This window comes from Callithrix jacchus, chromosome 2, assembly GCF_049354715.1.
Source record: "Callithrix jacchus isolate 240 chromosome 2, calJac240_pri, whole genome shotgun sequence".
In the NCBI taxonomy this organism is placed as follows: Eukaryota; Metazoa; Chordata; class Mammalia; order Primates; family Cebidae; genus Callithrix; species Callithrix jacchus.
In genome coordinates, this window is record NC_133503.1 from 127,893,925 (window position 1) to 128,030,310 (window position 136,386).

The 136,386-nt window shown below is 37.5% G+C and overlaps 1 long non-coding RNA gene and 1 pseudogene across 3 annotated transcripts; one reads left to right on the top strand and one right to left on the bottom strand.

Moving 5' to 3' along the window:
* Nucleotides 1–4,815: 4,815 nt before the first annotated feature.
* LOC118151480 (uncharacterized) lies at nt 4,816–120,706 on the top strand. Of its 3 annotated transcripts, XR_013532595.1 has the most exons (10): nt 4,816–4,875; nt 7,433–7,514; nt 24,401–24,484; nt 48,012–48,058; nt 49,989–50,098; nt 76,934–77,164; nt 112,816–112,973; nt 116,161–116,273; nt 119,526–119,707; nt 120,569–120,706. It is a non-coding gene; the product is annotated as an uncharacterized LOC118151480 (long non-coding RNA). The 3 variants fall into 3 exon arrangements; XR_013532596.1 differs by lacking the exon at nt 7,433–7,514 and having other exon boundaries at nt 4,816–5,064; nt 120,569–120,705; XR_004739823.2 differs by lacking the exon at nt 7,433–7,514 and having other exon boundaries at nt 120,569–120,705.
* LOC100405804 (hsc70-interacting protein-like) lies at nt 42,152–43,440 on the bottom strand (annotated as a pseudogene).
* Nucleotides 120,707–136,386: the final 15,680 nt, after the last annotated feature.

Genomic DNA, 136,386 nt, shown 5'->3' on the forward strand with positions numbered 1-136,386 from the left:
AGTGCTGGGATTACAGGAGTGAGCCACTGTGCCCAGCCTTTTCACAGTATTCTTGAAGACAAAGTAAGAAAACTGACAATAGAGTTTGGTGGATCAGTGACAGGTAGATGACTATTATCAAAAAAATATTGAAGGACTAGCTTTAATCTTGAAACCTAGGACAAGGCACTAGTACCCTAAAGCTACATTCCTTCTCTATTTTGCTTGTTTATTAGTGGTCTGGAGGAAAGAATTAATGACATATACATCAAATTAACAGAGCTAGAAATCAAGAAGAAAGAATTCTTGAATCAAATCCAAAAAAAGACCTTGACAGGTTGAAATAATGGGCCAGTATAAACGCAATGAGATTTAACGGGGATAAATATAAAGTCCAAAAATCTAACTGTGGAAGCACATGTTGAAGAAGATGAACTTTAATGGAAGTTGGGGGTTCCGGTTGACTGCTATCACAATATGGGTCAACAGAGATTTGTAGCTGCCAAAACAACTAATTAAATGTTGAAGCTGTATAGATAAAGTTATAGCAACTAAGAGATAAGAAGGTACAGTTCTGTTCTCTTTTGAACCTGACAATACCTAAATGCTCTATCTACTTTCAGGTGCCAAAATTTTTGATTGACTGCAACAAACCAGAGAAGACTCAACCAGGATGACAAGGGTACTACAAACCAGAAACCAGAGGTGTTTGACCTGAAAATTGGGAGATTTTGAGGTAATGTGATCATAGTCTTCAATGGAAAGCTAATTCACTTGCAATATACATGTTTTTGAATGCACAATAAAACATACATAGCCTTCTAAATGGAAAAAGTACAAGATATTGACAGGGAAAAATAAATTTTCTCTCTTCCCATGTCCTCCAGCCTCCCAGCTACCTTTCCCAGGGGCAATCACAATGACCTTTTTTTTTTTTTCTATAGGTTACCCGTATGTTTATAAACTTGTATGCATGATCTATTTCAGTTTTGGAGCTCTTTCCATTTCACCTTATGAGGAGAACTTCTACTCTGACAGTGTTAAGTCTGCATTCTATTTCAAGCTGACATGGCGATGCCAGACTGCAAAATGTATGGAATGTGAAGGAGCAGCCCTGGGAAGCCACCTGGGGCCTGTGGGATTTCCAGGTCATCAGAATATCTCTTCCTTTCTCCCTGGGGTAGTCTGACCCAGGATTTGAAAAGTATTAACCTTTTAGCTATTAAGAACACGTCTACACTTCTGAGTTTAATCTAAACCTCTGAAAGATGTTGGGTGGTCCTCATGATTCATTTCAAGTGCTGTGAGTTTAGAAATGCAGGTGAGGATGAGAAAGAGAGGAGATGAGAGAGTTTGAACAGTTTTTTTATACTGAGAAATTATTTTACAAAACTCTTTAATGCTTTTATTAACCTCTATAATCCAACCCCAGTGAATTTTTCCAATGTTTTCTCCCCCCTACTACCTTTTCCAAACTTCAGATTCAGTCTGGGTAATTTCTTTAAGGACCTCAATACACACCATGCACTTCAGTGACAGTACTTTCACTTACACTGGTCCTCCTTCCTAAAATGCCCTTCAATCTCCTTGATTAAGGAGTGCTAAGGTTGCAAGTGCTTACCAAATTTATCTTACTCCTGAAGGCAAAATACCTTACCAGCTAAGGAATGAGATTCCAGTATTTAACTATATGTGCTCAATTCCTAATCCACAATTTTTTTAAGATGAAGTCCCGCTCTGCCACTCAGACTGGAGCATACTGGGGAGATGTCAGCTCACTGCAATCTCTGCTTCCTGGGTTCAAGCCATTCTCCCTGCCTCAGCCTCCTGAGTATCTGGGACTACAGGTGTGAGCCACCATGCCTGGCTAATTTTTGTATTTTAAGTAGAAACAGGGTTTCACTATGTTGGCCAGACTGATCTTAAACTCCTGACCTTGGGTAATCTGCCCACCTCAGCATCCCAAAGTACTGGGACTACAGGTGCGAGCCACTACGCCTGGCCTAATCCTGCTTTTTATTAACTTTTTGACTTTGAACAAGTTTATCACTCCAAGCCTTAATTTCCTTTTCTATAAAATGATGATAATGATTAGAATTTATAGCATTGCTATGAGATTAATTGGTATGGAATATATTTGGTCCAATATGAGTGTTTAATAGATGCTGGTGTGATGATGACAACTTCTATAATTTGTCTAAAGCACACAATATTCCTCATTTGGACTTTTCTACATCAGTATCCTGTGATTCATAATTTAATAGTTAATGAAATATGATCTTGTATTGTTTACTAATTGTTTCCTAAGTTTTGGATTGGCTCTGCCTAATAGATTTTAAACTCTTTGAGGGCAGGAGCTATGTATTACAATTATTTCTAGGCATATAGTATCTGTTCTATGAATACTGAAATAATCAATTAATATAAATAATCACTTTTCAACCTTACATTTGTTTTAGAAAAATGCCCAATGCTTCTTTGGGGCAGATGGTTGCAAGCACTTTAGAACAATTACGGGGGCAGTGAATAAAAAAGAAATTCTAAATTAAAATACTTCCTACTTTAATACAGTCACTAATGTCCAAAACATCATTTCCAGAAAGTCCGTATTTTCCTTTTGGTTATGTTAGAGCTCTGAAAATTTCTTGTTTTACATTTTGTAAAACTACAGTAAATATTACCACTAGTGTGTAAATCTTCTTGTAAGTAAAATCTCATTTCCAGAGAAGTTTGGTTACTGGGTTCTGGACAGATCGCTGGCTGAAATTAGTCTGTGGATTATAGTAGTATCTGGCATTGTAAGAATCTTAATACTGGATCACGCCTGCATGCCTAATCCCAGAGCAGTGTGCTTTTCATGAGAAAACTCATTTTTCTTTTTTCATGTTAGTTTGTATGAAATCTTTTGGTTTACATTTTTAAGGAGTGATATGTACCCTTATATGTGCATAAAACATATTTGCAGAGGCCTGTTTTCCTATACTTGTACTTATCCCAGCCATTAAACTTAAAATTTAATCTTGTCCATGACTTGTGATGCAGTCTGTTGGCAGCAGTATAAGAATTTCATACCTCCAGCCAATTTATTTAATATTTAAAACATTTATACTTTTCTTCCAAGGGCATGTCAGAATAAGTATTTCTCTTTCAGAATCTTAACTGACTTAGTAAATACCTCTCAGGAAAATGAATGGGTAGATATGGAAAGAGGTAGAGAATGCCGATGGTTGCCTGTAAAGTAGTATGTGTTCTCCACTTTTTCCTTTAAAAGGAATCCCAATTTTGTTTTTCTCATCACTCTTTTCTCATATAGCCAAGTACCTCGGGGGAAACTGACCTTGTGATTCCATTGTTCCACTGAATCAAGTATTGGTACACAAGTGGGGATGCAACCCAATTTTAACCAAAGGTATTTGAAGAAGAGGGGAGTTACTGGAGAAATAAGGAAGACATTTTCCTCTCTATTATGAAAGCATTCTGAAAGGTACTTTATTTTCTTCTCTTGGCCATGGTCATTTTTGGTCGTAGAACATGTATATTCTCAAGCTATCCTGTTCCATCTCAAGGACCATGTTAGGTGGAGTAGAGCAAGCTGAGAGAACTGCAGAGGAGCTCAGCCAGAACCACTGGATTCATACCTCCCTGAACCCCACCTTATCTCTGAATTTTCAGCTATGCACGACAATAGTCTGATTAATGTTTAAGCCATTTTGAGTTTTCTATTACATGTGACTGAGAGCATCCAAAAAGATACAGAAATATTCTAAATTGATGCACACAAATATGTTAATGAAATCATCACCACCTAAAATATGTATTAAGAGTTTGGGGTGTTATTGAATGAATCACTTAGAATTAGGATCAAGCTTCTCACATTTACATTTGTTATTAATGTGTTTTAATCCTAAATAGAGGGGGTGATAAAATCAAAAGGAGATGAGGAAAAACCAAAGTATTTATTGTTAACTATGATCATGTCATCAAATATGATCATAATTTAGTTTTTGACATACATTCAAGGGAATGGATTGAACCATAAATGAAAACGAATCCTCTAACCTCTATGAATCGATGTAAGGTAATATAATTTTTAAAAACTTATAAATTCATGTTGATTAAAGTTTGAAAGCTAAAACATCTGAGAAAATTGATTTCCATCCCTTTTGAATAATGTCAAATATTTTCACAAAGCAATGCCTTCCTACCCCATCTATAGTTGTAATACTATTTTAACTATTTGCTGAGCAAAAGAATTCATAATGGAATTCAATACATCTTTTCAGTAAAGCTTTAAATTTATTTATTATTAGAGCAAAAACCTAGAGATTAAAAAAATGGAGTCACATGGCTAGGTAAGATGTATTATTTATTCAGTCCAAATAAATGCTATGTTACATCTGGATTCAAGGGACTTAGCAATAATTCCAAGCGGTAGAATGTAAGTCCCTGGGGGATAAAGTCTCCATGTAGGTTCAGTTTTTTGTGTGTGATGAAGCCTGTATGTGTTTTTATTTTCTTTCCTCTAAGAAACTATTAACAGTTGCAGAGTGTTAGTGAGAGAAGAGAAATCAGCATAAAGTAAAGTGCTTGTAAAAATGATTAATATAACATTTATCGTGGCCAAGAATTTTACATTTGTTATCTCATTTAAGTTTCATGAAAATCTCCAATTACAGAGAAGAAAACTGAGATTGAGAGAAACTACCTTGCTCAAGCTCATTGACCTAGTGAGTGGAGGAATTAAGCATGCAAAGCAAGGTCTGGATGCCTCTGGGGCCCATGCATTTAACTATGATGTCATATTGCCTTAGAATACTAAATCAGGCTGGAAGTGCCGAGAATTCGGAGCTTCTGAATTTCAGACTGGTCCACACTTGTCTCACCTGGCTATTCAAAGTGAGTGTAGCTTCTGATTTAGGGAACTTGATAGCGTGAACCGCCTGCAAATCAGCAGCAGAGCAGAGATGCCGAGATTCTTAATCCCATTCTGCCATTTACTGACAATGTAAATGACATGGTTTGGCTGTGTCCCTACCCAGATCTCATCTTGAATTCCCATGTGTTGTGGGAGGGACCTGATTGGAGGTAATTGAATCATGGGGCAGGTCTTTCCCATGCTGTTCTTACAACGGTATGTCTCATGAGATCTGATGGTTATTATAAAGAGGAGTTTCCTGCACACTCTCTTTTATCTTGTCTGCCATCATATGAAATGTGTCTTTCACCTTCTGCAATGACCGTGAGGCCTCCCCAGGTTCGTGGAACTGTAAGTCCAATAAACCCCTTTCTTTTGAAAATTGCCCAGTTTTGGGTATGTCTTTATAAGCAGCATGAAAATGGACTAATACAGTAATCTTGCATATCTTATTGACCTTCTGCAAGCCCCTATTTCTATTTCATTAGCATTGGAAGAATAAAATCTTCACTAAGTCACTGGATTTGAGGAGTAAGCTGAACTGCATATACTATAAAGTACAAAATGATCGTGTACATTATTATTTCGTGATTTTTCTCAACTAGTCTGCATTTCTATGGAAATAGTACATTGTAATAATGATGGACATATATTATTGTTGCTATTATTATTGCTAATCCTACATAAAGTAACAGGACTGACTATTAATTGGGGAGGGAATAAGAAAAAGGAAAATTGTTCCAGGGTTCATAGTCATTTTGGGAAACTTGATAATTTAGTACTGGAATAAGACTTTGGGACTGATCTTGACAGGACAGCCAAAGGGCTGTGCCACCATGAAACTTAGAAAGCTCCATTTTGGTTGTGCCTGAAGGCTCATGCCTGTATTCCCAGCACTTTGGGAGGCTGAGGTGGGCAGATCTCGAAGTCAGGAAATCAAGATCATCCTGGCCAACATGGTGAAACCCCGTCTTTACTATATTAAAAATACAAAAGTTAGTTGGGCATGGTGGCATGTGCCTTTATAATCCCAGCTTCTTGGCAGGAGAATTGCTTGAAGCAGGGAGTTGGAGGTTGCAGTGAGTCAAAATCGCACCACTGCACTCCAGCCTGGTGACAGAGCCAGACTCCATCTGAAAGAAAGAAAGAAAGACAGAGAGAGAAAGAGAGAGAGAGAGAGAGAGAGAGAGAGAGAGAGAGAGAGAGAGATGGGGGAGGGGGAGGGAGGAAGGGAGGGAGGGAGGAAGGAAGGAAGGAGGGAAGGAAGGAAGGAAGGAAGGAAGGAAGGAAGGAAGGAAGGGCTCCATTTTAAGAAAGGGAAACATTCCACTTCAGTTTTCTCATTTGTAATATTTAAGAGTACATTTTAAACGATGTCTTTCCATCTCCCCTCAAAAAAAGAAAATAATTCTTATTAATACATAATATATATTAGACAGGTTTATTCTTTTTCTGTACTTGAATGAATAAAGGACCTGTATTTATAACCATAAAGTTTTGCTTGGAAAGGGAAGATTATGGAGAAGGTTACATGTAAACAATTGAAAAAGTAGAAAATGAAATCACTTACAAAGTCAATTAGAAAAATCCATTAATAAAAATATTCCATCAAAGTAATGAGTTCCAGATCTATGAGATTCTTTACCACATTGATATTCCAAGTGCAATGTTAATATCTTTGTTTTTAAGTCCTGATGTTTCACATAGGTGTATTTTTCTAGGATTGAGTGCAGTTAAACTCTAGATCCCAAATACCAGCTATATAGGGACGCAGCTTGTTGGATTTTCAGTAACTTGTAGAAAAATAGTATAAATATATTTTTTTAAAACATTCTGATCTAAGGTACAGAAGTCCTAGTTTCTGCTACATGTTAGCAGTATAAAAGTAACTATAACAGACCATGTTTATCAATTTCAATATTATCATCTGCTTAACAGGAATATTAATATTTGCTTGGTTTCTTTGAGTTTACTGTAAAGGCAAAATAAAAGTGTTCATAGTACTTCAGAAATTTTAAACAACTTAGAATTGTACTAATCCCCTATCCCAAAGTTTCTGCTTATATCTTCAATTTTTCATTTTCATATATAAATTTCGTTTTTATGTAAATCATTGAAATTTTCATAAAACAAAAAATTTGACTTGTTCTTTTATGATGCACTCTGAATGGATGTGTACTGACAATGATATTGCTGAATCATATGGTTATTTGCCCTCAGCATTATTTTCAGGAACCCATCTACTATAAAGCACTCGGAAAACCAGTGTGTAAAGCTTTTAAAATGTGACCTTATTATCGTTTGGTTGTTGCTACTTAGAGGAAACCCTGCAGAGAATTCATTACAGTGAATTGTAATAATGCTAACAATATAAAAAAATCATATGAATTCTAGTATTTTTTATGTATATTTAAGGATGGCCTGTATACTTTAAAAAAAGACCCATAACTACTTTAAGCATTAAAATATTTCTATTATTTCTTCTTAACAAAACACAAATTAAATTAGTAAACCTTTTTCCTTTTACCATACTGGCAGGCTAATCATGTGAACTGAAATACGGATAATAAAGCATATCTGGTTCTCATTTCTCAACTCAACACCAGATGTTGTTTTCAAGGTTTGTCTTTTTTTTTTTAACTTTCATAAAGCCATTTCAGCCCAAAGGAAATGGGGGGACTCCTTGCAGACCAAAATTTTGAATTTTTTGTTTTAATATTAAGCCACACTTATGGTGAACATCTCCAGTGAATGAACCATAATATCAAAAGAGATCCTTTCAAAATGTGTGTGTGTGTGTGTGTATCATATTGTCAAATCTTTTAACCTAGAATATAAGATAAAAATCTTGCTCCTGACAGAAATGCCGTGTTCTGTAAGAAGCCCCTCACACTCTACAGTGGGAGAGGGAGGAACTTTGGAAGAGCCTGGAGTCACATGAGACTTGTGAGACTTCGGTTTTGCAGTTAGTATTTGCTCTGAAAGCTTGTCTAGGGACAAAAGTGAGTCATATGTTATGGGGAACCTCAGCCATTCATGAAATTAAGAAAATTTAGCTTAAAAATTTTTTTCCAAGTTGTTGCTCAAAGGTCTTTTTTAGGCTTTTTGTAGTTGGAAGAATATATAATCTCTGACAATATTTTTTTGTTTTTTGAGACAGAGTCTCACTCTGTCACCCAGGCTGGAGTGCAGTGGTACGATCTTGGCTCACTGCAACCTCTGCCTCCCAAGTTTAAGGGATTCCCCTGCGTCAACCTCCTGAGTAGCTGGGACTACAGAGGCACACCACCACACCCAGCTAATTTTTGTGTTTTTAGTAGAGACAGGGTTTCTCGCATTGATGGCCAGGCTGGTCTGGAACTCCTGACCTGAAATGATCTACCACCTTGGTCTCCCGGAGTGCTAGGATTACAGGCATGAGCCATTGTGCTAGGCCTCAATTTCTGACAACTTTAAGGAAACTATTCGTCCAAACAAAATTACCAACTGTTAAAATACCGAAATTATATTCCCAAAGCAATGGGACAAATCTATGATTGTACTCTTTGTTTAAAATAAGTTTTATAGATATGTACATTTAGCTATTTATTAATATGGCATTTAGTGTATCTATATTATTTTAATATAAAAAAGGGAGTTGAGAATTGTGAATAGGGCTGTATACAAACTAAAAGAGGATCTACTAACTTATTAACTCAGGAAATATGTATTGAGGATTTAATGTCTACCAGGCACTCAATAATGAAAATCTAAGGTGAATATGTAAAACTCAGGATCTATAAAGAGAATCAAGCATGAAAAAACAGCAATAGCATAACATAAGAACTCTAACAGAGTACTGGACAACCTGTGCCCATTCTGCATTCATGCACACGCATGTGTATATATGTATGAGGTGCCTATTGGTCACCCGACACATGCTGAGCTTCAGAGATACATATGGTGGTGAAAAGTGAGCACAACAGACACAGATCTTTCCTCTTAGCACTTGCATTTCTAGCTCTCCACTGGGCACCTTCACCCAGAGTTCCTCTTGTATATCAGAAATAACTTTGGCAAAGTTGAGCTGATTATTTCTACCTTGAAGTCAGCTTTTTCTTCTGCCATCCTCACTTCTATTAATGGCACTCTCATTCCTTCAGTTCCTGAGGCCTTAAGCACCGAATCTCAACTCTTCCTTTTCCTTTGCCTCTTATAATGGTTCTGTTGATTTTACTTTCCAAATACCTTGCCATCTTCTCTTTTCTATCTCATTCTCACCTGTTTTATTACAGTTCCTCAGTACCTTTCACCAGGCATAGTTCAAAGTCTCCTATCTGATGTCACTTGTCTTTTATTTTTTTAATTTTTATTCTCATTGAAATGGATATATTGTTAAAATATTCTTCGTAAGAATACTAATCACATCGGCCCCTTGTTCAGCAGCCCTCAATGGCTCCCAAGTCCCTGTCTAATTAGGTAAAATCTTGCCAGCCTTTCATTTATGCCTACCATAATAGCCCCTGACCACATTAACCAATGAATATAAATTATATTTATGTCCAAATTATAATGGTGCTGAGCTACCCCCTGCAGAGAATATTCCTTAAACTTCTGGTTCTGATTATCTAACTTTGTGTGGATTTTTTTTTTTTTTAAAGAAAAGCTGTTTTCAACTTGTGTATTGGGAGTTTCTGAAGATTGCTGCATTCCATTACATTTCAATTATAGTGGCACAGGCCTTTTTCTGCCTCTCTGATTATGTACCTTTTAAAATCTATTTTTCATTCTTGATTGTGAGAGCCAAAAGAATGGAACTGACAAGTCAGGGCCCTCCTAGGCAGGTAGAGAAAGGGAAGAAACTCTTTAGAAAAGTCATCTTCCTCTTGAGTAGATAGATGTGCAGATGGGGAAGATGGCAACAGTTGATCATTAATAATTTTGGTCCCCATCACACGCATTTGCCAGCTGTAGTCAACACTTGGCATTGTCCAACTTATTCCTTTCTGGTTTCCACTTGTCAATGCCCAATGCATGAAAAGGTCCTGGAAGGCGCCTGACCACTGTTCCATCATGAGAACATCAACACTAGTGCCAAAAACTGGCTCCTAATGCTGACTCCGTACGTCACCCACCAGATGACTGAGACCATAGGCTCCTCCCCAAACACACCCTGTTTTCTTATCTCCATGTCTTGTCTTCAGAAATGACATCTTCTTATTTCTGCTGTCACAGTCCTGTCATTCACATTCCATATCTCATGCCAGCTACTCTTGTTGCTTTTCCCAATTTCTTTAACAGCAGGATGATCACAGTCTTTGCCTAAGAAGCATCCCTGATTACCTTGAGTAACATGCATAATTCAAACTAATTTCCCATGAATCAAAAAGGGTGGTAAGTACTTAGTATTTATCAGCTAAAGTGGGAGTGCCACATAGTAACAGCATAAAGAGAATTTATAATTCACTTATCTTCATACTTTGAAGATATGTAATTCCTGAGACATTTTAAACTATTTGAAACCTATTCCAGGTGCATTAAAGGACACCTGGTGGTGGAATATCTCTATTTGTTCATAACCAACTCAGTATGCTCTAAGTGGAGAACATTCAGAATTATAGGCATAAGGGGTAAGCCTTCATGATATAAAAATATTCACTAAGAAAGGGTGGTACAAAAATTTTCATCTAGGGCAAATGGCAATGGGATTATTCTTCAGCAAATATCTTTCCATATATGAGATGACTGTGCTTAGAATCTCACTGGGCTGTCCTTGGAAAGATCTGGAAAAACTCTATGACACTCATACTCCTTTGGGGCTTTTTTGCCCATGAAGTATTAGTAAAACAGCTCCTAAAATTTGAAATTTCCTTCTCTTTCTTCTACTTCTTGCAGCTCCCAACACTATAAAGCCCTTGGTCTAAGCTGCCCTCCTTGTCATAAGTCTTAATAAGAAAGTCAGTGAATAAGTAAACAAAGATATTAATTAATCCACACAAACTGCAATAGATCAGGACCCTGTAACTTTACTGAAGATATTTTGGGAATGGCGTCTTTCTGTAGCGTTTCAGCCTTTTGTCCCCTCTTTTTGTTCCTCCCCTCGTCCTTCTGTGTTTCACTTTCGACTCTTTTCTCTACCTTTCTGATAGAACCAGGAAATTCCTCCACTTTGTTTTGTAGAACACTGTGAAGAAAATCTTATTTGCCCCTTCATCCAGCCCGAAATGTTCATGATTTTTTTTCTAAAAAATTTTAGTGTTCTCTCTGAGAAGAATTCTGGTGAACACAATTAAAAAAAAATTTTTTTTAATGCTAGGGTTGATTAGCAAACAGGACTGAAGTCCCATTGATGGAATTAATATATGTTATATGTGGTGATGTGAAGATATAATGATTTTTATTCTGAAACTTGTAGCAGGAAGATCATATCTCTTGATTGTGTGGTAACTAATCCAGTACCACAAGATGAAGTCTTGGATTTTACTTTGTATTAAAATGTAATGCTACTGAGGGGGATGAATAATAATTCAGATATCAGATATTTATAGCAGTTATTTTTGAGAATGTGGTTCTTATTCCAGAAATTGTCTATTACGATGACTAGGCCAGTCTGTTTGTTAGGATGCAGTTAAAATATGAAGGCAATATATGTTAAGAGTTTTCAGAAGTGTGAGCTAATAGGTACATAGTTATCTTCCTAGATTATTATCAAACATAATATTTATCACTAGTTTCTTTAATAAAGCTGTAGTTAAATATTCATATGGGCCTGTTCTACCCTGAAAGGAAAAGCTGCAAGTGTTAGGTGATTGATGTGCTGGAAAATTTCAGTCTCCCATCTATACTGCCAACCCTCTGGGGGAAAAGAATGGCTCTGAAACGGTATCTAATTGCCGTATAATGGGTGAGGTTTTCTAATTAAATTTCAGAATCTGAGAAAAAAAACTTTGTGAGTGTTTTCTATACAATTCGTCCTTTTTTCTCGCTTTACTTAAACATAATGTTTAAACATAATATTTAAGAAAAGAAAGGAAGGATTGTATAGGAAAAGACTAAAAAGGAGGCCATGTACGTGTAAAGAAATTTAAAAGTTTTTGTCTTTGTTTAATGTATATCTTCATTCAACAATTTACAAAAAGAACATTAAAGCTTACTACTGGTACCATAGAAACAAGACAATGTATTAAACATGAAGACATGAAAATCAATAAAACAATGACAGTTTTTTACTTTGAACAAAGAACTCAGTCTTTGCCACAGGGAAGGTAAGTAGCAGACAAAGCTAAAAAAACAGAAAGTGAGCCACATTTTATGGGGAAATCAGGAGATCATGGAGCGCAACCTTCTTTATGTACTGGTTTCAATTCCATTGCATCCGTTGAATATATTCACAGTCTTTGAGCCTTTGATTCTCTGTGAAAATTGTGGCGAGAATAAGTGCACAAATACAGAAAGAACCCATCTGCTATAAAAAAGCAGCCTTTTGACTGCTTTTGTAGTGATTATTTTTGCAGTGGTTATTGATCCAAATCCTATCTGCCAAGTGAGGCTACCCTAGCTGATGTCTTCAAACACCCAACCCTTTATGGCAGTATTGTACCTGAGGCTTTTTGAGTAGCTGTTGGAATGGTCAGACTGGCGGCATTTATCAAGAAATATTTTTTAGTTTGTACATTTGTTTTGAATTGCAAAAATCTCAGTATGGGGTGTAGCTCTGAGCTCATGGGCCAACTATATGTACACATTTATGTTCACATAGGCATAGATGTTTACATGCAGATGGATTTGATTTTAATAGTGCTCCATGTCATTTCTTATATTTACAAGAAATGAAATTCACCTAGAGCAGTTTATTATCCACATACCGTGCCACATTTGTAAGGCAATTATAAATCTGTGTGAGAACAGCAAAGCAAGTTTGTAAGACTATAGGGCACACAGGATTAAGCCTCTCAGAGATGCACATATTTGTTCAGATTGCTTTTAGTTGTAACAGAAAGCACAACAAGCAATGGCTAAAACTAGTAGGGAGTTTAATTTTCTTATATAACAGTCTGGAAAAAGGCTGGGAGCAAATGTCATCAAGGAAGCCTTATTTTCCTACTCTTCCATCCCTACTGAGAGGTTTTCCTAATCATGGTCACAAGATTATGCTGCCAAAGTGGCATTGCATTTGAATTCCTGGCAGGAATCATCAGGAAGGAGAACAGGGAAGATTTCTTCTTTTATGTGAAGGCAAGTCTTCACTAGAATTCTGCCTACAGTTTGTTGGACGAACTGACCGCAGGATCACAAGCCCAATGGAAGCTTCAATGAAAGGTGCTTTTCAGATCTGAAGACAAAGCAAGCAGGAGGAAAGGGAGTTCTAATAGGTACTGAAGGGGTTAATATACAGACTATGTCACATGCACAACATGGAAGGCTCTGATTTAGAGGAGTCTGGAGATGCACACATAGTTCTATTGATGCTTTAGGCTAAAATCTCAAGCTGTGCTTTGCTGTGTAACTTCTCTTTTCTTCTCTGGAGAAATTTGGGTTTTGTAGCCAATTTTTTTCCCCCCTACAGGCCCTCATACTTTCCTTTCTCAGCAAAATACATTCAGAGAAACTCAGAACAGGAATGTTATTTGGTTGAAAGTCATTTAGCTCTCCCTTTTCATTTAACAGTGGGAAATGTTAAAGGAGAGTTTTTTTGTGTGGACACCAATCCATGGAGGACACTTGATATTTCTCCTTCCAACCATTTATTTATTCTGTTCTGATTTCTTCCTTCCTGAAATCTAGCTCCATACCCCATTTCTGCTGCAAACTAATCTTACCAGTTCTAGATATCATTCCACTAAGGGCAAAAGCTTCCATCTTCCAAGGTGACAGTTAATAAATGGGGCAGGATCCCACTCATCGCAAATTTGCCTGACTCCAGATTTTGCCCTTATTTCTTAACATGGAGGCATATTTAAACAACCATTTTAACCTTCTGGTAAACATTTCTTTACAACTATCCCCCTTCTTGATGGGGTCGGCTATACCCATTAAACTTCAAAATGGAAAGTTGCCTTCCAGGCAAGGTGAGAGAAATATTTTGGGGTGTCAGTGCTTTATGGATATTTCAAGTGATTCTGTAAAGGTCTAAAGATATTCTGAAATAATTATTAAATATAATGTCAATGACTTTTGTTAGAGGACAAGCACAGGTACTTGTTAGTCTAAACTTATCTTTTATAAGGTGCAGCATGGAAGAAGCTGAAAATCTGGGGTCAAACAGATCAGTGTTACAACCCTGGCTTTGCTGTCTTGGGTGTCACCAAACCACTATGTCCTGAAATTTCTTCTCTCTTAAAGAATTGCTTTGAGGATTAAAGATAATACACAAAGTTTCTAACAAAAGTGCCTGGCACATAGCAAATATGATTGTTTTTATAGGTACAAAAATCGCATCTCCTAAGCCGCATTTAGGAGCAGTTGATAAATACCATGTTACAGAAAAAAACAAAAACAATTCGAATTCGTGATAAAGAATTCTGCTATAGTTTCCCAGCCTGCATTTTTAATGAGCTACTTTGTGGCTTGTGATCCTATGGCTATTAGAATTCCTTTCTTAATACTGTTTTACTTTAGGAAAAACTAGAGAGGTATTTACAACTGGTGCCCCTTGTCCTCCTAGGACACTAGAAAAGTTACGTTGTCAACATTTGCCAATATTTTGAAGATGTTAAAAAGAAAAATGCTAAATCTTAATTATGTATAGTTATGAAATAGAATTCTCCTAGATGGAAAAGTTTAAAAATATGAATTAGAAGGGAGGAGGAAATTAACAGCAGAAAGGAAACTATATTTTGGCACGCTCCAAAACATGGAAACATTATTCCTTCATGGTTTTCCATGAATTTGAATCTCTTGACAGTTTCTCAATTATAGCTTGTAACTGTGGGCTTCAAAGCAATTCTGCAGTTCAGTTCACCTGTCAGTCAGTCAATAATGTTTATTGAATTCCCATGGAGGGAAGGATACTGAGTGAGGGGCCCATTTTCGTTTTCCACAGCACGAGTGCCTTGATCCTGAGAGTCTGTTATTCAGTCAGTCAGACCTGCTAATGGTCTCTCACTTTGAATCATCTGCAACAGTGTTTGCCCCCGGTTCCTCTGAGGCTTGAGCTGACCTCCTCCCATCTGCCACCTGACATTGTGCCTCTGCCTGCCGCCGGTACCAGATGAAAACCCTTTAGGCCGGAAGCTTTCCCAGATTAATACCAGACCCTTAATCTCATACCACCTCCACCTCCTTCCTACCCAATGCTGCTCAGCTTTACTTTATAAATATGTGTATTGTTTGGGCTGAACTGAACCAAACTGTAATCTCCCCAAGTCTAAGGCTTAGGCTCAATTATAGAATCTTATGGTATCCAAGTTCAAAAGCATTTTTAAGCTTTAGCCCAATCACTGTATTTTTTTTAGATTAAAGTAAATAAAAACTAAAACTCAGAAAAGGAAAGTTATTTGTCATGGTATTGTAAAAAGTAGTAGCCTTTGGAGTCAGAAAAATAAAACCCAGAGCTAGTTCCTGGCTCAGCAAATTGCTGTTTGGACTAGAGCAGGTCATTGAACCTCTCTGTGCCTTATTCTGTTTTAATCTGCAAAATGGGGCTCAGTAATTATTGTGGGGTCTGACATTTTTAGAAATAAATGTAAAATGCTTGGCAAATTTGAGTTGTTCAATAAATAGTGACAATTCTTGAGTGTTCCAAGGTCACAGCTGATAAACAGCGGCCAGACTGGAACCTGGAACCTTTGAGTCCAAGTTTAGTGCTTATTCTTTTCATCTGGCTTACTCAATCCTTGTTGAAACTGTTCTACGATTCCTGGGCCATCCAAAGGAGTACCACCTCCCTGAGGGCATTCAATAAACATCTCTTGGTGCTGGTTATTTCCCAGACAGATTAGAATTCTTTTGAGACAGGCAAGTAGGAGGGATTTTGTTATTGTTTCTCGCCTGGGGGAAAGATTCCATCAGTAAAGTAGCAATAAAAACGTTCTCTCTATTAAGTGGAAATGATTAACACTCCTTTAGTTAGGTAATAATTTCCCACCCATTTCTCAATCTGGCCTCACACGAACCAAGCCACACAGATGGGAGAGCAGAAACCTAAGGAAACAGCAACAAATTAGTGTGGTGAGTGGATGTGGTTGGAATCTTTCATCTGGTTCATCTCAACTGGTTGTGGAAGTTATATGGGTTTTGAATAAAGTTTAAAATCCAAGCAAAATGTTATGAATATTAAGCCACAGGTATCAAAGCTTGGAGAATCTGATGAAAAATGAACCAATGTAAACCCAAACGTAAGGACATTACACACCTCCTTTCCTGAAAGCCAAATTCTGGCAGGAAGAAACACTTAACTTGTTGTAGGAAAAGAAAATGCAGCTTTCTAATTAATTATCACCTCAGTATTTATTTTTCAGTGAATCAGTGGGCTGGAATGATGAAAGCATATGTGGCTTAGAAACCCGGGCAGGAAGGAGTGAACTGGGACTAAAAGCTGATGCTAAATGTGCCCACATTGGCTGTCCCTGTGGAATCCTAAATTTTAAAAAAAGAGTTTTCTGAAGCGTAAGTACTTATACAGCCTGCTAAATTGGCCCTCCACATATTTGTGGGGATTGCTTGAAAATGGTAGTTCCAGATGGAAAGTGAGGGGGAATAAATCAGTATAGAAAACGATGCACATTGTCTATTCCTTCTTAGAGAATCATAATTATATTGGCATTGATATGCCATGAAGTCTTGTTTTAACTCCCAGAAGTAAAACGTTTTCCATCAGAACAAATATCTGAAACAGAGCATGTAACCTCAGTCAGACCAGTGGGTGAAACTCTAATAGTAGGTGAGATGGAGCAGAATGGAAGAGTCTATTGTAAGTTCCAGAATGACAGACAAAAACTTTTTCTTACCTGGTAGTAGTTCTTTGGCCATCTTCAAAGAGTCTAGTCCTGTGGAATCTTTTAGATTGAATAAACCAACAGGTTTTTTTGATTTGGTGTTTTAACAAAGAAGTGATGGAACTCTTAAAACTCACTGGGGACACTGGAAGCTGTTTTGTCATAGACCGTTTTTCAAAAGCTTCTATGTGGCTATAAAACTGTGATTTCTCAGAGTGTTAAAAAAATCTGAAGTTGTTTTTGAAACTTAGACAAGAAAGATTCCAACTAAAATTTTTAGCTGTTAGGTATAACTATAATGAATGTTTATTATTCATAGTACAGGATGTATTCATATACAAAATAACATTTTAAAATATATTTGCTTTGCAAAAGCAGCTGATACCTGAGACCCTGTTAATTTTAGTCTTATTCTAAAAATCATGTCCTGTCACAACAATACAAAATACAAAACATGCACCAGATCATCAGTTACAAATATTACAAATTAACAAAATCAATGATTCTAACAGTTTAATAGAAAAAAAAATTGGACTATGTTTATTATCTATATAAATTTGCTAAATCTGAATTTGGTTTTAAAATAAGGGTAATAACATATCTAACAAGGCAACAATATATAAATTGTATATTTGAAAGTATGTAATAATTGGCACTCAATAAATGATAGTTAAAGAAAAAAAATTGTTTTAGTTGCAAATACCTGTGAACAAACCATCACCTGTGTGACTTAAAGCTTTTATAGTTCAACAGTGTAAATATTCATGAAAAAATAGAAAAGAAGTTAGGCCATTATAAAGTCTCTAGTTAAAAATCATTTTGCTGAACTAGCTAATGAATAATCTCGAATCATTCAAAGTAGTACATAGTAGCAAATTTGAACTTCAAATTTTAGTTGAGAGCAAGGAATCAATTGAGAGAAGAGCTACTTATGGATTCTTGAAAGGAAAACCTTGGAGAAATACAACATGTGTAACAGCGGTCCCTTGATAACTGTCTTTTCCTTGCCTGTTGTGAAACGGTGAGAACGCAGGCAGGGAATTCTCTCTGGAAAAATAAGTTTTAAGGATTTTGAATTCTTGGGCTGAACAGGCAGCAACAACAGGTAAAGTGCTTTCCAAAGCAACTAAAATATATGGACAATTAAAGGCTGTTGGTGGCTGAATCAATGTCTCTCATCTCAAACATGGCAGTACTGAAGTGACAATAAACTGGCAAACCCCAGACAGAGTTGACATCAAACTTTTTTTGAATATAAAAATGGGTGCAGTGCAAGTTGAAAATGATTTTTATTTTAAACCAGGTTGCAAATATCTAAATGGAAATTGGCAGCATTAGATAAATAGTAATCCTCGTCATGTAGGCACTATTGCAAGTACACTAGAAAATGCAGAACTATGTAAGGGCTGTGATAGTCCAAATACTCTACTTAGCTAAGAAGTTCTGGTCTTAAACTACAGGATGCGTATATGGTTTTCTATGGCATGTGATTATAGATAGCATTGAAACTGTGCTCTTAAAATGGACTAACATTTCTAGGCATTCATTTCAAGGTGATGAACTGAGAACATGTTTTATCTCCTACTCTGTATCATTCAGTGACCATCACGTAAACAAATCATTCTGTCTTTTAAATAAAAGGAATTTAATACAGGACATTGGTTACCATGTAATGGAAATGCAAAGAAGAAAAACAGAAGAAAGAGAAATAAAAGATGTAAAAAAGCAGAGAGCCACGATTTCTATGTTTTTGTAATAGAACTCAGGAGGGAGGGCCATCCAAGTACGGCCTCAGCCCTGGCCTGGGACCCTAAAGGGAGGCAGTGAGTGGGTGCTGATGTCACACAGAAAACAAAGCCGTTGCTCAAAATGCCAAAAGAAGCAGAGAGGAGGGAGAAAAATAATCTGGCTTTTCTCCTTCTCCAATCTTGTAATCTTTGCAAATGCCTGTGATTTGCAAACTTACCCAAAAGTAGACAGGGAAGCTAGAAACCGAAGTTCCCTGAAATATTAAGCAGAGAAGTGATAAGAGATCGAATTGACAGTCTATCCTTCATTATTTCTAAAAATATAAGTACAACACATACATATGTCACTGCTCTTGAAAATAAGACATCAAACTCAGAAGACCAAAGCTTGTGATGAATTCATGAACACTGGAAGGCAGACGGGATGAAACTGAATAGAAACATTGTAGATCAGAATGTGTGAAGGGAAGCACTAATGGTGGACCACAGACAGAAGCAGTGGAAGCGCAGCATAGTTGGGGCCTAGGCATTAGATAGGATCATTATTTGGAGTTCATTAGTAAGGAGCAGAAATACACACTGAGCATTGTTCATCTTTCTACTTTGGACCGCAAAACCTAGGCAGGAAGTCTGCCACCAATTAGGAACAATAAAAAGGGGTACCCTGGTAGAAGAGAAAGGGCAGTGCTCCTGATGGTTGGTGTGGCTTAGATGAAGGGGGAACAGCCATGATCATGAAAACAGCGACTGCCCAGTGGCTTATCTTGCCCCTCCCCTTTCTCAATAAAAACAGCATGGCATGGAAGCTGCAGAAGCATCTCCTACTTTCTCCCAGAGAAACTACACAAATGGATGCTTCCGGCAATCTAATAAGGACTCTCAATGAAAAGATGAATGCACAGTCCAAAACTGCATATATGTAAAGAATGCCTGCAGTGTAAATGGAGGCAGTATACACAGTATCAAAGTAAACAAAGTTAGCAGAGCAACCAGAATACATGAAATTAATATTACAAATAAGGAAGGATATTGTGTTCATGAAATCAGTATGGGTAGTTATGAAATGAAAAGGACAGATAAAGTCAAATATGTCATTTTTCACACTGAATATCAAGGAAGCAGAATGGAAAATCTAGACTCAAGTTTTATCCATTTTTTTTCCCAATAAGTACTGTATGGTTAAAAGTAAAATCTTCCAGTTTAAATCTTGGCTTTCTAAAATGAGACAAACTAGAAGCAAGTAGCATAACAAGAAATTCAACTCCTACATGTTTTGTACAACAAATGATCTTATAAAACCTATTAAAATAAAATTCTCCCTCCTAGATACACCACAGCAATTGAATGTCAGCCTTGTGAAAAATCACTTTTTAAAAGGATGGTTTGTCTTCAGTCCTTTGCTTCTCAGTGACTCTCAGAGAAATGTGTGGGAGGTGGAGGGAGGTGAGGGTGTGCATTGATGTCAGATCTACAGATGAAGGACCCTATCCTGCCATCAGTTTTAGCCAAAGCTCCTCCCTAAACATCATGGGAACTCAGAGCTCAGCGGGGTGAATATCTACTTATCAGAAAAGCCTTAGATGTTGATGCATATAAGATCCACAGAGATGTCTTGCTAGAATCATTAATATGGGTTTTCCCTTTTTCTAATATCCTGGAGGTTAATCTCCCTCTTTTACTCACTTTCAACCAGGCAGGCACTACTATAACTTCAATTACTAGAGTAGAACTTATTGTATGTCATCAATTTTAAAATGCATGTTTTTATCAACTTTAAATCACAAAGCATCTTATAACTAATGGCATGTCAGCTTAATTACCAATGTTCTTTTCTTCTTAGTGGTACGTAAATAGTGGTCTATCTTACAATCAATGGAATTGCGGAGTCAATGAAATTTGGAATTTGTTTACATGCTTATTTTTACCAACGAAGATGTGACTATCTTGATAACTATTTCACTTATCATCTATTGTCCACTGAATGAGTATATTTGGGTATGATTGTATGATGGAATTTTCTAACAGTAAAATGTTTCCAGATGCATATTTCATAAAATACTAGATTGCTATGCTTCTTAACTAGACCAACTAGCAGAAATAGCAGAGGCCTTTTTAAACAATACACATACCTGAGCTCTCTCTTTGAGGTTCTCATTTGAGACGCAGTTGAAAATCTGCTCTTTAAAACGCTTCAGGACTGATTCTGATGATCAGAGAGGTTTTAACAAAACCTTGCTGCAAAACCGGGAATAGGAGCTCACATCTGTAATCCCAGCACTTTGGGAGACTGAGGAGGGTAGATCATGAGGTCAGGAGTTGAAAACCAACATGACCAACATGGTGAAACCCTGTCTCTACTAAAAATACAAAATGTAGCTGGGTGTGGTGGCACATGCCTGTAATCCCAGCTACTCAGGAGGCTGAGGCAGGAGAATCACTTGAACCCAGAGGTGGCAGAGGTTTCAGTGAGCCGAGAGGGCACCACTGCACTCCAGGCTGGGCAAGAGTGAGATTCCATTTCAAAAAAACACCATGCTACAAATGAGGAGAACAAAAGAAGAATGTCTGTTTGCTCTATAGGAAGCACAAAAAAAAAATTTTGGTATTTAATTATCATTGTCTTAGAGCAGGTAAAGAAAAAATGGTGTTTCTTTTGACAGTTTCTGTTGTTATATAAAAGCAAATCTATTGCATCTGCAACATAATTTCCTAGCATCAAGTCAACTTTATAATCCAAAATGATTTAAAAATTAATTTTCAGGGAGTATCAAAGTTTAAATAGAATTTTAGCCACAGAAAATTATAATTTACATTGCTAGTTGGAAATCAATTCAGTTCAATTTAGTGCCCTTTTTAGGTTGCCTCCATGGTTTATGGCACACTGATTGTACCAGCCTTTATGAAATTGGACTCATTTCCTGAAATACAAGGATTTATTTATTTAATTTTGGTAGGTTTCACTGAACACAAGGAGCCATGATTTAATGGAAAGAGCCAGGAATCACAAGACACCTCCCATTAACTGTGTGACCTTAGACAGGTCACTTAATTTCTTTTGGCCCCGATTTTCCCATCTGTAAAATAATTAAGTAGGATTAGATGACCCCTATGTTTCCTTCCACCATTAACATTATATGGTTTTTGTGGTCTGAATGGAGGCAAAGACATATTTTATGTACAGCTTATTGGCAGGAACTAATTAATTTGCAATGTGAAGTTAAGAGGCAACTTTGCTACTGGTGACCTTGAACTGTGATAATTCAGTGCACTAATAAATGAGTTTCAGGAAAAGAATTTCAAGTAAATTGAATTTCAAGAAAGAAAAGATTAGGAAATTAGAGAAATTAAAAATTTAAAAGTTATTCCTTTTAAATTTTTGGAGTGCAATGGCATGATCTCGGCTCACTACAGCCTCCAACTCCCAGGTTCAAGCAATTCTCCTGCCTCAGCCTCCCGAGTAGCTGGGACTACAGGTGCACACCACCATGCCCAGCTAATATTTTTGTATTTTTAGTAGAGACGGGGTTTCACCTTGTTGCCCAGGATGGTCTCGATCTCTTGACCTCGTGATCCACCCACCTCAGCCTCCCAAAGTGCTGGGATTTTAGGCATGAGCCACCGCGCCTGGCCCCGGGATAGAATTAAACATAGAAGATATCTTTCAAAAGAAGAAATTTGAAAGAAATTTCTCAATCAAATGAAAGAGATAAACATTTAAATTGAGATATAAAAGTGAGTGAAATATCAGTTCATCACACTATTCAGAGCCAGAGAGAGGGCTTTTTTTCCCTCCACCACGGCATAGATGCCTGAATTTCAGTCTGGACCTACCTGAGCCAATTACTGAAGTCAGATGATCTTTATATCCTGGTTGACTTTAATCTAAATTATGATTCCTCCCTCAATCAGTGGAGATTAGATTAACAGATGGATTAACATCAGTCAGAGTCCACACCTGGAGCCAAAAGTGGGGTCAATTCCATTCAAACCACATGCCTGCTACACAGTGGGAGAAGGCTGATTTTCCCAAAGGTAAACTTGGATGTTCTTAATATGGCAGAAGACATGGATGGATGAATAGATATGTAATTGACTAGTAACAAACATCTCTTTCCAAGTTGAACATGCATTTTTACTTAAACCTTGAAGAAAAATAAGAACTTTACAATCCCAAGATTTTGTCTTGAGGTATATTGATCAACAAAAGAGACAGAGGTTAAAAATATTAACCAAAAGTAAATGAAAGATGGTGTAAATAAACAATCTAACATGTGTGAAAACATTCACAGAGAGGTTAAGCATTTCAGGCAGAACACCCAGGCTGAAATCTCAGTTCATTATATGTGACCCCTGTTCTCTTATCTATGTTGAAGTCAAAGTAATATTTGTGCCATAGGGATTTTACTTTGTGAGAATTACATTAAAAATATGCAAAATATTTCTCAGCGTTGGCTGTAGATGTTTCTTAGATGTTAGCAGTAGCAAGCTACAGATAGAACTGATAAAGACATGAAAGCTGGTCACTCTGAAAGAGCTCCAAATGAGGCTATGAAAGGTAATTTTTGATAGCAGTTATGTCAGTGAAAAATTTAAAAACCCAATGCCACAAAAACTGCATTTAAACAATTATTGTGCCTAAAAATCAGAGAACAGATAGTTTTTTGCAAAATTACTCGAGAGTTCATTGCTGAAATATAATGCTATGTTTAGGGCATGGGTACAGCTCAGAAAAAGATACTGGCTAGTTGTACATACGTCAGTAAAGAACAACTGAGCAGAAAACTGAAGGATTGAGTTATGAGGAAAGAGAAAAAGAAAAGCGAAACACTTAATTGTTGGAGAAAACTTCCTGAGAGCCACTAATCTCCCTAAGAAAGTGGTAGAAATTTTAATATTTGGGATCTTATAAATAAAATTATATATCTAATTCACCTAGAACCAGTCAAACATAAAATAATAAATGTGTGTTCGATAAATGAAGTTCTATGAATTATTGTGTGTTAACTAATTTGCAATTGTGGATTATCTGCCAAAGTCTGTTTTAGGAGCTTGGAAGATATTAGTGAACCAAAGAAAACAAAGCTGCTGTTTTCCTGAAGTTTATATGTTTTATTAGCTTTCTAAGTAAATAATTTTGTAATTTCAGAGTTCTTATCTCTTGAAAATGCAGATTGTAAGAATCTCAATTTCCTATAGGCTAGATATTCAAGGTTTTTTTTAGCTGTAATCCCCCAGGTTTAATTAAATAAATACAAATTATATAAAATATTGAAATAGAGATAAAATCTGTCCATTGTCAACACTTAAATATTCACATTCTGAATTTTAAAGCATCTTAGTATTTGATTTTGAAATTCTTACAGATTCATTATATCCTCGACATTCACTATTGGTCCATTGAAATGTGATATAATTTCATTCTTGGTAGATTCAGTAGTAGAGTAGCATCTATGCTCAAGGCTTCGTCTCCCATATAGAACCTTTTCAACATAGGTGCACACTATGTATCTCCTAAATGGGTGGACACAGGAAATCCTAGCATAATGTCATGAGATTAAAAACATCATTTTTTGAACATCTGTGACACAACTCCTCAGTTAGAAAACTGTATTTGTTTGGAAAATATATCTTGATAATTTTACTTGGAAGTAAAAATTCATTCCAAGGGATATAAGTAAGAATTGCTTGTTATTCCAAAGAGGTCAGAGCAAAGAAAGAAGAGCATGAATAGGGTGGATCTAGTCAAATGGCAGCATGAGATGTGACCTCTTCCCACGACCTTGTGAAACTTTAGGAAAGTTCGAGAATGTGTGAAATTGTTGGTTTGAATTGATCTTTTGCAGAAATCAGCTAAGAAGCAGAATTTTGGATCTAGATCAGCAGAGGCTGAACCAAGGCAGCATGTTCAGATGCAGGGAGAAGATGTGGTGAGTTACCAGAAACCATGGAAAGCATGGAACTTCCCGGTCATGAAAATGAGGGGTGTATGCCACGTGTACCTAAATCTTACGTTGGGAACGTGTAGCTGAGGCCAGGGAGATGTGTTGATTGGTTGATGGCTGCAGGTAGAGGTAGGAAGGCATCCAGCTGACAACTGGGTTATGATAAATACAAACAGAACTAGCAATACATCCTTCCTCCACTGCTTGGCAAATCTCTGCACCTCAGTAATTCAGCCAACTGCACCTGAAGGTCTTTAGGCTAAACATTTCGCATTGGTGTTTGAAATGTGATGATGGATATACCCTGACCCTTTCCAACTTTCTGGAGGTTTGATAATAGCAGCTGACATTTATTGAGCATTTACTATATGTCAAGTGTGTTAGCACTTTATAAGAAATAGCCTTTTAAATCTTTACATCAACCTGTGAGGTAAGTACTGCTTTTATTTTCATTTTAAAGATGAGGACCTGAGACTTATAAACGTTAACTAGCTTTACCAAGACCACACAGCTAGAAAGTGGTGAAACAGATACTTGTTTTTTTTTTTTTTGTTTTTTTTTTGAGGTAGGGATTTGAACTTTGGCAGTCAACTACAAAATGTGCATTCTTAAATGCCATGTTTATTACTTGTATATCCTGTGAGTGCCCAAAGTTTTGTGTTAAAAGATAGAAAGCTAGGCATGCTTAGGAATGTATTCAGTTTCTAGATCAGAGAAATGTTACCTCGTTCTAAAGAGCGGTTTCTAACCCATTGCTCACAGGTTCCTAGAGGATCATATAATGTTTTCAAAGTTGACATAAATCATACATGCTCTAAGTACTTTCTATAAATAATATGAGTAGTCGCATAAATCTTAGTCATCAGACACCAAGCATCCAACAAACCAGGCTGACAGAAAATCCGGTCATAGTCGCTGCCGGGTTTCCTTGCCCACGTTTGTGTGAATGTCCTTGGGCTTTGAGCAGAGACACAGCATAAGGGCCTAATGTTTCCCATTGTTCAGCACCACAAGGGCCAGCCTGTGGTCAATTTCCTATCCAGTTGCTCTCTGGCTCCTGAGCTTCTGGGATCCCTATGGTCTCAGGATCTGTCAGAATGTGATCTTCAAGCAAACTTCTGCTTTCATTCCTCTAAAAATTCCAAGACTGGGTGAATTGAGTATTTTTGCCTTTATTGGCCCAGTAACTGTTCTTTATTTTGGAAAAACACTCAATTTCCTTTGGAATATACCTCTTCCTATCTTCTCTTTGCTTATAAGGGAGTAATTTTTCTAGTAATAGACTCACGACTTACTCCTGGCCAATAAGGGCATTTCATTCCTTAGACCATGGCTAAGAAATGGGCAGGAAATTCAGGCAAGGCCAGTAAGACCCAATCTAGGAATAATGGGGATATTGGGATAGAGGCTGTCTCTGCTGGGGTCAGTAGGCCTAGAGCTGCTGAGAGCAAGCTAGATAGCCCTCAGGAGAAAGAAACCAGCCCAGAGGAAAACAGAGCAGAGAGATGGGAAAAGACAGATAAATAGCATTTGAGCTTTGGTTCCAGTCATGCTTGGACTTTCCAGAAGAGCCAATAAATAAGCTTTCGTGGTGATTTTATTTTGCATTGCAATGGAGAGGCCTCACTGAAACGTCTTCACTGATACATTGAGCTCTGTGCTCAAAATAAAGTCAAGGGAAAAATTTTAAAAGTAATCAAAATATACATTTGATCTCATAACATTTCTCTTCCACCTACATCTTAAACATATGGTGGAAGATTGTTTACTCAGACTATACAGAAATAACTTGTTCCAAATTAATGATATTTCCAGAGTTTAGATAGGTTAATTCAAAAATGACATAATAATAAAAATAACTAACGATTGATTTATCAAATTTTCTGGTTGTATTTTTGTGGGGTTTCTTTCTGTTATATAAATTAAGAAATGAGATGCATAAAAATATACATTTTAACCGTTTTAAATCTTTAAAACATTTGTTGCTTGCCAAAATATACAAATAGCAAGACTGATGTGTGTTTCAATTGTTTGAGACATATCACCCTGTCAATATTACTTATTTATTCCTGTACTATGTTGTCCTCATTGAATATCTTATAAGAAATTGCCCACCAATTATTACAGTGATTTTTTTAAATGGATGGTCGTAAAGAAAAATGGGAAGTTTCCATTTCTAATGCTTTCCTTGTTTAGACTCCCAGATAAATGACCTATGTTTTCAAACTTAGGTGGGTGCTCTTGTAATCTTTTAAAACAAAACATTTGTTTCAAAGACTTAGTGAATTTATAATAGCTCATTAACATTATGTATTTCCATAATTAATGGCTATTACATAGAGTTCTCATGATTTTTTAAATTTCTGGTAGAAAGGACTCTTAGTTTTGAGGAGTTTGAAACCACGAATACAAGGGACTTGGTGCCTTGCACCATAAAACAAAGAGATTTCTAATATCCACGGGGTTCACCCGCCACTAAATCCTTAGCAGGGCTCAAAGTTATGCCTTTGGAGGCACAAGTTATCCCTTGTAAATTAAAGCCTTTGTTCAAGAAGTTCACTTCTTATTCTATAAACTCCCTTTAAACATCAAAACTTTGGAAACAAACAGAAAAACATTTCAGTTCCTGTCAGGGAAAATCAGCTAAGTTCTGCTGAACTCATTCGGTGTTCAGCATCCCAGGTGACAGCACAAAAGTTGACACATTTACTAGACCGAACAAATAAAATTAATAAAAAACAAAACCAAAATAAATCCACCTATCACCTTCTGAGGAGAACACCTGTGATTTAGAGTTAGTTAATTTTAGGATTAAGTTGTGTTAGTTTTATATCACACTTTTCCTTAGAGGGAAAAGTTAATCCACAGCTCATGTCCCACATATTTACAATAAGGTCTAACACATTTTAATCCTTGGATAATGAAAACTAGTTTAGCGGGCAGTTTTTCTGCCTGGATCTATTCGCACTAAGCACACATGGACACAATTTTGTACCACTTTTACCTCCACTTGCAGATAACCGCTTTGAAATGAAAATCCTCTTGTCTGGCTGAAAATAGAAGAGTTTGTAAATTTGAGACAACTCATGAAGATAAGACATTCTAAGGAACAATTTATTAAGGAAATATTTTTTACATAATTCAACTGAGTTTTTGTTCTTAAAATTACTGTAGTTTTTATACTAATTATAAAAGAAAAACATGCACTTTGCAAAAATCTCAGAAAACGCATATTTTTTCAGAAGTAAAAGTTGCCAGTAATTCCAGTATTGTGATAGCCACTTTGTATTAACATATGTTCTTCACATTTTGAGTTGTTTTTTGTTTGTTCATTTTGTTTGTTTGTCTCACTCTGTTGCTGGACTGCGGTGGCACAATCATAGCTCACTACAACCTCAAACTCCTGGCCCACGCAATCCTGTTTCCTCAGCCTTTCAAGTAGCTGGGACTACAGGCATGTGCCACTGTACCTGGCTGATTATTATTATTATTATTATTTTGGTAGAGACGGGGGTCTCACTATGTTGTGTAGGCTGGTCTCAACTTCCTGGCCTCAAGCAGTCCTCCTGCCTTAGCCCCTCAAAGTGCTGGGATTACCTAGATGAGGCATCACACCTGGCCTCAAATTTTTCAGTGCACACACACACACACACACACGCAAATATAGGACTGCAGCAAGCACTTTTAGGAAAACAACTAATAATTTGAAAAATCACTTTACTGTGATTTTAGATTTACTCTAAATCATCAAATCATTTCGCTATGATGTCAGCTGAGAATGCTAAACTCCCCAGGCAACTGTCATTTTACTTAGTAAAATATGCTGAGGAAAGTAGAGGTCCCAGTTTGAGGCTATAGAAGATCAAAATTAGAAGGTGGTTCTCACCACAGCTTCCAGCTGCCTGTATGAAGCACCAGTATTATCCGTGCGTTCATACGTTATTTTCTGTAGTACAACAAAGAACGGTGTTCAGCATAGTATATAATTTCCCCCTTTCCATGTTTTCTTATCATTTTCCACTTTTCTTCCTTCTTTAAAATATTGGGCATGTTAGAATACAGCACTGACACAGGTGGAAAATGGCTTCTACTTTATGCTTGTAATTATATATAATATTTTTCAACTTCTATTTTAGTTTCAGGGATACCTGTGCAGGTTTGTACTATAGATAAATCAATGCCACATGGGTTTGGTATACATATTATTTCATCACCCAAGTAACAAGCATAGTGCCCAGCAGGTCATTTTTCCATCCTCACTCTCCAAAAATGGCTTCTGGTAGAAATTCTTCTATTGGCCTCCATGACTATCTTCTGATTTTCTTTTAACTTCTCTATTTTTTCTCTTTCTATTTTGCTAAATCTCCTTCCTCCATGTCCCTTGATAATGTTGCTCTTTCCTATGGTTCTGTCTACAGCTCTTACTTTTTCTTCAGGTTTCTTCCTCTTCAATCTTTTTCTTTTCTATCCTCTCTTCCTTTAAATTCTACTTGTAAACAATTATTTTCAAATGTCTATCTCAAAACTCTTATTTTTTTTCGAGCTCCAATTCTGAACTTACAACTGCTGGCTGGAGATCTTTATTAATGTGTTTCTTTAAATTGTAATTCCTGCTGGAAGGTAGAGTCTGAGTCAAGTTGGTTTATTTTGGAATGTCAGCCCAAGGAACAGAAGTTAGGGACCAGAAAGAGCCAAAAAACGATGGAGTGTTGTTGGACTGATTGTCTCAGGATCCTTCTAAAAGACTCAGAATTGTCTTTTAGAAGGATCTAAAGATCAGTGAATGAAAGAAGCATCTATTCATGGGCTGCCATCACCCATTTCTTTCCAATTTTTCCACTTAGTGTTTATTCCATTGCATTCTGGTTGCCTGTGTATGAATGTGAGTGGGCTTCCTGGCCATGGACATTGCACACCATAGTGTCAGAGAAATTGCTATGGAAAGAAGCTAGCATTCCACAGATGATATTTCAGAATGGGCATGGTCAGCAGTAAGTGGGTCAAAACCTGTACCAAATGCTTTTTATGACTTGGCTGGAATCGGAAGCACAGATGAAAGGCTTGAAGCAGGTACCCAAAAGGACTCCAGTGACTCCCACAGATACCTCAACCTGTGGGAAATCCTAGAAAGCAGCCACTGTTTTCTTTCCCAAACCAGTTCCTTCTGCCCTCTCTCTTGCATTAACGGCAATGTCCCCTAAGCAGTTCCCTAAGCTAAAAAACTAGGGGTCATCTTTATTCCCTTTTTCTCATAGTCCACATCCAAATGATCAAACAGTTCTGATAATCCCCAAAATGTCTTCAAATCTAGACTCTCCTTTGTATCCTCAACTCAACCACTTAGTCCAGTTGTTAGGCTTAAATCTGTAACATTTTCTACATGAGTTGTATACACTCCAGAAAGGATATACAATTCTAGGAAACTGGTATATGAGGGTCAAAGACGTGTTTGAATCTATTTAAATTATTTTTGCGAAGTTAAGAGATGAGAAAATGGCAAAACCAGGGCTCCAACTGGTGTTGACTGTAGATTTGTCTTGTCTTGCTGCATTGCACTGCCTGTCATTCATTATGTATTATGTGTATACTAATCATTGAACTAAGGGGAAAGACAAAACAAATAATTAGTTTTCAGAATAGTGGATCTATTGGGTCTTATTTATTGATTCATTTACAGTTTGCCTCCAACCCACTAAACTATGAGCTTCTTTCCCAAATTTGAATAGCTAATACCTCATCAAGTCCCTTTACTTTGGAGATCCTCAAGAAATATTAGTTTGATTGAATTTAGTTGCAAAGTGTGTTATATTTCCTCCTAGAAATTAGACCGTGTTTGTCTTTATTAACATTAGTAGCAACTATTAAGTACAAACATTAAACAATGACCTCATCTCATGTGTCTGATACTTGACTTTATACGCCCCTTATGTTTCATATATTACTGATTTTGCATGTTCCTTGTCAATTACAGAAAATACAGTTCTCTTCATTTTTACACTTAACCCTGAAGCAGCTGTCACCACACACACGAAAAGAAATCAAGAAATCGGTCCCTCATGAAGCACCCTATAATAAGAAATACAAGGGAACTAAGCAATTTGAGAACCGTTATCATATTCGGTATGCCAAATGTTTTGAACTACGGGCATTTTTGAGTTAGCCATGTGAAACCAAGGGCATTTTTCAAAATGTTTAATTACCTATTTTCTGTGTCATTGACCATTGAGAAGACACTCCAGCTAGAAGACAGGAGGAAGGTCCTCAAGGCCTCCTGCTTAACTACGCCTTAATCCTTCATTTGTCGGATCATGGAGAGGTCTCTGGGGTCCCAGTGGGGAGACTGTGGCAGCTGGGGTGACAGAGGGTGCTGTGAGCAAGGGTTTAGGTAAGTAGCTCTTTACATGTATAGGGGCCATGGGAAATCCTTATCAGTAGGCATTTGGGGATGGGTTTCCTTTGGGAGTCTTTTTATGTCTTTTTACATTAGGAGTCCATATGAAAATAGCATTGGGTTGGAAATGAGAATTACAGGTGTTAGACGTGGCTTTATCATATTTTGTTGCATAAACTTGGAAAACTAACAACCACTTTGAGCATCAATCTTTTATTTGGAAAATGGTGACTAATCCTGTCTGCCTTAAGAAGCTATTTTGAAGGCTAGAAAAGATGGCATATTTGAAAGTGTTTTGAAAACTCAAAAACACTAAAGAAATTTAATGCAATATTATTATGACACCAAATTTCTTAAATATAACTATTATTTTAACTGTAGGAATCTAAAACCAATTTTGTATTTATTTTAATTCTATTTTGAATTATATTCTCAACATATGATTATTTCTTTTGTTTCTCTTATGGATAGAAATATTTACTATTGAGACTAGTTCATTCAAAATATTTAATATTTTTGCAATGAATTGCTTTTGGCAGAATAATTTCTTTCTTAAAATCCTGATGGATAGTATTTGGTTGCACTTAGAATAGCTCAGTAAATTAAAAACACATACAGGCACACACAAAATGCTGAGACCTGCAACATATACATCTACACTAAGCCATCATATAACGATGAGACATGCACAAAGAGCAGTGACACATTTATTCACACTAAGAAAGGACAGGAGAGGAGAGGAGAGGAGAGGGGAGGGGAGGGGAGGGGAGGGGAGGAGAGGAGAGGGGAGGGGAGGGGAGGGGAGGAAAGGGGAGGGGAGGGGAGGGGAGGAGAGGAGAACACATGATGTTAGTTAAATACATGGAAAAATATGTAGGATTCCCTAAGTTTTAATGCAAAGAACACGGGCTTGCATATGTAGATTTATTCTTTTAATCCTATGTTGTTAAGTTCCTGGGAACTTTGGTTAAGAGATTTTTTTTTTTTTTGGCTTGCTTTTCTCACAATATATAATATGATTTTTATTAAAGTGTATATTTAAAAAAAATTCTTACATTGCTGAATTTCTTCTTCCCCAATAAACAATAATAAGCAAAATATTTTAAACAAGGCCTGGAATGGTGGCTCATGCCTGTAATCCCAGCACTTTGGGAGGCTGAGGTGTGTGGATCACTTGAGGCCACGAGTTTGAGACCAGCCTGGCCAACATGGTGAAACCCCATCTCTACTGAAAATACATTAGCCGGGCATGGTGGCACATGTCTATAATCCCAGCCACTTGGGAGGCTGAGGCAGGAGAATTGCTTGAACCCAGGAGGTGCACGTTGCATTGAGCTGAAATCACACAACTGCACTCCAGGCTGGGCAACAGAGTGAGACCCTGTCTCAAAAAAAAAAAAAAAAAAAAAAAAATTAAACAAGGAAGCTATAGTTGCTTTGCAGTGTTTAAAATAATTGCCCATCTTGCAAAAGAAAGTATATTTTCAATGTCTTTGTGGGCTAATTTTATGTTACACATGTCAGCAGAAAGAAAGAAAGCTTGTAGGCACCTTTTATTTCTTTGAAGAGCCATAGTTTATCACTCTTTCTTTGACATGTAGTCATTATGCTGTTTATGAAAGTCAACTGCAGCTCCATAGGAGGTGTCTAAGAGATTTCATAGTAGGGTATAAAAGCTTCTTCCTTCGGAAATTACCTCAAAAGCATGCAATTTACTAATCCCTAGAGACATTTCATTCTGTAAATGGCTTCAAGAAAGCTCTCCTTATGTTAATTACAGCTGAAACTGGACTTGAGCATATCTGGAAACATACTGCAAAATTACTTCAAAACTTTCCTTTTTACAAAGGCATATGTATTTGATCAATTCATAACACTTTCACAATTTACAATGTAATAACATTATTATACAGCATTACAGTATAATAATAAGTATAATCAAATTCCATATCAAAACCTGTGAATTTACATCTACATTGTTACAGATACAATGGCAACTGAGAATAATCAGCAAATAACTATAAAAGAAACATTTTATATTTTTGTCTCTAGCTTGCACATGCCTTTGCAAGAACCATTCATTAATTTCATGTACAGGTTTATTATGCCAAACAAAATAAACAGTTGACGGTTAAGATATTTTTGACTTTCAGTCTCCAAACTTTGTCAACAGAAACTTTGACCTATTGTCAATCTATTGAAACTGATACTTTTTCCCCAATCCCTTATGCTAAGAAATGATTACAAATACCATGACCAGACCACAAGGAAGCTAGTCACCAAAGTGTTTACAAAGGAGACATCTATCCAAGTTGACGGACAGCTCAGTCTTCATCTTTGAACCAATTCTTGTGGGTTCACAGCAGTTAAAAAGATGTGAAATATATTCTTTTTGTCCTCCTCCTTGTTCTTACTTTAGCATGCAAGAAAACAAATATATAACCCAAAAGAAAGAGCTCATTCCAAAGAATGTTCAATTCTAGGTGACAACTGGATTTGGGGCATAAGGCTCTCCTACCAGAACTAGGCATTTTGCTGTATCGTTAATCTTCCATTCCAAGACAACCTTTCTTCCGTTGATTTTTTTTTTCCTTGCAGATGTTGAAAGTGCTTTCAGGTCAGATGCAAATATAGATGCATTACCACTGACAGGCCTGTCAGTCTTCTCCTGTTTAAAATGCTTTTTGGCACTTAGGGTTTTGAGACTCGTAATCACGCCTTTTCACCTTAAATTATAAAGCCCTTTTATGGCTGTTACTGGGCCTTTCTAGGGAGGCCTGGTGCAATGAAGCCTGAAGTTCCTGCTTAAGGCTTTGAGCATAGAGGGTCTCTAACAAAAGGTACTGAAATCTACTGCAAAACAGATGATTTTCCATTCAGGAACATGTATTCGTGAAGACCACACTGACTGAAGTGACCTTAGTGTTTTTAAGTCAGGTTGTGCTGATCTGTCTCTCCTAGCAGCTTCTGGAGATCTGAAACAGTTGTCTAGCACAGTAAATCTCTGCACTCTGCATTGTTGAGGCAGACACTGTCATGGTGGAAGTAAAGGAGCATGATTTATATTTACAATTCAGAAACTTTTCTTTTAAATGGAAGCAAAGCCTGGACTATTTCTATTATGCCTAAAAACTGCAGCAAATTGCAAGTAACTACAAGGCACTTATTTATATAAGTTTTTCTTTGTTATTTCCTTCTTTCTAATCTTGCTAATATTTATTTTGACTACTTGGCAAAGTGCCTCTGACTTCATCCAGGATGAGAACAAGGCTGAATCAATGATACCACCCAGGCAGTTCCTAAAACAAAACTGCTGAGAGTTTGTTTCTTCTTTCTTTTAGTATTTCCTGTTTGCACATTATGAAAATTATGAATCATTTATGTAATTTGAGCAATGAACTGTTAGTACCTAAGGACAGTTGTTAGGTGTTCACGAGATCAATTGCATTTATAAACGTTTTATTGTATTTTTTAAGTAGCCTAGTATTTGAGTTTAGATTTCACAATCTAGCTTGGAATCAGTAACTTGAAGCTCACCTGGACCAAGCAACTTTGTCAAAAAGAAGCAAAGTGCAATTGTATAGAATAATTTCCTCCAGATGGTTATAAAATCTAAATCTGATTCTTGTCAAATGATTAGTGTCTGAGGTTGCTTTTGTGTTAAGGTGTTTATTTACAATAAGAAATAATTCATACTTTTATTATTATAAATCAGTGGTTCTCAAATTGTGGTCTCAGGAGCAGCTTTACATTGGAACTTGTTAAAAATGCAAATTCTCAAGCACCACCACACCTACTGAATCAGAAACTCTGGGTCTGGGGGCCCAGTGATATGTGTTTTTGTTTTTGTTTTTATGTGTTTTCATAAGCCCTTTTGGGTGACCCTGATGTTTCAAGTTTATGAGAAGCTTAAAGCTCAAGTTTAAAACTTAAAACTCAAGTTTATGAGAAATGTAAAGCAACACTATCAGAAATCTAAATAAAATCTACACAATAATTTATAATTTTCACTTGGGTATATGGAGATATGAAGTCAAATTTTAAAAGTGAAATGTAAAGGTTCAAGCTGATTTAAACAAAAATCTTAATTAATGGCATTGTAGCACTGTCAAATCCCTTTCTTTTCACTTGTTTTGAATTCATTTGAGGGAAAAAAGGTGACTCTAACTTGCTGAAAACAGTGTAAGTTATATATACACTAAACGTTTGAATTCCTATTTTGATTTTTCTTTCTGTACAGTTGCCTAGTCTGTATGTTTGTTGTTTGTCATTGTCAACTGCCTGGCAAATTATACAACTGGAAAGTGAAAAGGAGAATTCACCTACATAGACAGACATCTGCTAGAAATCAGTACTTTTAAATGTCACCCACTTTCTAGAGTATTTCTAGAATTTTCTGTGAAAAAAACAAAGGAATCTAAAAGGACATGCATGATTCTTTTGTGGGTTGAGTTTTTTTCATTGATGCAAAATAGATGTTTATATTTTCACAGTACATGTGATCTTTCAATTCATATGATTTGTACAGATCAAATCATATCCATCACCTTAAATATTTGTCTTTTTAATGCTAGAAACATTTGAATTATTCTCTTCTAGGTAATTTTAAATGTTTGATAATTATTGTCTATATCAATAAACTAGGGTCACCCTACTGATCTATTGAACACTAGGTCTTATATTTTCTATCAAACTTCTTATTTGTACCCATTAATCAACTTCTCTTCATCTCTCACTCCCCAATAACCTTCCTGGCCTCTGGTCACCAACAGTCTACTATCTATCTTTATAAGATCCACTTTTTTTAGCTCTCACACATGAGTGAGAACCTGTGATATTTGTATTTCTGTGTTTGGCTTATTTTACTTAACATAATGACCTCCAGTTCTATTCATGTTGCTGCAAACAACAGAATTTCATTCATTTTTATGCCCAAATAATAGTCCATTGTGTATACATACCACATTTTCTTTATCCATTCATACACTGATGGTCGATTCCATATTTTGGCTATTGCAAATAATGATGCAATTAACATGGTAGTGCACATATCTCTTTGATATATTGATTTGCTTTCTTTTGGGTCTATGCTGAGTAGCAGAATTGCTGGATCATATGATAGCTCTATTTTTAGTATTTTTAGGAACCTCAAAACTGTTCTTCATTGTAGTTGTACTAGTTTACATTCCCACCAATATGAGGGTTCTTCTTTCTCCAAATCCTCACCAGCATTTGTTACGACCTGTCTTTTTGATGAAGCCCATTTTAACTGGGGTGAGATGATATTGTGGTTTTACTTTGCATCTCTCTGAAGATTAGTGATGTTGAGTATTTTTTTCATATACCTGTTGTCCAGTAGTATGTCTTCTTTTGATAAATATCGATTCACCTATTTTTATTATTTAAATTGGATTATTGTTTTTTGCTATTGCATTGTTTGAGTTTCTCCTGTAGTCTGGTTATTAATTCCTTGTCAGTTGGATAGACTGCCAGTATTTCATCCCATTCTGTAGGTTGTCTCTTCACTTTGTTGATTGTTTCCTTTGCTCTGCAGAAGCATTTCAGCTTGATGTAATCTCAGTTGTCTATATTTGCTTTGGTTGCCTGTGCTTTTGAGGTCTTACACACAAAAGTCATTGCTCAGGTCAATGTCCTGGGAGTGTTTCCTCGGTGTTTTCTTCTGTAGTTTCTGTAGCTGATTTGATTCGTGTGTGAGAGATAGGGGTCTAACTTCACGTGCATATGCTTATCCAGTATTAATAGCACCATTTATTAGAGAGACTATTATTTCCCCATTATATATTCTTGGTGCCTTTGTCAAAGGTGAGTTGGCCATAAATGTATGAATTTATATTTGGGTTCTCTATTCTGTTCCATTGTGTTTTTATGGCAGCACTACGCTGATTTGATTGCTATAGCTTTATAGTAAACTTTGAAGTCAGATACCATCTTCAAATGCCTCCAGCTTTGTTCTTTTTGCTTGGGATTGCTTTGTGGAGTCTTTTTTCATTCCATACATATTTTAGTATTGTTTTTTCTATTTCTGTAAAGAATGTCACTGGTATTTTGATGGGGCATTGGCATTGAATCTGTGAATTGGTTTGGTAGTACGGTCATTTTAACAATGTTAATTCTTCCAATTCATGAACACGAATGTCTTTCTATTTTTGTGTCCTCTTCAATTTCATCTGTGTGTCATAGTTTCTTTCACTTCTTTGGTTAAATGGATTTTTAGTAGTTTATATTTTTTGTAGCTTTGGTGAATTGGATTGCTTTCCTGATTTCTTTTTCAGATCGATTGCTGTTAGCATACAGAAACACCACTGACTTTTTAGGCTGATTGGTATCCTGCAACTTTACTGAATTCATTTGTCAGTTCTAAAAGATTTTGGTGGAATTTTTAGATTTCTCTGAATATAAGGGTATATCATCAGCAAACAAGGGTAATTTGACTTCTTCCTTTCCAATTTGGATGCTCATTTTTTTCTTTTTCTTGCCCAATTGCTCTATCCAGGACTTACAGTATTATTTTGAATAAAAGTAGTGAAAGTGGGCATCCTTGTCTTGTTTCAGATCTTAGAGGAGAGACCTTCAATTTCTCCCCGTTCAGTATGATATTTGCTGTAGGGTGTTGTGTATGGCCTTTATTATTTTGAGGTATGTTTTGATGAGGCGTTTTATCATAAAGATATGTTTAATTTTATTGGATTTTTTTGGCATCTATTGAAACATCATATGGTTTTTGCTTTTGGTTTAGTTACTGTAATGTATTACATTTATTGATTAGTATATGTTGAACCATCCTTGCACCCCTGGGATGAATCCCACTTGATCATGGTAAGTGATCTTTTTAATGCCTTATTACATTCAGGTTGTTAGTATTTTGTTGAAGATTTTCACAACTATGTTTATTAGTGATATTGTACTGTAGTTTTTTATACTGTTTTTCTTGTGTTCTTATCTGGTTTTGGTATTAGGGTAATGCTGGCCTTACAGAATGAGTTTGGATGTATTCCCTCCTCTTCAATTTTTTTATGGGTTGGAATATAATTGGTATTAGTTCTTCTTTAAATGTTTAGTAGAATTTAGCAGTGAAGGCCTAAGGTCCCGAGTTTTCCTTTGATGGGAATGTTTTTATAATTACAGCTTTAATCTTGTCACTCACTATTGGATTGTTGAGATTTTTCTATTCCTTCCTGGTTCAATCTTAGTAGGTTGTATGTATTCATGGATTTATCAATTTGTTGGCGTATAGTTGTTCCTAAGTGTCTCTCATGATTCTTTGTATTTCTGTGATCTCAGTTCTTACATCTCCTTTTCTATTTGATTTTATTTATTTGGATCATCTCTCTCGTTTTCTTAGACTAACTAAAGGACTGTCAACTTCATTTTCCTTTCATAAAAACATGACCTTTTGTTTCATTGATCTTCATATTGTTTTTAATCTCAATTTCATTTATTATTCTTGTTTTCTACTAATTTTGGGTTTGTTCTTGCTTTTCTACATTTTTGGGTGCATCATAGTTATTGATATCATTCTACTTTTTCAACATAGGCATTTATTGCTATAGCCTTCTCTCTTAGTACTATTTTACTGTATCCCATAAATTTTGGTGTATTTTAGTTCCATATTCATGTGTTTCAAGAAGTTGTTAAAATCCTTATTAATTTCTTTATTGACCCATTTGTTGCTCAGGAGCATGTTTTTTAATTTCCATGTTTGTTTAGTTTCAGAGGTTTTTTTTATTTTTGATTTCTAATGTTTGATTTTCCATTGTGGTCATAAAAGATATTTATATTATTTCTATTTTAAAAATTTGTTTATACTTGTTTTGTAGCCTAAGATATCATCTGTTCTGGAGAATGCTCCCTGTGCAGATAAAAAATGTGTATCCTTCAGCAGTTGATGAAATGTTCTGTAAACTTAAACTAGGCCTATTAGGTCTAGTATGTAGTTTAGCTCCAGTGTTTTTTTGTTGATTTTCTTTCTAGGTGCACTGTCCATTACTGAGAAGAGGGTGTTGAATCTCCTGTAATTATATTGCTATCTATTCCTTTAGATTTATTAATGTTCACCTTTTATACTTTGAAGCTCTGGTGTATAGATACTATAATTGTTATATCCTTGGGTGCATAGATATTTATAATTGTTATATCCTCTTGCTGAATTGACCCCTTTATCATTATATAGTAACTTTCTTTGTCTCTTTTTACAGTCTTTAATTTTTAGTGTATTTACCTGATATAGGTATAGCTACTCCTACTCTTTTTTGGTTTCCAGTTGCATGGAATATCTTTTTTTCACCCCTTCACTTTCAGTTTATATGTGCCTTTTTCTTGTAGGTAGCATATGACTAGATCTTGTTGCTTTATCCATTCAGCCGCTCTATGCCTTTTAATTGAAGAATTCAGTTCATTTATATTCAGTGTTATTCTTGATAAGTAGGACTTGCTACTGTCATTTAGTTGCTTCTTTTCTGGTTGTTTTATAACTTGTCCCTTCCGTCATGTCTTTCTTTGTGGTTATGTGGTTTTCTCTGGTATTGTGTTTTAATTAATTGCTTTTATTTTTAGTGAATCTATTGTAGGTTTTTGCACTGTGGTTAGCATTAGGCTTACAAAAATTATCTTATAGATATGATAAATTATTTTAAGGAGATGACAATTTATCTTAGATCACAAAGAATAGACACAAAGAAGAAAATAACAAAAAAAATTCTACACTTTAACTCCATCTCCCCTAAATCTTGATTTTTACTTGTCTCAATTTACCTTTTCTATATTACCTATTTCTTGACAGTCTAGTGTAGCTATTATTACTTTGTTAGATTTGTCTTTTGAGCTCCATACTAGAATTAAGAGTGGATTGTACACTACAATTACAGTAGTTAAGTATTCTGTGTTTCTCTGTGTCAGCGGTTTTTTGTCTTTGTTTTTTGAGACGGAGACTCACACTGCCACCCAGGCTGGAGTGCAGTGGTGTAAGCTCGGCTCACTGCAACCTCTGCCTCCCAGATTCAAGCGATTCTCCTGCCCCAGCCTCCTGAATAGCTGGGATTACAGGCACCCACCACCATGCCTGGCTAATTTTTTTGTATTTTTAGTACAGATAGGGTTTCATTATATTGCCCAAGCTGATCTAGAACTCCGACCTTGTGATCCACCCACCTAGCGCTCCCAAAGTGCTGGGATTAAAGGCATGAGTCTCCACACCCAGCCCAGTGGGTTTTATACCTTCAAATGCTTTAAAAAAAAAAAAAACATGTTAATGGTTTTTTCTTTTTTTTTTTAATCAAAAACTCCCTTTAAGCATTTCTGATGAGTCTGAGGGTGGTGAATTTTCTCAGCTTTCATTTGAATAAGTTATTTGCATCATAAGTTTTCTACCCCTTTTTCTTGCTCATCTCTCACGTGAATACTAATAATTCTTAAATTTGCTCATTTGAAGTAATTGTCTGTATCTTGCATTTGGTATTTTTTCCTAATCATTCTTTTTTCTCCCCTATGTATTCTCAAATAGGTTGTCTTTGCGCTTACTGAGTCATTCCTCTGCTTGATCCATTCTGCAATTGAGGGCCTCTAATGGATTTTTAGTTCAGCAAATATATTTCTCAGTTCCAAGATTTCTGTTTGATTTTTTGTCAATTATTTCAATCTCCCTGTTGAATTTCTCTGATAAATTTATATATTTATTTATTATTTTCTTTGTCTTTGGAGGGGAGGGAAAGAAAGCAAGCAGAGGTGGGGGTATGGTTACACTAAGAACGAACTGAACACAAAGATAATGAGTCTTTTTTTTAAAAGCCGGAGGGCGCCCGCGGGTCTCAAACCACGCAGAGTGGTAGTGTTTCCACTATAGAAAGCATTGTTGAAGTAACTGCTGAACTAAAGCCAGCCCGACAATGAGTCTTTTATAGTCTCAACAACTCCACAATGAATAACTGTGAATTATCTCATTTATAATTCACATTGGATCAAAAAAATTGGTTCCCCTCTGTGTATATCAATTTAATTCAAACCTTTTAATCTTCAAAACACAAAGATGAATACTACAAGATAAACTCTAACTGCAATAGCTATTTTGTAAGTAGAAGACCAAACATCAAAGGGAATCCCTTTTCCCAATGTCTTTTGGTAAGACAAGATTTTGCCAGAGTGGAAGTCTAACACTTAAAAAAGCAATCTTGTGGCCAAGTAAGAAACTACAGTTGTGGGTATTACCCTACAACTACCATGTATATTACCTATTAAATTAAACTCAGCATTTAGTATACTTATACAATTATGCCGTTAATGATGATAGCAGTGATGATGCTGGTGGAAAAAGCCTGTCTTTGGCCCAAGAAAAGTAAGGGAGAAAAAATGCAACAAGCAGAAAGCAGACACAGAGTGGGCATTTTTTGACTAGGAAAGAGAATTTTAAGCATAGAAATATCAAAAGAAAAACACTCTCTTATTTCCCCTTTGCGGAAATAATGTGAAACATGTATTAAATGTCCTGGACAGGACCAGAACCAAGTACTCCAACTTTACCGCAGCATTACAAAAAAGTCATCCCTTCACCACAGTGTAAGATTTAAGGGCAACTTGCCCAAGGATCTATGTCATATACAACACAGCAAGATTGCTGCTGCCCTGCCAAGTCCTTCCAGTCCCTATTCAGGCCCTACTGAAATCCTGGTGGTCTCCATTAGTTTTATTGAAATAAATCTTTAAAGAAAAAGATACAGCATTTAAAAAGACAGGTCAAAATGCTCCAGGAACCACATATCTAACACAAACTTTATCCTCAGATGAGTTTGCCTTGCACTAACAAACTTTTATTTCACTTAAATTAGAGCAATAATTCAAAGAAAAAACCAAAAGAATTAGAAAAGAAAAATATAAGAATTAACAGGCCTTTAAATAGGTTTTAAATATTTTTAAGGTCTAAAACATGTTAAAAGTTTGTAATTCCTAGCAGGATAACATTACCTGAATGAATATCCTGATGGCAAACTGCTGTAAAATGTTTCAGCTGCACTGGGGGGAGAGGAGTAGGGATTATCTTCAAAGCATCCCAGCTCTCTTGATGAGAAGGTCAGAGGTACACTGGTTTGTATTATTGTGACATCCATAAGGTGATCTAGGTTGCTTTTCCTTCAGCAAGGGCTGTATTTATCAGACGGGCATTACACTTGACCTCTAAATTTGGCTAGCAATTTACTGATAAGATTCATAACCTTTGGGTTGCTCTGGTATTTTGACATATTTGCTGAATTTCAAGCCACATCCTGGAAGACCACTCTAACTTCTGGATCCTGCATGGCTGCCAGAAACTCTGGATCATTAAGAATTTCATTGAGTCCAGGCATTCTGGCCTTTCCAGACATGCCCCCTCACATTCCAGGCATTCCTCCAGGAAAATTACCAGGCATTTCCCCAGGAAAGCACCTGGAAAAGAGCCATACTAAGCTCCTGACTGTTGTCAGGCTTCTTCCTCCCTCTGAGCTCGCTCATGCTCTTCTCGAGCCTTCTTAACACTTTCTTTTTTGTTTGTTTGTTTGTTTTGTTTGTTTTTTTTCAGACAGAGCTTCACTCTGTGCAATGGCACAAGTTCTGCTCACTGCAACCTCCGCCTCCTGGATTCAAGCACTTCTGGGGCCTCAGCCTCCTGAGTAGCTGGGATTACAGGCACGCGCCACCATACCCAGCTAATATTTGGATTTTTAGTAGAGAAGGTGTTTCACCATGTTGGCCAGGCTAGTCTCAAATACCTGACCTCAGGCGGTCCACCCGCCTCGGCCTCTCGGAGTGCTGGGATTACAGGCATGAGCCACCGCACCTGGCCAATTCTTTCTATTCCTTCAATGTTCTGCAATTTTCTGTGCCCTAGGTTGAACTTCTTTCAGAGCTGCCCTAGCATCTTCATCATAATCCAATTTACAGGCAAGGGCAAGATCATGGGCTGCTTCCTCCCAGTGGCCTAGAAGTCTGTGTGCTTTCCCTCACCACTTGTAAGGCTGAGCGGAATCAGGATTTGTTTCAATGTCTCTGTCACAGTCTTGGATGTCAGCATTTGGCTTCTGCAATTTGACAAAGACACTGGCCCTCTTGGAATACGAAATGGCCAATTAGGATTCGGCTTGATGGCAGCTGTGAATAAGTCAGTGGCTTTCTGCAGTTCACCATCATTTAGGGCTTCAATAGCAGCCACTTCCTATCATTTGCCTGATCCATCATCCCCTCTGTTATCTCTGCATTCTCATCTCCCATTTATTGAGGGGCATCAGTGTCTGGTTCAATCACACCTTCATGATCAATTTCTAGATCACTTTCCTCACTTGATAGTTCATCTGCCTTTAAGTCTTCCTCCACTTTTTTATTACCAGGTTTTTATTCCTTGGCATTTTCTTCTGATTTCGCTTTCTCAGTAGCAGGTGGTACTTTACCTGCCATGCTCTCCACCCGCTCCCTCAGGAAGCGCATTTCCTCAGTGGTGCAGAATGCTCGGATCCTGCTTACACATTTTCACAAAGGACTGAAGGTTGATAACTTTGCGGAGGTCCATGGTCGGGAAGCAGTGGGAGAAGCTGAGAGGCTGCGACGAGGTTCCAGGCCCAGGTGCTGGCTTGGTGTGACCGAACGGAAGACTGATAAATTTATGAATTGCTTTTCTGTGTTATCTTGGAGATTATGCCAAATGAAACTGGTATTTTGAATTCTTTGTCAGAAAGCTCACATGCTGCCGTCTTGTTAGTGTCAGTCACTGGTTCTTTGTTTTGTACATTTAGAGAGGCCATTGTTCCCTTGTGGATATATGTCTATGTATTTGCATTGAAGGATTATTTATTCCATTCTTTTCTGTTTGGCTTGTTTTATTTTTTATTGGATATATTTACTCAGAGATTCTTCAATGCTAGGTCATTACCTTCTTTTTGGCTGTAGCTTGTGCCTTAAGCCCAGGTTTATCATGGCCCTATAAACAATCAGAGTGTCATTCATCCCCAGTGAGGAATGTCACAAATGGGGTGTTTTGGTAGTGTGGGACAGCTAGCTAGGGATTCCTGCACAGGGGACTTGTGGAATGAATCCTCTACAGTGTGATGATGGTGGACAGCCACTCCCATTTGGTGTCTCCTTTGGCTGAGTTACAGAGCATGGTTTCAAATACTGTTGATGATAGTCCCACCTCCCTTTGTCTTTGCTTGATTTCAGGGATATTTCTCCCTTCAGGTACTCATGATGCTTCCTATGGAGTAAGGTGAGGACGGGTTGCTGCCAGGGAAACCAGTCTGGAAGGAAAGTTTTCTGTCCATCTCAATCTCACTTTTTCCATTGTAGAAATTATGAACTGAGAGGAATTCTTGCATGCCTTTGAAGCTGGGTAGAATGATACAAGGGACATAGTGGTATAGAAATCTGATTCTCTTACCGTCTACTCAGAGTTTTGTTTTCTTTTTACTTCTCTGTGACCACAGAAAGTGTCTCATTCTCATGTTTGAGTTCTGGGATATTGATAATGATAATCACAGCACCATGTATTTGTTTTTTGGTTTTCTGCTGGGGATGATGAAGCCAGCTTGCTTCTGTGCCACCGTATTGGAACCAGAAGTCCACACATCATTTTTTTTGTTGTCATTGTTCAAAACCTCACTGATTAGTTGGTGGGGGTGTGAGAAAGTCAGAAATACCAGTATACTCAAAAAGCCTGGATTCAATCAGGGGCTCATTTTTTTTTAAAAAAGGAGCTATTATTACTCATATAATGATGACATTCCAAGCTGTGTAAAAATGGAAGCTATAGGACATATTGAGGGCATAGTGAGTGAACTACAACCTTAAGTCAATGATGGTCAAAATGGATTTTTCTTTTTTTTTTTAATTATACTTTAAGTACTGGGGTACATGTGCAGAATGTACAGGTTTGTTACATAGGTATACACATCCATGGTGGTTTGCTGCATCCATCAACCTGTTATCTACATTAGGTATTTCTCCTAATACTATCTCTTCCCTATCCCCCCAACCCTGCTACCCATCCCGAGTCCCTCCACACACTGATAGATCCTGGTGTGCAATATTCTCCTCCCTGTGTCCATGTGTTCTCACTGTTCAACACCCACTTATGAGTGAGAACATGAGTGTTTGGTTTTCTGTTCTTGTGTCAGTTTGTGAGAATGATGGTTTCCAGATTCATCTATGTCCCTGCAAAGGATCTGAACTCATCCTTTTTTATGGCTACATAGTATTCTATGGTGTATATGTGCCACATTTTCTTTATCCAGTCTATTATTGATGGGCATTTGGGTTGGTTCTAAGTTTTTGCTATTGTAAACAGTGCCACAATAAATATACATGTGCATGTGTCTTTGTAATAGAACAATTTATAATCCTTGGGTATATCCCCAGTAATGGGATTGCTGGGTCAAATGGTATTTCTATTTCTAGATCCTTGAGGAATTGCCACACTGTCTTCCACAATGGTTGAACTAATTTCCACTCCCAGGAACAGTGTAAAAGCATTCCTGTTTCTCCACATCCTCTCCAGCATCTGTCTCCAGATTTTTTTAATGATCACCATTCTGACATGAGATAGTATCTCAATGTGGCTTTGATTTGCATTTCTCTAATGACCAGTGATGATAAACCTTTTATCATGTTTGTTGCCTGCATAAATGTCTTCTTTTCAGAATTGTCTGTTCATATCCTTTGCCCACTTTTTGATGGGGTTGTTTGTTTTTTTCTTGTAAATTTGTTCAAGTTATTTGTAGATTCTGGTGTTAACCTTGGTCAGATGGATAGATTGCAAAAATTTTTTCCCATTCTGTTGTTTGCCAGTTCACTCTAATGATAGTTTCTTTTTCTGTGCAGAAGTTCTTTAGTTTAATTAGATCCCATTTGTTCAATTTATCTTTTGTTACCATTGCTTTTGGTGTTTTAGTCATGAACTCCTTGCCCATGCCTATGTCCTGAATGGTATTGCCCAGGTTTTCTTTTAGGGTTTTTATGGTGTTAGGTCTTATGTTTAGATCTTTAATCCATCTTGAGTTAATATTTGTATAACAAGTAGTGAAGGGCTCCAGTTTTAGTTTTCTGCATATGGGTAGCCAGTTTTCCCATCACCATTTATTAAATAGGGAATCCTTTCCCCATTGCTTGTTTTTGTCAAGTTTGTCAAAGAGCTGATGGTTGTAGATGTGTGACATTATTTCTGAGACCTCTGTTCTGTTCCATTGGTCTTATCTCTGTTTTGGTACCAGTACCATGCTGTTTTGATTACTGTAGCCTTGTAGTATAGTTTGAAGTCAGGTAACATGATGCCTCCAGCATTTTTTTTCCCCCTAGGATTGTCTTGGCTATCACATGACAATTGATAGCCAAGTAATACTCTTTGAAACGGGCTGGTTAGAGTTTTATAGATGAAAGATAACATTGAGGTTATTGTTTATAGAGAATGCTATAATTTAGAATATGGAGAAAAAGAAAAGGGAAACCAATAAAGCAAAGAAATTTTTTAAATGTATATTTCCATAAGCTTAAAGGAAAAGTAGAGAATTTCACTAGGAATTGAGAAAGGATTATAGCAAAACCTTCCATTTACTACGGAAAGCAAGAAACTCCATCGTTTTATATGTAAAGTTAGGTTAGCTATGTGCTCCTCACATTCAGTAGGTGGCCAACAAATAATTTCTTTCAGGCTTGGAGCCACAGTGCATTCTCCTTCTAAGTTTGGTAGAAAAATCATAAACCAGGTATTAGAAAACTGAGTTCTATTCTCTGCTGTCTGTCATTGGCTTAGAAATGTTGTTAAAATAATACAATAATCCCGACTCATGAATTTTAATTTGTTCTCTTCTCTGCCAAATGAAGAGATGCATGAGATCCACTGGTGTCATCCAGCTCAACCATTCTCTGATTTTCCTTTTCCTATTGCCTAGCTTTTAGAGTAAAACTATAGATAACTTCCTAGCTTAAAAAAATCTGAAGTAAGTTTAAGTTATTATTGTTTTGTAAAAAGGAGATGACTTTGGCTATTTATCAAGAAATATATTTTATGAGTATTATTTCCAGCACTGGTGGTGGGTTTGTATTGAGCCCCCGACTCTGCCTTGTGCCTGGCTGGGGTTAAATGTTGAACTTGCACCTAGGAATCAGAGGAAATCCTCCACTTAAAGTTCTCATTGTTGTCTTTGACCTCATTAACACTGAACTTTAACCTTTAGCCAGCTGAGCTAACTAGCCACAAATACATATCCATCAAGGATAAAAGAGCGTTCTTTGGTGGTTCAGCCCAGTTGCATTTACTAGATGCATGTATTTGGATATGACACTTAAACTCTCAGTTTCCTCAAGTTTAAATTGGTCGCTACGATTTCACTTTATGAAATACTTGCAAGTTGCTTTATTATAACATATTTAAACCATGTAGATGAGATTCCAGTTTTTAGCAAGAACTCAGTATTTTGTAGTTGAAGGATACTAAATGTTGAATTGAAAAATTGAGATTGCTATTTAATGTATATAAAACTTAAAATACAACACAGATCTCATATTAACATCCAAATGTGGATACAGATATCCCATGTTTGCCACAGGGAGAAATGAACCTAAAGGCAGACAGATGCTTGCCTTATATGCAAATGCAAACCAGTCAGTGTGCAAACAATATGAGAGTAACATGGCCAGGATTCCCAAAATTGTTATTTTAATCCCCCTATGACATTTCCCAAGTATTAATGAATCTCAATCTGTGAATATAAAAACAAACTACACTAAAAGGGGCTATATAAGAAGAAATTAATTTTTAAACCTTTAGTTTGAGAGAGACCTTCTTAACTATTTTCCTCTACTTTTCTCCATCTCTTCTTCAGGATACCCATCAGAACAATGACGTTAAGGAGGATATTAATGCAAGAGTATAGTTTGTCCACAAGTAAAAGAAAAAGCAGAATAGAGAGCAGGCTCTCTGGGTATATTTAAAGTGTACACTGGTAGGAGAACTCCTTTGCATGCATGTTGTTTGTTAATTTATAATAAACATTATCATTCCATATTTGCACAAATATGGAAACTTCTACTTGCACTGTTGACAGAAACTATGGATATAAGTCATCTTCCATCTTTCTGCTTTCTTACTAGGTAGCTGCTATTATCCACCAACTCTAATTTATCAACTACTGTTGAAGGTGAGATGCTTTCTTTTTAAATATGCAGGTCCTTGAAAGCAAATGTGTTCATTTTTTTGGCCCTCATGTAGATCCACGTCTTTCAGAACCTAAGAGTAAGCATGATCTCCACAATGTAACCTGTCAAAATAATGCATGAAGAAGATAGTGTGAGATGCTGTGTTCTAAGTATACTAGAGCAATCAAAAAAATATTTTAGTACTTGATGTTGGAAACATTTATTCTTAAGCTCAGCACACTAGCATAAAATCATCTATATCATTCAATTTTTATAAAACAATGTTATCACTATGGGTGGCATTGTTAAATTGTATATTACAAAAAATTGGGGGCTGCTCAAGGTTCTCGGGCTTAGAGGTCATTGGTTGGAGCAGTTACGACTGCCCCTTCTTCTCTTACAACATATCCATTTGCATTGGGATACTGTATATTGCAATAGAAGCATGTTGGATGAAACAAGAAAGGTCCAAGGAAGTAAACCACGTCTTGTGGCTAGGCTTTTCTGTTTGATGTCAGTATTGCAGGAATGGGGTCCATGATATTAAGCATATCCTAGGAGTAAGAGGGTCTGGTCTGGTGCTGATATGAGAGTGAAGTGTAGCAAAAGAGCTGAACTGGAATAAGTGGGAGTTCCAGGCTACTTCCAAATTCTCAATTATAGAATCTTGATTGCAATGAGCTGCTAACTTTTAAATATTATAAGCACCCGGTTAAGTAATCAAAAGATCACTGTGGCAGGGCCAAGGTGGGAGGTACTGAAGTTAGTTGGGAGCCCTTCCTTCCTTCGTTCCTTTCCTGCTTCCTTCCCTCCCTCCCTCCCTCCCCCCCTCCCTCCCTCCTTCCCCTCCCTCCCTCCCTCCCTCCCTTCCTTCTTTCCTTCCTTCCTTCCCTCCTTCCTTCCTTCCTGATGGAGTCTTACTCTGTCGCCCAGGCTGCAGTGGTAGGATCTCGTTCTTTCTTTCAGATGGACTTGTGCTCTGTTGTCCAGGCTGGAGTGCAGTGGTGTGATCTCGGCTCAACACAACCTCTGCCTCCTGAGTTCAAGCAATTCTCCTGCCTCACCCTCCTGAGTAGCTGGGACTACAGGCATGCACCACCATGCCAGGCTAAATTTTGTATTTTTAATAGAGATAGGGTTTCACTATGTTGGTCAGGCTGGTCTCAAACTGCTGGTCTTGCGATCTGCCCACCTCAGCCTCCCAAAGTATTGGGATTACAGGCATGAGCCACTGCACCTTGGGGGCTCTTACAGTCTTCATGGTGAGTGCTGATGAGGGGAAGTGGCGGTTATTAGATTTAAAACCTCTTTAGGGCCATGCACGGTGGCTCATGCCTGTAATCACAGCACTTTGGGAGGCTGAGGTGGGTGGATCATAAGGTCAGGAGTTTGAGACCAGCCTGATCAACATGGTGAAACCCCGTCTCTACTAAAAATACAAAAATTAGCGAGGTGTGGTGGTGCGCACCTGTAATTCCAGCTACTTGGGAAGCTGAGGCAGGAGAATAGCTTGAACCTGGGTGGTGGTGGTTGCAGTGAGCCGAGATCCGCCACTGCATTCCAGCCTGGGCAACTGAGTGAGACTCCATCTCGAAAAGAAAGAAAAAGAAAAGAAAACCTCATTAGTATTTAGTGATAAGTGATTACTAAATACTGAATAAACAGATTCTATTTAGTAATAAACAGAATCTGTAAGTCTTGCCTGACTGGGTGGGTATGGCTGGAGTAGAGTAAGTGCATGGGGAGACAGAAGAATGGATACTAGGAAGGCAAGCAGTGGACAGAATGTTAAGAACTTCTAAAGCCAGGACAAGGAGTTGGGATTGTAGTTTGAATGCAATGGAAACCTCCTGAAAGGTCTTAAGCAGAGGAAAAACATGAGTTGTTTACATGTTGAAAAGATCACTCTGACTGCTCTTGTTTGAGGAACAGACTGTAATGAAGCCATGGAAACAACGGTGGAAGCTGAGAGACAGGGACGAGCTGCAAGTCTGAGCATCAGTGTCCCACTGAATTGTGTTCAATTCATGATGACTCATCAGGTCTGTAAAACTGATAACAAATAGTCTTGTTTTTAACAGAATCACAAAGAATGCTTGATAGAAACATAAAAATAGGCACAAAACTCATGGTAGAAAGTTATAATTCGCAGAAAATTATAGTGGAGAATTAAGCCTTTGACCCATTTAAGCAGATATTTGTGTTTATTATAATCTTTTATTCAACAAACAACTATAAAGCTATTAAACTCCTCTTTAAGAAAAAGCTTCAAAAAGCAAACCATCCAAGAAATTCTGACTTTTGCTCTTTTCCGTACGTGAGGTTATAGAAAACTTCTCATTCTTTTGAATTGTGATAAATGAGCAGCGGAATTAAAATAGCAGCAGAACCTATAATAAATTGATATTTCATATATGCAAATTCCTCTGAGATATTCTGATTTCTCTGACAAATCTGGCCCTCCCACAGTCTTGTTAGGTAGATTGACATAACCTGACAGAGTAAGCAAATCCTCTTTTTTCAAGTTGCAGCTACTGAAGGGATTGAGTCATTTGGTTTTAAAAGGAAATTTATCCTCTTGAGCTTCTTATACCATAAAAGACTCATGTTCTTCCATGGAAGCAAGGTCTTCATGGGGATAGCATCTGGAACTCATTGCTGAACAACTGCCCAGCTTCCCTGTATAAACATTGCCTTTCTTCCCTTCATCTTTTTCTCTCATGTAAAATTTGAAAGATTGTTGAGAAATCTAATTTTGACAATCAAACAATATTTACTGGAGAAATTTGCATCACAAGTTTGCTCCACTCTCATAAAACCTAAAAGATGAAAATAAACCCCATCAGAAGACCTGTTATTCAACTAATCTCTGAGGATTTCTTTCTTTTGAAGCTACCTAATGTAGATAGATATTTACAGCACATTGAGAAGACATGCAGGTCAGTCTTTAAGACGAGGAAAATAGGAATGACTTTTTACACTTGAAGTCTGAGCACTTAAAGACTATTCAGCTCACAGCAGAATGTCATGGGTTTTTGAGGTAAAGCACATGTACATTCAGTGAAAAGTCAGGTTTTCAACTGCAGTCACTTGAGAAAGAGCAATTATTTTTTAAAATGATGGTGGTCATAAGCAGTTTTATTTTCAGACATAATCTTCTGGTGCAGGGAGATTTCAGTTTCTTTGATAAGGCAATCTGTTACAGATTTTAAATCTGTTTTAGACACACAAATCTGAAGACATTTCTGTTTTCAATAAGATACAGGAGAAGTAGGCAAATGCATGTGTTCAAACACCTTTTAACACTTAATACTAACTAAGAAGTATGCTTTAGGTGAAAAAAATGTACAAATCACTAGGAACAGTTATGGTTATTCTTCTAATTGGGTGGATCAGATGATAATGGGGATAACCCACTGTTCTGAGAGCTTTACATGCATTAATTCATTGAATCCTCAAAACAAGTTTATGAAATAGGTGTTTTTATCATACCGATTTTATGGATGTGGAAACTGAGATACAAACAAGTTAAGTAACTTGCACGAGTTTACCCAGATAACAAGGGGAGGGTTGTGAAGTGTTCCCAGGAAGTTTGGCTCTTCCACTACTTCATAGTGTCTATCAGCAAATTATCAAATGATGATAGGGCAAAGATTTTTGATTCCTAGAATCTATTTCCAATTATCCCAGCAAAATTATCTTTGTTGAGTTTCTATTTCTGTGGCTTTAACATGAATATAATGTGAACATCAGAGAGTTAAATGAGATAGTTTCTCCCTTAAGTTTAGGGATATATGAGAATTATAAGAATTGATTTAATACTCTGTTATTACCCCTCTTATCATTTATTTGTTACTTGTTATCAGTGAAAGAATTTATAATAAGTAAAAATCTCAACTTTTAAAAAAATGAAACAGAAGCATAGCTATACACTATGTACATGTAAAAAATAATTTATTGAACTGTTGTATGAATACCAAAAAAGTATACATAATTATGCAGCTCTTTGAATTTTTACTATGTGAGCATAGCAAGGTAAACAATACTCAGATCAAGAAACAAAATATCACCGGTATCCCAGAAAGCCCCCTCACGTCCACCTCCAGGTATAATCACAACCTCAACGTCTAACAGCACTGATTAGTTTCGCCTGTTTTTTTGTCTGGTTTCTTCCATTCAACATTATGCTTGTGATACTTACAAATACTGTAATGTGTAGCTGTAGATCAGTTATTCTAATTATTGCACAATATTCTATTGTGTGAACATATCACAATTTATTAATCCATTCATTTTTGGTTGTCATTTGGGTAGTTTCAGGTTTATAATGTTGCTCTGAATAGTCTAATTTATATTTTTTGTTGAACATATGTATATATTTTCTTTGGATATATACCAAGAAGAATTGCTAGATCACAAAGTAGATATGTATCTCTATATATTTATATCTATCTATATATACACACACACACACATATGTGTTCAGCACTATCCATTAAAGCTAAATACACACACACACATGCACACACACACACGTGTTCAGCACTATCCATTAAAGCTAAATACACACACACACATGTGCACACACACACACACACACTTTAATGGATAGTGCTGAACATTTCCAAAGTGGTTGAATTAATTTTTTGCTTCCACCAGCAGTTTTTGAGCATGTCAGTTGATTCACATCCTCACTAAATGCCAAAAATTATATTCTCTATCTTTTTCATTTTAGCTATTGAACTGAGTGCCCAGTATTTTATTATCATAGTTTTATTTGCATCTTCTTCATGACTTAACAATATTTTCATATATTTATTGGTCATCTGTCTATCCTCTTTGTTCAAATATTATGGCGTTTTTAAATATTATGGCATTTTTTTCAATTGAGTTGTCTTTGATTGATTTGTAGACTTTCATAAAAGCTAGATAGGTGTCCTTTATTGGCTATGTATGGCAGATATTTTTCTCCCATTTCAAGTTTCACTTTTTATTGTCTTAATGGTTGTTTTAGGTAAACCGAAGTTCTTAATTTTTAGTAAGTACAATTTAACATTTGCAAAAATGTTTTTGATTTGTGGTTTCAGTGTCGTATTTAAAAACAAAATTGTGCCTACTTCAAGATTGCAAATTCTTTTCCTGTATTTCATTTAAATGCTTTACTTCTCATTTAGTCCTGGCCTCCATCTAAAGTTAATTATTTTTGCATGACATGAGGTAGAGGTCCAGATGCATTATTTTACCACATGCACAGCAATTGCCTCAGAGCCATTATTCAAAAGACCATCTTTTTGCACTCTTTGCATTGTTGTCTTTGTCATAAGTTTGCTAACTCTATAGGTGAATGCTTCTGGACTCTCTACATTGCCCACCACATATTCGTTATTTATTATTGTGCCAACAACATTTTCATAATTACTACAGCTTTATAGTCTTTATATTTGATATTGTAAGTCCTCCAGCTCGGTTCTTTGTCTTCAGATTACCATGTCTCTTTCTGCCCTTTTGCACTTCTTTTCAAATAAATTTGTAAAATAGCTACTCCATTTATGAAAAAAGTAAAGCATTTTAATTGGGATTGACTTGAATTTATAGATTAATTTTGGGGAGAATTGAAATTTTTATAATATTCAGGCTTCCAACTCATGATGTGGTATGTTTCTCATTTATTTGCATTTAATTTTGCTCAATATCATTTTATTTTTTTAGATTTAGATTTTAGATTTTGTCAAATGCTTTCTGTGTATCTATTGACATACTTTATGGTTTTGGGTGTTTCTTTTTATCGTTTTCTAATATAGTGAATTATACTGATCAATATTCAAATATGAAACAAATTTACCTTTCTAGGATAATCCCCATTTGGGCATAATGTATTATTCTTTCTTATATAGTGTTTGATTTGATTTGCTAATATTTTGTTTAGAACTTTTGCATCTATGTTCATGAAATACATGCTTGGTAGTTTTGCTTTCTCTTTCTCAGGTTTTGGAATCAGGATAAGGCTGACCTCGTAGAATAAGTGAAGTATTTTCTCTTTTTTATATTTCTAGAATAATAAATAATTGGTATATTTTTTTCCTCAAATATTTGGTAGAATTTACAAATGAAGCTATAGATGCATGGAGGTTTATAAAGTTAATTGATTAGTTAATTTATTGACTGTAAGATTTTAACTGTTCTTTTTACATTCAGAATTTTACCATATTAACTATTAATATGATTTACATTTTTAAAAATAGATATAGAACTATTGAGGATGTCTTTTTTCTCAAGTAGGTTTTGGTAACTTGGTATCATTAAAGGCATTTGCTCATTTAATCTAAGTTGTCAAATTTATTTGTATGAACTTGTTCTCAATCATCCCTTATTTTTTCTTAATAGCTGTAACAATGTTACCTCTTTCATTCTTGATATTGCCAATTTGTCTTCTCTTTTTTTTTTCTCTAATCAATCCAAATAGAGATTTATCAATTCTATTAATCTTCAGAAAAACAGCTTTTGTTCTCATTGATTTCTATTTGGATATTTGCTACTTTATTCTGTTCACTTCCAGTTTCATTTGATTTCCTTTTTTCAGTTTCTTAAGATAGTGCTTTCTACTTCTTTAATATAGCCGTATAGGGATGTGTATTTCCCTCAGCAGTGTGTCACATGTTACTCATAGCAGTATGTCACTTATTTTATATGTTATATTTTTATTGTTATTCAGTTTGAAATCTTTTTTATCTCTTTTGATTTATGGCTTGTAGATTTTTAGAAGTCTGTTATTTAGTTTCCAAAAATTTGAGGACTTTCTAGATATCTTTATCATTTCATTCTAAATTAATTCTGTTTAGGTTGAAGGACAAACCTTGTATAACTGGAATTTTTAAAAAGTGATTGAAACTTATTTTATAGTCCTGAATATGGTATATCTTGGTAAATGTCCAATGGTCATTTGAAAGTAAATTACATTCTGCTATTGTTGAGTGGATAGTCCATAAATATCAACTTGGTCTTTATTGCGGTTTATTTTTTGTGTTTATTATATTGTTCACATCTTCTATATTACTAATTTTCTACCCACTTAATCAAACAAAGGTATTAGAACTTTTAACTATTATTTTGGTATTGTCTATTTCTCCTTACAGTTCTATCAATTTTTGCTTCATATGATTTGAAGTTTATTAGATGTATAAACTTTTAAGATTGTTATTCATTTGATGAATTAACTGATTTATCATGAAATGGCCTTCTTTATCCTATGTAATATTTATCTGTTCTGAGATCTACTTTGAATTTTATCAACTTGGGGGTTTGTATTCATGTTTAGGGAAGAAGTGGAGTGTGGAGTTATGTAATTAGGCCTGAAAGACAAGCAGAGTGTTTAAACTTTTTTTCTATTTCCGTTTTAAGTCCTTTGTTGGTTTATTAGCCATAACTCTTTGTAATTTAGTGGGTGCTTTAGGATTTATAGTATACATTATACAGTTTAACACAGCTGAACATTCAAGGGTTACTATAGCCCTTCATATACCATATAAGAATTTTAAAGTAGTATACTTCCATTTTTCCTTTTTCAGTTTTTGTGATAGTGTTGTCAAGCATTTGACTTTTACATATATTATATACCTCATATTATATTGCTATTATTTTTGCTTAGACAGTTAACTATTGATGATTGTTTTCAATAACAAGAGAAAGCTGTTATATATTTACTGATATGATTCCCATTTCTAATGCTTTTCATTCCATTGCATAGATTCATGTCTTCATTTGGTACTACTTTCATTCTGTCTGAAACACTTGAGTGTTTCTGGTAGTGCAGGTCTGGTGACAGTTAATTCAGTCGATTTTTACATTTCTGACATATTTTTACCTTATTTCAGCAAAAGGTAATTTTCCTGGATACAAAATTATAGGTTGATAGTTTTTTTATTTTTTCAGTATTTTAAAGATGTTGCTCCTTTTCAATTGCATTGTTTCTAATTAGAACTATGCTGTCCACTTTATCTTTCTCTGCATGTAATGTGTCTCTGTTCTTTGGCTGCTACTAGGACTTTCTCTTTGTCAATGATTTTGAACAATTTGACTGCAATGTGTGTCTGTGTGTGTAATTTTCTTTCTCTTTTCTTTTTTGGGAGACAGGATCTTGCTCTGTTACCCAGGCTAGAGTAGAATGGCATAATCATGGCTCCCTGCAACCTCAATCTCCTGGGCTCAAGTGATCTTCCCATCTCAACTTTCCAAGTAGCTGGGACCACAGGCATGCACAACCACACCTGGCTAATTCTTTTGTATTTTTGTAGAGACAAGGTTTTACCATGTTTCCCAGGCTGGTCTTGAACTCCTGGACTCAAATGATCTGCCTGCCTTGGCCTCCTAAAGTTCCGGGATTTCAAGCATGAACCATCACACCTGCCCATTTTCTTTATGTTTATGAGGTTTGGGGTTCATTAATAACCTTATATCTGTGGGTTTATAGTTGTTATCAAATATGGAAAATTTTTAGCTATTCTTGAAAAAGTTTTTTTGTCTTTTTTCTTTCTCCTATTATTTGGGGTCTTCAATTAAAGATATACTAGCCTACTTTAAGTTGTCTTACAGTTCATAGATACACTATTTATTTGTTCTCTTTTTCCTCTATGTGAAATTTTGGATAGTTTCTATTGTTATACCTTTAATTTTGCTATTTTTTGTCTTCTACAATGTATAATCTGCCATTTATTCTACTCAGCATAGTTTTAATATCACACATTATAGTTTTCACTTAGAAGAATTTGATTTTTTGTGTTTTTTATATATTTTCCACATCTCTACATAACATTTCGAGCATGTGAAATAGTTATATTAACTGTCTGGGTATCTTTGCCTTCTGTGCCTGACATCTATATCAGTTCTTTTGGTTTTGATTGATTGATTTTCTCCCCTTATTATTCATTATATTTTTCTTTGTTTTTATGTCTAGCAATGGGATGCCAGGCATTGTGGATTTCATATTGTTGGGTGTTGGATATTTTTACATTCATAAAAACATTCCTGAGGCTCTTTCTGGAGTGCTAAGTTAGGAAATAGTATAATCCCTTAGAGTCTTCATTTTAAGATTTGTTAGGCAGGACTAGATTCATGTTTAAGACTAATTGTTCTCTGCTCTTGCGGTAAGACCATTCTGAGTACTCTACCTGATGGCCCCTGGACTGTGAATTTTTTCTGTCTGACTGGTGATGACAGACAATATTTCTACCTGCGTGAGTGCTGAGTTCTCTTCTTTTTTATCTTTTTGAGTAGTTCTTTCCCCAGGTTTCAGTGGTTTCCTAAAATGCATGTGCTTAACAATACTCTGCTGAGCTCTATAAAGGGCTCAAGAGTTATTTTCTGTGCAGTTTTCTCTTCTCTGTCTTTCTGTCCTGCAAGCTCTTGCCTTTATTTCCCCAGATCCTCAGCTGTATCTTCTCAGCTCAGGAAATCTTCTAGACTGTCCAAGTTCTCCCTCCCTGTGCCATGGTCTAGAAATTCTCCCTCCCTTGGCAGTAAGCTGGGGCCATTGGCTCACTATGTTTCCTAGCTCTCACTGTTTTGGTTGATTGATATAATGTCTTAAACATCATTTTTTCAAGTATTTTCTTATTTTTTATCGTTTTAGGCAGATGGGTAAATCCAGTCCCTATTACTCTATTTTGGCTGAAAGCAAAAATCCCATTCAAAATTTTTTAAATAAAGAACTGATATATCACAACTTTCCAATAAAATAATTTACTATTTGTGAAATTGTTATGTTGTATGAACGAGTTCTTTTTAATCTGTCATATTCTTCATTCACATCAATCTGTCCGAAACTTGCTCATCTTTTGATTTTCGTCTCAGACATTATATCTCTGATAGCCAGAAGGTTCTGTCTCCCCTGAGTTATCATTACCTTTCTTATTCCTTATCTATATATTAGTCTCCTCCCTCCTGCTAAAGTTTAAATTCTTAGAAGCAAGGTTTTGATTTCTTATTATTTGTATCTGCCACAGTAACAACAGCATGCTTACTTAGTGTATTGTAGTTATACAGTTTTCAAGGTAAAAGAGTGATATCTGTGATGTGAGGTAAAATAGGTAGCTGAAACATTAGACAGTTATGATTTTCTCTTCATAAGTCTTATGTTTGTTTCTTTGAATAAGAAATGGTATTTGTCTCCTAAAATGTGAATACAACTAATATGTTCCCTATTATTATTATACAACTAACATGTTCCCTGTTAGTAAATGACTAAAAAGGATATTTTGAAACACTTTATACCAATGGGAAAAGAAAACATTTAGCTATAAAACAAAATGAGATCACTGTCTGTGGCCCCCAGACTTTTAATTTTTAAATTACTCAATATGTTTCTGTATAAAATCACCTAAAGTCAGTGACTGATATTAACACACCATATGTTCTACAAGCAGGAAGAAGATTCTGCTATCAGTAAAAAGGAATACCCTTGGAAATTCTTTGGCCATCAATCATTAATATTCTTGGAATTTCATCTTAGCCTAAACTTATCTGGATATCAGCTCTTTGTCAGATGGGTAAACTACAAAAATTTTTCCCCATTCTGTTGGTTGCTGATTCACTCTAATGACTGTTTCTTTTGCTGTGCAGAAGCTGTGGAGTTTGATTAGGTCCCATTTGTCTATTTTGGCTTTTGTTGACAATGCTTTTGGTGTTTTGATCATGAAGTCCTTGCCTACTCCTATGTCGTGAATGGTTTTGCCTAGATTTTCTTCTAGGGTTTTTATGGTGCCAGGTCTTATGTTTAAGTCCTTAATCCATCTGGAGTTAATTTTAGTGTAAGGTGTCAGGAATGGGTCCACTTTCTGCTTTCTGCACATGGCTAGCCAGTTTTCCCAACACCATTTATTAAACAGGGAATCCTTTCTCCATTGCTTGTTTTTGTCAGGTTTATCAAATGTTGTATGGTTGTAGTTATGTTGTGTTGCCTCCAATGCCTCTGTTCTGTTCCACTGGTCTACATCTCTGTTTTGGTACCAGTACCATGCTGTTTTGATTACTGTAGCCTTGTAGAATAGTTTGAAGTCCAGTAGTGTGATGCCTCCTGCTGTGTTCTTTTTACTTAGAATTGACTTGGCTATGCGGGCTCTATTTTGGTTCCATATGAAGTTCAAGGTGTTTTTTTTTTTTCCAGTTCTATGAAGAAGGTCATTGGTAGCTTGATGGGGATAGTGTTGAATCTGTAAATTACTTTGGGCAATATTGCCATTTTTACAATATTGATTCTTCCTAACCATGAACATGGAATGTTTCTCCATCTGTTTGTGTCCTCTCTTATTTTGTTCAGCAGTGGTTTGTAGTTTTCCTTGAAGAGGTCCTTTACATTCCTTGTTAGTTGTATTCCTAGGTATTTTATTCTCTTTGTAGCAATTGTGAATGGCAGTTCATTCTTGATTTGGCTTTCTTTAAGTCTGTTATTGGTGTATAGGAATGCTTGTGATTTTTGCACATTGATTTTGTATCCTGAGACTTTGCTGAAGTTGCTTATCAGTTTCAGGAGTATTTGGGCTGAGATGATGGGGTTTTCTTGATATACTATCATGTCATCTGCAAATAGAAACAATTTGTCTCTATTTCCATCAATACTGAGTTTATTGAGGATATTTAGCATAACGGGCTGTTGAATTTTGTCAAAGGCCTTCTCTGCGTCAATTGAGATGATCATGTGGTTTTTGTTTTTGGTTCTGTTGATGTGCTGAATTACGTTTATAGAGTTGCATATGTTGAACCAGCCTTGCATCCCTGGGATAATTCCTACTTGATCATGATGGATAAGCTTTTTGATGTGCTGTTGCAAACAGCTTGCCAGTATTTTATTTAAGATCTTTTGCATCTGTGTTCATCATGGATATTGGCCTGAAGTTTTCTTTTCTTATTGAGTCTCTGCTGGGTTTTGGTATCACGATGATGTTGGTTTCATAAAATGATTTGGGAAGGATTCCCTCTTTTTGGATTATTTGGAATAGTTTCAGGAGGTATTGTAACAGTTTCTCTTTGTGTATCTGGTAGAATTTAGCTGTGAACCCATCTGGACCTGGGCTTTTTTTGTGTGGTAGGCTCTTAATTGCTGCCTCAACTTCAGATCTTGTTATTGGTCTATTCATGGTTTCAACTTCTTCCTGGTTTAGGCTTGGGAGGATGCAAGTGTCCAGGAATTTATCCATTTCTTCCAGGTTTACTAGTTTATGTGCATAGAGTAGTTTGTAATATTCTCTGATGATATTTTGAATTTCTGTGGCATCTGTGGTGATTTCCCCTTTATCAGTTTTTTATTGCATCTATTTGGTTATTCTCTCTCTCTGAGGTTCTGAGTTAGTTTCTGAATTCTAACTTGATTGCACTGTGTTCTGAGAGACTGTTTGTTATGATTTCCATTCTTTTGCATTTGCTGAGGAGTGATTTACTTCCAATTTTGTGGTCAATTTTAGAGTAGGTGTGATGTGGTGCTGAGAAGAATGTATATCCTGTGGATTTGGGGTGGAGAGTTCTGTAAATGTCTATCAGGTTTGCTTGTTCCAGGTCTGAGTTCAAGTCCTGGATATCCTTGTTAATTTTCTGTCTGGTTGATCTGTCTAATATTGACAGCTGAGTGTTAAATTCTCCCACTATTATTGTGTGGGAGTCTAAGTCTCTTTGTAAGTCATTAAGAGCTTGCCTTATATATATGGTGCTCCTGTATTGGGTCTGTATATATTTAGGATCATTAGCTCTTCTTGTTGCATTGATCCTTTTACCATTATGTAATGTTCTTCTTTGTCTCTTTTGATCTTTGTTGCTTTAAAGTCTATTTTATCAGAGATGAGAATTGCAACTCCTGCTTTTGTTTGCTCTCTATTTGCTTGGTAAATATTCTTCCATCCCTTTATTTTGAGCCTTTGTGTATCCTTGCATGTGAGATGGGTTTTCTGAATACAGCACACTGATGGGTTTTGTCTTTTTATCCAATTGGCCAGTCTGTGTCTTTTGATTGGTGCATTTATCCCATTTACATTAGGGTTAATATTGTTATGTGTGAATTTGATCCTGCCATTTTGATGCTAGCTGGCTGTTTTGCCTGTTAGTTGATGCAGATTCTTCATTTTGTTGATGCATTTTAGCATTTGGTATGTTTTTGGAGTGGCTGGTACTGGTTGTTCCTTTCTATGTGTAGTGCCTCTTTCAGGAGTTCTTGTAAAGCAGGCCTGGTGATGACAAAATCTCCTAGTACTTGCTTGTTCACAGAGGATTTTATTTTTCCATCACTTATGAAGCTGAGTTTGACTGGATATAAAATTCTGGATTGAAAGTTCTTTTCTTTAAGGATGTTGAATATTTGTCCCCACTCTCTTCTGGCTTGTAGGGTTTCTGCCGAGAGATCTGCCGTGAGTCTGATGGGCTTCCCTTGGTGGGTAACTTGACCTTTCTCTCTGGCTGCCTTTAGCATTTTCTTTTTCATTTCAACCCTGGTGAATCTGACGATTATGTGCCTTGGGGTTGCTCTTCTTGCAGAATATCTTTGTGGTGTTCTCTGTATTTCCTGGACTTTAATATTGGCCTTCCTTGCTAGGTAGGGGAAGTTTTCCTGGATAATATCCTGAAGAGTATTTTCCAGGTTGGATTCATTCTTTTCATCACATTCAGGTACACCTATCAAATGTAGATTAGGTCTCTTCACATAGTCCCACATTTCTTGGAGGCTTTGTTCATTCCTTTTTGCACTTTTTTCTCTAATCTTGCCTTCTCGTTTTATTTCATTGAGTTGATCTTCAACTTCTGATATCCTTTCTTCTTCTTGGTCAATTCAGCTGTTGAAACTTGTGCATGCTTCATGAAGTTCTCATATTGTGTTTTTCAGCTCCATTAATTCACTTATATTCCTCTCTAAGTTGTTCATTCTTGTTATCATTTCCTCAAATCTTTTTTCTAGGTTCTTAGTTTCTTTGCATTGAGTTACAACATGTTCTTTTAGCTCACAGAAGTTTCTCATTACCTACCTTCTGAAGTCTCATTCTGTCATTTCATCACACTCATTTTCCATCCAGCTTTGTTCCCTTGCTGGTGAGGATTTGTGATACCCTGTAGGAGGTGAGGTGTTCTGGTTTTGGGTGTTTTCCTCATTTTTGTGCTGTTTTCTTCCCATCTTTGTGGATTTATCCACCTGTCGTCTGTGTAGTTGCTGATTTTCAGATTGGTTCTCTGCATGGACGTCCAGGTTGTTAATGATGAAGTTATTTCTGTTTCTTAGTTTTTGTTCTAACAGTCTGGCCCCTCTGCTGTAGGACTGCTGAGGTCCACTCCTGCTTGCCTGGGGAACACCTGCAGCAGCTGCATAACAGTAAGGGTTGCTACCAGTTTCTTCTTCTGCTATCTTTGTCCCAGAATGTTGCCTGCCAAATGTCAGTCTGATCAGTCTTTTGTGAGGTGACTCTTTGGATATATGGGGGTCAGGGAGCTGCTTGAGGAGACAGTCTGTTCTTTATAAGAGCTCAAGTGTTGGGCTGTGAGCTCCATTGTTCATTCATAGGTGCTAGGCAGTGTCTGCAGCAGCAGAAGTCATAAACCATCTTTTTTTTCCCCAGGTGCTCTGTCCCAGGGAGTTAGGGCTTTATTTATGAGTATCCATTGTGCTGCTGCCTTTTTTTTTTTTCAGGGCTGCCCTGCCCAGCAAGGAGGCAGCCTAGTCTCTGTCTGCCTGCAGAGGGTTTGTTGAGCTGCTGTGGTTCTGCCCTGCTGCTGGCTCTGCCCAGCTGCCGTGTGAGCTCCCCTGCAGTCCTGTTTATATGGGTGTGGTTAGAACTTCCTCGGTGATGGTGGCTCGCCTCTGTAAAGGCAGACTCTCTCTGTTATGGTGGGTTGCCTCGGCAACGGCAGGCTGCCTCAGCAATGGTGGACTACCTCCGTAGGGGTGAAGTGCCTCAGTAATGGCAGACGCCCCTACCCCATCGAACTGCACCATCCTGGGTTCAGCTGTTCTTGCCATGAAACTCTTAACCCCGAGTGTTTACAATTGCTGTTTTGTTTGTTTTTGTGGGGGTGGGACCCACTGAGCCTGATCACCTGTCTCCCTGCCTCAGAGCCTTTTTTTTTTAAGTTGAATGGTTGACTATCTCCCGGGTGTTCCAGTTGCCTGCTGAAAGGGTGCCAGGATCTGTGTGATTTCCTGTGTGGTGACCCACTGTGCTGGTTGAAACAACAGCACTGCCTGGGAATCTCCTGGCCTGTCTCCCTGTTTCAGACCTGTTTAATCAGGTGAATGGGCAAATCTGCCTTCCCGGAGTGCCAATTGCCAGCTTAACAGGGCAACCAGACCAGTGTATTTTGCATGGAGAGCCGCCGCACTGCGGCACTGGCAAAACAGCCGTGTTGGCCAAAACAGCCATGCTGGTGACCTGTAGGACTCCTCTGCCTAGGAACCTCCTGGTCTGTGGGCAATAAAGGTCCCTCTGGAAATGTGGCATCCACTCACCCTCTGCCCTTTATCTGGGAGCGACAGTCCTGAGCTGCTCCTAAAGGGCCATCTTGGATCAAAGCTCCGCTACTATCGGCTTTTATCTTTTATTAGTCATTAAATTTGTCTTTTACTTACTAATTGCAAATGCTACCTATGTCAATTCAATTCTTATATAAATAATACAACCAGTTTGGGGATATTTTAACTTGGTCAATTTTTAAATTTTAATTTTTAACACATGATGTTGAAATATAAGAAAGAGTTGTATGTGTTTATTTTATAACTTGCCACCATATTGCACTTTACCATTAATTTTTTTTTAAGTTTTAAATTGGATTCCCTTGAAATCACCAGGTAAAAAAATTCATTATCTAAAATTTTGCTACCTTCTATTGTCTGTCTTTCTTCTTTCTTTCTTTCTTTCTTTTCTTCTTTCTTTCTCTTTCTTTCTTTCTTTCTGTCTTTCTTTCTTTCTCTTTCTTTCTTTCTGTCAAATGAAATTTCTATTTCTAGGTCCTTGAGGAATCGCCACACTGTCTTCCACAATGGTTGAACTAATTTACACTCCAACCAACAATGTAAAAGTGTTCTTATTTCTCCACATCTTCTCCAGCATCTGTTGTCTCCAGATTTTTTAATGATCGCCATTCTAACTGGCGTCAGATGGTATCTCAATGAAGTTTTGATTTGCATTTCTCTGATGACCAGTGATGATGAGCATTTTTTCATATGTTTGTTGGCCTCATGTATGTCTTCTTTTGTAAAGTGTCTGTTCATATTTTTTGCCCAATTTTGAATGGGCTTGTTTATTTTTTCTTGTAAATCTGTTTGAGTTCTTTGTAAATTCTGGATATCAGCTCTTTGTCAGATGGGTAAACTGCAAACATTTTTTCCCATTCTGTTGGTTGCCGATTCACTCTAGTGACTGTTTCTTTTGCTGTGCAGAAGCTGTGGAGTTTGATTAGGTCCCATTTGTCTATTTTGGCTTTTGCTGACAATGCTTTTGGTGTTTTGGTAATGAAGTCCTTGCCTACTCCTATGTCCTGAATGGTTTTGCCTAGATTTTCTTCTAGGGTTTTTATGGTGCCAGGTCTTATGTTTAAGTCTTTAATCCATCTGGAGTTAATTTTAGTGTAAGGTGTCAGGAAGGGGTCCAGTTTCTGCTTTCTGCACATGGCTAGCCAGTTTTCCCAGCACCATTTGTTGAACAGGGAATCCTTTCCCCATTGCTTGTTTTTGTCAGGTTTATCAAAGATTGTATGGTTGCAGCTATGTTGTGTTGCCTCCGGTGCCTCTGTTCTGTTCCATTGGTCTATATCTCTATTTTGGTACCAGTACCATGCTGTTTTGATTACCATAGCCTTGTAGTATAGTTTGAAGTCCGGTAGTGTGATGCCTCCTGCTGTGTTCTTTTTACTTAGAATTGACTTGGCTATGCAGGCTCACTTTTGGTTCCATATGAAGTTCAAGGTGGTTTTTTTCAGTTCTGTGAAGAAAGTCAATGGTAGCTCTCTTTTCTTTTTTATCAATCTGGCTAGTGGTCTGTCTATTTTGTTGATAATTACTTTGGGCAGTCTGGCCATTTTCACAATATTGATTCTTCCTAACCATGAACATGGAATGTTTCTCCATCTGTTTGTGTCCTCTCTTATTTTGTTGAGCAGTGGTTTGTAGTTCTCCTTGAAGAGGTCCCTTACGTTCCTTGTTAGTTGTATTCCTAGGTATTTTATTCTCTTTGTAGCAATTGTGAATAGCAGTTCGTTCTTAATTTGGCTCTCTTTAAGTCTGTTATTGGTGTAGAGGAATGCTTGTGATTTTTGCACAATAATTTTGTATCCTGAGACTTTGCTGAAGTTGCTTATCAGTTTCAGGAGTATTTGGGCTGAGACGATGGGGTCTTCTAGATATATTATCATGTCATCTGCAAATAGAGACAATTTGGCTTCCTCCTTCCCTATTTGAATGCCCTTTATTTCTTTTCCTTGCCTGATTGCTCTGACAAGAACTTCCAGTACTATATTGAATAGGCGTGGTGAGAGAGGGCATCCTTGTCTACTGCCAGATTTCAAAGGGAATGCTTCCAGTTTTTGCCCATTCAGTATGATATTGGCTGTTGGTTTGTCATAAATAGCTTTTATTATTTTGAGATACATTCCATCAATACTGAGTTTATTGAGGATTTTTAGCATAAAGGGTTGTTGAATTTTGTCAAAGCATCAATTGAGATAATCATGTGATTTTTGTTTTTGGCTCTGTTGATGTGGTGAATTACTTTTATAGACTTGAGTATGTTGAACCAGCCTTGCATCCCCTGGATGAATTTTACTTGATCATGATGGATAAGCTTTTTGATGTGCTGTTGCAATTGCCTTGCCAGTGTTTTATTGAAGATTTTTGCATGTATGTTCATTGTGGATATTGGCCTAAAGTTTTCTTTTCTTGTTGGATCTCTGCCGGGTTTTGGTATCAGGATGATGCTGGTCTCATAAAATGACTTGGGAAGGATTCCCTCTTTTTGGATTATTTGAAATAGTTTCAGAAGGAATGCTAACAGTTTCTCTTTGTGTGTCTGGTAGAATTCGGCTGTGAACCCATCTGGACCTGGGCTTTTTTTGAGTGGCAGGCTCTTAATTGCTGCCTCCACTTCAGACCCTGTTATTGGTCTATTCATAGTTTTGACTTCCTCCTGTTTTAGGCTTGGGAGGACACAAGAGTTCAGGAATTTATCCATTTCTTCCAGGTTTACTAGTTTATGTGCATAGAGTTGTTTGTAATATTCTCTGAGGATGGTTTGAATTTCTGTGGAATCTGTGGTGATTTCTCCTTTATCGTTTTTTATTGCATCTATTTGGTTTTTCTGTCTTTTCTTTTTTATCAATCTGGCTAGTGGTCTGTCTATTTTGTTGATCTTTTCAAAAAACCAGCTCTTGGATTTATCGATTTTTAAGGGTTTTTTATGTCTTTATCTCCTTCAGTTCTGCTCTGATCTTAGTTATTTCTTGTCTTCTGCTAGGTTTTGAGTTGTTTTGATCTTCCTCCTCTAGCTCTTTCAATTTTGACGATAGGGTGTCAATTTTGGATTTTTCCACTCTTCTCATGTGGGCACTTATTGTTTTGTATTTTCATCTGGAGACTGCTTTAAATGTGTCCCAGAGATTCTGGTATGTTGTGTCTTTGTTCTCGTTGGTTTCGAAGAACTTCTTTATTTCTGCCTTCATTTCATTGTTTATCCAGTCAACATTCAAAAGCCAGTTGTTCAGTTTCCATGAAGCTGTGCGGTTCTGAGTTAGTTTCTGAATTCTGAGTTCTAACTTGATTGCACTATGGTCTGAGAGACTGTTTGTTATGATTTCCATTCTTTTGCATTTGCTGAGGAGTGATTTACTTCCAATTATGTGGTCAATTTTAGAGTAGGTGTGATGTGGTGCTAAGAAGAATGTATATCCTGTGGATTTGGGGTGGAGAGTTCTGTAAATGTCTATCAGGTTTGCTTGTTCCAGGTCTGAGTTCAAGTCCTGGATATCCTTGTTAATTTTCTGTCTGGTTGATCTGCCTAATATTAACAGTGGAGTGTTAAATTCTCCCACTATTATTGTATGGGAGTCTAAGTCTCTTTGTGAGTCATTAAGAACTTGCCTTGTATATCTGGTACTTTTGTATTGGGTCCATATATATTAGGATTGTTAGCTCTTCTTGTTGTATCGATCCTTTTACCATTATTTAATGTGCTTCTTTGTCTCTTTTGATCTTTGTTGCTTTAACGTCTATTTTATCAGAGATGAGAATTGCAACTCCTGCTTTTTTTTTGCTCTCCATTTGCTTGGTACATCTTCCTCCATCCCTTATTTTGAGCCTTTGTGTATCCTTGCATGTGAGATGGGTTTCCTGGATACAGCACACTGATGGGTTTTGTCTTTTTATCCAATTGGCCAGTCTGTGTCTTTTGATTGGTGCATTTATCCCATTTACATTAGGGTTAATATTGTTATGTGTGAATTTGATCCTGCCATTTTGATGCTAGCTGGCTGTTTTGCCTGTTAGTTGATGCAGATTCTTCATTTTGTTGTTGGTCTTTAGCATTTGGTATGTTTTTGGAGTGGCTGGTACTGGTTGTTCCTTTCTATGTGTAGTGCCTCTTTCAGGAGCTCTTGTAAAGCAGGCCTGGTGGTGACAAAATCTCTGAGCACTTGCTTGTTCACAAAGGATTTTATTTTTCCATCACTTATGAAGCTGAGTTTGGCTGGATATGAAATTCTGGATTGAAAGTTCTTTTCTTTAAGGATGTTGAATATTGGCCCCCACTCTCTTCTGGCTTGTAGGGTTTCTGCCAAGAGATCTGCCATGAGTCTGATGGGCTTCCCTTTGTGGGTGACCTGACCTTTCTCTCTGGCTGCCCTTAGCATTTTCTCCTTCATTTCAACCCTAGTGAATCTGATGATTATGTGCCTTGGGGTTGCTCTTCTTGTGGAATATCTTTGTGGTGTTCTCTATATTTCCTGGACTTCAGTATTGGCCTGCCTTGCTAGGTTGGGGAAATTTTCCTGGATAATATTCTGAAGAGTATTTTCCAGGTTGGATTCATTCTCTTCATCACATTCAGGTACACTTATCAAACGTAGATTAGGTCCCTTCACATAGTCCCACATTTCTTGGAGACTTTGTTCATTCCTTTTTTTGCGCTTTTTTCTCTAATCTTGCCTTCTTGTTTTATGTCATTGAGTTGGTCTTCGACCTCTGATATCCTTTCTTCTGCTTGGTTAGTTCGGCTGTTGAAACTTGTGCATGCTTTGTGAAGTTCTTGTGTTGTGTTTCTCAGCTTCATCAATTCACTCATATTCCTCTCTAAGTTGTCCATTTTTGTTATCATTTCCTCAAATCTTTTTTCTAGGTTCTTAATTTCTTTGCATTGAGTTAAAACATGTTCTTTTAGCTCACGGAAGTTTCTCATTACCTACATTCTGAAGTCTGATTCTGTCATTTCATCACACTCATTCTCTGTCCAGCTTTGTTCCCTTGCTGGTGAGGAGTTGTGGTCCCTTGTAGGAGGCGAGGTGTTCTGGTTTCAAGTGATTTCCTCTTTTTCTGCTGTTTTCTTCCCATCTTTGTGGATTTATCCACCTGTCATCTGAGTAATTGCTGATTTTCTGATTGAGTCTCTGAGTGGATATTCAGATTGTTGATGATGAAGTATTTCTGTTTCTTAGTTTTCCTTCTAACAGTCTGGCTCCTCTGCTGTAGGACTGCTGAGGTCCACTCCAGGCCCTGCTTGCCTGGGGTATACCTGTAGCAGCTACAAAAATGTGAGGGTTGCTACCAGTTTCTTCTTCTGTTATCTTTGTCCCTGAATGATGCCCGCCAAATGTCAGTCTGATCAGTCCTTTGTGAGGTGACTCTTTGGATATATGGGGGGCAGGGAGCTGCTTGAGGAGACTGTCTGTACGTTATACTTGAGGAGACAGTCTGTACTTTATAGGAGCTCAAGTGCTGAGCTGTGAGCTCCATTGTTCATTCAGGACTGCTAGGCAGTTACGTTTAAGTCTGCTGCAGCAGAACTCATAATGCCCCTTTTTTTCCTCAGGTGCTCTGTCCCGGGGAGTTAGGGCTTTATTTATGAGTATCTGTTGCACTGTCCTGCCCAGCAAGGGGGCAGTCTAATTACTGCCTGCCTGTAGTGGCTATGCTGAGCTACCGTGGGCTCCACCCTGTTGCCTTGGGCTCCACCCTGTTGCTGTGGGCTCCACTGTGTGGCCGTGGGCTCTGCCCTGCTGCCGTGGGCTCCACTCTGCTGTCCTGGGCTCTGCCCTGCTGCTGTGTGTAATTCCCTGTAGTCCTGTTTATATGAGTGTGGTTAGAGCTGCCATGGTGATGGTGGCCCGCCTGTGTGGTGGCGGACTCTCTCTGTTATGGTGGGTTTCCTCAGCAAGGGCGGGTTGCATCAGCAATGGCAGAGTATCTCTGTAGGGGTCGAGTGCCTCAGTAATGGTGGATGCCCCTCCCCCACCGAGCTGCACCATCCTGGGTTCAGCTGTGCTTGCCATGAAACTCTCAACCCTGAGCATTTCCAATTGTTGTTTTGTTTGTTTTTTGGGGAGTGGGTCCCGCCGAGCCTGATCACCTGGCTCCCTGCCTCAGAGCCCTTTTGTTTTTTAAGTTGAATGGTTGACTCTTTCCCAGGTGTTCCAGTCACCTGCTGAAAGGGTGCCGGGATCTTGTGATTTCCGGTGCAGCGACCCACTGCGCTGGCTGGAACAATGTTGCTGCTTAGGAATCTTCTGGCCTGGCTTTCTGTTTAAGTCCCGTTTAATCAGATGAATGTGCTAGTCTTCCTTCCAAAATCTCCAATTGCCAGTTTAACAGGGCAACCAAACCAGTGTATTTTGTATGGAGTGCTGCTGCGCTATGGCCCTGGCCCAAACAGCCATGCCGGCCCAAACAGCCGTGCTGGCAGCCTGTGGGGCTCCTACACCTGGGAATCTCCTGGTCTGTGGGCAATAAAGATCCATCTGGAAATGCAGCATCCACTCACCCTCTGCATTTTTGCTGGGAGCTGCAATCCTGAGTTGGTCCTACAGTGCCATCTTCTCCCCTCCCTAATCTACAAGTACTTTAAATATCCTGCACAATTTTATAGTCTCGATATAATATATTTGGAAGTTTAATTTCTTTTTTAAGTTGTTGAAAGAGTTTAAGTATCATTGGAACCCCATTCCAGCAAGAATTGAATAAGATTTATCTCTAAAGCTATTTCCACCATAAAGATTGCTGTCTTTGTATTTGTTGAACTGCTAGCAATTTGCTGTATCTTGCAATGAACTCCTTTGGGCACTTAACTTATAGAAATTCCTCAAAATATTTGACTTATTGATGATTGTCTTCTCTCTTTTCTATCATTAGGATACATACTTTGTCTATCTTTTATTTTAAATATTTCAATGGGATATTGTGAGAAAGCAAATGCAAACTGATGTGTACAAAAAAGATGTCTTTATGGGTTGATTAGAGGAGTGGGGAAAAAAATTCATAGTGGTACTTCTCCTGCCAAACACAGGCTCTAAATTGGATTAGCTTTTTAATGGTCTTCCAGAGATGTGCACTTAACAATATCAGTGTACTCTCAATTTTTAATGCCAGCAGTAGCATTAGATGGTCAGTACTTAAGTTTTGTTGATTAATTCAATACCTGGTGTTAATTGTAAAGAGCTTGATCCTGGAGAAACAGACTCCAGGAAATCTGTTCATGAGGGACTTGGACACTTCCTTTATAGGGAAATGGGATATGATTTCCCTTCTTCACAATTTTGCTTAGAGGCAGCCTATTACACTTCAACAAAGATTAAGGGAGGTTGTTTGAAGGGACCAGGAAAATCAATGCTAAGTGGTTTCAAAATTAGACAGATGTGGAATCCAACACTATTTTCACTGTTTTTGTTGTGTAAACTTAGGCAAAATAAACCTAGCCTGGAGTCAGGGAGGAGATCTGCCTCCAATGAAGAGAGACATTTTTCCTATCTTTCTGCAGGTACACAGATGGCTCCAGAGCAAAAGGACTGATTGTTTCAGCATCTTGATGTTTGATTGTTGTTGATGTTTTAGCACCTTGAGAGTTTGCAGCTTTAGGATTTGTTGTAAGGGCATCACAACAGAGCAGCGTGTTGCTTGGTGGAATGGTCTTGAGAAGCATGGGAGACATTGTTCCATGAGATGGAAAGCCAGGACCAGAGGGCCACAGTTCCACCTTAAGCTGTCATGTGCTGTCAGTGTAGTCCTGCTCATCCCCTTCTCCGGAAACTATACTCTCACCCACCTGGCCACTAGGACATTTGAGAATCACATGACTTGCCATCCTTGCCACAGTGGGCTGGCAACAGAGGTGGGCACTCTGCTCAAGCTAGGACGGTTAGGAGTGGCAAATCCATATGAGTCTGCAGCAACCTCAATTTTTGCCTCCTCAGAAGAAAGCATTCAACCAAGGAGCATAAGGCATAGTGCAAAACTGAGGCAAGTTCTAGAGCAGGAGTGAATGTTTATTAAAAGATTTTAGATCAGGAGTGAAAGGAAGTAAAGTATAGTTGGAAGAGGGCTAAGTGAACTACTTCGACAGATTCAAGTGCTTCGTTTGACCTTTGACTTGGGGTTTTATACATTGGCATTCCACACCTTCAGTGGCCTGCTAGCACTTGGAGGGGACTGCATATGTAGTGTGTTAACTAAAGTTGTACATATGCTCACTCGAGGTGTTTTTCTCTTACCAGTCAAAAGTTCCTAGAGGAAGGTCACATACCAGTTAAACTCTGCCATTTGCATCATAGTGTAGATGCTTGAGCCCACTTGCCCGACTCCTAAAATCTTATCAGGAAGCTGCTGATCATGAGTCTCAGGTTTTCTGTCTATTGAGAGTCTGCCTTTCCCTGGCACCAGCTGTGACCAATTATAATTTTAGAGAGACAGTTAACAACCACCTGACCATTACCTGATGGCTGCCTGACATTTCTGGTGTGTGGGGGACAAACTCCCACCCTGCTCATGTCTGACTACCTACCTACTGTGACAGGACTATCAGTCCCATCTCTAGAAATTCAAATTGAGACCAAGAAATAGTTTCAGTTTCTCTCCAGGTGGCTAGATCTGTGTCATGTAAGCTTCAAAGTCCTCAGTTGCCTTCATTTTCTGTTACTGAGTTGGACCAGCAGGAGAAGCTGAGAGAGAAAACCGGGAGAGAGAGGAAGAGGGGAAAGGTAGAAGAGGCAGAGGGAAGGAAGAAGAGAGAATTATACATCAAAGAGCAGATACGAAAGACAGAGGGAACTTCCTGATGACACTTAAATCTCTGGTTCCAGTCTTTTCTGAGGCAAGGGTGCCTTTCTGCCTCTAGGTTCTACAGGTCATCTCCTAGACATTATAACACTTGACTTTTTCTTGGCTTAAGCTGAAATAATTGGTTTCTGTTACTTACAACCAACAAATGTAAGCAAGCATAATACGCCCTGAGGGATATGCAGGATGTTTGGAACAAGAGTCTTCTCTGTAGAGGGCGGAGCACATCAGCCTATAGTATTTGGGAATTGATGTTAACGTGACTCATTTGTGCCTCTAGGCTGGTGGGGTCTAGGGACATCTAGGTTGCACATTTTAAGTAATATAAAATCCAGAAACAGTCTTTGTTGCAAAATCCGCATTGTCCATAACATAAAAACACACTAATTGCCGAGATGCTTTCAATTGTGATTGAGACCAGAAAGAAACTTTTCCCAGGAGCCTTCGTAGAGGAGACTCTGTGTAATGTACTGGAAAGAAACACAATGCCAAACAATCATACTTTTTAGTATATTTGTCCTCACAGGCAATTCCCAGCTTTACATGAGCTCTTAGTAAGATCAAAGTAAATAAACAAAGATTTCCCTCTACTGGGTCCAGGCATTACCTCAGAATAAAAAATAATAAAAAAGTAAGCCATAGAAATAAAACTTCTCAGGGAATTCACTGGACCTTGTGTTCTTTAGAGTCATCAGTCAGGTTGGCAACAACAACAGAAAGCTTTGAATCAGGATTTTCTCTCACAGGAAGAGAGCACACGTGATTAAAACAGCAAGATCAGGTCACTCAGAATAAACGCTCACCTAAGAGAACTGCAAAAGGGTGGTCATCGTTTCTGCCAGAGCTAATGATTTCTCCTGAGAATCTGGACATAATTTTGCCTGGTGATTGTAGATTTGTCTACAAATTGTCAAAGATTTGTTGTTTAAATGCTTAATCTTTTAAAAATATCTTTAGTCCAAAAATCACAACCAGCCACCTGAGTTGTTATTCTACTTTATTCTTTTAAATTGAACTCTTCTCTTTTTTCTCTCTTGTTCACTTGCTTTTTCTAGCTATCTATTATAAAAACAATAAATGGTTGTGAATAAAATTTAAATTCTTCAGAAGAGTATGAAGTTGAGAGCTAAAAGTCCTCCAATTCATCTTTATTTCCACTTAATAGAGCAAAGCACAGTTCATAATTTCTTGTTTTATAACCCCCAAATTTAATGCATTTACTAGCATAAGTGTGTGATTAATATGTATGCAAAAGTTACCCAGGATTAGTGAATAAATATTGCAGAGCAAGATATATTATATACCCATTTTTACAACAATAGTAACTTGATAATATATATGTAAAATAAATGTGAAAAAACAACACATCATATGGTTAATAGTGCTTGTCTGTCTGGGGCTACTGTTACTAAGGACACTTATCTAGTTTTATTGTGTTTGACTATCACAACATGATTGTTTTTTATATTTTTTAAGAGATAGGAACAAAAAGTGAAATTCGCTGTCAATTTGGGAAAAACATAGGCTGATCATGCCCACTTTTTTCAAAATGTGTTTCATAATTTTCGCTGATTTGCCTCTCATGACTCTACTTACTAATTTGCTTCTTTGTGACTCTTGATTCACTACCATAACAATCCTCTTCATCATCTAATAAAGATAAATAATGAATGTTTTCCATTTGATATCTATTTATTAAATATCTGCTAATGTCTTAACAGATGGAGATATAAACAAACTGTCAGTTCATGTCAGTTATCATATGCTTTATGGTAATCTGACTTTAGCCCTGATCTTTTATGAATCATGATATGTATAAGTCACATCTTTATAGTAGCACTCCTGCACACTTCTCTTTTTGTCAGAAAAATAATAAGGGATGTAAACACTTGTAAAGGACAAGATCATTTCCAAAGTAGTTAGCTCTTACAACTGATTCATCATAGGAAATCTCTCATTTTGTAGCAGAGATTTTGAGATCTGTGAATATGAAGCCTGCGCCACCCTCAAAGGAGGAAGAAGTTAAATGTTTCCTCCTTAGGAAGTGAAGCTCATAATTTTCTCCTTGAATATAGGCCTTAGGCAAGTTCCTTCAGACCTTGTATTTCCTTTAAGGAAACAGTGAAAGGCCAACAAATTGGTAATCCCAAAATTAAAATTAGTGCTCTCACAAGTACACCCTGTCTTTCCATTGTTCCAAATAGTTCAGTGTAACAGCTAAATAGCAGTTTTAGCAACTACACCATGTTATTTAGGGTTCAACCATAATTCCATTCCTAATTTCAATTACCATAATAATTCTCTGGTAGAATAACTTTCTAAAAGTCAAAAATCAAAGCAGTTTCTACTGAGAGCTCCCACATCTGGCTAACTGCACAAATCAACATTTACTTCAATGGTCCATCTGGTTTTATATGTACTCACAGTTTTGTGTGGCTTTTTTCTGACCCCAAATGAAGGAGGGAATCATATTTAGGATCTGGCGAGTAATCAACAATGACAACGTTGTTTTGTGGAAAGGTCTTTCCCCCTTTTTCGAAATGAAACCCACTGGTTGCTTAAGAGGAAATAAAGTCTTACAGTTCTTTTCTGTTTTTCTGACCTGATTTGTACCACCCTACATCTTCCAGTAGACTTTGATAAGGAATGACAGGAGTCTACAACATTTACATTTTTTGGTACACACAGAATATTCTTTATGTTAGAACACAGGTCTCTTTTCTTAACTTCTGTGTGGCTGCCAAGTGATCACATTCACGTCTTTGTGTGTTATATAGTCTCTTCCCGCTGGAACAAGTGGTATTTTATTTTATTAAAAGAGAATTCTAGCAACCTTTCACTTAAGAGCAGACATCCTAGTTTTAACTTAAAGGACACTTGATAGGACACTTTCACATGATCTGAGATCCTTTGTCAGCTTGGAGTACCATCAGGATCTTACATGAATATCTCCTATCAGAGACTGTACAAAGAGTGGTCTCTAATCTCTAACCTGGATAATTTTGACCTTCTTTGTTTTATGATGCTGTATTTCAACTTTTGGTCAGACAGAAAGATGCCACTTGAAGTACCTCCATCCATGAATCATTTGGAGCACATGATAGCATGATTTCTGCAATCTGGCATGAAAAGGGGTGGGGAAGCCAGCTATAGGCTGATTCAGGCAGCTGAGAACATCTGGGAGTATGTGTGTTCATTATAATACTGGGTAGAATAAAATGGCATCCTGGGGGTTAGATTGTACATCATGAGATGTGTGAAGTCTGGAGGAAAAATGTGATGTGTATTTCATCTATGAGCATGGCCATAAGATACCTCTCCATTATCTCCATGAGGACGTGGACTGTTCGAGATTGAATTGTGTCCCCCAAAATTTGTAAGTTCAAGCCATGACCCTAATGCGTATTTTCAGATAGAGCTTTTGAAGAGTGATGAAACTTAAATGAGGTCATGAGGGTGGGACCCTAATCCAACATGAGAACAGAGAGAGATGCCAGGGATGCATGCGCACAAAGCCAAGCCTATGTGAGCGCACAGCAGGAAGGTAGTCACCTGCAAGCCATAAAGAGAGACTGCAGGAGAAACTGATCCTGAGAAACACCTAGATCTTAGACACTCGGCATCCAGAACTGTAAAGAAATTAATTTTGGTTAAGTCACCCAGCCTTTGACATTTTGTTACGGTAACCCTAGCTGAATAATACATGAACCAAAGCAATTTCCTCAGTTGGCAAGACCACTTCTAATAGCAAAATGCAAGAGTGTGCCATCCAGACATTTAAAATGGTAGTGGTCACAGGAGGTATATGAAAACACCTTGTGTCATACAATAATATCTCCATATCTACAATGGGGAACAGAAGAAAACTTGCAGTTCATTATAAGATTTCTTGGGGCAAATGTCGGAAAAACTTAAAGTAGAACAAGATGTTACAGAACAATGTTTGTTCCCATGTGTGTAATTTGTAATTACTCAAATGTATGTTGCTAAGTCTCTAGAATATTAGCAGTTACTTTGTATATAATAAGTTATTGTTAGTGTGTTACAGACTAGGAATAATACTGAAATAAATGCCATAATCTGGCAACAAAGCCCAAGGGAAGTAAACCTATCTTTGACACACTATGTTTTAAACAAACAAGTTAGTGCAGCAAAATTTAAGCAAATGCAGGGATCCCGCTTTTGTGAATTGCAGTGTGTTATTACTAGGGAACCTAGATTCTGGGTCTAGACCTGACCCAGAGATTTCCCTTCAGTAAACCAGGCTGGCATGATAACATCTGTATAATTATTGTACTTAAACTGTACTGACTTTGCTCTTTCCATATTTTTATGATAAAACAATATGGTTTGGGGCCAGTATTTTTATCCATTCTTGTTGCTTAAAAGTACTCTGCCTGACAAAGCACTGAAAACACCAATTAATCTAGTTCCTGGAGTTCTTAGCCTGAATCATTTTAAATTTTATCATTATTATTAATTTTACAATCAGTTATAAGCACGTGCACAACGCAGTCAAGAACTAGTCGACTCTGTCTGTGGCTTAAATGCTAACTTCGTTCTCTTTTAAGAGAGACCCACAATATTTTCCATCATTATTCTCATGTAGGAAACAACTTTTAAGCACCTTCTGCTGTCCATTGTCCTTCAGAAAAGACACTGCCTTGAAGGGACTTCCACAACAGTTTTTCTTCTAGAACAAGTGAGCAGTGAAAGGATGAGAGGTGAAGAACAGAGCACAACACTTCTCATAAAGAGCCACCTCTGCAAACCAACTGTAGCCAGCCAGCAGTTTGTGAACTCCTGTGTCCAATGGATGTTTCTGTGTTGAGGCCATCTGGTAAAAAGCAGAGACTCTACAAACTCAGTGCCGGGGGTGTTGACTGGTGGAATTTCAGGCTCTTTGTTGGGTGGCTCAGGGTCTAACCCCTACTATTTGCAAGCATCCTATATATATAGTCATATATAATGGGAACAACACTTTATATCTTTATGTATCTTAATGTTTTCATTATTTCCCACCTCCAGGGGTTTTCATCTATCTATTGGGACTCAGACCCTAACCTTAAGCTACATATCCTGGAATTTTCTTCTAATTGACTTCAATTTCTTTTTTTTTCTTTCTTTTTTCCTTCCTTCCTTCCTTCTTTCTCTCTCTTTTTCTTTCTTTCCTCTCTCTTTCTTTTTTTTTAAAAAAATAGAGAAAGTGTTTCACTATGTTGCCCAGGCTGGTCTTAAACTCCTAGACTCAAGCAATGCCCCTGTCTCAGGGTCCGAAAGTGTTAAGATTACAGGTGTGAGCCACCATTCTTGTCTAATTCCCTTAAATCTGCAGAGATTTACCCTGCACTCTTACTCTTCAAATCCTTTATTACTCTTGGGAAATGTGAAACATTAAATTCCAAAGATTTCCATTCCAATGTAAGCCTTAAAACCAGGCCACAGAATGATATTTTTATGTCTAATAGTAGATTGAGGTAGTGGGAATTACAAGACATCTTAAAATCAGACTTCACTCACCACAGACTTGCCAATTCTGGTTGTTTAGAGATGGTTATTGAAAAAAATTAAGTTTTAAAAAATTTAAGTTAATGTTATTCACACAGGGGGATCTGAACACTAAAAATAATCTTAAAATTCTGTATTTTGAATTCAATGACAAACTAAAATAAAATTTAGAGAAGTTTATCAGGGTGTTCTGAATGTTTATGGCTGAACAATACCTTATGATTTTAGTGCTTGCAACTATTTCACAGGAATCAAAAAGTGTCATGTTATTGTCATGTGCTAGTTAGAAAAAGTAGAAAAGATAATTTAGAAATAATAGCTTTGCACTGAGTAAACACCAAATGACATCGTTAGGCATCACTTCAAATTGAATCTTCAAAAACCCACAGGGTTATGGGCATGTAAGCTCTCTGTCTTGTGAGAGGAAACATCATTTCCTCAAATGTCATCTGTCACATCAACTGTTAATCTCAATTTTATAATATTTTTGTAGTTTTGTTTAAATTTATTAATAAATATTTTGATTTTTATAGTTGTGTCAGAACTGTGAGAAAACAGAGATTGTAACTCATTTCTTTTTATATCTGTAAGCTTCGGTATTATAATAAATATTATAGTTAATATTAATAGTTGGTGAAACAGTCTAATAGCAAGACCAGAAATTAAGTGTTTACAATTAATAATAGAAGTCACAGAAAACACTCTGTTCGATGAAAGTATTTAACATATTTTTCTTATCTTCTGGAATTGATGGATGACAGTACCAGAACTTCAAGAAGCAGAGGTAATTCTATGAAAAACAATCATTAGTGGGGTCAAATTATGCCATCAATCACTTATATCTGGATAGTCCCATTAACATTTATAATCTGATAAAAGTTTTGGTTCTCCAGCTAGTCCCCATAAATTATATTTGGAACACCCCAAATTTGTATAGTTTTCAGCCTCAATTTAAAGCAATTTGAAATTAAATTGGGGATGGTGTGGTGGGTGAAAATGAATGGCAAAGCAGTATGGACCACAGGGTAAAGTTAAATTTGAATCAGAGCCACAGAATATTGTTATAAATATGCTTAAGATATAAAGTCTTTGTCTTTACCAAATGATTTAGGAAGCTGTGGAAATTCTATGAGGATAATTGAAACAAAATAAAGAGAAATCCAAAGATATCCTTTGATTTGAGAGAACCAGAAAATGCATGTAAATATTTTTGGTTTGATTTTGTCTTAAATTACCTTAATTTGCTGTTGATTCATTACTTTACTTGTCAGTGGGGTCTTGAGAGTAAGAGATAAAAGGGCAATATTTAGAGGCACATTTGTTGCATCACTAGAGTTAATAAGTATGTTCTATATAAACACTAAACACCATGTTTTCTTCTCCCCACTCCTTTTTTGAGAATATTTGAAATTTTAATTGGCAATTATTACTTTTTAAAAAGAAGCAAACAGGCCAGGCATTTTGAATCATGCCTGTAATCTCAGCATTTTGGGAAGCTGAGGCAGGCAGATCATGAGATCGAGAGTTCAAGAGCAGCCTGGCCAACATGGTGAAACCCTGTCTCTACTAAAAGCATAAAAAATAGCTGGGCATGGTAGTGGGTGCTTGTAATCCCAGCTACTCTGGAGGCCGAGGCAGGAGAATTGCTTAAACCCGGGAGGCGGAGATTGCAGTGAGCCGAGACCACGCCATTGCACTCCAGCCTAAGTGACAGGGCAAGACCCCGTCTCCAAAAAAAAAAAAAAAAAACCCCAAAACAATAACAAAGCAAGCAAACAAATACTATTTTGATGTAACTATAAATTTTGGAGTATTTGGTTTAATTATTATTTTTCCAATACATGGCTTTTCCTAGCCTATCTATCCTCTAGTAATTCTTTAAGAGAAAGTCTATGGGTAGCAAACTTCATAAATTCTTGTAGGTCCTAATACTAGTCTGCAAAAGGATTTTCCCACAGAAATTTTGGATAACTTTCACTATCTTGCATTTAGTATTGCTGATGGAAAGTCAGTAGAATATATTGACACAACGAAGTTGCAGATTATAGAGTTTAAAGAAAGTTTGAAAGTGTTAAAGGAGTTTAGGGTGTTTGCAGTGAATGACTAACCTGGGCGAGGAGGGAGAAGTGGACAAAATGGGGGGGATTGGGAGTATAAAGTGTCAATGGGCTGAGCATCTCAACAAGGTCAAAACAGTTGGAGTGAAGATACAGAGAGAGTATAATGGTTACTTTTGTGTGTCAATCTGGCTAGGCTGCAGCCTCCAGATATTTGGTCAAACATCATTGTGGATGTTTCTGTGAGGGTGTTTTTGGATGAGATTAACATTTAAAATCAGTATATTTTGAATTCAAGAAATTAGCCAGGCATGGTGGCAGACACCTGTAATCCCAGCTACTCTTACTTGAGAGGCTGAGGCAGGAGAATCATTTGAACCCAGGAGGCAGAGTTTGTAGGAGCAGATTGCCCTTCATAATGTGAGCTGACCTCATGCAATCAGCTGAAGACCTAAATGGAATTATCTCCCAAACAAGATGGAATTTTGCCGGCAGACACCCTTTGGACTTGAATGTCAACATCCATTGTTTCCTAGGCATCCAGCCTGCCTGCCTCATCCGATAGATTTTGGACCTGCCAGCCTTTATAATCACATGAGACAATTACTTAAAATACATCTCTCTGACTCTCTTGCTCTCTCTTCATACATATACACATTTCTTTGGTTCTGTTTCTCTAGAGAAGCCTAACTGATACCGTGAGTTGGAAGCACAGGAGGTCATGGTCAGCAGCTGAAATTGGAGATTGAATCTTCTGAATAAATATATGTATTCTCTAATAGGTTAAAAGCTTTACTGATAATTTTATAAAATGCCTAACCCATTCACAGAGTGTAATAAAGAAAAGGAAGATATAGCTGTTAATGCTATCTCTGTTTTTGAGAATATATTTAATGTTAAGCTCTATTCTTAAGGATATATTCCAGTTGATTAAAAACATGATAGAAACAATGATAATGATAATGACATTAGTAGCAACATCAATATTAAATGCAAGCAAACAATAACAAGTGTCTGTCAGTTTCATTGTTAAGCATTTTATGTACATTACCTTATTTAAATTTCACAGTAACTCTGAGATAAGTAAACTAATTGGCTCCATTTTAGAAGAAATTGAAGCTTATGAAGTTTTAACAAATTGTCCAAGACCACATAGCAGCTAAATGGCACTGTGGTGCTTGAAACCAGATCTGTTTTATTACACCTCATACGTCTTTGTATTTTTTTTTTTTTTAATTTTTTATTGGATTATAGGTTTTGGGGTACATGAGCAGAGCATGCAAGACAGTTGCGTAGGTACACACATGGCAGTGTGCTTTGCTTTTCTTCTCCCCTTCACCCACATTTGGCATTTCTCTCCAGGCTATCCCTCCCCACCTCCCCCTCCCTCTGGCCCTCCCCTTTTCCCCCCAATAGACCCCAGTGTTTAGTACTCCCCTTTCTGTGTCCATGTGTTCTCATTTTTCATCACCCACCTATGAGTGAGAATATGTGGTGTTTCGTTTTCTGTTCTTGTGTCAGTTTGCTGAGGATGATGTTCTCCAGATTCATGCATGTCCCTACAAACGACACGAACTCATCATTTCTGATTGCTGCATAATATTCCATGGTGTATATGTGCCACATTTTTCCAATCCAGTCTATTATCAATGGGCATTTGGGTTGATTCCAGGTCTTTGCTATTGTAAACAGTGCTGCAATGAACATTCGTGTACATGTGTCCTTATAGTAGAACGATTTATAGTCTTTTGGATATATACCCAGTAATGGGATTGCTGGGTCAAATGGAATTTCTATTTCTAAGGCCTTGAGGAATCGCCACACTGTCTTCCACAATGGTTGAAATAAACTTATGCACTAATGTGGAATAATCCAGAGTTACTGCCGTATACTTCTTTCCCATTCCTTCTGACAATATCTTCTCTATGTGTTGTTCTCTTCCTCAGTCTTCTTCCTGGTCTCCAGTGACTCCGTGTCACTAACTGTATGATCATCCCTGAGCAATTAACATTTCCCCTTCAGCCCTCGCTGTCTTTTTCTACAATATAAGGGAGTTGGCCATGATGACCGCTATTCCCCTTCCTGCCCCTCATCGTGAAAGGCTGTTCATTTGCCTAACATTTTACTTCAATAGTGGTATTAGTATCCTATTTCTGTATAACCAAATTATCACAAACTTAGTGGCTGAAACAACACCGATTTACTATCTCAGCTTCCATGAGTCAGGGGTTGTGGCACAAAGTGACTCTCTGCTTAGGGCCTCACAAGGTTGAAATCAACATGTCACTTGCTGCTGTGAGTCCCCTTCCAGGCGCTCAGGGTCCCCTTCCAAGCTCACTGGTTGTTGGCAAAATTTAGTTCTTTATGGTTGTGGACTAAGGTCCCTGTTTTCTTGCTGGCTGTCACTGGGCATGGCTCTCAGCTTTTAGAGGGCACCTGCAATTCCATGATATGTGCCCTCTCTACAATAGAACTTTGTCTTTAAAGCCAGAAGGAGAATCTCTCTGACTTCTCTCTTTGTCTTTCTGGAACCTCTTTTAATAGGGCTCAGCTGATCACATCAGATCCACCCACAGTAAAGGGGAGAAGTTTACATACAGAATGTGCACACCAGAGGGCAGGAATCTTGAGAGTCATCTTAGAATTCTGCCTACCACAGTAGTATAGACATCCTAGTGTTTATTCTAATTTAAAATAATTGATACAGTAGTCATCATGCACAAATGCTCACCAAAGATACTCAACATATTGATGAAACTCAGGTCTTAATCATTTTCACTCTTGTACTCAAACATTTTACAGTCATATCTTGCTTTGAAAAGGATATATATATAGAGAGAGAGAGAGAGAGAGAAGGGGGGAATTTTTTTTTAAGCAATTGGTTCACATGATCTTGGGGATGGCAAGTCCAAATCTGCAGGGAAGGTCAGAAGGCTGGAGACCCAGGGAAAAGTCAATGCTATAGTCTTGAATCTGAAGGCAGTCTGGAGACAGAATTCTTATCTCCTTGGGAGATCTCAGTCTTTTTTTCTTAAGACTTTCAACTGATTAGATAAGACACACCCACATTAAGGAGGGTAATCTGCTTTACTCAAAGTTTATTGATTTAAATATTTATCTCATCGAAAGGATACCTTTATGACAACATTTATTTGTTTTTGATCAAACAACGGGGTACTGTAGCCTAGCCAAGTTGAAATAAAATTAACCATTATACCCTGGGTACAAAATGGTGACAGCCACATTAAATTCTAGCCAAATGCAATAATCTGCAAAAATGGATGCCTAGCATTACAAGGTATTAATTTTTCTACATTCCAGTCCCTCATTGATGGATCATAGCAATAATGTTGTTTTTTCCCTCTTGTTAAAAAAAAAATATACTTTTCAAATGAGCAATAATAATAATATGCCAAATACCTGTTTATCTACTATCTAGCCCTATTGACATCTAAAAGCTTGCCAATCTCACTTTTGCGTTCTTTTCTTTTTTTTATTTTTTATTGTACTTCAGGTTCTGGGGTACTTGTGCAGATCATGCAGGATTGTTGCATAGGTACATACATGGCAATGTAGTTTGCTGCTTCCATCCCGCGTAACCTATATCTGGCATTTCTCCCTATGTTATCCCTCCCCAACCCCCTTATCCCCCACTGACCCTCCCCTAGTCTCCCCAAACAGACCCTAGTGTGTGATGCTCCCCTCTGTGTCCCTGAGTTCTCATTGTTCAATACCCGCCTACGAGTGATAACATGTGGTGTTTGATTTTCTGTTCTTGTGTCAGTTTGCTGAGAATGATGGTTTCCAGATTCATCTATGTCCCTACAAAGGACACAAACTCATCGTTTTTTATGGCTGCATAGTATTCTATTTTATATATGTGCCACATTTTCCTTGTCCGGTCAGTCATCAATGGGCATTTGGGTTGGTTCCAGGTCTTTGCTATTGTACTCAGTGCCGCAATGAACATATGTGTGCATGTGTCCTTATAACAGAATGATTTATAATCCTTTGGATATATACTGAGTAATGGGATTGCTGGGTCAAATGGAATTTCTATTTCTACATCCTTGAGGAATCACCACAATGTCTTCCACAATGGTTGAACTAATTTACACTCCCACCAACAGTGTAAAAATGTTCCTATTTCTCCATATCCTCTCCAGCATCTGTTGTCTTCAGATTTTTTAATGATTGCCATTCTAACTGGCATGAGATGGTATCTCAATGTGGTTTTGATTTGCATTTCTCTAATGACCAGTGATGATGAACATTTTTTCATATTTTTGTGGGCCTCATATATATCTTCTTTTGAAAAGTGTCTGTTCATGTCCTTTGCCCACTTTTGAATGGATTTATTTGTTATTTTCTTGTAAATCTGTTTTAGTTCTCTGTAGATTATGGATATTAGCCCTGCTTCAGATGTGTAGACTGCAAAAATTTTTTCCCATTTTATTGGTTGCTGGTTCACTCTAATGATTGTTTCTTTTGCTGTTTAGAAACTCTGGAGTTCAGTTAGGTCCCATTTGTCTATTTTGGCTTTTGTTACCAATGCTTTTGGTGTTTTAGTCATGAAGTCCTTGCCTATGTCTATGTCCTGAATGGTTTTGCCTAGGTTTTCATCTAGGATTTTTATGGTGTTAGGTCTTATGGTTAGATCTTTAATCCATCTGGAGTTAATTGTAGTGTTCGGTGTCAGGAGTATCCAGTTTCTATTTTCTGCACATGGCTAGCCAGTTATCCCAACACCATTTATTAAACAGGGAATCCTTTCCCCATTGCTTTTGTCAGGTTTGTCAAAGATCAGATGGTTGTAGATGTGTGGTGTTGCCTCCAAGGCCTCTGTTCTGTTCCACTGTTCTATATCTCTGTTTTGGTACCAGTACCATGCTGTTTTGATTACTATAGCCTTGTAGTATAGTTTGAAGTCCAGTAGTGTGATGCCTCCAGCTTTGTTCTTTTTGCTTAGGATTGTTTTAGCTATGTGGGCTCTCTTTTGGTTCCATATGAAATTTAAGGTGGTTTTTTCCAGTTCTTTAAAGAGGGTCATAGGTAGCTTGATGGGGATAGCATCTAATCTGTAAATTACTTTGGACAGTGTGGCCATTTTCACAATATTGATTCTTTCTAAACATGAGCATGGAATGTTTTTCCATCTGTTTGTGTCCTCTCTTATTTCCTTGAGCAGTGGTTGGTATTTCTCCTTGAAGAGGTCCTTTAAATCCTTTGTTAGTTGTATTCCTAGGTATTTTATTCTCTTTGTAGGAGTTGTGAATGGGAGTTCGTTCTTGATTTGGCTCTCTGTTAGTCTGTTATTGGTGTATAGGAATGCTTGTGATTTTTGCACATTGATTTTGTATCCTGAGACTTTGCTGAAGTTACTTATCAGTTTAAGAAGATTTTGGGCTGAGATGATGGGGTCTTCTAAATATACAATCATGTTGTCTGCAAATAGAGGCAATTTGACTTCTTCCTTTCCTAACTGAATACCCTTTATTTCTTTTTCTTGCCTGATTACTCAAGCTAGAACGTCCAATACTATAATGAATAGGAGTTTTGAGAGAGGGCATTCTTGTCTGCAAATGGAGAGCAAAAAAAAAGCAGGAGTTGCAATCCTAGTCTCTGATAAAATAGACTTTAAATCAACAAAGATCAAAAGAGACAAAGAAGTGCATTACATAATGGTAAAAGGATCAATGCAACAAGAAGAGCTAATGATGCTAAATATATACGCACACAATACAGGAGCACCCAGATACATAAAGCAAGTTCTTATGACCTACAAAGACACTCAGAATCCCACACAATAATACTGGGAGACTTTAATACTCCACTGTCAATATTAGACAGATCAACAAGACAGAAAATCAACAAGCATATCCAGGACTTGAACTTAGATCTGGACCAAGCAAACCTAATAGACATCTACAGAACTCTCCACCCCAAATCCCCAGAATATACATTCTTCTCAGCACCATATCGCACCTACTCTAAAATTGACCATGTAATTGGAAGTAAATCACTCCTCAGCAAATGCAAAAAATGGGAATCATTACAAACAGTCTCTCAGACCACAGTACAATCAGATTAGAACTCAGGATTAAGAAACTAACTGAGAACCACACAACTTCATGGAAACCAAACAACTGGCTTTTGAATGTTGACTGAATAAACAATGAAATGAAGGCAGAAATAAAGATGTTCTTCGAAACCAATGAGAACAAATACACAATGTACCAGAACCTCTGGGACATATTTAAAGCAGTGTCTTGAGGAAAATTTATAGCAATAAATGCCCATGTGAGAAGCAAGGGAAGATCTAAAATCAACACCCTATCATCAAAATGGAAAGAGCTAGAGGAGCAAGATCCAAAACACTCAAAAGCTAGCAGAAGACAAGAAATAACTAAGATCAGAGCAGAATTGAAGGAGATAGAGACACAAAAAAACCCTTAAAAAAATCCATAAATCCAGCCCCTGGATTTTTGAAAAGACCAACAAAGTAGGCTGCTAACCAGATTAATAAAAAAGAAAAGAAAGAATGATCAAATAGATGCAATCACCACCGACTCCACAGAAATACAAACTACAATCAGAGATTACTACAAACAACTCTATGCATATAAACCTGTAAATGTGGAAGAAATGGATAAATTCCTGGACACTTGCACCCTCCGAAGCCTAAACCAGGAAGAAGTTGAAACCTTGAATAGACCAATAACAAGGGCTGAAGTTGAGGCAGCAATTAATAGCTTACCAACCCCCAAAATCCCAGGTCCTGATGGGTTCACAGTAGAATTCTAGCAGATATACAAAGAGGAGCTGGTATCACTCCTTCTGAAAGTATTCCAAACAAGCCAAAAAGAGGTAATCCTTCCCAAATCATTTTATGAGACTGACATCATCCTGATACCAAAACCCGGCAGAGACTCAACAAAAAAGGAAAACTTCAGGCCAATATCCATGATGAACATAGATGCAAAAATCATCAATAAAGTACTGGCACACCAATTGCAACATCACATCAAAAAGCTCATCCATCATGATCAAGTAGGCTTCATCCCGGGGATGCAAGGCTGGTTCAGCATACCCAAGTCTATAAATGTAATTCACCACATAAACAGAACCAAAGACAAAAACCACATGATCATCTCAATAGAGGCAGAGAAGGCCTTTGACAAAATTCAACAGCCCTTTACGCTAAAAACTCTAAATAAACTAGGTATGGATGGAACATATCTCAAAATAATAAAAGCTATTTGTGACAAACCCACAGCCAATATCATACTGATGGGCAGAAACTGGAAACATTCCCTTTGTTTTTGTTTTTAAGAAATGAAACACTTTAGGGCCAGGCGAGGTGGCTCACACCTGTAATCCCAGCACTTTAGGAGGCTCATGCGGGCAGATCACGAGGTCAAGAGATTGAGACCATCATGGCCAACATGGTAAAACCCCATCTCTATTAAAAATACAAAATTTAGCTGGGCACGGTGGTGTGCACCTTTAGTTCCAGCTACTTGGGAGGCTGAGGCAGGAGAATTGCTTGAACTTGGGAGGTGGAGGTTGCAGTGAGCCGAGATCGAGCCACTGCACTCCAGCCTGGACAGAGTGAGACTCCGTCTTGAAAAAAAAAAAAACTGGAACACTTTAGATACTGTCAAAGGCAGCAGCAATGTACTCTAATGACTATTGTGATTCTGGTGACTCCGTTATCTTTATAATTCCTGTTCTTTTGGTATTAAAGTATACATGTATTCATGTATAATACATAGCTTTGTTTTACAGATTTTAAAATTTACATAAATGGTATTATATTGTATGACTCAGTGTTGATTATTGCTACAACAATGCTATCTAGCAAACCACCCCAAAACTAAGTGATTTACAATAAGCATTTGTTCCCAAACTCATGAGGTTGCAAGTCAGCTGAAGTTTGGTTAATCAGACCTGCTCAGACAGGTAGCTGTGCAGAATAGGCTGTGGGTCTTCTGGGTGTGGTTACGCTCAGATGTTCCTTATGTGTTTGTTCTGGGTTTGGGCTGAAGAGGTAGAGGCTACCTGGGCCTTGCTCATCTCACAGAAGATAACTAGAATATAAGAGGATGGGAAGAAAGACTCCATGTCTCTGAGGCCTCCCCTGAAATTGACACATGGTCACTTCTGCCCACTTTTCACGAACCAAAGCCAATGACACAGCTAAACCCAGTTTCAGTGGGATAAGGATACGTAATCCACAATTCTAGAGCAAGTTACTACAAAGCCAGATGGTAACAAGCACAGGGCACACGAAAAAAAGTTAAAAAATGATTCAATATATCATAGCATCATCTTGCAACTTGATTTTTCCCAATTACTAGGCCTTGGAAGATCACCCATTTTGATACATGTTTTTGTTCCTCTCTCCTTAATTGCCATATGGAATCCCATGGTATTAATACGGCAGTCATCCTTCAGGTCTTAGTTCAGACATTTCCTCAGGAAAGACCTTTCTGATAACTTTCTTAACAACTTCCCCTAACACCCTCATCCTCTGTATAAGTCAGGTTCCCTAATGTGGCATTCTCAAAGCAAGAAGTACTTTTATTTCTTTTTTGAGATGGAATTTCACTCTTTTAGCCCAGTTTGGAGTGCAATGGCACGATCTTGGCTCACCGCAACCTCTGTCTCCCAGGTTCAAGCAATTCTCCTGCCTCAACTTCCCGAGTAGCTGGGATTACAGGCATGTGCCACCACGCCCAGCTAATTTGCTATTTTTAGTAGAGACAGGGTTTCTCCATGTTGGTCAGGCTGGTCTCAACCTCCCAACCTCAGGATCTGCCTGCCTTGGCCTCCCAAGAAATACTTTTCTTTAAAAGCTTTCTATTATTTTTAATTTCTGTTAATTGTTTGGTTAATTTCTTTCTTCCCCACTGGACTGTAAGCCACGTGAAGGAAGCGATGACGTTTATTTTGCTCACTACTGAGTCCTCAGTGCCTAGCACAAAAGAGATCCAAACACACTTGTTGAATGAATGTTCCTACACAAACATTTCCAACAGCATAATTTTAGTAGAAATACTGTATCTAGCTGCGTGCATTGGTGAAATTTGAAGGAGGCAGGATTTCAAAATCAAAACCCCTTTCAGAGAGAGCAGGAAACTGGAGGTTGGTGCATACAGGGTATCTGACTTGGGAGCTAAAGTAACGCTGGAGTCCCTGCAGCCAGTGGCAGTCATCGCCCCTCTGCTCTCCGTCAGTAAAGAATTAAGTATGTGTGTTTACGGGGCTCAAGGTTATTTTTCTTTGAGAGAGTTAATTGAGAGAAGGTTAGATAAAACCACAAGTTTTTACTAAAGAAAACTGAGAAAATGAAGAATTACTTTAATTATAAGCAGCATGTCAAAAGAAATGTTTTCCAAATTAATCTTTTTTGAGAGTGAAACAAATCTTACTATAATTCATTTTAACTCCTCTGAAAAAAACGGAACGAGGGGACATCCTACCCAATGCTTCTGTTTTACACACACACACACACACACACACACAAACACACACACGCACAGTGTGTTCAAGTCAGCTCCCACTTAGATTGTGATAAACGACATAAACAAATTACAGGAATTAAAGCTTTTCTTTCCAAGGATTTTGCTTTCAAAATATTTGTTTTCCTGTGTTAGGTGTGAGAACCAACCTTTTCTTGTTAAAGAAGAGGTTCATTCTAGAGAGTGACTGCAAAAGCCTTAGTCCCGCCATCACCATCCAATACCCCACATCCTAGGGGTCCAAGGTCAGCTGTGTTACACAACAGATTGTGTCTTTTAAAGGGAGCACAACTGAAATATTTCTAGATAAAAAAGGCAGAACATTCTTAGAATGGCTTGACTGTTAACATTTGTTCCTAATCTATCAAAATTCTTCTACTCATATTTGCAGAGTTGCTGAGTGTTTTCTGAAGCCTTTTCAGAGTTGGAAATCAGTCCCATCCTAGTAGTGAGGTAGGATTTAAAGGGACGGAGGAAGTGTACTGTTGATGTCTCTTTTTCCTACGCCATCAACAAGTAAGAAAACCCAAGGTCTTTTTTTGCTTTTCTTTTTTTTTTTTTGAGACAGAGTCTCATTTTGTTGCTCAGGCTGGAGTGCAATGGCATGATCTCGGCTCGCTGCAACCTCGGCTCACTACAACCTCCACCTCCTGGGTTCAAGCAATTCTCTTCTCTCAGCCTTCCGAGTAGCTGGGATTACAGGCATGCACTACCACACCTGGCTTATTTTTATTTTTATTTTTGTATTTTTGGTGGAGATGGGTTTTCACCATGCTGGTCAAGCTGGTCCAGTCTCCTGACCTCGTGATCCGCCCACCTGGGCCTCCCAGAGTGCTGGGGTTACAGGCGTGAGCCACCACACCTGGCCAGTCTTTTTTTCTTAGCAGTTAGTGGGTTATTTTCCCCTCTGGCCTTCCTAATGGAAATGTGTTGAGTCGGGAGGGTGTTAAAAAAATAGTGGGGAGAAGGAGATATTTGGGAAAAGAGAGCCATGGCTCTAAGACTGAGGATGGTAAATGTAGGGTAAGTGTCAGGATTTAAGTAGCTTCCTCTGACTAATTGTCATGAGCTCTGTATGGTGACATTGTTGTCCTCCTGCAATATGTAACCCAAGGAAAAGCAAAAAGGAAGAAAGAGTGTGTGAAAAAATTTGAGGTTTCCCATACAATAAGCTCTCGTGGCCAAGAGCCAACATTTTTGAGGGTTTTGCAGTCACTTCCAGAATGGCCGTGGGTTTTTTATTGTTTGTTTGTTTTTAACTTTAAATACTTAGATTCTCTGGAGGTTCAAGAAGAGAGTTCACCATGTGTTGGCCTTGCCTGGTGTGATTTATGGTAAACAGTAACCCTCTGCAGCATTTAACAACACTTAGAGAAAGCATGCTCATAAGAATACAGGACAAGCTGGGCACAGCTCATGCTGTAATCCCAGCACTTTGGGAGGCTAAAGCAGGACAGTCATTTGAGACCAGGAGTTTGAGACCAGCCTGGGCAACATGGTGAGATCCCACCTCTACAGAAAATTTAAAAATTAGCTGGGCATGGTAGTGTGCACATGTTGACCCAGCTTCTTGGATATCTGAGGTGGGAGGATCACTTGGGTCCAGGCGTTCCAGGCTGTGGTGAGCCAAGGCCACATCACTGCACTCCAGCCTGGGTGACAGAGCAAGACCCTGTCTCTTAAAAAAAATTAAAAAGCAAGAATACAGGACAACTTCATAAAAAACTTCCTGCAGTACTAAGGAGTTGTCCAAGGAATGTTAGATCTATAAGCAGTGGCAGAGTAGAAGAGCAGCCAACAGAGTTACTGAGGGTGAGCGATAAATCTAAAGCTGGCTGTAAGGAGACAGCAGGGAATAAAATGTCAAAAGAAGCAGGTCCTGTATCTCCATTCGTATCTCAGCTGAGGAGGGCAACCAGATGCATGAAAACAACTGACCAAGAGTCTGGAAAGAGAACATTAGGTTGTTTCTTCCTCCCCACATTCAAGGAAAATGGGCGTAGTCTTAGAAATAGGTTGGAATAGATATTCTCTGCTCACCACCTGTCACTCCATAATACTGACAGTGAGCGTCTGCTTTGGTGATTTGCTCAGGGTTAATTCACCTTTCGTAGCTCTTAGCACTAAAAATGTGAGTTCTCCTCAGTAGTGAGCAGAGTAAAACCTAAAGAGTGAAGCACAACGTGCAGGAATGCTGACATTAAAATAGCTTTTTTTTCCTGGATGTTTTGATTGCTAAAACCTGTGTGATTTCATTGAAGCTTAACTCTTCTTATTGCGGTGGGGTTGGTGGCTCAGCATTGCTAGTGTCTGTGCCCAAGCAGAGTCAGCCTGCTGGTTTGTCTACCATGGACTTCTCCAGATCCACACAGAGGCTGGAAAGGGCAGAGGGAGATGGGCCGGGAGTCAGGCGGTTTGCACAGGTTTGCTGCGGAAAGCCTTTCTGAATCCATTTCCCTCCAAAGGTGCCACAGGCCATAGGCCTCAGCACCCGTGGTCAGCAAGGAGGGCAGGCGGTAGCCCTCTTTCTCACCAGGGGCTGTTGCATTGGAGCCGTGGAAGTGCCCTGGTGATCACTTTGCAGTTTAACTTCCAGGCTGCATGGTAACACCACTGAAGGGAAAAATGTCTTTACTTGAAGTAATCATAGGCTTTCTCCTCTAATACCAGCCTGCCCTGCCAACGTGCCAGCAGCACAAAGGGCCCCACTATTCGTCCTCCATCATAGAGTAAGTGGCTTATCCCCCTGCCGCTTGGCTCCAAGCTCCCTGTCTGGACAGGACACAGCTGGGCTTTCATCTAAGGAGGGGTGAACTCCAGCTGATTACTTTCGTTTGACCTTCACTGAAGACAGCAGAGCAGGAGATACTTTGCATTTTGTCTTGTGGTTAAAATCCCAATGTGGAGTAACTCAAGATTTTCTCCTTAAGCAAAGGCTAACTGGTAAAGAAAAATCACAAACAATTTTTTTAAAAAGGACCATTAAGATGATCAGCCAGAATTTTATGCACAAAGCATGTTTTACTTCCATTAACAGAAAAATAAAACCACATTAACTTAAAGAGGAAAAATGAGAAAGTTATCTGAATATTTCAAGTAATTATCTTAAGGATAAATTGGGTTTTCTCTTCACTCTCTCACTGGCAGTCTCCTAGACCCTAACGGTCCCAACTTGCACCTATAAACTGGTGGTTCTCAAACTTTATATCCTCAGACCCATCTTTCATATAAGCCTCAAGCTTACATATGCCCAGCTGACTACTTGGTATCTCAATTTATGTATATCACAGCTTCTTCACATTTAACACCTCAAATACTGAAATTCTTTCTTTTTTCATGATCTTCCTCCAATTTTTACCTCCTTCTAGATTCCCTTTTTTTTTTTTTTTTTTTTGAGACAGAGTTTCCCTCTTGTTGCCCAGGCTGGAGTGCAATGGTGCAGTCTCGGCTACTGCAACCTCTGCCTCCGAGGTTCAAGTGATTCTCCTGCCTCAGCCTTCCGAGTAGCTAGGACTAGAGGTGCCTGCCACCACACCCAGTTAATCTTGTAGTTTTAGTAGAGACAGGGTTTCTCCATGTTGGTCTGGTTGGTCTCAAACTCCTGACTCCAGGTGATCCACCCTCCCTGGCTTCCCAAAGTGCTGGGATTACAAGCGTGAGCCACTGCACCCAGCTCCTTCCTTCTAGATTCTTTCTTTTACCTCCCTCTAGATTCCTTCCATTGCAATCAATTATACCCATTATTCAAGTTACCCTATGTCTCCTCATTTCCCTCTTTCTTTATCCTTTTACTGAACATGAATTCTGTGCCTTATATCATGCTAATTGCTTCATATGTACCATTACATTTAATCCTCACAATTCCAATAAATACGTACTATTGAGGGACTATATTAATGTCTCTTCTCGGGTCCACAAGGGGCATCGTTTCAAAGGCAAGAACTTCCCAGCGCCACGCCTCCATCCACCTCCACCTCCGAGAACCCAGAGTTCTTTGTCTAACTTTCCCCAGGTGGGCACAGGCTAGGTAACATTACAGGTGTGCTCCTTTGTTCAGAAAGCCCGCCAAAAGCCGTGGAAGGAGGGGCTCTGTTGTGAGTCCAAGCAACCAATCTGGGATCAAAGTCAAAGATCAATCACTCCAGAGGAAGTTTGAAAGAACTCCTTTCATTGGACAAGAACATAAATGGGCGAGAATAACTTGTTAAAACTTCACTGCACCTTACCTGCACGATTTCCCTCTCTGGGATCCCCTCCCACAACAGTGTGGAAGCTCGCTCTCTCTCTCTCTCTCTCTCTCTTTCTCTCTTTCTCTCTCTCTCTCCTCTCTTTCTCTCTCTCTGCCTAATACATCGCTTTCTGCAAAACTCTTTGGATCTGTGATATTTTTACAGACCACTGCACCTCCAGGGCCTCTTACCCCATTGCTGGGAAAGGGGAGGCCAAGAACCTGAGACACCTGGTTACACTATTATAACCCCCACTTTACAGATAAAGAAATTGGAGTACAGAGATATTTTATAATTCACTATATAATGTCATAACAATAGGCTAGTATGAGATCAGTAATTCAGATCTAGGCTGATTCGCTCTAGAGCCTAGGTTCTTAACCTCAAGGCTATACTGCTTTCAAAAATTATGTATCTATATACATATATATGTGCACATTTTCATCCCATGCATACTACTTAAAGTTCTGACCATGATCTAGGTAGATAATCATCCTTCAGAATTAAGTTTCTAAAGCACAAATGTTTTCTTGTAACCATCCACTTAATATCAATGAATTTCTTGGGATGATCCTCAATGGATCATTTTCTGAAGTGGTCATTTTCACATGTATATTGCCAAGTTTGTGGCAATGTGTACATGTGTTGTTTTGTTAGCTTTAGCAGAGGCTAATCCTCTGACAGGTTTCACACGGAACTCTGAATGGAGGCAATCGTGAGATGGATCAGTGGCAGTGCAGGTTGCTGCAGGTAAGTGGAGTCACTTAGAAAAGTGCCAGACTGGGCTCAGGAAAGCATGTGATCATGGAACATGCGGAAATTTTTCCTTCTTCACATAATCAGGGCAGGATGCTGTTGTGCTCAAAGTATGATTGAAAAAATTCTGCATTAACTACAGATGCAAGTTTATTCTACTGTGCCACCAGAAATTCCCGTCTACAAGAGTATGTAAGAAACTGACACATATTGCAAAAAACGGGTCTAGAGGACAAAGTTCAAACTATTGCCAAAACTAAAATGCAATTAAAAAAAAAACAAACTATTGCCACATCAACAACACCATGTGTCCATTCTCTGCTGCCATCTACCTTCCCTTCACCTTGCGCTCTGCTTCAGCTCTAAAGGCTTTGTGCTCTGAGCACACTTGCCTCTTTCATGCCTGCTTATCTAAATATTCCATTCCTTCTGCCTAAGATGCCCTTTCTTAACGTGTCTTTTTGGAAAGTCTGTCTTTTTTGTTTATTAGGGTTAAGTTCAAAGATCTGATCATCTCTCATGCCACCCCTACCCTTTGCACTGGATAGATAAGCTGCTCTTCTTCATTATCCCGTATACCTATACTTACCTAAAGCACATCCTAACATAGCATACAATACATAATATTGTACTTAAGAGTTCTTTCTTCTGTCTCCCTCTCCAGACTTATGAGCTTCTTAAAAGTAGGATCCCAGCCTTGGTCATCCACTATATAACACATCGGAGGTACTCTATAAACATTGAAATGATGGAAGAAATACTGTTTCTAAACTATTTAGATGGTCAGGTCGCAAATGTGGTTTTGTATTAGCTGACTTACCTCGATAGTATGTTCTCTTTATAATTTTTTTTTGTTATGAAGGACAAAACATCAGAAAGCTTTATTTTATCTAGTTGTTTCCTTTTTCTCAAATAACATGAAAATACCTATTATAAAAACTTTTAGCTGAGATGCTTTAATGGAATCTCAGGGTAAAGGAAAGGGGTTTCTCTGTGCCAGCAACTTAATGTTTCCTGTTTCAGCTGTGCTGCCAGAGATTGTAATTCAGGAACCAATCTCTAGCTGAGCAGAGGAAAAAATGAGATGCTTCACGAAAATGGCCAAATGTCATCACCAGCTATTTTGTGAGACGAGTTATGTTAGGAGCCATCCATATGTAAAATGGGCTTTCACCAAATTCCAGCCATCTGCAGGTCATGAAAGCTCACAACATGTACGTCTCCTGAGGGAGCCTTTTCATTTTGTGCTTTTTCTGGCACTAAGAAATACAGACACTTGTGATTTACTACTGGGCACTTATAGGAGTGGAGTCAACTATTTCTTAAGAAGTCCAAAGACCAAAATGAGAAATTCAGAAAACAGAAATCCTTTCTGTGTTAGAAAACTATATACCAGAAAGCCTGAAAAGTTGGGGAAAGAGGACAGAAATTTTGGTTAATAAGATATAGATTAGTGAGAACCTGAACATGTTTTTTTTAGTATATTTTTTGGAATTTTTAAACCATATCAGTTCCCTTTCTTGCCTTAGGAATTATAGTATTGCAATCATGTCAGAGAAGATAGTTCTAAATATTAATAAATATTTTTAACTTCATTAAATACATCTTTGAAGATTTAGTGTTTTGATGTTTGAGGTCATAGTACTGTAACATAGAAAAGAGATGCAGCGTAAAGAATTAAAGTGCTCCAAGTTAGAAATCCAAGAGTCCAGCTTTCTCATTTATCAGTTCTGTATCCTTGAGCAATTCCTTTAACCTCCAAAGTTTCAGGTACTTCAGCTGTAAAATAAATAGAAAAGGATATCTCTACCATTCCACACTCTGTATTTCTACCCAGCTCAGAAACAGCAACTTACTAGTACTTCGCATCTCACAGGGAAGTCTTTGGGACTGCTGTGGTTTGGTTATTTATTTGTCCTCACCCAAAGCTCACATTTAAATTTGATCCCCAATTTGCTGTTGGGCCTAGTGAGAGGTGTTTGTGTCCTGGAGGTGGATTCCTCATAAAAGGCTTGGTATATCATTCTCCAGGTAATGAGTGTGTTCTCCTTCTGGTTAGACAGAATGGGGATTATCATAGGAATGGGTTATTTCCCTGAGCATGGGTTGTTATAAAGAGCGGTCCCATCTCCTGTTTGGTCCCACTTTACACATGCCTACTTCCCCTTTGACCTTCTTTTTCTTTTTCTAGAGACAGAGTCTTGCTCTGTCACCCAGGCTGGAGTGCAGTGGCTCCATCTTGGCTCACTACAACCTCCGCCTCCCAGGTTCAAGCAATTCTCCTGCCTCAGCCTCCTGAAGAGCTGGGATTACAAGTGCAAGCCACCACACCCAGCTAATTTTTGTATTTTTAATAGAGTTGGGATTTTACCATTTCTATGGCATGTTTTGATGCAGCACAAAAGCCCTCACCAGAAGCCAAGTAGATGCTGGCGCCATGCTTCTTGTACAGTCTGTAGAACCATCAGCCTATGAAGCCTCTTTTCTTTATAAACTGTTCAGCCTCAGCTATTCCTTTATAGCACCCCAAATGGGCTAAGACAGGCATCAAGCCCCAGCTATTTTCTTTGCTTCTTATTTCTCCTTCTCCCAGGTAGAATGAATGACTTAACTGATTGAAGTAATTAGAGTCAAACATGTATTAGTCTTGGTTTCTGGTTTTGGAAGGGATAATGCATCAATTGTGACTGTTTCTGTGTGGCCTTATTTTTTTATTTTTATTTTCTTGAGACATAGGACTTTTAGCTTTGTTGACAGTTGCTCCAGAATCAAGAAGTGGGGGATGAGTGATTAACTGGTAATCTACAATGATCTCAACAATAATATTTGTGATATCAGTTCTGAATCAAGAGAGTAGAATGAGCTACAAACTTCCCATCAGTCTCAGGACTTCATGGAAATCCTAGTGAGTTTAAGATCTATAAAAGAACCCGAGAAATGGATTTCATTAACAAATAAGATAATTGGAGAGTGTTAACATCTGAACAGCGATTCCAACAAAGTTTTGAAATACAGAAAGAGGATAAAAACCTATTGATATATGAAATGGAGCAGAGCAAAGTGCAGATGTGAAAATCACTGAGAGCGGAGCGGACTGCAGTGGAGATGGAGGAGAAAGTCAGTATTCTCACTGGAGTCACCAACTGAAGTTGACAAAGGAGGCAGAATGCAGACCTGAGAAGTCGAGCAAATGAGAGGATTATCCAGAGATCTGTGAACCAAATCGCTGCCCATTGCCTCTCATCCCTCTTCCCCTACACCAGCAAGTGAAATCTCCTTAATAAAGTGGCTGAATTGCTCCGACTGTTATTGGGGTTATAGAAGTTTAAAACCTCTTTGTTTTAGCATTTAGAGAAACTGCAACCTGTCAGCCAATATCCTTATCACTGATAGTGAAACAAAGCAGATCATTTAACAAGCCCTTGCCTATATACATAAAACCGCCAGTCAAATTTCAAAGCGGTCAAGGGGAGTTTTTGGGAAAAGACCTATTCACACAACAGCAGAGGAAAGCTACTCAAATCATCTAGAATAATGAGCTTCATTCTTTATTCTTAAAAGTGATTGGATAATAACACACACACACACACACACACACACACACACCCCAAAAGCACGAAGAAAGAGACCAAAATAATAAAACAGAAAAACCAATTCTACAGAAAACAGAATCTAACTTAATGATAGCATTTATATTGCACTTATTTGGAGTCAGGCATTATTCCAAGAACTTTATATATATTAACTCATTTATTCCTGAGAACTATCTTACAAAATATGAATTTTTACTATCCCCATTTAACAAATAAGAAAACTGAAGCACGGGGAGGTGGAGTGAGTTACTGCTGTGCGAAAGGGCTGTTTACAGAAAGCAAGCCCCTAATGCTAAATCAGCTGAGAAACCAAAGAACCATGCAGACAAATTCAGTTTGTCAGTAAAGGGTGTTTCATTCAGGGAACTTGCAGACAGGAATGGGCCTTGAGCAGCAGCAAGACAAGTAGATCTCCACACTGTTAATCCCCAGACTCTAGGCTTATAGACCATAGGGAAAGGGTGTACGTGCTATAGCAACACAGAGGCACGCTCTAGGAGAGGCAAGAATGCTATAAGCATCATAACTTATACTTTGTGCGACAACATCAAAGTTAACAAGTTCTTATACTAAGGACAATAAACAGTAAATAAAGTAGGAATCAAGAGGCATTCATGAGACTGGAGCTAATCAGAAATCAGTATGGCAGACTATTGTGCAAATAGAGCCACTTTTGTTTCCATAGTGACCCAAGTGCATATAGTTCAGTGGTGAAGCCAATGATTCTATCTGGGTCAGCTCGGCCCCAGAGTTTGCTAATTATTTGTCAATTTTAATTGGTATTCTAGTCACAATGTGAGAAATTATTAGATTTATGTATTAAGAATAGAATGCAATGAAAAAGGAACAGTTCAGCTGTAATAAGGAGACATTAGAGATTCAAAACATGACAGCTAAAATAGAAAAGTTCAATAGGGTAGGGAGCAGTGGTTCACACCTGTAATCCCAGCACTTTGGGAGGCTGAGGCAGGCAGATCACTTGAGCTCAAGAGTTAAAGACCAGCCTGGGCAACATGGTGAAACCCTGTCTCTATCAAAAATACACAAAAATTAGCCCAGTGCAGTGGTGTGCTCCTGTAGTCCCAGCTACTTGGAAAGCTGAGGCAGAGAATCCCTTGAGCCCAGGAGGCAGAGGTTTCAGTGAGCCACGATAGTGCCTGAGCAACAGAATGAGACCCTGTCTCAAAAAAAGAAAAGAAAAGAAAATTAAAAATTCAATATAACTTAGAGGACTGGAAGTTAAAAGTAAAGTAATCTCAAAGAAAGTGGAGTAAAGGAAATAGAAAAGATGAGGTAAAACTAAGAGATATAAAAGACTAATCTAGGAGGTTTAGTGTCTAACTAAAAAGATCTTCCAAAAAAAAAGTGTGTGTGTGTGTGTGTGTGTGTGTGTGTGTGTTAACAATTACCATTATGTGGTAGAATTTTAGAATACCAGGCATTCTAGAGGTTTTTGAAGATATAGAAGGTCTCTTATCAATAAACAAATTTAGATTAGTCTTAAACATCTCAACAGCAAGGACTGGATATTAGAAAACAGCCTAGCAATTCCAGATTTTGTAGGAAAATAATCTCCAACCTAGAATTCTATGTACAGCCAGAATATAATATACGTGAAAGAAAAGTTAACACGTTTAGAAACATGAAACATTAAGATCTAAGACTATTGACCTGCAATGTTTCAGACTGTACTCAAACATATATGGGATTGATGCTTAAGGAATGGACATAGAATCCAGGAAACAGGTTTCGACCTAGGAGAATGAAAAAGAGAAGAAACACCAAGGATGGAAGTTCTGCTGCTGATCTTCAGAGTTCTAGTCCAGATTGTAGCAAGGGGATAATGATCCCAAAAGGTGGAAAACGTAGAGGAAGCTTTATCCAACATGGTTGAAAGACTCAATAAGCTTAATGAGAGAGTTGATTAGGAACCCAGGAAAATCCAATATTCTTATTCCAAAAATGAAGCCTTAAATATGACATGATATTTAGTTATTGAGAATCTACTACTTGATCTTGATCCTAAGAACAGACTCTTTCAAGTAGGTCAATCAATAGTCATGATTTGAACATACTGAGAAGAAAGTGTAATTCTTAGGCTGTGTACTAAAAAGTAGTAATACTGTCAGAATGTGTAGGCCATTTATTGACTTCTAAATTTTACAGTCAACTTGGATGAAGCACAGAGGCCTTAATTATAAATCATGACTATTGATTGACCTACTTGAAAGAGACTGTTCCTAGGATCAAGATCAAGTAGTAGATTCTCAATTACTAAATATCATGTCATATTTAAGTCTTCATTTTTGGAATAAGAATATTGGATTTTCCTGGGTTCCTAATCAACTCTCTCATCAAGCTTATTGAGTCTTTCAACCATGTTGGATAAAGCTTCCTCTACGTTTTCCACCTTTTGGGATCATTATCCCCTTGCTACAATCTGGACTAGAACTCTGAAGATCAGCAGCAGAACTTCCATCCTTGGTGTTTCTTCTCTTTTTTATTCTCCTAGGTCGAAACCTGTTTCCTGGATTCTATGTCCTTGCTATACAAATACCAGTTACTACAGATAAATACCACAGAATTTGAAGTGCACCTATTTTGAGCCCTAGCTATGTCACTTGCTGTAAAATCAATGCACCCTCACTGTGTCTTCAGTGCATTGTAAAATGGAGTCTACATAGGGATCAGGAACACAGACTCTAGAGTTTTACTGCCTGAGTTTAAATACCAAGTCTACCATTTACTAGCTGTATGTCCTTAGGTAAATTACTGAATCTTTCTCTGTCTCAATTTTCTCATTAGTAAAATGGGAGCCATGTAAAGATTCAATGAGTTAATGTATGTAAAGCCCGTAGAATGTACATGTTTGCTGTTTCAACTGCCCAATAGTATTAAAAGAGTTTTTCAATCTTTCATATTATTTAATTTCTTTTTTATATATGTAGGTGTCAAGAAATCCTAACTCATGGTAATTGTGCAACCTGCTTAGGTCACTGGCAAACCATGAAGTGTGTAAGCATAAAGCATAATTAATTAAAGAAAAACACTGAGATTTAAAAGAGATCTGACCCAGACCCCCACACAAGTTCATGTCTACATAGGTAAGCCAGGAACTAAACATTCATTAAGCACCTTTCCATGTTGGGACACGCTTCAAGACTGTGAAGGCTACAAATATGTGGAAGACCTGGCCATCAAGGAGCTTAGAGATCCTCATGGATCCACATGTGGGGAGGAAACAAGCAAGCTACTTCTGGAACTGCATGGCGGCTTGGTAGCTTGCTACATACAGAGAAGCTGAAGGGTAGAGCTGAGCCCTAGCTCCCACCATGTGAGGCTAATGATGATTCCTCAGGAACACAGAGGGGAGAACCTCCTCCTTCACTCCTCACCTGCTCCAAACACACAGTCTTTCCTACAGAACACAGGCTTGCCTCCTTATGCTAAGAAGGGGAATTGCTTCTTAGAAAAGAAGTAGAAAAGGGTAGCTCTTAAGTTCTCAGGAGAAAAAGGACATCTGCTTTGTGCATGTAGAAGGGCCACAGCAAAGCTCTGTGAAGGGTATCCCTGTGAAGAAGGTGGAGACTTCTTATGCCGCCTCTATTGTGTCCAGTTCAAAACCCTGTGCCTGCTCCCCTTAAGCCCCTAACACATATACAGCTATATCAAAGCATCATGGAGATACTAGGGAGGAAAGGTCTCTCTGGCTACATAATCTGCACAGTACAAACTACCTGGCTCTCCTGGGTCCAAGTCACTTTCTTTCCTCATCTATGGGAAGAGAAGAATCATCCCTTGTGAGAATCAATATTAGGAGACAATTGCCCTAGTATTGGTCAGAGTTCTCAAAAATAGACCACAAAATCCATTCCAACCAGTGTGAGCTGGAAGGAATATATTAGAGCACATTGAGTGGTTTACAGAATCACAAGATCAGAAGGCACAGTCTGCAGTGAGCTTCCAGGAATAACACCCAGCTCATAGCTTCACTAGAGGACCAGCCTGGAAAAGGACTTGATTTACCCATGTCTTCTTTGCCACAATGAGGAAGCTGTTCCCACCCCACCAGCCACAGGTGCTCCCCCAACCCAAATCAAAAAGCCACCGGTACCATCACCATCCTCGGTCATCCTGCTCCAATCAAAAAGATTGCCTGCTTCGTCAAATAACTTATTTCTGCAATCAGGACTCACGTAGGTCTGCCTGCAACTCCCTTTCACGTTTAGGGCCTCTCTGAGGACTGAGCAGCGTGACAAAATTGACTCAATCCTTTTTCAACATTATTAACACTAATTTCTAGTTTGTAAATAATATTGTTAGAAGTACTAGAATTTTTGTTGAGTCATAGTGAATAAATTACATCACAAGAACACCAATAATGAGAAGGAAATTACACTGACACCTTCAACACTCTTAAGTGGCAATCAGAAGACGGAAGCAGTGGCGAAGAGCAAACCGTGGATGTGGCATGTGGATAATGAGATGTTGGTCATGAGCTCAGGGGCAGCAAAATGACTCTCCTGTGTTCTGGGTGTGTGTGCTCTGGGAGGAAGTCTCTGTGTGTGGTGAGGCAACTGGGTCACATCCCAAGAGTGGTGCTTTCTGTGCAAAGCAGATGGGAGCTGGAGGAGGTGGGATAAATGAGTTGTGTGACTGAAACAGCTGTCTGAATGAAACATCCAACAGAGGATGACTCTGCCTTCTGGCTACCAAGGATAGGGCTCCTATTTTTCCATTCATGGTAAGAGATCAGATACTTGGGTAGGCAGCCTAGAGAGACTCAGGTCAGTTAGGGCAGGGCCTACATGGAATCAAATACCAGTGATATCTTATATTTGCCTAGCACATTGTGATCTATAAAGTACTTGCAGATTCTTGATCTGATTTATGCCACACATTGGCTTGTGCTGTTGGCAGGGCACGTGTATTATCATCACTCTGCGGGGAAGGAGATCCATAGATGATCAGATGACCGGTAGAAGAGCTAAGACACCCACATCGCCCTTGGGACTCCTACTGTGTTCTTTGCTCCACACCACACTGCCTTTCCTGGGAGATTTGTCAGGGCGCAGGTCTCAGTGAGCACTTTGTTGGGATTCTGCTCTCAGGATCAAAGAATATAATTAGCTAAAGATGATTTCTATCACCTGAACCCAAGCCATTCGTCAAACATGAGTCATAAATGCTAAGAGGAGGTGATAGTTCATGAAAATAAATGATGAGGAGGAATAAGTTGTGTCCATGGCATACTAAATAGGAGCCTGTGGACTCCCCAAATAATTGATTGCCCTCAGAAACATTATTTACTTTGGTTTAGAATTGGATGAGGATTCTTTTGACCATTATTATATTTCTTGGTAAATAAACACTGAAAAGAAAATTTCTTTAAATACAATGAGTTCTTTAAAAATAGAAAAAATTATATTCGAAGAATTATTATTTTTTATTAACAATACCCTAAAATTAAAAATGAACCGAAACTGAGTAGGCTGTACATTGAATTGTTCATGAGTCAAATAAAAAATGAATACTCTATTGAAACTAAAGCAAAATTAGTTTATCCCCAGTAACAAAATTCTCCTTCTTACCACCCCCAGAGTTTCCACACAGATTAGATAATGGTCTATTTTATTTTAACAAAGCTTTTGGCAAAATGTTGACAAGCCACAAATGTGGCCTCTGAACCCAGGGACCAAAAAGATTAATACTGTTCCTTTGAGAAACGCATAGTTTGTCCAACGATCAGAAAAAAAATAGAAAACCATACTTGAATCCAACCTGCAGTCACAAGTTAGTGAATTCAACTGTCTCAATTATAGAGTGAAACTTTTCGTAAGTCAGTTGCCGACAAGTCACAAAGCACAATACCTATTTTTATTTTTACTATATTTTCTGGTGGTCCCCAGGATAAATTAATGGCTAGCTTAGTGTTTTCAGTTGTTTATTCGTTCATCACTTTTATGGGAACATGGACATATTCGAGCCCTGCAATCCTGTCAGATCAGATGAAACCTCCATTAAGTAACAAGACAGATACATCCGGTCTCTGCTTCACAGGGTAGTCACATACTGGCTAGAGTCAAATCTGGCTAATTAATCAGAAAAAATTAAAACTAGACATCTTGTATTCAACTATGGATGTAGAACTATAAGCAATGGAATTGAAAACTCATTCTAGATCCCATGAGGCTTTCAGTAGAAAGGTACAGAGAATGTATCTTATAGATGACTTAATAGTTTTGTCGCTTTAACCAAAATGTTACTCTTGGTGCTAGGAAGATAATGATATTAATAATATTCCTTATCTTCTACAGATTTTTTCTGTATAACTCTAGGCTTACAATTTCAATCACGAGATGATGGTTTACGCACGTTTGTGGGCTTACATCCCTATCTCTTATGTGCCTGAAGAATGTTCAGGCTTGTTTGGTTAGTGCCTCAGCAGCAAAAAATTGTCCACACAGTGTATCAAGTTCATTCATCCATCTCATTCATGGTGCAAATAGGGCCAGGTAGCTTTTTCAGTCCCTCTACATACCATGTATTTTATACTGACAAACTTCTGTCTGGCCACCCTTGACTAGAACACAAGGGAGATTGGACCTTCATGGATGGTTCATCCCAGACCTATCGCCTGCTAGTGAAAAAACAGCTCTTGAGATCAACCACCTGTGGGCCTTATACCATTATCTCTCTGCAGTCACCTAACCTGGCTGTGTAGCCCATTACACACAGCCAGTAAACACACAACAGAAAACCTGGAGAGCCCCCAGGAAGTCAGCCTGTATTCAGAGCTTCCACTAACAGCCACCTGCACAGACTGCACCACTCCTCTGTCCTGGCTCAGGTTGTGCACCCTCTTTTGGACTTTTTCTGGGATGGCAAAGCTTCTTGTCCCCTCTGATCATGATTGTGCAAGGCTTTTATTTACTAAGCAGAGCACAGCAAGCACTGTATACGGGAGCCAAATTAACATGTGGTAGAAATTCCCTGAGGGTATTAAACTGAACATGCTGCCCCCTTCCTATGAATGATAAAGTGAGGAGAGTGACAAATCTGCATTCTGCTTCATTAGACAAAACACACAACCTCTCAGGGCTTCATCTGAGAGGAATCTAAGGACTAATAAAATACCATAGAAGTTCCACACCGTAAATGAAGAAATTGATAAACCAAGAAGTAGTAAAGTACTTAATCCAGGTTAGTACATAGAGTAATGTATTCGTTTCCTATTGATGCTGTAAGAAATTACCACAAGCTTGAAACAGCACAAATTGGTTATCTTAGAGTTCTGGAGGTCAGAAGCCTAAACTGAGCTGGCAGTGCTGAATTCCTTCTGGAGGTCCCAGGAGAGAATTCATTTCCTTGCCTTTTCTAGCGTCTACAGGTTACTGGCAGGTTTTGGCTCATGGCCGCATTGTCCATCTCCAAAGCCAGCAGCATGGCATTATCAAATCTCTTTCCTCTATGAGCTCTGCTTCTGTTGTCTTGTTTTTTCTCTGATTCTGACATTTCTTCCTCTCTCTTATAAAGACCCTTGTGGTTACATTTGTCCCACCTGGCTAATCCAGAATCACCTCTCCAACTCAAAATTCTTAATTACAAACTCAAAGTTATTTTGCCATGTAAAGTGACATTCACAGGTTTGAGGGATTATAGGGCATTGACAGTTTTCGAGGTATAAGCATTATTCTGCCTACCACAATTGACAATGAAAAGTCTAAGCCTCATCAGTGACCAAGAATTTAGCAAATAACGTGTGTTAATTTCATTCAAACTACATTTAGTAATTAGATGCCAGATACTATAACTGATAAACATTACAAAGCAAAGAATAGGCATAAAAATGCTCTTATATTTTGAGACAGTGTCTTGCTCTGTGGCCCAGGCTGGAGTGCAGTGGTGAGATCTTGGCTCACTGCAGCCCCCACCTCCCAGGTTCAAGTGATTTTCCTGCCTCGGCCTCCTGAATAGCTGGGACTACAGGTGTATGTCACCATGCCCAACTGATTTTTGTATTTTTAATAGAGATGAGGTTTCAGCACATTGGCCAGGATGGTTTTGATCTCTTGACCTCATGATCTGCCCACCTCAACCTCCCAAAGTTCTGGGATTACAGGAGTGAGCCACCGTTCCTGGCCCTAAAGATATATTTTAAATGTAAGTCATAAATAAGGAAGACCTTTTAAGATCTTTTAGAATGAAAAAAATATCAATAATGAAACTGTGCTAACATACAAGACACAAAGAGCTTATATTTCTAATATCTTTTAAAAATGGCTTTATAAATCAAAAAATGATATGAGCAACCCAACAGAAAGCAGGGGCAAACAAGGCATACAAATGAGCAATGCGTATATTATGAGACGTCTTTTTTTTATCTCTCAAATCAGCAAGTACTATGTGCTGAATGTTTGTGTTTCCCCAGCAGTCATAAAGTGTTAACCCCCAAGGCGATAGATAGTAGTTGGAGGTGGGGGTTTTGGGAGGGAATTAGGGTTGTATTAAGTAATGGGAGTGGAGCCTCCATAATGGATTAGTGGCCTTATGAGGAGATGAAGGGGCCAGAGCTTTTATTCTTCACCAGGTGGGGCTACAAGGAGAAGATGGCTGTCTGCAAACTGTCCTCATCAGATACTAGATCTGCTGGGATCTTGATCTTGGACTTGGCAGCCTCCAGAATTGTGAGAAATAAATATTTGTTGTTTAAGCCACCCAATACATGGTATTCTGTTGTAGCAGCCTAAACTGACTAAGATAGCAAAATTAAAAAGATTAATGATAGTCTTTACAATGGCCTAAAAGGCCTGCATGATCTGGCTCCTCTATCTCACTCTGCCCCTCTTATCTAATCTCCTTCTTCTGCTTCTACCTCACTTGTTATTCCAGCCAGAAAAGTGTCCTCTCACACATTATAGATCATGTATATATATTTATACACATAGACATGTAAAAATTTGGCTGAGCACATAAAAAACAATGAGTTCGTGTCCTTTGTAGGGACATGGATGAATCTGGAAACCATCATTCTCAGCAAACTGACACAAGAACAGAAAATCAAACACCGCATGTTCTCACTCATAGGCGGGTGTTGAACAATGAGAACACATTGACACAAGGAGGGGAGCATCACACACTGGGGTCTGTTGGGGCGGCTAGGGGAAGGATAGCAGGGGGTGAGGAGGTTAGGGAGGAATAACATGGAGAGAAATGCCAGATATAGGTGAAGGGGGGATGGAGGCAGCAAACCACCTTGCCATGTATGTACCTATACAGCAATCCTGCATGATCTGTACATGTACCCCAGAACCTAAAGTACAATTAAAAAAAAAAATTTGGCCGAGCATGTCATTTATAGAAGTTTAACTTTTATTAAATTTTATACAAATGAAAAAAGTTATGCATACAAAAATAAAAATGTTTCCAAGTAGGTATTTGGTTCAATTAATTATATATTCATAAAACTAAAGACTATGCAACAACTGATCTAAGTGTACATGTAAAATATGTCTCACATGCATTGACATGGAAAGATTTCTGAAGTGTATCTATTGATTAATAACATATGGTTATTATGCCTATAAATACAATGAATAACATATGTTTATTTATTGCCTGTTTATTAATTATAGCTTATATTATTTAGAAAATAAATGTATTGCCATACATATCCCTTCCAAAATGCTTGAAAATGACTAGAAGAGGCATGAACATTATTTTTCATTTACCTGATTATTAACACATATTACCCTAGAAGAAATACTTCTTCAAATCATTTAAGAAATTTTTTTCTTTAAATCAGAAAGAAAATACCACTTCTCTCTGTATTTTCTTTGTATGCCAGCTTCTTAGGACCATTCTAGAAACAACTGGCTTTGTAAAATCATTGGAAAATCTCATTCTTTTTGGTCTATATTTTACTATTCTTGAGCAAACAACATCTGGTATATATCTCAAAGCCCTCTGAATATTTTCATTATGCTGTGTATTACATAGAAAAGACTGAAGCGTTCTTACAATTTTTTATAAGTATATATTCTCCCTTCCTCATGATAAAATATAGATTTCATAAAAGCAAAACTTTGTAAAAATATTTTAGATGGTGAGACTGTATCTGGAAACTACAAATTTCTGCTACAATCCTAATTGTTGCCAAACTAATTTATAGCAAATTTTATTAAAGAAAACGCACCAATAACTTTGTTTTCTTCCTTACAGAAGCTCAAAAGAGCATGATCTCTGTAGACAACAATTTCTTCTAGGTTTTACTTGTAAATTATTCTTACTCTCTCTAAAATGGTTTCTAATTGCTAGAATTACCAGAAAAATTACTTTGAGTAACCATATTACCTATTTATATATTTAACAGAATTATTTCAAAATTATTATTTCCCATGTTATTTTAAACTTAATCTTTTTTTTAAAATCTACATATCCATATGTAAAATACTGTGGACATTTTCCCTCTGAGCAATATCGTCCCTTGTCATACATGTTCAGGATGATTTCAATGCCCTAACGGAAACAGCACTGAATTAGATCATGTTGAATCAGATTAAATTTGAATTAGAGGCACTTCTGGTATTAACATAGATGTGCTAATATTTCCCTCTTCTTCTTTTGAAATCAAACAAATGAAAAAAAAAAAAAAAAAGAAATACAGGAAGAACCTACATGTTCTTTTTGGCAAAACTAAGAAGCAGGTTTAATACAATCTTTAAAATAAGTTTAATGGCTGCCAAAAGCAACAAGACCAGACAAGAGCCACATATAAAACATGAGGAGAAGAAGCAAAGAGAATCACAAGAGCATCCCACAGCAGCAGATTTCAGAAAATTGCACTTTCTGCAGGTGAGAGGTTGTCTGTGAAGTGCAGAAGCTATATCCATGCTGGCAGCAATGGGTGATTAGAGCTGGCAACAAGAGCCTTCGTAAACCCAGTGAATCTCAGAGAAGCAAAAGTGCAAGGCTATGGAAGAACCAAACAGATGAGCCATACTGGAAGAAAGAAGTATGTCTCTGGGAAGAAGAAAAGGAATTAAGAGTTTGAAAGGCTACAGTTGTGTTTTTTCTCTTAATGGAACTTTCTGAAAAAAAGTTGCTCAGAAAAATTCAAGTTGTTCATTAATAAAAGGAATTAACATAGCACTGACACCAAAATTATAAAAGAGAAAATCTAAGGAAGAAATAGCAGTAACCTTCTAAACACAAGGAACACAAGCCAGAAAAAATGTTGCCACATAGCAAATAAAAATTGTAGCCAAATGTTTTATTGTGAATTTTAAAATTTAATAAATTGATTGTCTCTATGATGGAAAATTATAAAGGAGAAATACAAGGAAGGAAAAAATGGAAGAAACACAGAGAGAAAAGAATGTGAAAAGGAAGTAGGAAACTTAGAGAATAGTCATGAGAAAACGGGGGGGAAGGCTGGGAGCCATGGCTCACACCTGTAACCCTAACACTTTGGGAGGCTGAGGTGGGTGGATTGCCTGAGCTCAGGAGTTCGAGACCAGCCTGGGCCACATGGTGAAACTCCATCTCTCCTAAAATACAAAAGCTTATCTGGGAATAGTGGTGTGTGCCTGTAGTCCCAGTTACTCAGGAGGCTGAGGCAGGGAATTGCAAGAACCTGGAATGCAGAGGTTGTGGTTAGCCAAGATTGTGCCACTGCACTCCAACCTGGGCAACAGAATGAAACTCCATCTCTTAAAAAAAAAAAAAAAAAAGAACGAAAGAAAGAAAAGAAAACTGGATGAAAAACATTTAGCATAAAAACAAGTAAAGACTATTCAACATAGTCCTTTGAAGCTGTCAATTGAAGCTGTCAAGGAGGAAAATAACCCAGGAAAAGATGACCTACAATCATATACTGATAGAGTACACTCTGTGTCTGGGAATAATAATCCAGAACAGTTAACACCAAGAAACATTCAGTAACTATACTGAACATAAAGACAGAGAATTGCAGACAAAATAATCAGATGATTTACAACAGAGAAAAATGTTTAGGTGTTCCCCGCACTTTTTCATATATGCATCCAATGCCAAAATTATTAAAGTTATACCTGTAATATTCTCAAGGAAAGAAATGTGAGCTAAAGATTTTATATACAGCCAAACTATTCTTCAAGTATAAAGGGTATAAGCAAAAAGTTTTGAACATTCTGAAATCCAGAAAATATTGTCCTTCAAAGTCCTTATTGATAAAATTGCTAGAAGGCAGACTCCAGCCAGCCGAAGGCCAGGAATTACAACAAAGGAGTTCATGGTGGTCACAGAATATATTTAAATGCTAGTCAAAATTAAAAACAAATGTGGAGCTAATGTAATCAAATATAATGTGAATTTTGTAAGTGCTGAAAATGTAGAAATGATACAGCTAAAAAAAATGCAAGAGAAAAGGAAAGAGGCAACTAGAGTAAATTTCCCCTTTACCTCTTTTAAAGCTAAAGGAGAGTGTTTAAATCAAACAAACCAAGTAATCAACATTGTAAGTCTATATAACAGAAAAATTAAATGCTAAGAAGGATAATCTTATTAATTAAATTGGTGATAGACGACTTTATGGATACAACATTGAGGGCATAATCAATGAAAGCAATGAGTGATAAACTAGACTTCATTAAAATAAAAGAATTTCTGTTCTGTGAAAGATATTGTCAAAAGAATGAGAAGACAAAGAATAGATTAAGAGAAAATATTTTCAAAAGACATTATCTGATAAAGGACTGTTATCCAAACATTGAAAAATTACTAAAAGTCAGCGACGAGAAAGCAAACAAACTGATTGATAAATGGACAAAAGACATGAACAAACAGCTCATCAAGAGTCTATACAGATGCAAAGTAAGCATATTAAAATATAACCAACACCATATGTCATTACAGAAGTGCAAATTAAAACAGCAATGAGATACCACTATACATCTATAAGGATGGTCAAAATCCAAAACACTGAAAGCATCGAATACTGGCAAGGATTTGCAGCAACAGGAACTCTCATTCACTTCCTGTGGGAATGCAAAATGGTACAGCCACTTTGGAAGAGTTTGGCAGCTTCTCAGGAAACTAAGCATACTGTCATCATACAATCTATAAGCAGTCATACTCCTTAGTATTTACTCAAAGTGGGTGAAAATTTATGTCCACACAAAACCCTTCATATGGATGTTTATAGCATCTTTATTCATAACGGTCAAAAGTTAGAACCAAGAGGTCCTTTAATAGGTGAATGGTTAAATAAGCTATTGTACATCTAGACAATGATAAAAGGAAATGAGCTATCAACCCATAAAAAAGCAGGGAGGAAACTTGAATGCTTATTACTAAGTGAAAGAACTCAATTTCAAGTTTACATACTCTATGATTCAAACTATGTGACATTCTGGAGCAAGCAAAACTATGGAAACAGTAAAAAGATTGGTTGTTTCCAGCGTCTATGGAGTGAGAGGGACAAATAGGCAGAGCACAGAGGATTTTTACAGCAGTGAAATTATTCTATATAATACTATAATGGTGGAAACATGTCATTTTACATTTAGCTCAACCCATGAAATATGCCATATCAACAGTGAACTCTAATGTAAACTGTAGAATTTGGGTGATAATAATGTGTCAACGTAGGTTCATCACTTACAACAAATGTTCCATTGTGGTATGGGAGGTCAAAATGGGGGAGGTTATGTACATGGGGCAAGAAGACAGGCTATATGGGAACTAAATTTTCTACTTAGTCTTGCTGTGAATCTAAAACTGCTTTAAAAAATAAAGTTTATTGGCATGGTGGGTCATGCCTGTAATCCCAGCACTTTAGGAGGCCGAGGCAGGTGGATCACCTGAGGTCAGAAGTTCGAGACCAGTTTGGCCAACATGGTGAATCCCTGTCTCTTCTAAAAACTACAAAAATTAGCCGAGTGTGGTGGCAGGCGCTTGTAATCCCAGCTACTTGAGAGGCTGAGTCAGGAAAATCACTTGAATCTGAGAGGCGGAGGTTGCAGTGAGCAGAGATTGTGCCACTGCACTCCAACCTGGGGGACAGAGTGAAACTCTGTCTCAAAAAATAAAATAAAATAATAAAAATAAAGTTTGTTAATTTAAACAATAGAAATTTTGGTGGTAGAGGAAAGGAAGGAGAGGAAAGAGAAGAAAATTCAAACCCTGCACTGCTTATAGAAGATGCTAACATATACTGTCTAAAGAGTTTTTAAAAAAAAGTGTTACATATAAATGTAAGTACATATAAGAGCGCTACTTTAAAAAGTAAATCCCTGATTAAAAATATGTAACTCCCTAAAATTTAGAGTTACTGCATAACAAAGCAAAAATACAAGACTACATCATGAAAGAGTTTTGATTTTTTTAACTATAAAAACACAATCCAGACTCCAAGAATGGTAGACTAAGAACCTTCAAATATTCCCTTCTCCAAAAAGGTCAATGAGAAACATTAGGACAATCTTAAAAATTAATCAAAGTGCTCTGAAAATTAATCAAAGTCTTACAACCAACAAGAAACATGTCTGAATCTAAGTAAGAACTATGGGATTTCTGTTTCTTTTTAACTTTCTATTATCATCGTCCTCTCCCAGTTCTATGGGAGCCTTGATAACCAACAGCCTCCAAACCATGTTAGCTGTAAAAACTTGCAGACTAGAAGCCACTGGAGGTGGCGGAATGATTTTGGAACTCCCAGCAAAAGCCTCACCACAGAAAATTGTCACTCTTTGATCTATCTGGCAAGTTTCTGAAAATCTCTATTCTCAAGACGTCTTTATTTGACCTCATTCAGAGCTCACACTTTGTTAATATTCACCCACAGGGAATCTGTTGAAAACCACCAGTGGTGATTGCTTAACATAGTGGCTGCCTGAGACAGCATTACTAGTTGGAGCTAACAAGAGGCTGACCGACAAACTTCCAAGGAAAAGAGGGAATGAAATGTCCTTGGGAACCTTGAAAAGCTCTGACATATTACAGGTAATATAGTAGATTACGTACATGTATAAGGCTGTATGAACACCCAGGGAAGATCTTAAAAGGCTCCCTTCTCACACATCTTAAGGTTCTGTACACACAGGAAGTAAATGCTAATGGAGAGTTATAAACTGCCTGCCAAACATTGAAAACATACTTTAACATACACACAGAGCCTCCTTAGCAAAGGCTAGAAAACGCATGGTTTAAGGAAATTTGAGGAATGCTCTGTCCAGTCATTAACTGACCACTGAGCTAATCTAGAAGAAACTTTACTGGCTAAACATGACAAAGAATACAGACTTTACAGAATTAGCCTAGGAAAGTCACTAAACCAACAAACTGTAAAAGCAATGTATGCTGGAGAAAGGGGGAATCTGATTTCCAGATTTGCCACATTTTATGTTTTAAAATGTTCAGATTTCAGCAAAAAACCATGATATATGCAAAGAAAAAGGCAAGTATGGTTCATACACAGAAATAAAAAAAGTCATCAATAGAAATTGTCACTAAGAAAGCCAATACATTTGACTTACTAAACAAGATGTTAAATTAGCTATTATAAATGTTTAAAGAACTAAAGGTAACCATGTGTAAAGAATTAAAAGATAATCTGAGAATAATGTCTCATCAAATAAGAAATATCAATAAAGAGATAGAAAATATTATTATTATTTTACAAAAAAAATAAATAGCTACCCTGGAGCTGAAAATTACAAAAACTGAAATAAAAATGTACTAAAAGCACTCAATAATTGATTTTAACCAGAAGAAGAAAGAACTAGCAAACTTGAAGGTAGGTTGATTAAAATTTCCAGTTTAAGGAATGGAAAGAAAAAGAAAGAATAAAACAGAGTCTCAGAGCCTAAGGAACACCATCAGTGGGAGTTCAAAATGCACACAATGAGAGTCCAGAACGAGTCAGGACAGATGGGGTCAGAAAGAATATTTGAAGAAAATATGGTCAAAAAGTTCTGAAGTTTGATGAAAAAAACTACACATCCAAGAAATTCAATAAATTCCAAATATGATGAACTCAGTGTGATACTCATCTAGACAAACAGTTGAAAGACAAAGAGAGAATCTTGAAAGTAACAAGAGAAAAGTAACTAATAATATACCAGGGTTTCTCAATAAGATAACAACTGACTTCTCATTCTGAACCAGGGAAGCCAGAAAATAGTGGAATGACGTAGTCACAGTGCTTAAAACACAAAACAATATGAAATAATATAAGGAAATCAAGACCAAACCAATCTATTACATCATATAAAATAATAGGCCTGAAAAAAACCTAATTTTAAAAGTATATTTTCACATTGGCCCACATAGCAAAACTCAACTCCATAATATTTAAAACAAATATACTTTAAAAAAGAAAAGACTCAAAAACATTGAAAATAAAAGATTTGGTAATAATATACCAAGCAAGTGGCAAGAAAAATAAAGTAGTGGTCATAATTTGAAATTCAAGTCCATTAAATGAACAACATTAAATGAACCAAAGAAGGGCTTTTATAATAGCAAACTCCATTTATATTCAGGGAAGATAAAACTAATAACAATGTCTACAGCCAATAACTAAGCAGCAACATTTAAAAAGCATAAATAAAAGAGATTTGTGGAGCAGTAGAAACACACAAACAGTAAGAAATCTTATTTATTCTTTCAGTTTGTGACAACTCTATAGACAAAAAATAAAGACATGAAAGACCAAAATAATATGAGAAGTAAGACATCTTTGAGTGATATGTACCAAGTTCTGTCCACTACAAAGAAAGATTAGGCCTTCTTTCTTATAACAGTCATAAAATATTGGGCCATAATAAAACTACAATAAATTCTAAAAGGTAGAGCTGTACCTAGAGCACACTTTACTTACAATACAATTAAACTAGATAGGAATAGCAAAAGTTGAATTCATGTCTCACATTAACACCAGGATAAATGCCAAATAAATGAAATATTTGATGTCAAACATGAAACTGTAAAAGAAATACTAGAGAATTCATTTAAACCTTGTAATGAGGAAGAATTTTAAAATTATGACTAAAAATATGCATGCCACAAAACATAAGTAATATATATTCAAACATAAAATAACATTTATGAAAAAAATATTTATGTCAAAAAGATGTAAGCAAATTCTAACGACAATTATAATATTGGAGAATAACACCATTGTGTTGCAAACAACAGCCTCTCTAATATATAAAGAGTTTTTAGAAGTTAATTAAAAAAAATTGACAGCTTAGTAGAAAAGTAGGGAAAAATATCAACAGACCACTCTTAAAAAAATCTAAATGGCCCTTAAACATATAAAATTTCCTGATGAATGAAGCAATAACATGGAAATTTAGAATAAGGAGGAAATTGGATGAACTAAAATTTGCAGTTCTAATTATAAAGAATAATACCAGGTTTCTTTATAAAAAATTAATACAGTTCTTGATGCACAGTAGATTTTCAATAAATACTTGAATAAATAATAGAAGTCAGGCCGGGCACTGTGGCTCAAGCCTATAATCCCAGCACTTTGGGAGGCCGAGGCAGGTGGATCACAAAGTCAAGAGATCGAGACCATCCTGGTCAACAAGGTGAAACCCCGTCTCTACTAAAAAAAAATACAAAAATTAGCTGGGCATGGTGGTGCATGCCTGTAGTCCCAGGTACTAGGGAGGCTAAGGCAGGAGAATTGCTTGAACCCCAGAGGTGGAGGTTGCAGTGAGCCAAGATCGTGCCATTGCACTCCAGTCTGGGTAACAACAGCAAAACTCTGTCTCAATAAATAAATAAATAAATAAATAATAGAAGTCCTTTTTATCCTCGTTGTTTTAGTCTTTTTAGTAACCTATGCCTTTCTCCATCAGTTAGCTCTTACGTAACAAACCAATCCAAAATTTAGCAGCACAAGCAATAAAGATATATTATTGTTTTTAGACAAACCATAACCAGCCTATAGTTTGTCTACGAAGTGCTGAAGATCTGAGCCAGGCTTAGCTAATCTTGGGTGAGCTCACTCAAGTTTCTGCCTTATTGGTTGGGACGACGGGATAACTAGGTCTCTCAGTATAGATCAGGCTTGTTCATATAGTAGCAGGAGAGTTCAAGAAAGTGGAAGTATGCAAGGTCTCTTGAGGCCTAGGCTCAGAACTGGCACCATCAACCATTACTTCTCTGCATTTTATAGGCCAAAGTATGTTACAGGACCAATTTTGATTATAGTAATGAAGAAATAAACTCCAAGTCTTAATGTGTGGAATATCCAATTCATATTCCAAAGGACGAGGATATTTTAAAAAGGTAAGATTTGGGAATATTTTTGTAATTGGTTTACCATACTTTCCACCAACGAACTTACAGAAGTGTAAGAAAAATTATAGTGTATCAAGAAAGGGGTACACAGAAATAGAATATTGGACAGATCCCAAAACAGCACATAGGCCTTGCATTTCTGATTGCCTTAAAAACAAAAGCAAACGTTAATTTCTTCCTTTCTTCCCTCTCTCTCTAATTAGTTCGTTCACTCTGTACTCTGACTTGTACCTTTCTATTCTATATTTTAATATTACCAGGTTCGCATATTCCTATCGAAACTCCTATGTTTCCTTCCTTTCTCTCCTTCAACTTCTTTAGCAATCTCTCATTCTTCTCACTTATGTGTTTACAGAAGTTAATTAATTTCGTAAGATCACCATTATTGCTGTTGTTGTTAACTGTTCATAAATCCATGTTTTCACATTTCGGGGGTAACTTCTTTCTGAGTCATTTATGTATATCTTATCAAGTGATAAAGTGCTGTGCCAGCGACATTTCTGACAGTGATGACCAAGCAACTGACATTTCATTCTTGGCACTTAAGAACTTTTCAAACACCTTTCTTATTCATTAGATCATTTCGTTTTTTTTTTTTTGACAAAAGTAATTATTTTAAAGTAAGTATTTATGCTTGGTTTGGCCTTTAGTTTGAGAACTTTGTGCATTTAGGTCAGTGTTTCTTAAATTTCAATAGAATGCAGCATTTAAAGGGAAAAGATTGTCATGAACCACTAATATAATAATTATATATTTAATAATAAGTAAAAGCAAGTTTTTAAAATTAAAATTTTTAATTGACCCATAATAATAGTATACATTTACAGAGTACAGAGTGATATTTTGATACATGTGTATACTGTGTAATAATCAAATCAGGGGAGTCAGCATATCCATCATTTTTTGTGGGTTGGAAACATTCAAAAACCTCTCTTTTAGCTATTTGAAAATATACCATAAGTTATTGTTAACTATAGTCACCCTACAGCGACATATAGCACTAGAACTTGTTCTTCCTCTCTAGCTGTTATTTTGTATTCTTTAACTAACTTCCTCCTATCCCTCCCTCCCTACTACCCTTCCCAGTCTCCAGTAACCACAGCTCTACTCTCCACTTCTATGAGCTCAACTCTTTTAGCTCCCACATGTGAATTAGAACATGTAGTACTTACTGTTCTGTGCCTGACTGATTTCACTTAACATAATGTCCTCCAAAGTCATCTATGTTGCTGCAAATAACTGAATTTCCTTCTTTTTTAGGGCTGAATGGTATTCTGTTGTATATATGTACTACATTTTCTTTATCCACTTATCCATTGATGGACACTTAGGTTGATTCCGTATCTTGGCTGTTGGGAATAGTACTGCAATAAACATAGAGGTGCAGATGCCCCTGTGATATACTGATTTCTCTTCCTTTGGATAAATACCCAGCAATGGGATTGCTGGATCAGATGGTACTTCTATTTTTAGTTTTTTGAAGCACCTCCCTACTGTTTTCCATAGTGGCTGTATACTACATTCCCATCAATGATGCATAAAAGTTCCCTTTCTCCACACCTTCCTCAGCATTTGTTATTTTTTAATAACCATTCTAGCTGGGGTGAGATGATGTCTCATTGTGATTTTGATTTTGAAAGCAGGCTCAGCTGCATTTAAATTTGTCAGATTTTGTGACATGATTGTAGCATAGCTTTGGAAATGATTTAGAAAAATAGTTTAGCCTTTCTCTTCATAAAGCTGTTCATAAACCCTGTGGTTTGACCTAATGATCAAAGACTCCCGTTGATCTGGATTTCAGATTGGGCAGGTGCTAAAAGGAAGAGCAGTGCTTCTGTCAGTATTCAGCTACTCTGCAGGTGCTAATTTTTCCTTCAAAACTGATTTTGAAATGAGAGTCATGGGTACATTTTGGCCTGGGGCAGGACAAGGAAGAATAGGCAAACATTCCTTCTTACTCCTTCCAACCTCTGCCATGCCCTTGTGTCTATACACATCTCTAACTGAAAACTGGCTGTTTGTGACAGCTGCTCACATTTGATCTTGAAGACTAAAGCTAGAGGATTCTATTAGGGATTCCATAAAATATTCCATTATTTGCCTGTATAACCTACAAAAAAATTTCTAGCAAGAGATCAGGATATTGTATTGCAGTGGAAAGAGCATTTGAGTAGGAATCAAAATCTTAAGTCATATTCTCAAACCTTTCATTGCTAATCTAGTCTGTGAGCTATTTTGTATACCTAGGCTGGCAACAAAAGTTTTGAGTGCCACTCTTGTAATTTGTGGGTACCAGAAAGAAATGGTCAATAGCCCCATCCCCTAGCTTTTAATGATTAGTGAAAATAGATAGAATGAAGTTATTTTACACTATTTGGTCCTTGTTCATAGGCCTAATTGCCTCATCAGTACCTCCCTATGGGAGCTTTGCTTGCCGGGGGGTTTTCAGCAGTCTGTGATGGGGCAGTCCTTTCCTACTCCTGGCCCAGAGAATTCAATCATACAACTAGAGAGAACCAACCTATTTTCATAAATTTGAAATATTGTAATTTGAAGTATTGTAAAACAAAGGTAAGCTCATTTTGTGTTGTAGATAAAAGAAAAAAATTAAAATGAAACGGTAATATTTTGATTATCAGTAACTTGTGTTTTCTGTACTTGCATTATACCATTAATGCCCAGGAAAAAAAAAAAGCAGGAAATAGTTTTTGTTGTTATTGTTACCTAACGGCGGGGGGTTGGGGAAGATCCTTAACTTGAAATTGCAAATATGATTACACCACTGGATTGTGCTACTTTGACTCCATCCTCCAAATAGACTGTGAGATGTGGGATGGCAGTCCCATTCCAGCAGACACCATAATCGTAGGATTGATTACACAATATGCCATTCTAAATGATTTTGAAACATAGGAAATACTATTTTGTCAGAGCAAAGAGAAGAAAATGAAAAACTTTTTGTAGGATAAAGTGAATAAATACAAGTGGCAGGTAGGAATTAAGATTACGCTTTTTCCTAAGTTTGGATGAGATGAATCGGGGACCTTTGTTTCAGCTCAGTGCCTGGCACAGAGTGGAAAATTAGTGAATGTATTTTTTTAATTAATAAAAATGATTGACATACTAATACATACTTGGCTTGAGGCTTAGCATACTCTTATCACTCTATTATATATATGTGAACTACTCAACTTTTTTCTCTTAATTTTAATCTTACTTTTTGTTTATAATCTTTTATAGATAAATTGATTCTCTTTTAAAAAGTAAATCATGAGATAAATAATGGAGAGGACCTAAGCCCATTTCCAAGCTCTGAAGAGTGAAAGAAATCTTTTATAGATAAACTGATTTTTTTAAGTAAATCATGAAATAAATAATGGAGAGAGAAGACCATTTTCAAGCACTGAGGAGTGAAAGAACTGGTAGGTAACAGGAAGGTCAAGGGTTCAAGGACAGACCCAGGCTGGCCTCATGGTGGATGTTGTCCAGGCACCCCTTCTTTTCCCCTTTGTCTCCTCTTTTTTCTCCTCTCTCGTGTGATTAGCCAAAAAAATGACTATTTTTATGCATACAAAGAGATTAATCATTTTTGTATTTAAAAAAATTTAACTGCAAGCTGAGCATATCTAAACACTGTTAAATCCATCTACATTTCAGCTGTTGAATACTGGCCACAACATAGCTTAGTAAGAAATGCAGGCTAGGGAAAACAGCTCAAGGGAGGGGAAGCAAAGGCATTTGCTATAACTAGCAGAGGGATGAGTGTGTGGGGAGTAGATCTGAAGCAGCCCTTGTCTAGGATTGTGAAAATGGGCAAGATGGGGGGCGGGGGGAGGTAAAGAGGAAATTTCACTTGGCGTCTGGCCATGGTTATTTAGAGTTCAATCACATTAGGCTTTTCAATCAGGGTGAGTAATTTCCCTGCAGAAATTAATATCTGTAAAGCCATCATAACTACTTGTCTGGCAGATAGACACTAGAGGAAGAGGGGCCAATCTTCTTCAAGAAGCTAAAAAAGACTTCTGTCACATTCACTTGCCTCAGAGTTCATGTTTGCAGGTTTCTGCCTGCCTACATTTATAACGCAGTGAAAAATAGAAGGTTTTAAGAAAATGAATAAAATAGTTTAAATGCAATCTTGCCTTTATTTAAATATTTACATTCAACCAAATAGTTGGCTTTGGTAATCTTTCCTTTCAGGAAAATAGTTGACAGCAAAAAAAAAAAAAAAAAAAAACAGCTTCTGGTCTCAACATGCTTATCTGTTCACTTTTGTCTTTCAGCCTGCAGTTTGCCCTGACACAATGAACTAGAACATAGAGGTTCAGAATATAAGAGATACTCTTGGAAAAAGGCAAGTATGAAAACTACTATTTATTTTCAAAGGTCAGATTGGGGTTACATACCTATTGTGTTTAGGAGAGACAAATTGATCAGTATGCAGAAGATACATTATTGTGTGAAATTCGTATTTCGCATATCAAACTCAAATATTGTTATTTCAAAGTTTGGTATTTTGATAGGTACAAGCTCTTTTCCTAAAAAGTTTTTTCTTTAAACAATGAAATTAACCTGATAATGACATCGATATCCTTTCAGATATATAATGTACATGTATAATGTGAGGAATTACCACCTACTTAACCGTAGTGGGATTCAGGTACTTTAGAGACCTTTACATATGGATTTTCTCTGCTCTATTTCCTTTTATTTATTAGAAGGTGCAAGCTTATTAATTAATCTGCCTCTTTCTCCTTGATGCCTTAGAGTTGCATTTTCAAAGGAAGGTTCAATTACCCTCTGCATCTGAATAATATGGACAATTGAATACAATGCAGATTTCTGGGCCCCAGCCTAGATCTTCTGAAGCCATTTCCAGAGTTGAAGCTCAGAATTTTGCATTCCCAATAAATCCACCAGGGGACATACACTAGAATTCCAGGATTCTTTCATAGTGGGAAAATGTATCTTCCAGGGAATAGCAGGTTTGACTTCAAAGTGGGGTATAGAAAGAATTCAGAACTTTCTACCCAAGGGAGTTCAGTGCTCCAGGTAGAGGTTTTGTAAACATATACACTTAAAATTGTATGTTTATAGTAGCATCTCATGGGAATTTAATCGTATTAGTAATTCATTGGCAGAATTGACTGGGTATTGTCAGATACATGCCTAATGTAAGAAATATATACTTTTCCTTACATAAAGCTTAAAAGTAACATAACATTACTTCATTGCATGAGTATCCACAAAGACCTGAGCTCCTGTGAATGTGCACCACATATTTTTCTTCACACATGGACATGCGGAACTCAGCAGCGTCCTCATCCTACGACTGTTAAATATAGTGCCTTGTATTTGACAACTAACAGACCTTGATGATAAAACTTAAGAAGCTTAATAGGGAACTTTGTAAACTTTGGTTAGACTATTCATATATAATTAAGTAAGTTTTTCATAAATGTCTACAAAGTCAGGAAATTTGATTTAGGTCATACAAAGAGACAAATATCAGCCCTGAGATGGTCTGCCACTTGCCTCCTCTGTGTCTACAGCAGGACTGGTGGTTCTCAGCCCCAGTTGCATATTATAATCCCCTATGGAATTAAAAAAGAAAACAAGCAAATAAACAAAAAACCTCATACCTAAGCCCCACCCTGAGAATTCTGATGTATTTAAATGGAGGTGGAAGAACAATGAGAACTGGAAAGGAATAACTTCAGTTCCAGCAAGTGAAGAGGGGTATGTTTTGAGAAAAAAAGTTGACATACAATGTATAGTAGCCAACTTATGCACCCAGTGCGTTCTGCTAGTGACAACTGTAGTCTCTGAACATCAATAGTAAAGGTGTAAGCTCATGATGATGAGGAGAGCTGTAAGGGAGCCGTCATTAAAGTAGAGACATCAACATTTTATGGAAGTACAAGGATGATTGATGTTTGTTAATGTGGAAGAGAAGAAGTTGAAGCCTGAGATGCAAGGGGAGAGGGTTGTAGGCAAAAAACAATCCCACTGGTCCTGCAAAGCACTGTAGCTCTTGGGATTACAGGGAGAGCAGAAAATGGGAGCAAAACAGGAGACAGAATATGGGGTTAATAAAAGTACCAAATATAGAACAGGCTACCCTGACATGGCCCTCTCCTCCCCTGTATGCAGCACTGGGGAAGCCAGGCATGAACTTCTATAGCAAACAAACAAAGAAGAAAGGTCTCTACTCATGGTATTAAGTGAACACTCTAAGGAGAACCAGACAACCAGGAAGGGCACTGGAGCAAATGCCCTCTGCGTAGTGTCGTTTTGAAGACCCCTAGTGTGAGAGTAGGCCCCATAACCACTCAACCCTTTGTGTGTCTTGCCAATTGGTAAACCCCACCCACCCTCACAGAGCTCACAGATGGACTCTTCTATGGCCTCCAGCTTCAATCGAAACAAACAAACAAACAATGTTTACCAAATGAGAAAATACTGCAAGAAATAAAGAGAAAGATCAAAATTAACAAGAAGAAAAAAGTGATTCTGGAGAAAACATAGTTAATTTAGAATTTAGAGAAAAATCCTTGTAATTAGAGAAATGAGAGATTTTATATCCAAATCAAAAGCAGACTGCTACAAAAAAAAGAGAGAAGAACATTAGAGAAACTATCTCTAGATACTTAAAAAATATTCTCTGAAATGAAAAGGAAAATGGAATCATTAGAGGAGATTGTTGAGTAAACCTAGAAGACAGATAAACATAAAAAAAATGAGAGAAAAGCTAAGATACCTACTAACATTTGTATTTATTTAAAATGCCGACATCCTATATTTAGGAATTTCAGAAAGAGAACAGAGAAAACAGAGGGAAGGAAATAAAAAGAAGAGATTTCTCAGAGTGGGAAGTAAATGTCCTTCTATTAAAAATAGCCCAATGGTCCTCAGTCCATTGACCATTAGAGCCCACTCTTACTGTCACTGTAATAGTGTTAAAAATTTCAGAATTGCAAAAAGAAAGTCATCCTAGTAGTTTCCAGGGGAGGAAACAGGACATCAACAACATAACTGTAAGTTTGGCATTCATCATTCATTCACCAATTTTGAAGACTAAAAGGTAATGAAGCAATATCTTCAAGGCTATGAGTGGAAATTATATTAATGTAGAATAATACTAAAAGCAGTCAAACTATCTGTCCAAAGGAGGACACACTTTTAAAACCTTAAAGGTCCCTGGAAGATACTTTCTGCTGCAACTTCTTAGCATATGTTGGAGGGTATGTTGTAGCATGATGAGAACATAAACCAAGAAAGAGGAAAACATGAGCTCTAGAAACGTGATACAGGAGAGGCCTGGGCAGCAAGCACAATAAAGAGAAATCAGAACAACTCCGAGGCAGGAATAACAGAAGGCTTTGGAGGAAAGATCTCAAGGGGAGAAAGAAGGAGATTTAATACGATTCTTGTATTAAAATAGTTTAGGAGATAGGAAGGCAGTCAATGTAAGAAAGAAGGAAAAGCATTTAGAAACTTTTAATGAAACAAACCAAGTAAGAAACTGAGTGTAACGATAGTACACCACTTGATGCTACAGTGAGACTTATTGCCATTAACATGTAAGTAGTGGTTAATGATTTTCAAATTGAATAGATAATGTAAGGAGTTCATATTATAAAATAATTAAGAATACAGGCTCTAAAAATCATACAGGCGGTGTGCATCCAGAAATTTACTTAATTTCTATGTTATCCGATTTCTTTTCTGTAACATGAGAATATAGTTATCTGTGTTATAGTCTTGTGAGGCTTAGAGGAGCTACTTTACACAAAGAATGTGGAATGGTGCTTGACACTTAGTAAGGCCTCAACAGGGGTCAGCGGAAACAAGAACAAACACAAGTATTTATTGACATAGAACAAAAATGAAATGTTATCAAATTTGGCAATGTAAATACAAATGACTAAAAGTGGGGAGGAATAGTGAATTGAAGTCAAGAGATAAGGTTTATAGTTAATAAAAACAAAAATAAAGGCAACCGAGAAACAAAAATTAGCAATATAAATGTGTAATGGAGCTAACTTATCATGCATCAGATGGAGAAGCTAATAATAGATTATGACCATAACCAGTAAATCAAAAACTAGCACATAAGATTATAATCTAAAGCTACAGAGGAACCTAGAAGAAATAAAGGTGGTTCTTTTTGAGCATCAAGGAAGGTAAAGGAGGAGTCAGAGTGGGAGGTGAGAGTGGGAGACTGTGGCTTTGCATTTTAAAACCTTTTGTAGTGTTTTATATTTTGATCACATACATGCATTACTTTTAGTAAAAAAGAAATATTTTTTACCCATGGAAATTTATTATGTGGTTAAAAATGTATTTCAAATAAAAAATACATATGTTTAACAAGAAATAAAATTAACACTAAGTTACCTGGAATTCTTGCTATGAATTTCAGGAAACTCAGAGAGTATGGAAAATATGAAAACTATGGAGAAGGAATGCCAATTTCTGGCATTGACAAAATGTGACCATTTTAAAATAATTTAGTAATTGACTGTAAGAGACAGAGATAATGCTTACTTTTATTGATAAAATCAAGCAAAAATCACAGTGCATCTGAAAAAAAAGTGAGGTTTAATGCCGATCAGTTTTTACTTCTGTCACCTCTTAAAATTTTCAAGCTTAGTTTGGGGAGGTGTTCAACAACTAACTTTAAGCACTTTGGGGTAGATTTTGCTGTCCAGTTCCTTCTCCTGGTCTGTTTCCTTCCTGGCTGCTCTCTATGAATATTTTGGCATCATTAGAGTTCCTTTTCTATGTTCCCAAAGGATGAGCACATTGGTAGTCAGTCCCGGAAACTTGATCTTTATCCTGCATCTCTGTTGAAAAGCAACTAGAGATTGATCATGTGGATACTCTTTTTTAATTAACAACCCCCCATGACACGGGACGGGGGGGGGTTGTTACCTATATAACAAACCTGCACATGTACCCCTGAAGTGAAAATAAGTAAAAAAAAAAAAATGTAGGATCAGGCATGATGGTTCAAGCCTGTAATCCCAGCATTTTGGGAGGCTGAGTTGGGAGAATTGCTTGAGCCCAGGAGTTTGAGACCAGCCTGGGCAGCATAGAGAGATCCCATCTCTACAAAAACTACAAAAAAAAAAAAAGCATCCAGGCATGGTGGCACATGCCTGTGGTTCCAGCTACTTGGGAGACTAAGGTGGGAGGATGACGTGAGTGCCACTACCCTAAAGTGGGTGACAGGGTAGACTCTGTCTCAAGAAAAGAAAAAACGTGGAATACATACTTAAAATAGCAATGCTTGTTTGGGTAAATTTCATCAGTATTTCTCGATTTGGGCCTCACAGAACATCCACTTTTTAAATTTTAGCTGTTTGATTTCTTTTATTCTTTAGTCATAGTCTAAGACCTTAAAATTCAAGATCCTATTCAGTTGTTTGCATAGGCTAGAGGTGTCAATGATGAAAACACTTCTAGCTGCCACAGCTAACCAGAGTATCTCAGAAACTGGAAGGAAACCCTGTCCTGGCAGCATTTGTTGGATGCCTAGAGACCATATTCTTCATATGTTTCAAGAGCTTGGCTAAAATGTGCTATCTGCTGGAAATCTCAAACAGTTGCCTCTCTTCTAAATGGTACAGAAAGGCTTACGTGAAATTTCTGCCCTTGATGAAAGGTGAGACTAAAACATAAATATCAGGTACTTTTGGAAGTAATCTCATCAGCAGCTAGAGCTCATTCTGATTACGTTGCAGTTTTATTAGGCATCCCATATTTTCTTTCTTTTGTCTTCATCACACATTATTTAGCTGATCTTCATGCTTACAGGAAAATGTGATTGAACAGGGTACTTTAAAGGAGTGTGATAGGAACTGTTTTCTCTCATGACAGTACACTGCTAGATTTGAGACTGCTAGTTCTTATGCTGGGTCCTATGGGGTCAGGAGCAGAAAACTCAGGTCGAAAGAAAGAGCCACAGAGATTGCCACCAGCACCTCCAGAATGGAAGAGGAGCAAGGAAGGCAATTTGGCTGAAGGCCAGCAAGAAGGAGTACCAGGAGGTGAGGTTAGAGAGACGGATGAGATACTGTGGGAAGCAGATAAATTTTCTAGGACCTTGGAAAACTCTGAAGGACTTTTATTTACTCTGGGAGAGATGGGAGGTTATGGGAAAGTTACTAGCAGAAGAAATGAGACTTTAAAAGGATAATTCTGACTGCTCTTTTGAGATTAGAAAATATAGGGTAAGAGTGAAACAGGGAGGCCAAAATAAGACCAGTACTATCAACCGGGCCACAGGTGACAATTGCTTGGACCAGAAAGGTGGGGGTGAAGGGAATGAGAAGTGATTGGACTCTGGATCTGTTCTGAACAAAGAATCAACAGGATGTGCCTATAATTTGAATGCTGGGAAATAAGGGGAAGAGTGGAGTCAAGGATGATTCCAAGGTTATGGCCAGAGCAACTGGAAGAGGTAGGTGCCACTTACTGAGATGGAAATGTCCTCAGGTTGGTGGGGAGAGCAGGAGTTCAATATAAAACATTCCAAATTTGAGAAATCTATCACATATACAAATGGAAAGTTTATATGAGCAACCAAGAAATCAACATCTAGCTTTATTATATTCATTCCAAAAACTGAGTTTCTACAGAGGAAATACCATAAGATAAATTTATAGCTTGATGATAATCCTGGATCTTACCTATAAAAATGCTATGACAGGTCTTCTGTATTTTGTTGCCTAACAACTAAAACCATTTCTAAGGAGATCCTCAAAATAAAGCATAATAGTGAAGCTTGAAGATAAAATCATTTTACCCTTGTTTCCAAAATTGGCACCAATGAGCCTCCAATGCCCCAGGGTCCTTACCATCAGATTGTCCATTCTTATAATAAAGGATGTCATGTCAAACTTCATTAGGTGTTTGCACAAAGCATATTTTACACCTGACTTGCCCCTAAGCATTTGGATGTTTATTTCTACCTGAAGCCACCTGTAAAGTTAGATTAGATAATTCCTAAGAATTTGATTTTATTCAGGTGTACTGACAAGCACAAACAATAAATCTTTGGGAAGTTTCAAGATTTCAGCTGTTCTTTGTCTGTACAAGTTAAATCAACCACAAAAAATTTTTACAGCACAGACTTTCATTTATGTTTCTCCTTACTGAAAATTTTGAGGCCAGTCTCTGAGATTTGGAAGAGATCTTATTAGCTCTCTGCCCGAAGGCAAATCCACAGTGGAGATAGGAGTGTATTATGAGAGACCCTGAAGGACTTGAGGCCTGACAGTTTTTCTCTGCAGGCCTCCCGTGTCCTCTTTGCCTGCACTGCTTCTCCCCACTGGTCTTTGCAAATGACCTTAGCCCCTAACACATCCTCCCCACCACTCTCAATAAACTCTAGACTGTCCAAATATCCATACGGCAAGAACAATCTCTCTAGCCCTATTTCAGAAACTAGTGTTCATTGACTGGCCCCCTAATGCTAAAGTCTCATAAAACTTCACTCTCTTTTCCCAGATTTGAACACCTCTTTCTAGACTTCTTACAACTGACATTTTCAAATAAAGGCTTAAGTTAACTGACCCATGAATCTACACTTATCCTTTGCCCTGTGGAATTCCATTACTCCTACCACATGGCCTCTCTTCTGGCAGCGTTAAGTGGTTGCTGGCAAGAGTAGAGTCATGAAGAAGTATATTGGGAGATATGCACTCCAGGACAAAGGAAAAGCGTGATCTGAGCAAGAACGCTCTTCATTGTGGCTGTGAAGTATACAGTGAACAATTAAAGTCATTTAATTCATAGAAAATTTGAAAGCAAATAAAATGTAGACCAGGAGTAGATCTTACAGGGCTTCAACCATCTACTTCAAGAGTTTGGGATTTATTGGGAAGTGTAGGTAGTCACTGAAAATTCCTCAGCTGGATAGTAACATAATCATTTAAACAAACAAGCAAACAAAAGCCAGCATGGGACACTCTTTTAGAGTTTACAGAGTTATTTCCCATATATGCTCTAATTTAGCTATTGTTTTTTTGTCATGAATTTTCCTCTGGCACCAATATTTAATCTGAAGCAGAGAGAGGAAATATTGGAGATAAAAATACCTGTTTGAAGCTGTTAAAATGGTGTCTGGGATTTTAAGTCTGAGGGACAGGCCTGGGATAGAGAAGCCATTATTACCAAATATAGAGAACATTAGGGGAGGAGGACACTGAAGGCAGGTAGCGATGATTCCTTTTTAGAAAATATTGAATTTGAAGTGGTAACCAGAAATGCAGACATAAGTTCCATGCCATCAGGTCTATGGGATTCTATTAGACATATGGAGCTATGTATTTGGTAGTTACACATTTGGAAATTTGTATATGATAACCAAATGACATCAAGTTAAAATAAAAAAGCCCAAGAAGACAACAGAAGGAAGAAGAGAAACCAGAGACTATTATGAATGTTTTGGAGACTGTTACTTGCTCTGGTTGTTCCAGGCTGTAGCTTCAGCATCTAGATTTGTACAGAATTGTACCCAGCACCCAGTAGCCTGTCATGAGTATAGGCCAACTGCATGAATTAGGTATTACCAAAGTGCCCTCCAGTGAGCAATGTTCTCTGCCTGTTAGGACAGACTCTATCTGTCTGCAACTATCTGTGAAAAAATGAATGCTAGAGAAAGCAAAGCAAGAAAAGTGTGCTAAAATAATTGCCTTGTTCAATTTTATAACAGTACCTTATGCTTTAGAGCCATCCAGAAAAGGGCAAAAGGGGAGCAAAAGGGGAAAAAAAATACATCTTGCTAGCAAGGTCAGTGCTCAATACCAGGGTGGCTTTGGTTTCTTTTTGTTTGTATGTTTAATGAGTAATCCTTTGTCAAATTTATCCATTGACTGTCAAAAATTCCACCCTTTCTATTAATTTATAACCAAAGGAAATTCCTGGGAGAGTTTTGAAGTTTTCCTTTACCCATTATTGAGATGAGCCATGGGCTGCACAATGCTTACATAACCTTTAGAGTAAAGTCTGAAGACATAAAAAGTGACTCAAATGGCAGTTTTATGAGACTTCTGCAGGGTGGGTTTCAGAACGATGCTTTGAGTCTGCATTTGAGATCACGGTTTATTTTCAGCCCAGGCTCTGTGAAGGATTTGTTTTACTTTTAGTACATCAACATAATGGAAGGGGTCTGAATGTGTTTTCTTTAAATCACTTCAAACTGTTTTGTGGAGCCAGGAATAGCCAATGAACAAATAAATAAATGTAGAAAAAAGTTGAATTTTATGAGTTTTATGAATTTTATTTTTTAACATAAAAAGTCTGAATTATCGAGTACTTACAAATAAGCCTATTTTCCCCACATAATTAAAAGGAGAAAAAACCAATTGGGGAGTGGATGTAGGGTAGTGAGAAATTAGCGTAAGTCAGCTCATTTACTCAAACAAAGATAAAGAATATTCTTGTACTCAGATAGCTATACAACATGGACACGTACTGTTTCTCTAGTGGACATGTACTGTTTCCTCTTTTTGTAAATACCAACTGCCTTTGGTCCTCCCCTTCCTATGGAAGCTCCTTCCTAATCTCCTTCCCCTCCTCAATCCAGCCTGTGGTTCCTATGAAAGCCACAAAGTTCTTTTAAAGCAGCACTGTTGATTAGTGTTTTTTATTAGTTCAAGGATCAACACCTTCCTCAGACTGAGCCATTCAGAGCTCTTTCCTGAGAAATTTCAACCTTTAGGTAAAGAAGAGACTCAGTACCTCTCTAGTACCTAAGAACTACAAAATGGGAAATTAAGAAGCTGTCAGCTCACATTCCACACCTCCAGCTTACCCTGTGAAGAAGGTAAGTCTTCAGTGAAAGAGAATGAAGCCAACTCCCTGAGGAGAGCAGAAGTGTAAAGCCGAGGAAGAATGAGAGAGAGAGAGAGAGAGAGAGAGAGACAGAGAGAGAGAGAGCGAGAGAGCGAGAGAGTGAAGACAGAGAGAGAGAGAGAGAGATTGGAAAGATCTCGCAAAAATCAGGCCAAGGTTTCCTGTTGATCTAAGGCCAGATGCATTTGCATCCTTCCTGTTTCTTCAATCCTTAGGTTTCATTAATCAGTATATCCCCTTGCCTATTTTGGCTGTCTGAATTAGTTGAAGTTGATTTTCTGTTACTTGCAAACAAAATAAAAGGTCAGAACTTCTTGGTCTTCCAAAACAAAAATACAAATAAGAACGAATATAATTAATACCACATAGCTGTTCATGGGCTGGGTGGATTCTACAATTATCATGCTATGCAAACTTATGAAAGGAAGATTGACTTCAGCTTCCAAGAGTCCATGAACTTTAAGAGTGTGGACATCACAAAATTAAGATGAGCTGAGAGTAGTCAAGAGTTTGACATAGTGTACGTAGCAACACACCTGTTTAGAGAACGAAAGGTGAACAATCTGGTTACATATTCTTCTTTCAGAGTAGATTTATATGTATCTCACACAGAGAATAAATGAACTCAATTGATAGTCTCCCCTGCTGTTAGTCAATCCGCCTTCCTAACTTGCTTCCCAAGTTAAAGAGAATAGATCCCTTTTGAGAAGAATTAACGACAAGTTAATGAACTACTACGGTATGGAAAATCTGTAGATATTATAAATCCTATCTGCAGCCTGACCCAAGCTATGCTCCTTTTGTATGACTTGACTTGAAAATTGTGCAGCTTCAAAGTGAAGAGGAATGCTTTCCAATTATCAATCAATGGGGCATTCCTTTGGGAGTTTACATAATCTTCCTCTGCTTTATAGAGGAAAACAAAAACAAATCCCCAACCCCCAAACATAAATAAACCTTTACAATTCAAGTAAAAGAAGGGTGGAAGTGAAGAAGAAAATTCTGGTTACAAACCACCAAACCTGTAATTTTACACTCTGCAACCATCTAAATAAACAAAATCATGCAGTATAAACACGGCTGATAAAGGACTACCACACAGCGTTTAATAGTCCTGGGGAGGAAAAAAGCACAAATACCTTTTTTATTCACAGAAGACACTTTAGTTTCTGAAAAATTATTTTTAAACAAACTAGGCAATGTCTCTCTGCTTTCCCATTTAAAGAAAGTATCATACATAAGTGGATGAATTTAAGAAGATAAAGATATTGTGAATCAAGAGTGTTCACAATTCCTACAGAAGGGTTTAGTTTGAGTAACTTTCTATAACTTTCAAGTAGAAAATAATCATTAAATATAGTGTGTCCTTAATATTATGTAGAAAGTGAAAACTGCCCAACACACAGCATGAAGATAAATTTTTCTGAATAGTTATTTTTTCATATATTTGAACCCATAAGCATATATTTATTGTCAGATTATGTAATTGCAGTTCTTGGTTGAGGAAAAATTGTCAATTAAAAGTGGTTTAAGATATCTTTCTGGCAGAAAACAAGAAATTATTTGAAACCAATGAAAACAAAGATATAACATACCAGAATCTCTGGGGAATAGTTAAGGTAGCATTAAGAGTGAAATTTATAGCACTAGATGTTCATATCAAAAAGCTAGAAAGATCTCAAATTAACAACCTAACATCACAACTTTAGGAACTAGAGAAACAAGAACAAACCAACCCCAAAGCGAGCAGAAAACAAGAAGTAACAAAAAACAGAGCTGAACTGAAGACAGTTGAGACATGAAAAACTACACAAAAGATCAACAAATCCAGGAGCTGGTTCTTTGAAAAAAATTAGTAAGATAGTTAAGCTGCTAGTTAGACTAATAAAGAAAGAAAAAAGAAGATCTAAATAAACATAATCAGAAACGACAGAGGGGACATTACCACTGACCCCACAGAAATACAAATAGCCCTCAGAGACTACTAATAACACCTCTATGCACACTAACTAAAAAATCTAGAAGAAACTGATAAATTCCTGGACACACATAACCTCCCAAGACTGAACCAGGAAGAAATAGAATCCCTGACCATACAAATAACAAGTTCTGAAATTGAATCAATAATCGTTTAAAAAAAAAAAAAACCCTACCAACCAAAAAAAAAAAGCCAGGAGCAGACAGATTCACCAACAAGTTTTACCAGATATATACCAGGTACCATTCCTACTGAAGCTATTCCAAAAAATTGAGGAGAGGGAAACTCCTCTTTGACTCATTCTGTGAGGCCAGCATCATCCTGATACCAAAGCCTAGCAGAGAGACAAAAAATGAAAACTTCAGGCCAATATTATTGATGAACATAGATGCAAAAATCTTCAACAAAGTACTAGCAAACCGAATCCAGCACCATGTCAAGAAGTTAGTCCACCATGATCAAGTAGGCTTCTTCCTTGAGATGCAAGATTCATTCACCATACACAAATCAGTAATGTGATTCATCATATAAGTGTAACTAAAAACAAAAACTGCATGATTATCTCAATAGATGCAACAAAAGCTTTTGATAATATTCAATGCCACTTTATGTTAAAAATCCTTAATAAACTAGGCATTGAAGGAACATACTTAAAAATAATACATGCTGTCTATGGGCAAAAGCTGAAAACATTCCTCTTGAAAATGAGAAAAAGACAAGATGCCTCTCTCACTACTCCTATTCAACACAGTATTGGAAGTACTGGCTACAGCAATCAGGCAAGAGAAGCAAAGAAAAGGCATCCAAATAGGAAAAGAGGAAGTCAAATATTCCTGTTTGCAAATGATATGATTCTAGAAATCCCCATAATCTCTGCACAAAAGCTCCTTGATCTGATAAACAACTTGGGCAAGTTTCAGAATACAAAATCAATGTACAAAAATCAGTAGCATTCCTATGCACCAATATCCAAGCAAAATTTCTATACAACAACATCCAAGCTGAGCACCAAATCAGGAAAGCAATCCCCTTCACAACAGCCACAAAAGGATAAAATACCCAGGCATATGGCTAACTAGGGAAGTAAAAGATCTCTACACTGAAAATTACAAAACACTGCTCAGAGAAATGAGAGCAGTCACAAACACATGGAAAACATTCTATGCTCATGGGTGGGGAGAATCAACATGTTAAAATGACCATACTGGTCAAAGAAATTTATAGATTTAATGCTTTTACTATCAAAATACCAATGAAATTTTTCACAGAATTAGAAAAAACTATTTTAAAATACATTTAGAACCATAAAGAGCCTAAATAGCCAAGACAAGTCCCAAGCAAAAAGAACAGAGTTGGTGGCATCACTTTACTCAATTTCCAACTATATTACAGGGCTACAGTAACCAAAACAGCATGATACTGGTACAAAAACAGACACAGACCAATGGAACAGAATATAGAGTCCAGAAATAATGCCAGACACCTCCAACAATCTGATCTTCAACAGAGTCAACAAAAACAAGTAATGGGGAAAGGATTCCCTATTCAATTAATGGTGCTGGGATAACTGGGTAGCCATATGCAAAAGATTGAAACTGGACACCTTCTTTACACCATATTTAAAAATCAACTCAAAATAGATTAAAGTCCTAAATGTAAAACCTAAAACTATAAAACCCCTTAGAGATATCCATGAAATACCATTCTGGACATAGGACCTGGCAAAGATTTCACGATGAAGATGCCAAAAGCAATTGCAACAGAAACTGAAAATTGACAGATGGGGCCTAATTAAACTAAAGAGCTTTTATACAGTAGAAGAAACTATCAACAGAAAAAACAGACACCCTACAGAATAGGATAAGATATTTGCGAACTATGCATTTGACAAAGGAACTTAATCCATAATCTATAATCTTAAACAAATTTATAAGAAAAAACAAATTAAAAGTTAAAACAAATTTTTAAAAATTGACAAATTAAAAGTGAAAACAAATTAACAAGATAAAAACTAACAACTCCATTAAAAAAGTGGGGAAAGGATCAATATAAACTATGTATTGGGTCCTATGCTTATTACCTAGGTCCTGTTTTATAATCTGTTCACCAAACCCCTGTGACACACAGTTTACCTATGTAACAAGTCTGCACATGTACTCCTGAACCTAAAATAAAAGTTAAAAAAAAAATAAGAGTCTGATCATTATGGGAAATCCTAGTTACATCAGGCTAATATATTACCTTGATTAGATTTAACATAGTAACAAATAAAATTATCACTTAATCCTCAAAATAAAAAAAGATATCTTCCTGTCAAAAATTACTATACTCTAGCATCTCTAACACTGGTACTTGCAACTGCCACTCTGGAGACTCAAAGAAAGGAAATTCTGGTAGTGGTCCTCTCAGAAGCTCATGACTATTGTTACCCATCATAGCAATTTCACCGCACTTGTAATGCAGTGGATCTCTTTCTTTGCCATTGCTCTCTCTGCCTATACTTCTCTCACTCCCCAAACTCTTTTTTCTCCTTTTAGACTTCCATTTCATCACAGTTGCTTCTTTTCTTCTTTCTTTGTGCAATTCATCTTTTTAATTCCTTTCCAATTGCTCATTTCTTCTGTTGATTATTTTCTCATTTTCAGTCTTTCCAAGAAGATCTTTTGGTCCTGGTAGTTGGTATTAACTTTGCTGGAGAGAGTGCTGATACCAAGCAACATTATTAGTTATTGGCCAACCTATAGATTGTCTCTTCCTAAGTCAGAAACTTACTCTTGATCTAACTAGTAGCACCTAGGGTGTTAGGGTCATATAATCATTTTTCTTAAGGGATGTGTGGCTTAAGGATCACTTGCAGAAACAGAAACTCATATTCCTTTGTTTCTCTGCCACAGCTGCTATGGAAGTTGTGAAGAAAATACAGAACTTTTCAGAGTGTCTGGTGTCAGAAATGAACTTAAAAAAGAAATTAAATTATTCAAATAGCTGAAGGCAGGCCCAATACAAATGCTGCTGCTGGCACCCACAAGAATCGTCCAGGAGCCCAGGGGTCAACCTCCCTCACCCACCATTACCAGTGTCTGTGCATATTGTCCAGGGATTTGGGAATAGACTTGTCTGCTCACTGCCACTGGTACCCATGAGCACCATCCAGGGACCTAAGGACAGTCCTGTCCTTCCCACAACCACCAAAGCTAGCACCCATGTGCATCATCCGGAGGATGGAGGATCAACCCACCCCACCTACTACTAACCTGCCCATCGTACTGGCAATGCACATAGTCTAGGAGGCTGGGTATAGGCTCACTCTGACTGCCACTACTGACTCATACACTTGTAGTGCAAGGGTGTAAGAACAAGCCTGTCAGTCTACCACCAGTGCCTGCACATTCCTCCTGGGGTGTAAGGACTGAACTACCCAGCCCACTGCTGCTGGTGTCCACATGAGCCACTCAGGATCCCAAGGGTTGAACTGACAGTAATACTACGGCCACTGCTAATGCCACACATGCTGCCTGGGGTGCTCAGGACCTACACGCCTGGCCTGCCACTGTCACTGCTGGCACTTTAGCATGCCACCTGGTGGCTGCAGGACCAATCCCCCGGACTCACAATTGCCAGTGCCAGAATACACCACCAAAGAGCCTGAGGAACAGCATACCTGGCCCATCACTGCCATTACTGGTGCCAGAGTACTGGTCAGCCTGGTACCCCTCTTCCCAATAAAGCCTCAACACAGTCTTCACCAGAAGCTGTAGCCTAAGCCATTGAGGCACTCACAGATACCAATAATGCTGATTACAACCAAAGAAATACAGAGACTATACTACTATGCCAACCCAGAATCAAAGCCAAAGCATCCTACCCAACCAACACTATCGATATATGATATAGTTTGTATTTTTGTCTCCACCCAAATTTCATGTTGAGATGTAATCTTCAGTGTTGGAGATGGGGCCTGGTAAGAGGCAATTTGATCCCAGGGACAAATTTCTCATGAATGATTTGGCACCATCTCCTTGGTGCTGTTCTCACAATAGTGAGTGAATTCTTGTGAGATCTGATTCTTTAAAACTGTGTGACACCTCCCCTTTGCCACAGGACATGCCTGCTCCCATTTGCCTTCCACCATGATTGTAATCTTCTGGAGGCCTCCCTAGAATCTGGGCAGTTGCCAGCATCAGGCTTCGTATAAAGTCTGCAGAACTGTGAGCCAACTAAATTTCTTTTCTTTATAAATTACCCAATCTCAGGTAT